The following is a 144,179-nucleotide window of genomic DNA, read 5'->3' as shown; positions in this document are numbered from 1 at the left end:
TGGAAAAGAGTTTGACAATTTCTTAAAATGTTAAACATGAACTTACCATACAACCAAACAATTTCACTGCTAGGAATCCACCCAAGGAAAGTAAAAGCATATGTCCATACAAAGATATATATGTGAGGGCCAGGTGCAGTGGCTCATGCCCATAATCCCGGCACTCGGGGAGGTTGACACGGGTGGATCACTTGAGGTCAGGCATTCGAGACCAGTCTGGTCAATATGGCGAAACCTCGTCTCTACTGAAAATACAAAACTTAGCCGGGTGTGGTAGTGGCACAAGCCTGTAGTCCCAGCTACTCGGGAGGCTGAGGCAGGAGATTCGCTTGAACCCTGGAGATGGAGGTAGCAGTGAGCAGAGATCATGCCACTGTACTCCAGCCTGGACAACAGAGTGGGACTCTGTCTAAAAAAAAAAAAAAAAAAATACAAAATAAAGATATATATGTGAAAGTTAATAGCATCTTAATTCATGATAGACCCAAATTGGAAACAATTTGAATGTCTATCAAGTGGTGAGTGCACTACAAAATGTCTTCGGCTGGGTGCAGTGGCTCACTCCCGTAATCCCAACACTTTGGGAGGACAAGGCAGGAAGGTTGCTTGAGTCCAGGAGTTTGAGATCAGCCTAGGCAATGTGGTGAGATCCCATCTCTACAAAGAAAAAAAAAATTGGTGGATGTGGTGGCAAGCACCTGTAGTCACAGCTACTCTAAAGGCTGAGGTGTAGGAGGATTGCTTGTGTTTGGGAGGTCAAGTCTGCAGTGAGCCGTGATTGTGCCACTGCACTCCAGAAAAAAAAAAAAAAAAAAAGTTGTACACCCATACACTAGAATACTATAAAGCAACAGAAAGCAATGGACTACTGATGTACGCAAAAATATGGCTGAACTTCAAAAATATTAGGCTACCTGGAAGAAATAAACAAAAAAGCCCACATATTATATGTCACCATTACTATAAAATATTCAGAAAAGGCAAATTTTTAGAGCTGAAAAGCAGACCAATGATTGCCAAAGGGTGAGAGTAGGGGTGGGAATTATTTTTTGGGGGAGATGGCAGTGTTCTAAAATTGGATTGTGGTGATAATTGCACAATTCTGTAATATTTACGAAAAATCATTGAATTGTACTTTTGCAGTGAGTGATGATTTTGCATGTCAGTTAAAAACTCAATAAAGGTGTTGAAAATTGACAGAGGCACATGATAGTTTCAAGATTGGTGTGCTTAATGTAATTACTGAAATGCGGGAATTTTGTTTGGAAGAAATGTTTTCCACAATATTACAGTTCTTTGAGGGTGATTATGGCTCTCTGCCTTTTGTTTCATGCTAGAGGGTGTGTACAACTGAAAATTCTGCTGCAGTAAAGACTTTCAGGTGGGCCACTACCCTATCTGAGAAGGCCCAGGAGCACTTGTCACCTTAGGACCTCTTTCAACAGCAATGCTCCTGGAAGAGTATTAAGTGTGGGTAAATTTTTTTTAAGATTATCTTAATTTTAACATTTATTTTAAATTTTATTTTATTTTTAATTTTAATTAAAAATTTTAATTTTTTTGAGAGAAAGTCTCACTCTGTCACCCAGACTAGAGCACAGTGGTGCAATCATAGCTCATGACAGCCTTGACTGTCTGGGTTCAAGCCATCCTCCCACCTCAGTCTCTCTAGTAGCTGGGACTACTGGCACTTGTCACAACACCTGGCTACTAGTTCAATTTTTACGTAGAGACAGGGTCTCAATATGTTGTCCATGCTGGTCTCAAACTCCTGGACTCAAGCAATCCCCCTGTCTCTGCCTCCCAAAGTGCTGAGATTACAGGCATGAGCCACTGCATCTGGCCAGGATTCTCTTAATTTTGATAAGATCTTTACAACTACTTAATATAGTCTCCATTACAGTGGGTTGATTCTTGCTTTTCTGAGAAGCTGTATGTAAATTGTCGCCTAATCCCCATTGCCTTAACATCCTTGCTAATATTGGCTACATGAAATCTAACTGGAAATATTTCCTTAAAATAACAACTTTATATCCTACAATGCCTTCAAGAGTGGTGCATTACATTTTCCATGGTAGGTTTTTGCTTATAAAACCAAGTAAATGTTTATAGAGCTATACAGATGGTCTGGTTCAGTGAACCATTAATTTATTAAATAATAATCTTAAAGTTTAAGTGTCATGCCCAATAAACGTATTTTCTCTGTGAGGCTTACTGGTAGGTTTAGGGACATTAATAACGTCAGAATTATTTTAACATTCTGTAGGCTGCAATAGTCAACTACTAATTAAATTAAATTCCACAGTGCTATAAGACAGATGATAGGTAGATACATAGATAGATAGATAGATAGATAGATAGAATTACATAGCCAGTACAAAATCTGGAAAGCAGTTATTTAGAGTTCAATTGTTATTTCTTTCATGCTCTGCGACTGCAAGTTCAGACAGAAACCAATATTGTAGTTCCTGCAATGAGTATGAAAATGGCCATCAGAATCAAGAGGTAGAACATTGACTTTTTTCATCAGCCGCTGATAATTAAAACATTATAGAACCAAACACCATGAAAAGAGATATTCTATAATTTTTAAAACTATGTAGAAATGGGAGAGCAACATGGTCAAGTGGAATCCTATAGCTCTGTACGGGGAGGAACTAGTAAAGTATTAAAACTCTACCCCAGATGATCAGAAAAGTGAAAAATTATCCAGCAAGAGCTTCCACTGTCAACCAATAATTGAGTTCCATAAAAACTCTCATGAATTGAGGCAGAGCAATGTGACTTTTACTCGCTTTTTTTTCCTGTGATATTCTAAAACATAAAGACTATTCCTATGTTGCTCAAGAAAATGACTTTACATACACAATGACATTACCAGATCCACTCAGGATTTTTTTTATGGGATGTATTTATTTTTCCTCATGGCAAAATAACTTAGAAATCTTCATAGCTGTTTTTTTCTTTCTTTTAAATTTTTGGTTGTGGTAAAATACATTTAACATAAAATTTTCTATTTTAATCATTTCTAAATGTGCAATGCCATACTGTTATCTATGTTCATATTGGTGTGCAACCAATCTCCAGAGCTCTGTCACCATTTCCAAACTGAAACTCTGGACTCATTTAAACAGCTCCCCATTTTCCCTTCCCCCTTCCCCTGGCAACCGTCATTCCAGTGGACACCTTGTGTCTCTATGAATTCGACTACTCTGGGTACCTTATGTAAGTGGAATCATACAATATTTGTCTTTTTGCTTCTGACTCATTTCACTTAGCATACTGTCCTCAAGGTTCATCCATGTTATAGTACATGCCAGACTTTCATTTCTTTTCAAGGCTGAATAATTTTCCATTGTTATGTATATACCTTATTCTGTTTATCTGTGCATCTGTCAATGGACATTGAATTGTTCCCACCTTTTGGCTACTGTGAATAATGCTATTATGAACACGGGTGTACAAAGGTCTCTTTGAGATACCAATTTCAATTCCTTTGGATATATATGCCCAGAAGTGGGACTGCTGGGTTACATGAGAATTCTATTTTTAATTTTTGGAGAAACTTTCATACCATTTTCCATAGTGGCTGTACCATTTTACCTTCTTGCCAACAGTGCACAAGTGTAACTGAAATAGGTTCATTGCTCAATGCACACAGCAAATCAATAAGCTGGGACACCAGGTTGTAGCAGGGAAAGGGGTTTAATCATAGGGTCATTGAATGAGATGGGAAGAAACCTCAAATCTGTCTCCCTGAAGAGTAAGGGTTTTTAAGAGTGTTGGAATGGGCTGCAATGTGGAGATCACTGATTGGTTGGAAGAGTAGAGGGTGAAGTCATGGGATAGGGAGACGAAGAAGCTATATTCTCATGCTGATCCCATTACTCTGTAGGAGTCTTCAAACTGGCTGCTGGAATTTGGGGTCTGAAAAACATTATAAGTGATCCTTACACAAAAGCCTTATGATTCTAATGTCAGAGATCACATCTATAGGAAGAGTGGGGATGTGAACATGGTCAGCATCTAGGGCTACTTTTGACAACGAGGAAGTGGGCCCAAGTGCAGACTGATTAGTACTTAATTGGAACTACTTCTGTCCAGAACCCAGCATGCAATTCTTGTCAACACTGTGGGATGGTTTCACAAGGGTTCCAGTTTCTCCACATCCTTGCCGACAGTTGTTATTTTCCGTTTTGTTTTGCTTTTTTTATAGTAGCTACCCTAATGAAAGTGAGGTGATTTAATCATGGTTTTAATTTGATTCGTGATACTGAACATTCTTTCATGTTATTGTTGGATTTTGAAGCTAATTTCAAGCTGCAAAAACATCACAAATCCAATTAGGGCCAATTATTTTCTCACTACATCCCCATTAATCATGCTGTTTGTCCAGTAGATTTCCTTTTCTTTGAAAGCATTTTCCAAAAATTACGGCTCAGAACATCTACATATCTGTAACACAAAGATATTTCAAAGTCCTATGCTTTTAACAAGAAACAATGTATTTTAACAAACATATTGAGAATCTCAATGTATATATATCCTTTGAAAACAAGAATCTATTACAAATAAGCTTGGCCTAACAGCTAGAGAATTGGGAATGTTCCATTTTCACCCTGGGTTGGTGACTGCATTGGTTTGCTAGGGTTGCTATAACAAAGTAGTAAAGGTTGGGTGGCCTAAACAAGAAAAATGTATTTTACAGTAATTCTGGAGGCTGGAAATCCAAGACGAAGTGTCATTGGGTTAGTTTCTCTGAGACCTGTCTCCTTGGCCCTCTTCTCTCTGTGTCTTCAAATGATTTCTTTTTCTGTGAGTATAAGCATCAAATTTCCTCTTCTTATAAGGGTCATTTTGGATCAGGGCTCACACTAATTATCTCACTTAACCTTAACTACCTCTTTAAAACCCTATCTCCAAACATAGTCCCATTCTGAGGCACAAGAGGTTAGGACTTCAACATACGCATTTCAGAGGACACAAGTGGTTCCAAAACAACAGATGGGGCAGATGAGGATGAGGTGATGGCAGTACGGCTGGTAGGAACCAGCCGAGGCCAGATTCCAGTTCTAGCAGGGTAGAAGGCTGCATGACAAGGCGTGTTACGGAAAGTCATGATACACTTACACAGACTCAATCTCACTCCTTGAGGATGTGTTGAATCATGAGAATAGTAACCTTGAAACTGCCTTTGAAAAATTATGACAGTATGATAAATCGGACATAGTTGACTCCATCTTGCTTCTGCCCTCCCAGCTGTCCATGTCATTCCTGGCCATAGACCAAGCTAACTTTGGGAGGAATCTAGTTTGTAGTTTAACCTGAAATAAAGGATGATAATGGTCCTGCCCCAAAACAAACCCCTCCTTGCTCAGGGACTGAAAACCGCCTTTGTATGATTAATGAAGGACTGCAAGATTAGAGTTGTGGGAAGGATGTGAACTCTGCTGAAATGTAGGCATAGTAATCCCTTACTGCCCAGGAGTCATGTGGCCAGGGGTCACAAGATCTGTGATTTCTCCAATTGCTCCTGGAGGTAACATCACTATTGTAGAACCTAAGATTGATTTTTTGAGATGTTCTTCAGACTGGCCCCACCTGGATTCATGACTCAGCTGGTCCTGTGGCCCCACCCAGAGGAAAACTCAGCACATGAGGACTGTTTTCCACACCCCTATGATTTCACTCCATACCAATCAGCAACATCCATTCCCTAGCTCCTTGCCCACCAAATTGTACACAAAAATCCTGACGTCCAAGCCTTTGGGAAGACTGATTTGAGTGATAACTCCAGTTCTCCCACATGGCTGGCCTCACATCAAACTCTTTCTTTACTACAATGCTGTGGTCTCCGTGGACTGATCTTATCTGTGCAGTAGGTGGAAAGAGCCCACCAGTTGATTACAACTTAAATTTTATTTTTGTACCAAAAATAGGGGTTAAAAATGAGTTAATTAGGTTCAATGAAAAATCACAGTAGGTCAGGCGTGGTGGCTGACACCTGTAATCCCAGTACTTTGCAGGGCCAAGCGGGTGGATCACATGAGGTCAGTAGTTTGAGACCAGCCTGGCCAACATGGCAAAACCCTGTCTCTACTAAAAATACAAAAATTAGCCAGGCATGATGGCACATGCCTATAATCCCAGCTATTTAGGAGGCTGAGGCAGGAGAATTGCTTGAACCCGGGGAGGCAGAGGTTGCAATGAGCTCAAATGGCACTGTACTCCAGCCTGGGTGACAGAGTGAAACTGTCTCAAAAAAAGAAATCATAGCAGTGAATTTAGCATTCCTCTCTGCAGATTTGCTGCTGCTGCTGTTCTGGCTCCACAATTCTTGCCTCCCTCATCAATCTCTCGACCAGAACAAGATTAGCAGCAGGCTCAGGCCTGTACTCTGGAAGTCTTCCTGCCCTTGGAAGCTGCCTCTAAAAACACAGAGGGCCCAGTCTGTAGGGACTTTCAGCTGGATCATATGTGACACAGATGAGTTCTTCCGATCCTAGAGCTCCAACCTGCAGAACAGCCACATCCTCTTTCACATACATTCTGGTCTGTGATTGGGAAAAAGGAGCCAGCAGCCTCTGTGTGCAGAATGGGGCTCTTTGTAGGTAGCGGTGACAGCTCTAGTAACACTTCTTCTCTGGCTGCTCCAGCACCATAGGGAGTTTAGAGCTGGGAAGGAGAAAGCAACACAAGAAAGAAGGTGGTAAGGAAATGAGAGAAGGTGGGCACCAACCAGCTCCCGGGACATCTCCAGGCCACACAAACAGCTTCCTTATCAAGCCCTGGACATCACCATCTCTGGGATGCAGCTGCCTCCCCCAGTGGCCACACAGGCAGTGCTCTCTGTGGACAGGCCATCCAGGGATGGGACAGTGTGCTGGGGAGGGTAGAGGGATGTGCTAGGAAATACCAGCTTCACGAGGAGGCTTTTATCTGGGTTGGAAATTAGAAATTGGTCCACAAAATCAAGAGAAAGTGTAATTTCTTGACAAACACATTTTGAGGTATTTTTGTGAGTGACTTTGTCATCTTCTGGGACATGGAAATGTTTAATTCTGAGAATCTGTGTTGACCTAAAAAAAAAAAAAAGAGAGAGAAACGGAAGCAAAATTAACAGAAATAGTTTATTTGGGCCAAGTTTGAGAACTGTAACCCAAGAGCATTATTCAAGTTGCCCCGAATATACACTCTGAGTAGCAGCAGTTCCAAGTAGATTTTAAAGGCAGAAAAGGGGGACAGGGAGTGGACTCATACAAAGTGTTTGTCAGAAATTCACATTGGTTTACAGAAATGACATTAAATAGTGATTGGCTATACCTTGTTAAGCTACTGGGAACGGGTTATGGTGTCCAGTGAGGCATTATTGGGTTAATTGATAGCTACTTGTGGCAATAGAGAGTAGGTTTTTTTATTTTTATTTTTTTAATTTTTATTTTTTGTAGAGACAGGGTTCTCACTTTGTTGCCCAGGCTGGTCTTGAACTCCTGGTCTCAAGTGATCCTCCTGTCCTGGCCTCCCAAAGTGTTGGGATTACAGGCACGAGCCACTGTATCCAGCCGCAAGCAGTTTGAAGATGTGAATACGTAGCTCAAGGGGGAAGTAGGACATGATTCCCATCTCATTATGTCTCTCTGGGCCTGATTGTTTAAAAGGACTCATAGTCCTCAGATAAAAGTTCTTATCTTTTCTCACCTGGTATCATGGGGAGAAGGGGAATGAGCAGAAGTTTTAAATCTCTGGGCCTGAGTGTTTAAAAGGACACATAGTCCTCAGATTTCTATCTCTCGTCCTGATTGTTTAAAAGGACTCACGGTCCTCAGATAAAAGTTATTATCTTATCTTTTCTCACCTAGTATTATAGGGAGAAAGGGAATGAGAAGGGGTTTTAAAAGCATGTCTATTTAAAGGCATGTCCTTTTAAAACCCCTTCTCATTCCCTCTCTCCCTGTGATACCAGGTGAGATTTAAAAGGACATGCTTGGCCAGGTGTGGTGGCTCACACCTGTAATCCTAGAACTTTGGGAGCCCAAGGTGGGTGGATCACCTGAGGTCAGGAGTTCAAGACCAGCCTGACCAACATGGCGAAACCTGTCTCTACTAAAAATACAAAAATTAGCTGGGCGTGGTGGTGCACATCTGTAGTCCCAGCTACTTAGGAGGCAGAGGCAAGAGAATCACTTGAACCTGAGAGGCAGAGGTTGCAGTGAGCCAAGATTGTACCACTGCACTCCAGCCTGGGCAACAAAGTGAGACTCTGTCTCAAAAAAAAAAAAAAAAAAAGACATTCTAATCAAAACTATGATCTTGTAGTATGCATCACAATTGAGAGAGGGAGCTCTGAAACCCAACCTGCTTTCAATGGCATTTCCCCCACTTTAATCTCCAGGATTAGACACTGTTACAGCCTTTGTGCTGTCAATTTTCTTTTCTACTCAAGAGTTCCCTCAGATAACCTGCCCTGTGTCTTATCTTGTCAGGCCTTCACCCTCTCCAAGCTAGAAACGGGTCTTTACAAGTTAGTAAATAGACTTTACATGTTAAGAGAAGGAAGATTTTTGTTTATAGGGGAGCGTGGACCAAAACCTCCTTTGAAGTAAGATTAAGATACAATGTTTTACCCCATGATGCTCATGTTACATCAAGTCAGCATTTTATTTATCCACTAACTTAACAACCATTAGTTGAGCTCCTAGAATTGCATGCACAACTCTAGATCCTGAATCTATACCATTAAACGAGAGTTCAGCTGCTTCCTTTTGTGCATTTTATTTTCTTGTGCAGGGACAACAGTCAACTGACAAGTAAGCAAATTAAAAAAATAATAATAATATTATTGACCTAAAAGGAAGAACCTGAGGCAAAACTAATATAAGAGAATGTACCTGGGCCAAGCTTGAGGGTTGTGTAATTACCAGATGAATTCTTCCTGCTTGCTGCACAGACAAAACCAATTCACTGAGACCATGCTATTGCAGGAAAGAAAGAGTGATTGACATGAGACCGCCACATGGTAGACAGAGCTATTACTCAAATCAGACACTCCAAGGACTCAGAGGCTAGGGTTTTTATGGACAATTTGGTGGGCAGGGACCTAGGGAATGGGTGGTGCTGATTGGTTGGGGAGGAAATCATAGGGATGTGGAAAATGGTCCTCTGGGTGGGGCCACAGGACCCGTTGGGTCATGAGTCACAGTCTGGGTACAGTAAGTTTGAAAAATATTGCAAAAAATCAACCTTAGCTTCCACAATCATGATGTTATTTATAGGAGCAACTGGGGAAGTCATGAATCCTGTGCCTTCTGCCACATGACTCTGGAGCAGCAAGAGATTATTATAGAAACTACACCAACATCTTAGCAGAGTTCAGGCCCCTCTCACACTCCTATTCTCATGGACTTTCATTAGTTTAACAAATGCGGTTTAGTTTTGTGAAGAGCTATTATCATCTTTGTTTTAAGGTTAAACTAGAAACAAAATCCTTCCCAAAGTTAGCTTGGCCCCTACCTAAGAATAAACTGGGACAGCTAGGTGGTCAGACGCAAGATGGAGTCAGCCCTGTTGGATTTCTCTCACTGTCATAAGGTGAGAGACAGTGGTTTCAGTTGCAATTCCATAGGTTGAGGTGGAAGCAGAGAAGAAATCACCCAGGCAAGGCGTCCTGGGAGGTGAGGCACTGGTTGTTGGGGCTCAGAAGTTAATACCCCAACAATATGGCATCTTGACATGCTGAACCGAAAAAGCTTCAAGGTCTTTCCCCCCAATCCACCTTCTACTGTTTCTCCCAAAGCACAGAAGGAAGTTGAGATTTCTTTATCTGCCTAACAGCCAAACCCATTAAGGAGAACAGTTGTTTTTTCTTCCCCTCCCTATAAGACCAAGAATGTAACCATGCCTGAACAGATCCATTCACAAGACAATGTATAAATTAGTCTCTATTCTCTGATCTATTCATTCTCCTTAGTAATCCCCTCAGCAGAATTCCTCTTCTCTCCCTCTCATACCCTGTTTTGCCAAGACGGCAGACAAACTTCTGAACCCCATTAGGGAGTAGGTGAGTACTCTGTGATTCTCCTTGTGTGCGTGTTAATAAACCTGTACGCCTTTTCTCCAATGAATCTGCCTTTTGCGAGTTCATTTTTTAGTGAAACTTCAGAGGGTGAAGGGGAAGTTTTTTCCTGTGGCCCCCACATGGCCAAGCATCATGCCCATCAGGCATGTACAGTGCATCTGAGCGACTCACAGCAAGGGCTCAGGATGCTAGACTCTGAGGAGAGCCTCCGATGATTCTACCCTGCAACGCGTTGACTTCCCTCTGCCTTGAGGAACATGGAGGTCAGCTTATCACCATTTCTAGGTCCTAACCTGAGTTTTGCAATTGTAGAAGGGCTTTTGTTGCTGGTTGACCTTCATAATTCCTTCTCTTACTCATTTTCATTTCTAGACAACATTCTCTTCATTATATGGTTGGCCTTGCCTTTCCTCTCTCCTTTTCTTCCAGTTTTCTTCACTGGGTGTTATTTATTCCCAATAGATAATGTTGGAGTTTGTCTGAGAGTCATAGAAAGGGAAAAAGTGTCCCTTAGGAACATTCCTAAGGAAAAATATGTCTTCTGATTTATTGAGCTTAGAATATGTTAAAAGTAGAAGAAAGGATCCTAACTGACATGCACTTACATTATCAGGTTCTGTTTAGTTTAAAAAATATTGATTTAATTTCTCATTTTTACTAGCACTACGTATACAATGAGTTCACAACTGTGAATGAGATGAGACTGAAAATATATATGTAGCCAGGCATGGTGGTGCACTCCTGTATTCCTACCTACTTGAGAGGCTGAGGTGGGAGGATCCCTTGAACCCAGGAGTTCAAGGCTGCAATAAGATATGATCACAGCATTGCACTCTAGCCTGGATGACAGAGCGAGACTCTGTCTCTAAAAGAAAAAATATATATATATACACACACATATATATACACATACACACATATATATACACATTGAATATATATATAAAGAAGAATGAGTTTGAGGAAACATAATGAGTGGTTTTTTCTAAGAGATAGCTGGATATATGAATCTGGAGCTTAGAGAAGACGTCAAGGGTGGAAATATAGATGTCAACATCCTCTTTAATTTCAGGTAATTATCTTAAGGTCAATCTTCCTCTACAAATTAGAAAGGACATATACTCAGCAGCTAGTAATTATGAGATTTCCACAGATTTCATTCTACTTCTGGCAGGCTGCTACATGCAAGCATCTAGGAACAGCACCAGATATAAAATGCTTTATTGATCTGAGTGAGTCCAACTCACGACCACTCTTCCTCCACAGTATTTATCCTGATGGTTTTACTGACGTCAGTGACTTGGTTTTTTTCTAGTATTGGCGCCTCCTCCTGTTTCTGTTGTCTGTTTTGATTTGGTTTTGTCCTCACTGGCTTTGGCTGGAGTCATCTGCAGGCTGTCTCTTATTCTAGGAAGTGGTCAGACAGGTAGGGTTGTGGCATTGCATCTCACAATGTAGACTCTGCATGGAAATGCACAGGTGATGCCCTCTGGGCCTAACCAAAGCAGAACTTGGTCATTTGTCTCCACCATCATATCCTGAACCTACAACTTGAGACAAGCAGCACAAAATCACAAAGGTCCTGTAACCGCGCAATGGGTTCCTCTTGCCTGCTGCCCAGATAGAGTCAGTTTATCAGGATGGGAATTGCAATAGAGAGAGTTTAATGCACAGAGATTTGGCTAGATGAATGACTGGGTTTTTACTCAAATCAGTCCGTTTTTTGAGTTATAAAGAACTAGGGTTTTTAAAGGATAATTTGGCAGGCAGGAGACTGAGAAACGGGGAATGCTGATTGATCGGGTCGAGAATGAAATCATAAGGATTCGAAATCATCTTCTTACACTGAATCAGTTTGGGGTGGGGGGCCACACGACCAGTTGAACCACTTTACTGGTCTGGGTGGTGCCAGTTGAGCTATCAGAATGCAAGGTTGGAAAAAATACCTCAAACATCAATCTGAGATTTTACAATAGTGATGTTATCTGTAGGAGCAACTGGGGAGGTTGGGAATCTTGGGATCTTTGGCTCAAGGAGGGCTTTTATTTTTCTTTCCTGGAAAGGGCTATTATTATCTTTGTTTCAAAGTTAAACTATAAGGTTGGGTGCGGTGGCTCAGCATTTAGAGAGGCAGAGGAAGACGGATCACTTGAGGTCAGGAGTTTGAAACCAGCCTGGCCAACATAGTGAAACCCCATCTCTACAAAAAATACAAAAAGTAGCCGAGTGTGATGGTACACACCTGTAATCCCAGCTACTTTGGAGGCTGAGGTGGGAGAATCGCTTCAACCTGGGAGCCGGAGGCTGCAAAGAGGTAGTATCATGCCACTGTACTCCTACCTGGGTGATAGAGTGAGACTCTCTCAGAAAAAAAAAAAAAAAAAAGTTAAACTATAAGCTAAATTCCTCCCAAAGTTAGTTTGACCTGTGTCCAGGAATGAACATGGATAGGTTGGAGGTTGGAGGCAAGCAGATTTGTTACTGTGATAATTTTCTGATGTCAATTTTTTCTCACTGTTGTAATTTTGCAAAGGCTGTTTCAGTCCTGATGCCGGCTGATACTAGGAAACGTCTTGCCTTTAAGTTCTTACAAAGAGATGTGACGTTATAAATCAGGTGATTGAAATGGAAAAGTGGAAAACAGAGGAATAAAATTTTAAACTACTCATATAATATACAAAAGTATTGTAATCCTATGGAAATATCTGAAAGTTTTACATTTGACTGATGTATCCTATAATCATTACACATTAAATAAATAAACAAGCAAGCAAATAAACTTGAACATACAACCCAGATAAAAGCTGCAAAGTTTCACACTCCCACTCAAGTAGAAAATGAAAATGAAAGGTTAGGATGTTATTTTAGTTGTTTCAGCAGCTCTCAGTGGCCAGAGTAGCCATATGGCATCAGGAGTCATGCAGAATATGGTTTTCCTCACCATTAAAGCATCTACCAGAAGAAGAGATCAAAAATCAAGGGTTGCTCACAGACAGGTGCTAACAGCTACAGGGACCTGTGAATGTGCTCATGTATGCAGCATTTTGGCCAGACTAGCTTCCTGGGCAGAATTCCTTCTCACCATCTAAAGAAATTCTTTAAAAATAAATAGTGACAGCTTTCCAACATCCATTTAACTCTACATAGCAAGAGAAGCTGATTGCAGAGTTGTCAGGAATCTTAAAGAGGGAAAACTAGCAACACGGGAGGCTGGAGTTCTATGTTTACTAATGGTGTGCAAACCCCATATTCTGAATGTGCTACCTATCAGCAAAACAGGAATAACAAACTGTAGTAATCCACTAACAGTGACCAGCTCTAAGATGACTCAATACATGCAAAGTGCACTGACATCTACAAACTTGAATCCAAACACGTCTTATCCTAAATTTACCATCATTTGTTTACCATAATATGAAATTTCTAGTGTTGTAAGACAGTACCGGTGGGCACTGAAAAGTAATTTAAGCAAGGGGAAATTACTCTTCAAATATGGGCATCATAATGTTGAATATTAAATGCTTTTTAATTAAAACTGTCTGAAAATTATTAGCAATAAAATGTTAATAACTTGTACAATAATATTGAGTAAAATTAATTTGATAATAAAGTTAAAACACTAAGTGACCTTACATGGAAGAATGTAAAAAAGGTAGTTACGAAATATATTTACAGCACCACATTACATTTTAAATTAGAAAAATATGATTATGGAGAAAGAAATACAAAGGTAAACTGAGTAATGACTCTGGATTGAACATGTTCTAAATGTATAATTTGAGCTACTTCAAGTCCTTGTATCCTCTGCAGATTAGATTCTCATGGTAAAGTGGGTGCCTTGGAATAGCCTTTTCAATACTAAGAAGAAAAACATGAGTCCTAGTCCTATAATCTCTCTAAATAGAAAGCAGAATGAAATGAGGGCTTAGAGATGAAAAAAATAAGGTCCAAAGAATCTGAGTGACTTTCTGGAGGTCACAAAGGGAACCATGCTGAGCAGGGACTTGAAAACAAATCTTCAGACAGGTGTCAGGTTAACCTTTAGTGGTGCCAGACTTCCTATGATGAACTAAATCATTCCATCTCCTCTCCATTTGGAGGTTGAAACCTCCTCTGCTTTACAGAAGTAGGTTTCAACCTTCTCTTTAAGATGATAATTGGCTTTTTTTAATGCCCCAGGACAAGATGGGAGCCGCCTACAAGACAGCAAAACAAGTCCTCACCAGGAACCAAATCAACCAGATTTCCCAGACTACAGAACTGTAAGAAAAGAAATTTCTGTTGCTTAAGCCATGTGGTCTATGGTATTTTGTTATGGCTGTCCTAGCTAAGACAGCCACTTACAGAATGGAAGAAAATATTTGCAAATTATGTATCTGATAAAGGATTAATATTGAAAATCATATATATTTTAATACCCTGACAACTCAACAACAAAAAACAAACAATCCCATTCAAAAATGGACAAAGGATTTGAATAGGTATTTTTCCAAAGAAGATATTCAAACAACCAATATGAGAAGATGCTCACCATCACTAATCATTAGGGAACTACAAATCAAAACCACATTGAGATACTACTTTACACTCACTAAAAAAATCTGTTATCAAAAGAGTAAATAAAAATAACTAGTGTTGGTGATACAGGAGCTAAAAAGGAAGTATTTAGGTAGATAGTAAGGGTAAGAGAATCCCTGGTAATTCCCTGTCAGCAAAAAGCAGCCCCCAAATCACTTAGTTTCTAACAAAGAGCAGCCTGTAAAATCAAGCTGCAGACATAAATAAGCAAGCTGGAAGCTTGCATAGGTAAATGCTGCCAGCTGCACCAATAGAAAAAGGCTACCTGGGTGCCGGACATGTTCAATGTGGAGGTTCCCACTTCCCTTTTCTTCGTGGCCACATGTGCACTAAAAAGACAGGAAATATGGTGTCTGCCAGGTAGATACCCCAACTGCATAATAAAAGATTAGGGTGGGGCTGGGCCCCGGTGGCTCACACCTGTAATACCAGCACTTTGGGAGGCCGAGGCGGGCAGGTCACTTGAGGTCAGGAGCTCGAGACCGGCCTGGTCAATATGGTGAAACCCTGTCCCTACTAAAAATACAAAATTAGCTGGACATGGTGGCACATGCCTGTAATCCCAGCTACTCGGGAGGCTGAGGCAGGAGAATCACTTGAACCTGGAAGGTGGAGGTTGCAGCGAGCAGAGATCACACCAATTGCACTCCAGCCCAGGCAACAAGAGTGAAACTCCATCTCAAAAAAATTAATTAATTAATTAATTAAACAAATAAAATTAATTAATTAAAATAAATTTTTAAAAGTTTAGGGTGGGATGGCCAGCTTCTTTGTGCGTTATGCAAATGACACACTGGTCCAACCAATCCCTCAGGCCCTATGTAAATCAGACATGACCTCCTCAAGATTGTCTATAAAAATCCCTGCATTTTACCATGAAACTGGAAGACCCACTTGGGAACCCCTCTCTGTCTGTAGGAGAGAGAGCTATTCTCTTTTCTCTTTCACCTATTAAACCTTTGCTCGTAACCTCCCTTCGTGTGTCTGCGTCCTTGATTTCTCTGGCGTGAGACGACAAACCTTGGGTATTTACCCCAGACAGTTACACCACTTCATTGGCAAGGATGTGGATAAATAGGAACCCCTGTTTGTTGCTGGTAAGAATGTAAAATGGTACAGCTCAGAAAAAAACAGTATGGCACTTCCCCAAAAAATTAAACAGAGAATTGTTACAGGAAGGGGTCCCCATCCAGACCCCAAGAGAGGGTTTTTGGTCTCGCGCAAGAAAGAATTTATGGCGAGTCCGCAGTGCAAAGTGAAAACAAGTTTATTAAGAAAGTAAAGGAATAAAAGAATGGCTACTCCATAGACAGAGCAGTCCTGAGGGCTGTTGGTTGCCCATTTTTATGGTTTATTTCCTGATGATATGCTAAACAGGTGGTGGATTATTCATGCCTTCCCTTTTTAGACCATATCGGGTAACTTCCTGACATTGCCGTGGCACTTGTAAAGTGCCATGGTGCTGATGGGAGTCTAGTAGTGAGGACAACCAGAGGTCACTCTTGCAGTCATCTTGGTTTTGGCGAGTCTTGGCCGGCTCCTTTACTGCAACCTGTTTTATCAGCAAGGTCTTCATGACCTGCACTTTGTGCTGACCTCCTATCTCATCCTGTGACTTAGAATGCCTTAACTGTCTGGGAATGCAGTCCAGTAGGTTTCAGCCTCATTTTACCCAGCTCCTATTTAAGACGGAGTTGCTCTGGTTCACATGCCTCTGACAGAATTATAAAGGATCCATATTATACTTCTGAGTGAACACCCTAAAGAACTGAAAGCAGCAGGGTCTCAAACAAATCTTTATATACCCATGTTCATAATAGTATTATTCACAATAGCCAAAAGGTGGGAACAACCCAGATGTCCACCAATGGAAGAATGGATAAACAAAATGTGTTATATACATATAATAAAAAACTGTTCACCCTTAAAAAGGAATGAAAATCTGACACATGCTACAACATAGATGAACCGTGAAGACATTACACTAATAAGCCAGACACAAAAGGAAAAATACTGTGTGATTCCACTTTTATGAAGTAACTAGAGTACTCAAATTTACAGGGACAGGAAACAATGTCAGTTAGCAAGGGCTGGGGTAAAGGAGGAATGGGGAGTTAATTGTTTAATGGATAAAGAGTTGCAGCACTGATGAAGAATGAAAATGAACTCTTACATAATACCAATTTATTAATAATGAAGGATAAAGATGAGTTCTAAAAATGTTTAACACCCACAATTATTTGAATAGAAGACTGCTTAATTTCTCAAAAACATTCATTTCTTTAACCTCTAAAACACTTCAGTCATTTCAAACTGGCTTTCTGCCATATTATTACAGATGAGGTAATAAATACCTCTTAGGATGGTTATGTCTAGATAGTTTTTCTGTTACAAAGGTCTCTCTTCTGCTTAAAACAAGTCTCTTACAATGAAATTAAATTTCATTTCTCCTTTTTCGGTGTCTGGTGGATTTGTTGTATTTGATTTATTAAATTTTTTTTTCCAAAATTAAGAAAAATATGGTAATTAAGCAATCCTTAGGAAAGCAATCACTTTATGCTACATTTCTACATAGCTTCATCTTTTTCTTTTTCTTTTTTTTTTTTTTTTTAGCTTCATCTTCTTCATAGGGCAAGTCTCCAGATTGAATTCCTGAAATTGAAGTTTTTCCATCAGGAGTTTTGGTTGGATTGGCATCACAGTGGTTTGGGTAAATCCCTGTGATGTTACTGAAACAACGAGGACCATCTGCTGTGTGCCAACACTCACAAACTGGTGGGGAGCTGGGTTTATTGGTTAAATTTAATTAAGTATAGGTTTAGATTTCTGTGACCAATCTGTTTATATTCAAGTATAAGTAGTCTTCTTGATGTGCTATTTATTTAATGAATAAAGAATTCAGAATTGTAGAGTTACGAAATTTTTTAAAAATATTTTAAGCAGTTTTTCTTTCAGAATATTCAATCACAAAATATGTCTAATAGATGCCATTAATCTCACTGTAACTAAAATAAACTTCTACAATGCAGTTTCCTTCTATTCAGATATTTGCATATCTGGAAGCTAAAATAAATATTCAGTGGGAAGCCAGAGGACAACTGTTTTCTGTTCTTTTGTAGTTCCTTACTTTGCCATATTTGTATTATGCTAAAATTTACAAAAGAAAAGTATCTCTTACAGGTAATTATACATTTTGATTCATGAATGACAATATCATAAAACATTATATATATATATATTCAAAATATATGTAGGTTTATTATATGGATATACTGTACAATGGTGAGGTTTGGGCTTCTAGTATGCCTGTTGCTCAAATACTGAATATTGTACCCATTAGGTGATATTTTAGCCCTCATCTCCCTATTCCCCCAGCTTTTGAAGTCCCCAATGTTTGTTATTTTCCTCTATATGTTTGTGTGTACCCAACAAATATATATATTTTAGCAAGGAGATAATTCTAGTTAGTACATGGGCTATCAGTATCTATTTTTCTTAGTCTAAGTCATTTTTTCTTTTTGCTGTCATTTATAATTTGGAAAATGGCTTAAGAGCACGGAACTAACTGGCCAAATTTTGTGAAAAATAAGCTTATGGCTTTGATAGGTAGAATGGTATCCTTGCCCCCTGTCTGCATGGTGTTTGAGAGTTTGCCTGGAGCCTGAGATCTGAATGAAACTTTCCACATCATGAAGAGACAGACACAGAGGCAGAGACACCAGGAGGGGACAGGGTTGGCTGAGAGTTGTCACCTCACAGCCTTGTCATTTTGGCTGTCAGCTGTTCTGCCTGGTGTTGTATCTTTAAAACAAGCCACAGATATTTTTATAACACTTGGGAAAGTTATGTTGGCTAAAGGAGAAAAAAAAAATTACAGAATTAACTGAGGTCTACTACAATTTAGTCATCCCTTCAGCCAGGCTCTAGACAAATCACTGGGGTTAACAGAGTGCATAGTCAAGTCAGGGTAACCTCTACCTATAGCTCTTCAGGGGACTCCAAATCTGTGATCCTGTGGTGCAAGACTCATCCTAGGCTCACCTACCCTGAGTGGCCCTCATCTCACATCCTAATGTTCCGCCAACCCGCTAGCTCTATGCCCTCCCTCAAACATGCTAAGCACACTTCCTCCCCACCCCCAGGACTATTGCACAGCTGTTTCTGTGGCTAAAAGATTTATCCTCAGATATTCTCCTCACATCATCCAGGTCTCTGCTCAACTACCAACTCTTCACTCAGACCTCCTGGCAACAATTCGGTCCTCATTTGGAAACTTCTCATTCTAACACAGGTCATCTCTTGGTCTGCTTCATTTATCTCTATAATACTCACCTTTACTGGATAATCATCAATCTACTTGTTCACGAATGTATTGTTTGTCCCCTCACTAGAATATAAACTCCATGAGGGCAGGGACTTTGTTTTGTTGATGCTGTGTTCCCATGAATTTATCATAGTGCCTGGAACATAGAGGATAATTGATAAATATTTGTTTGGGGGGAATGACTATATGAATGAAGATATCATTTCTGTGAGGAGACAGACATGCCACAGAGTGTTGCATGGAAGCACAGAATTCAAGTCTTTCTGGGGAGGAGGTAAGAGGAAAGGCTTCTCAGACAAGTGACGTTTGTGAGGGATCTTAAAGATAAAGAGATTGGTGGTAGGCAGAAAAGGAGAAAAAGGCACCCCATTGCAGGAGGAAACCCTAAGTGCATAAAGGCATGAAGTTAAAACACTGTTAGGGTCAGAGAAAGGTAGGAGGTTTGGTGAGCATGGGAGCATAAAGTGGGGCTGTACTGTAAATACTTCCTATGCTATGTGTCAGCAAGCGGAGAAATTATAACTGTCACAGTGTCAGGCACCATATCCCTCATAGGAGCTCAGGGTCTTGGCACACTCAAGCTGGTTTATTTGAGGAGCATTAACAAGTTATCTACAAAGGTGGGTCTGAGTTTAAAGATACCAAGAAGGAACAGAACGCCTTTGCCAGCCCTGGGCCTGAAGGAGCAAAAGAAGGAAGATCAGAACCCAGAGACGGCAACCAGAAGAAACACAGAGCACCCTCGGGACCTGGTGCAGAGCAGGGGACAGGGGAGGTCCCTGCCGCACCTTGCCTTCCCCCAGGCCCGTGTCATCGCTTGCTGCCTCCCATTGGCTGAACTTACCTGGAAGCCTAAGATAAGAGGTTTTTGCTGATGCAGTTCCCACCCTTCCTGGACCATAGAGCAGGATAGCAAGAAAATTCTGAGGGACAACGAGAAAATACCCAGCACTGGAGAACTCTCTTTAGTGAGAAGAAAGCTTTAGCACCTTGAGATAGATGTTGAGACCCAACAGTCATGTCCAGGCAGCCGAAAGCATTTCTGTTTGTTTTTTTGTTTTTTTGAGACGGAGTGTCGCTCTGTCGCCCAGGCTGGAGTGCAGTGGCCGGATCTCAGCTCACTGCAAGCTCCGCCTCCCGGGTTCATGCCATTCTCCTGCCTCAGCCTCCCGAGTAGCTGGGACTACAGGCGCCCGCCACCTCACCCGGCTAGTTTTTTTGTATTTTTTAGTAGAGACGGGTTTCACCGTGTTAGCCAGGATGGTCTCGATCTCCTGACCTCGTGATCCGCCCGTCTCGGCCTCCAAAGTGCTGGGATTACAGGCTTGAGCCACCGCGCCCGGCCCAACAGTCATGTCCAGGCAGCCGAAAGCATTTCTAAAACCCTCACATGCAACAATGAGAGAAGCTTTGTTTTGCCCCAAAGAAGGAGATGAGGGAAGAATGTGAAGAGAAAGAAGAGAAAAGGGAGGGAGCAAACCACTGTGTTTAGCCTGTACACAGTGTAGCTCCTCCTCAAGAAAGAACCACAGGCATTCAATGACTCTGTATACTCCCAAGTAGATACATTGTGTGACCATACCATTGATTTATTTTCTTTGGGAAACTGATCAAGAAACTAGGTTTCCTTGGAATTAGGTTTCCAAGGAACCAAAACAACTTGGTGGTACCCAAGGACAGCCTTTGCACGGAAGTGTAGAAGCAGAACAGACGCTGAAATCCCTATAACTCTTTCAGGGCTGTTGGTCTTGCACAGACTCTAAAGTTGCCAGGGTTTGTGCAATTTTACATAGATCTTGCAGTTCCAAAGAATTATGAGTTATGTTTTATTTATTTATTTATTTTTTGATATGGATTTTCGCCCTCGTTGTCTAGGCTGCAGTGCAATGGCGTACATAATCTCAGCTCACTACAACTTCCACCTCCAGGGTTCAAGTGATTCTCCTGCTTCAGCCTCCTGAGTAGCTGGGATTACAGGCATCCGTCACCACACCCAGATAGTTTTTTGTATTTTTAGTAGAGATGGGGTTTCACCATGTTGGCCAGGCTGGTCTCGAACTCCCAATCTCAGGTGATCCACCCACCTTGGCCTCCCAAAGTGCTGGGATTACAGGCATGAGCCACCACGCCTGGCTGGGTTACTATTACTAAGAAGTTTGGAATTTGTTCTCTAAGTAATGGTCAAGATATAAAGGTCTTAACGTAGAAGGTTGTCACGGTGGTCATGTGCAAGTTGGGCTGGAGTTGGGAGAGACTGAGAATGGAGAGGTCACTTAAGAGACTGTGGAAATAGCTCAGGCCAGAAAGACAGTGCCCTCATCTATGATGAGGACAGGGAGTTTACTCTTGAATCTTCTTGATACACTGTTCCAAACTTAAGTCATAAATACCATCCTTCATAAAATCACTCAGAGCCTATATGATTTCACTTAGCCTTAGTCCTGATGCTGTTTCATTTAACATCTGCCATTTGTTCAATTGCTGCTAATCACTTCCTGTGTGCATTTTCTGAGTTTCTTTCTCTCTGTTCGGTTTGTTTTAAATAGGGTAACAACTTCTCTTTTCTCTCCCATGCAGTGTGACACTGTAACTCCTCTACTCCTTACCATCTGTTGTTTTTGTAAATTAATCATTTTAACCAGGGAATAATGGTTTCACCTCCCAAGATATAAATCCTTCAAGGTTCTGTCATGCCATGTTGGAAGACAGAAGACTTTTTTTTTTTTTTTAACTAAATGGCATTCTTTTTCTTTAAGAGATACTTGAAGAAAACAAATGCTGATTTTTCAGTGGTATGCTCCTTTTTATTTTCAACTAAGACTAGCAGGATGATGGGCTATAACATAAGGGTAAACTTGAGCATTTTGAAAAGATCCAAACTTTCATAATACCAAAAACATAACCAAATTTCACTGTAGATAACCCCCACTGTCCCACATGCTTATCTGAAAAGGCGTGACTCAAAAGGAATGTCAAGATTTAAAACTCCATTGTCTTTGGTGTAGACAACTTCCTAGAATTCAACAGTTCTATTTCCTGCAATTTTCATCTTGGGGAAAACTGTGAATTCTATGAGATGTGATATTTATTTATGGCTCTGTTTTTTAAAAATTGTTGGACATGAGCCATTTTCTGACACTTATATAAGGACAAAGGTACAAATTAAGCCTTGGATAATATTCACCTGCAAATATTCTCATGTTTATCAACTGAAAAAAAAAAAACCCACACACTTTCATGTACTTAAATATATGCTATGGCTAAAAGAATACTTATTTTAATAGCATGATCCATCTTGAATTTTTCCTTATTTTTGATAAACCTAGTTAAAGCATTGTTAGACTTTCTTCCATGGTGCACTGCAGGCACACTAAACAAAATCCCAGTGTACAAAATTACACTCATTGCTTAGATGCTGTGCTCACACCTTACTCACAAATGGTAAGTTTTTAAAAATACATGCATCAGAGTTGCTTGAATCTCTCGGTTGCTTCTCAGTAGTTGATAAAACAGTAAAAGAATTAAAGACTCTAATGTGGTTTAATGTCAAGGATTAAATTAGAAATGCTAAATAAAGAAACTTGCTCTTATTCAAAGAACATGCATTTGCATGTAAGATTCCAGCATAACTGTTACTAAGTCTTTCATTTTCGTCTCATCTAAAATGACAAAGAATGAAAAATCTCAGGCAATTTGTCCAATTGAATTACAATATGGGAGAGACACGGGAGAGACACGGTGGCTCACGCCTGTAATTCCATTTTGGGAGGCCAAGGTGGGATGATTGCCTGAGGTCAAAAGTTGGAGACCAGCCTAGGCAACATAGTAAGACCCATCTCTATGAAAAAAATTTTTTAAATTAGCCACGTGTAGTGGCATGTGCCTGTAGTCCCAGCTATGCAAGAGGCCGAGGCAAGAGGATTGTCTGAACCCGGGAGGTTGAGACTGTAGTGAGTTATGATCATGCCACTATACTCCAGCCTGGGTGACAGAGTCAGACTCTGTCACTAATAAGTAACTAAAATTACAATATATATTCAAAAGTTATAAGTTTGATTGAACTTTACTAAGGGTGACTTGTGTTTCTCAAAGTGCAATTCTCAGACTGAGATAGAACAGGAGTGGGACATGACTTCTCCTTCATATATTTTTTTATTTTTTTCTTCTCTTCACACAACCCATACCACTACTTCATGGATGTGATATCCACTGACCCTGAGGCTTCTGTCACACAAAGAAAATAGCCATTCTTCCTTGCTGTTGTAAAGTTCAACCATTCCTTTTACTTAGAAAATTCCAGAAACTGGCCTTAGGAGAGCTAAACATCAAACCAAGGTTGCGAATGTCCTCTCTTGGGAAGAAAAACTGAACAATTGATTCCAGCTTTGCTGCCCCCACCAGACCACCAGATGGTTCATTACTCAAGAGAACCATCACAACCAGACACGCTGACCTGCATCCCCCACCGTTCACATTCTTTGCCCAGTCCAGCCTGCATACACTAATCTTGAAATCAATTCCCATGTTTTGTCGAAGTAAAAAAAAAAAAATCCCTACGGGCGTTTTTTGGGGAGCTAGTTAGAGGATCTTTACACCTCACCATTGCTGTCTCCCTTGTACTTGAGCATAAGCCCTGTAATAAAAGTCTTATCTGGAAAATCTGCTTGGCCATGATTTAATTTCCATTATATGGGTAGCCAAAGAGCCTGTGGTCTGTAACAAAGTCACCTCTATCAGAATTATCTGAGATGTGTATCAAAAATACCATTTCCTAAATGTAGCAAGAAAGCCTTGGCCACTCTTGGATCCCACAGTTTGTGCTCCTGGCTCACTGCCATGTAGCAATCCTTCCTTCACCTCTGCAAAGCTGGCTTTGATAAACTGTCATAAGGAACATCTGGCACTGTTACTCCAGGCTCCAGATAAATACCAACATGGGAATAGAACAAAAGCATGAGGTGATGATACAGTTTGGATTTGTGTCCACACCCAAATCTCATGTTGAATTGTCATCCCCAATATTGGAGGAGGGATCTGGTTGGAGATGAATGGATCATGGGGTTGATTTACTGTTCTCATGATAGTGATTGAGTTCTCACTAGTTCTGGTTGTTTAAAAGTATGTAGCAGTCTCCCCTTTGCTCTCTCTCTCTCTCTCTCTCTCCTGCTCGCCATGTGAAGATGCGCTTGCTTCGCCTTCACTTTCTGCCATGATTGTAAGCTTCTTGAAGCATCCCCAGCCATGCTTCCTGTACAGCCTATGGAACTGTGAACCAATTAACCCTCCTTTCTTTATAAATTGTCCAGTCTCAGGTAGTTCTTTATAGCAATGTGAGAATGGACTAATATAGATGTTCTTTTTGTTTTTACAGCTTGTTCTAGCACTTCTGTATGCTTAAGATTTTGTTATATTTTTGTCACAAAGTAAAGTTCCCCCTTAGTACCCCTAACTAAGAAAGGTAGAGTTGCAATTTAATGCTACTAACAATTATAAAAGAGAGCAGCAGTTTCCCTTGCCCAGGGCAAAGCAGTCACTACAAAACTTGACCATGGATTCACTTCACAAACTGATAAATGGCACTATGTGCCAGGCAGTGACTTGAGTGTTTTACAATCAAAGTTGACTTATAGAATCTTCTAGAGGAGGCTATGAGGTAGGTACTGTTGTTGGCCTCATGATAAATAAGGAAAGAACATTTTTGTGGTCACCTCTCTGTGAGGTGTGGGGCTCAAGTTCTTGGAACATTGAAACATATCAGCCAATAACAAAACACTACCAACAAAAAGTTTGCTCTAGTGGAAGATTGAAGCAACTGGTGCATAAAATACCTTGTTATTTTTAAGTGTTACTCTGGGTGAAAAATAAAAAGGTTATTAAAAAACTCTTCTGTCAGGGGTCCCTTGGAGCTCTGAAGTAAATTTAAAACATAATGATTGGAAAGGAGCCTCCTTTCATACTTGGAAAAGAAGTCCCCAAAACTCTGGGTGCTGTCTGAGACCTTGCAACTACAAATTTCTGAGGGTGGAGCCCAGGACACTAGGGTGGACGCTGTCACTCCCCACACTGCTGGGTCTTAGAGACTCGGAGCCAGCTCTTGGTCCTCTCTGCAAAGAATAGGTAGGGAATAGTTTAATTTTCAATAAAAGAAGAGGTGTTTTTCAATGTGGTCATCTGCAGAAACCACAGTCCACCTTTATAGTGGTAAAATATAATCATGGTCTTGAGAATTTCCCTAAAAGATTCTGCATGGGTGAAATTTGGACTTCAAATCAGCAAAGGGAGGACAGGACACAGCTTCTGTGAAAGTTCCTCTAAGGAGGATGCAGCTTCAAGTGGGTAACCTGTGATACCTTTTCATTCTGGATTGATAGAAGAGCTTATCTGAAAATAAAACCTAAATTTGTGTGGGACTTTTTTTTAGCTCCTTGCAATATCCGGATGGATGGATGAATGGATGGATGGATGGATTGAGACAGGGTCTCATTCTGTTGCCCAGGCTGGAGTACAGTGGCACAGTCAAGGCTCACTGCAACCTTGACCTCTCAGGTTATGGGGATTTATTGTGAAGTGAGAAGTACATAATCAAGAAAGGAGAGTAGGGAGTGCAGTTGTACTCAAGAGAGAGAGTAGCACCCAACAGGGTTTGAGGCTTCTACCTTTATGAGTTTCTTAAACCAAGGAATATTCACACAGATTCCTGGAAAAAGGTGAAGATTCCTTGGAACTGCGGTACCATCCATTTTTACCCCAAATATAGATGTTCCCGAAACTGTCATGGCACTGGTGGGTAATGGATTTCATGTTTTAATGAGCATATAATGAGGTCCTAGGTAAAACCTAGGTCAAATCCAGCACCATATTGGGTCCAGTTGGTCTTAGCCAGCTTGATCCACTCTCTGGTTTTCAGGTTGTATCATCCCCTAGCTTATGCAGCCATTTCAACAGTTTCCTTTGGCTAGTCATGTGAAACTGCTGCCTAGAATTTTCTCCTGTGACCACCCTGTATTATTTCTGTCTCAACCTGAGGAGCTCTTCTGGTGGTCTTCATGTGGCTAACGCTTGAGATACAACTACCTGGGTGTAATGGCTCATGCCTATAATCCCAGCACTTTGGGAGTCTGAGGCAGAAGGATCACTTGAGCCCGGAAGTTTGAAACCAGCCCGGGCAACATAGTGAGACACTGTCTCTACAAACACAATTTTAAAAAATTTTTAACAAAAAGAATGAACTGCTAGTGCACAGAATAAATCATGGACTTTGGAATGAGAATTGGGATTAAGTCCAAAATTAGGTGACCTTGAGCAACACCTATAAGTTTCTATTCTGTTTCCCCAACTATAAATGGAAATATGATTATTTATTCATTCATTCTGTAGGGGCTAGTGAAAACTTTCCTTTCACCCTCTGAAGGTTCACTGAAAATCAACTGACAAAGGCAGATTGATAGGAGAAATGGTATACCCATTGATTAGTGTACAGGGGGCGGGAGAAATCACAGAATGATTGCTGCATCACCCATAAAGTATAGATGGTTATATACCTTTCTTCTTAGGGGAAAGGACGATGGAGAAGTGTAGATTACTTTAGGGGGTAATAAATTATTTTTAGGGGAATTCAGTGGGCTTGAAAAACATGCAGTGACCTGAGACAAACTCTGGTCCCACAGGGCAGACAATGGTTTCTTGATTCCTGTGATATGAGTTTGAAACAGGCCAAACTGTCTCATAGAAATGATATTTATGGGTTTTTGAATAACACAGAAATTGACCCTCCATCTTAAAATTTAAAACTTATATTTGTCTTAACTGAGCTCCTTCCTCTGGAAACTGACCCTCAGGCACGGGACTGAAACTCATCAGATCACTGCATCCAGAAAATGAGATGCCAGACCTTGTATCCATCATAATTGCTTCCTTACTCCTCCCTAATTTCTGTTTTCCCTGCCTTCCCCTCTATATAAGTGATAGATGCAGGAGGCAGATAAGGGAGGGTACACAGAGAATCTCCGATCCATCCCACAGTGTTCATATCAGATGCTTTTGTGCAGATGAGGAACCTGCCGAGGGCCTTGTCTGGACATGCCCACAACAGACTGGGTGCCTGCCTGTGCACTGGGAGTATGGGGTGGAGTCACCAGGGATTAGCTCCTTATGCAGTAGGGAGGAGCCTGGACTCTTCAGCTTGTGTGTGTGATGCCCTGGTATTCAATCTGTGAGGTGGGAGCCTGTTGTCAGGACCACCTTTTTTTTCACTGAGAGCTTTCTTTTAATAAATTCTGCTCTCCTCACCTTTCAATGTTTCCACATGCCTAATTTTTCCCTGGTCATGTAACAAGAACCTGGATTTTAGGTGAGCTAAGGAGCAAAAAATCCTGCATCATAAACATCCCAATTTTGGTCAGTTGGAGAGACAGATTTGAGACTGACCTCCTGTTCTCCTCCACTGAGCACCCAATTAAAGCCTTCTTCCCTGGCAATACTCGTTGAGTCAGTGATTGGCATTCTGTACATGGAGCAGCAAGTCCTAGACAGAATCCCTGGTGTTTCAGTAAAAAGTTCAGTTAATGAAAACTCAGGGAAGAAATCGGAGGTAATTGTTTTCTTCTTTGGTAGGTCTGGACTTCGGACAGACAAGGGACCTTCAGAGAACAACTTTATCCTGTGCTTTGGGACAGACAAAGGATTGAGAGACTAAAGAGAGGGGAGAGTCAGAGAGACCTTGAGGCTCCTTCAGTTCAGCATATCAAACTACCACATCTTGGGGTATCAGTTTCTAAGCCCCAACTTTTTGTTCAACAAATACTTATTTAAGACCTACTTTATTAGGGTAAAAAGCTAAGCTACTGAGGACTAAACTCTGATTATTTTTTATCTTGCCCAAATTCCTATCTAAGGAGTCTGGGGAGAATCTACCATCATAGATTCTCATCAGACAGGTTTTATTTAACCCTATATATTGTAACTTATTTTCCAAACCTGATTCTGGCATAACTATAAATTAAAGAAAGAGGAAAGAAACACAAAAAGTGACTCAACAGTTAAAGACATGTTTATTTTGGAGAATAAACTTGAGAGGGGCTTCTGGATGAATTTTTTTTTTTTTTTTTTTTGGTCAGGAATGCTATCGCTTACAGACTAAGAGTATTTATTGGTTTTAGGGTGAGAAAGCTTATCACAAGCTTGGAGTGTTTCCATGTCGGGGAGAAGTTTATGGCGGGATTGGAATGTCTCTGCTCAGAGGGGAGGTTATCTTGGGGCTGACATCTTTCCAGCAGGAGGGGGGTTATATCGGGGCTGACACCTCCCCAGTTGGTGGGGAGGTAATCTCGGGGCTGGCATGTCTCTGGCTGGGGACAGGCTTATCTTATGGTTGCAGTGTTTCTGGTCAGAAATGTCATTTGTGGTTTATGATCATGCTGACCTTAACCATTAGGCTGATGGCCTTTGGATTTAGGCAGTTTTTGATCAAGGTGAACTTTAAAATGGCAGCGCTTGTCCAAGATGACAATGCTCCTGCCCTGTCAATAACATTATGAGACAAGGGAGAAAATAAAAATATTTTACCTGTAAAACATGGTTTTTGTTGTCACATTTTGACATAGCTCTGTAAGCCAATCTTTGTGGGGGAAATTCACATCTATAAAGAATCACTATTAACACAGCTAGACCTTTTCCTTCCAGGCCCCTCCAATTCTAAATAGATTAACTGAGAGTCTAGCACCCTTTAAAGGGTATGAATAGGAAACATTTGTCGTCTATTGTTTCTAAGGGCAGCCACTATGAGACTTCAAAAGAACTTTGGTTTCCACAATCTTTTATCTTGGTAAGGTGGGTGAGAGAAAGGACAAGAGAGAGAGACCCAAGTTCAGGCAAACCTTTATTTGACCTACTGGCTGCTCCATTACAGACAGAGGAGACAGCCCTGAGCTTACAAAATGAGGGGTTTATATGGGGGAGAGAGACCCTGGGGTTGTTTGCTGGTTAATTCTACCACATACCACCTTGTGATGTTTGTGATACGGGGGGATGTAGGTAAAGTTTGTTTATGCTTCCCACGACCTCCCCCTGTGTGGTCTGAATGGTTTATAATTGGGGTTTGCTCATCGCAGCAAGGTCTGATAAATGAAATCTGCTGGCTCCACCATGGTAGTGCCTAGATAAGGGCTTAGAAATGTAAAAAGGCTTGGGGGAAGGGAGGGGTACCCTGGAGAGGTTTAGGGAGGGTGGTTGTCAGTACCAAGAAGCTTTTTGGGGTGATTTGTCCCTAACAATCTTAACCTGAACGTTTGTTTTCTATTGATCCCAGGTCCTTAGACAAAAACTCAATCTACTGTCAACCAGAAAATGTTTAAATTTATCTATAGCTTGAAAGCTCCACCCCCTTCAAGTTGTCCTGCCTTTCTGGAACAAACCAATGTATTCCTTAATTGTATTTGATGGATAGCTTATGCTTCCCTAAAATCTGTAAAACCAACCTGCACCCCAAACACCTTGGGCACATGTTCTCAGGACCTCCTGAGGACTGTGTCATGGGCCATGGTCACTCATATTTGGCTCAGAGTAAATCTCTTTAAATATTTTACAGAGTTTGACTCTTCATTGACACTACCATTACAAAGCGCCTCAACAATACAAAGACTCAAACAAAAAACCTACTTCTTTTCACATTAACAGTTGCAAGCAGTAAGCTGTCTTTTTGGTGGGGCAGCTCTACTTTAGGAAGCCATTCGTATTCAGGAACATCATTCCTTCCCTTAGGGCATTGGTGACATCTGCCTGGCTAAAGCTGGATCATTGGGAGAAAGGGAAGGAGACCCTGGAGAATGCAGACACTATTGTAAGGCATAAGTCTCCAAGGACACAAATCACCACTGCTCATATTTCATTCATGAACATTTAGTCATTTGACCAAACCACTGCGCAGCTTGCTAGGAAACATAGCCTGGTTCTGTACCAGGAAGAAGAGAGATTTTGTCTCTTCTGACAATCTTCACTAAGCCACTCCCTGCTGGTCACTGTTGGCTTTCAGGATACAGCACTGAGAGAGAAAAAGGAACAAAATGTCTGCTAGAACGGAACTCATATGCTAGTAGGGTGAGACTCACAAACACACATGTGGCATCACTGAACATAGCTATGAGAGCTACGATGAAAACAAAAAGGGGACCTGGGATGGACAGTGACTGGGGCTGGGAAAAGAATGAAAATTTCTCTGAGGAGCTGATGCTTCAGATGAGATAAAGAGATAATAAAGGATAGTAAAATATAAACTGCATAGTATGTAATAGGCTGTATGTCTACCAGAATTCTAAGTATTAAAATTCAGGACAGCATATACACACAACCTTCTTAGATTACATAAAACCAAAATCAAGTATTTTATCCACCTTTTGTGGAAGAAAGACATTCTTAGAAATCAAATAGAAGCTATTAATAGAAATTGAAATCTGGAGCCATTAGAGGTATAGAGACTGAGAACTGCTTTAAGTAAGGACTTGAGATTGATGCTATAATTTCCTCGTAAGGGAGCATAGCATATTGCATTCTGCTTCAAGATATGTGAAACAATTGTATCCAAGACTAGGTCAAAAGATGTTTGAGTAACAAAGTCCACCTTGTCCACTGACATAGATTCCTTGCTTGGCCAAACTTTAGTCACGTTTCCAAATCATCTGCTAGGCCCATCTGTGTGCTTTCTTATAAAATCCAGTTTTAGCAAAGTGTACTGCTTAGGTAGTTTAACAAGAAGCTCCCATTCTCAATACTGTATCATCCTCGTTATGTGATCAGGTTCCTCATCCCCACTGTAGCAGGACAAGCCGCAGACAAAACCTCTCAGACACCGAGTTGTAAAAGGAAGGGCTTTATTCAGCTGGGAGCATCCGCAAGCTACCGCCTTAAAATCCGAGCTCCCCGAGTGCACAATTTCTGTCCCTTTTAAGGGCTCACAACACTAAAGATTTCATATGAAAGGGTTGTGATTGATTAAGCAATCTAGGGGATATGTGACAGGGGTTTCACGTACTGGTAGTCAGAGAGAAACAGAACAGGGCAGGGAGTTTCACAATGTTCTTCTATACAATGTCAAGAACATCAGTTTCTAAGTCATGAGTTGATTTTTAACTACTGAGTTTAGGCCAGGCAGACCCAGACCTGGTTCCGGGCCTGGCACCAGGCTGCCTGTCTTTGGTTTTACTTCATTGTTTTTTCTTAAAACAGGTACTGAGTATAAAACAATATAAAATAATATGAGAGGGTCTCTCTCTTTCCTCATTTCCCCCCTTTTGAGACTCTCACTTTTTATTAGTGGGAATTTTCACTCTTATTTTTGTTGCTTATGTCTTTTTGTGTAATAGATTGACAGTGATTTATATAGTACACTAGGGTGGCGATGAAGCTTTTTTTATTATTTGAAGAAGTATAGGTAGCAAACAAGTGAGCAGTAAGCAGGTTTTCATTACAATTATAATTTTTATTATAAGAGTTTTAAATCCTCCTAGTGCTGGGAACTAATTTTTAAACATGACTTCAGGGTTGAATTCATGATACACTTGTACGGGCGCATGTGACTATGTCTTTAACTACTTCCCTTTGATTATCTATGTGTAGACAGTAATTAGTAAGGTTAAATTTCTTATAGACCTCTTTTTTAGTTGTTAGTAAGTAGTCGAGAGCCATTTTATTTTGATAGATAGCATTTCTTATCTGAGTTTCTTGCCAGGCCAGAATAGTTAAGGCTTGACCGGTTTTATTAGTGATGATTTTTAAAACAGCTTGTAACTGTATGATTTAGTTGAGCATGTAAATGGGGGTCAGTATTCCCATGAGCCATCTTGTCTCTAAGTGGCAGGCCTATAGTATTATATAATTTTTTAGGAGGTCATTTATTATTTTTTTAATTACCTATGGCTATGCTTCATTTTCCATGGGAAGTATAGACAGGGAAGCCCAGGAGTTTGCCTTTTCTTATGGGCAGTAGGAAGAAAATGGTTTAATACTGCCAATAACACAACCACCTGTCTACTGGTCAGGCAGCTTACCATAGGCTCTATGTCTACATTTCCAGTATAACCCAGTGGGGGCAGTCTAGTCCTGGTGGAATTTTGGGTGAGACTCTTTTTGCGGTACTATTATACAGCTTTTGCCTAAGACAACTAAGCTGCCCTACAGGATGAGTGATTCCTTTTCCTTCTCTAACTATGCAATACTGTCTAATAATTGAGACTTTTAGAACCTAAAAATTGTCAGGGTGGTTCTTTTGGGCCAGGAATTCATCAGAAACTGGGTCTGTAGGAACTAATTCTTAGGTTTCCCATAGCGATTGATCTTCTGTTACGGTTCCTCCACAAACATAACATGAAGTGACTTTTAGAGACTGGGCTACATGTTTGGCTAATTGCAAAAACAAATTTTTAGTTTTTCCTGGAATCTCAGGTACTGGCACATTTAGTTCATCATAGAAAGTCTGAAATACTCGTTCTGGAGAGTGTCTTTGAACCTCGCCTTTTATTAGGATGTTTACGCTAGGATCTAGTCCTTTTTTATTAATGCCTAATGTTATGTATTTTTATTTTATTTTATTTTGGGTCTGAGGGGTTTGTGATTACCAATTTTAAAGGGTTGTAGCTCCCACTCATGCAGGAGGGGCTGACTTTTTCTTCTTGGAGCCAAACAGGATCTTTTTTATTTTTATTTATTTATTTTTTAAGTAGTGTAAGTGACACAAGACCAGATTGATACATCTTACATAAATATGGTGTTTGACAGATACACTTATTTTTTGTCGTGTAACTTTTTTTTTAATCTAGAGAACCGCATCCCATCTCATGCTGCTTATTATTTATAGTGGCACAGGCGTTAAATTTTAAGGTTACATTTTTGGGGACTCCTCTTTTTTTTTTTTGTAGCTATTACTTTACTTGTGTCACTTAGAAAAGGACCAGTCCTTAATTTTATTTTAAAAACTGTGATCATGAGAGGTTCAGAGTGGTCATAGCACACATCGGGCTGGTCATTTCCTGGATTACATATCTTGTACTGGGTGTCATTATACAAACAAGTTTTTTTTTAGAGTCCTGGTACACCTATAATAACCAAAAAATAATAGGACTGTAGCAATTTTTTTTCCTACCTAAGTGATTTGATGTATATACTGGGAATAACCCGCAGTCGGAGGAAGGTCAGTTGAAGTCCTTACTGTACAAGTCCAAATTTTAAGGAAAATGAGTTCCACAATGAGTTTCCTCATGCTTCGGCTGTGTGTGGACCAGTCAGCTTACGGATGTGACTGGAGCAGGGCTTGTTGTCTTTTTTAGAGTCCCTTTACAGGGGCTGGCGAAGCTGCTCCCATCCACATACAGTTCCCAGTCTATTGATGTTTAAGGATGGTCTCGGAGGTTTTGCCCACTAGAATAAACTGAGTCCAATACTTTTACACAGTTACATTTAACTGGACTCTCTGATACCAGGAGCAAGGTGGCGGGGTTTAGGGTGTTGCAAACTTCAAAGGTTATGTGAGGATTTTTACAGATCAAGCTTCGGTATCTAGTTAGTCTAGTATTTATTAGTTAATGGTGTCCTTTGGTATTTATTAAAATCACCACAGCACAGGGGGACTTTATGTTTAGATTTTGCCTAAGAGTTAGCTTATCTGCTTCTTGTGCTAACAGGGCCGTGGTTGCCAAGGCCCTTGGACATGGGGGCCAGCCTTTGGAAACCTTGTCTAGTTGTTTCGACAGATAGACCACTGGTCTGGGCCACGGCCCTACAGTCTGGGTTAAAACTCCAACTGTCTTTTTTTTTTTTTTTTTTTGACGCATAGAGTATAAAGAGTTTTGTCAGGTCAGGTAGCCTCAGGGCTGGGGCCTACATGAGTTTTTCTCTTTAACTCATGAGAAGCTTGTTGTTGTTGGTTGTAATAGATGTAGTTTATTTAATCTACATTTTTATTGACTGTCATTTACCAAAATATTGCCTTAAATCCTGTAACTATTTGATTTTAAACTTTAAATTGATCTGGTATTTCTTGCGGGGCTTCAATTGCATCTAAATAGATGTGAGAGTTGAAAGACCTATAAGGGGCTTCTCTCGCTTTACGATGTCTTATTAGTATTATTTTGGTTGATGAAATACCAGGGTGAAAGGGATAGCCAAATGGACTGAAGTACAAGTGCCACTCTAGTTACTTGGCAGAGTGCTCAGTAAAGGTCCACCACAATATCACCACACATCCACTTGGGGATGAACAAGGACTGACTGATTGATAAGCTCTTGAAAATTTTTAAGCTCACTGCATCCCTTCAGGTCTCCAAGGAATGCTAAGTCTCCTCTCCCTGCTGTGAGAGACACGAAGTGAACTTAGTGTTGGGAGAAGGAAGCTGGATGGCCCTCGGGGACTTACCTGCAGGGACTTTGGGATATAGTAGAGAGAGCTTGGCATGACTTATTACTCCAGGTTATAGAATCCTGGAAAAGAGCTACCATGCAGCCCACGCCTGGTAGACTAGAGGACTATCTTAGTGGAAGGGAGACAATCAGGGCCTTCAGCCTGCCATGTGCACAAGCATAACAATTGTTTTTGTTTAATGTGTAGATGGAATATTTGATCCATTTCAACCAGGCATTTCCATCTTGGTATCCTGTCTTAATTGCCAAAGTTTGTTTTAAGTCTTTAACTTCTATGATTCTCTAGTAAAATGAACGTTTTCTTTAGCACCTATTTTTATTAGTTTTTAGAACAAAAAAAGCTAAACACCATTTTATATCTAATAATGTTTTTTGTATTATTTTTATATCAGATAAGTTAAATTTTACCTTTATATTAGTGTGTTATTAATGTTAATCTTAATTTTAATAAAACCTTATAGACATATTTATTTAATTTTTTGTTTGACCATCAGGTATGATTTTATACTTTTTTTTAACCTTTTATAATTTTTGTTAAAGAGCAGGCTGATGCTTTAAGAAAAACCCGTTGCATTTTTACTTTAATGTCAAGTTCACAGAAAAACTGGATGACACCTTTTTAACTTTAGCTAATATGTTTACACACAGAATTTTTTTTTTATAATTAACATTTTAAAACTTGCTTAAACTTTTAAAACAATAATTTGTTAACCTTTTAATGTAGGTAAAAATCCACATTCTTATGTCTCCTTATAATCTTTTTACTAAAGGTATATTTTATCTTTTTTTATATACCTTGCACATAAACTGTTTTTTTCAGTAGTACTCAGGAGGCCTTATTACTTTTAAATTATATAACTTTTTTTGCATAAAAGTTTTTTATAACTTTTTTTACAACTTTCAGAGACAATTTTTTTGACATGTCTCAACTTTTTGACTTATTACAAACTTTTTTTTTTTTTAAATAACTAGTTAATTTATTTTAGGACAAGAATTTACCATACAATTTTTTTTAATATAAATTCAGCCTCCCCCCTTTTATTCTTTTCTTGAAATTTTTTAACATCGTTTCCAATGGGGTGGGCTTACTTTGCGCTTGATCCATGTTTTTTTAAGACAAAATACCACACACACCACACAATCACCACAAAACAAAGAACAGGTAAAGAAGACACACACACACACACACACACACACTTTTATCATTTATTCTAAACCAAAATCAGAATACCATGAAATTTAAAATCTGAGTACCAAGAAATTTAAGCCAAGTCAAAACCAAAACCAAAGTATCCAGCAATTCAAGTCAAGTCAAAACCACAACAAAAGTGCCGATACAGGCACACCGTGGGTGACAAATGGAGTGGGGCAAATTTCAAAGACTAGTCTTACCAGGTCAAGTCAAGTCAAAACCAGAACAAAAGCGATGATACAGGCACACTGCGGGTGATCAGGCCACACTTCCATTCAAATGGAGTGGGGCAAGTTCCAAAGACTAGTCTTAACAAGTTTCAGATGTCCGGACTCGAAGTGCCAGTTCCTTCCAGGTGTTCAGCCACTGTGTTAATCCTCCGCCGGGGCCTGCTACGCGCTGCTCTGGTGAGGCGTTCCACCAGGACAATTGCCAACCTGGGAGCACCCTTTGGATAGCGTCACTCAGGCTGGCCGGAGTCCCCCTCAGGAATGCTCCACAGGGCAGGCCTAAGCCACCTAAGGGGCTGCCTCGGCCATTCCATTAGTCAGTTACCTCGCTTCCCCATCAGGGAACCAAGAAATGTAGCAGGACAAGCCGCAGACAAAACCTCTCAGACACCGAGTTGTAAAAGGAAGGGCTTTATTCAGCTGGGAGCATCCGCAAGCTACCGCCTTAAAATCCAAGCTCCCCGAGTGCACAATTTCTGTCCCTTTTAAGGGCTCACAACACTAAAGATTTCATATGAAAGGGTTGTGATTGATTAAGCAATCTAGGGGATATGCGACAGGGGTTTCATGTACTGGTAGTCAGAGAGAAACAGAACAGGGCAGGGAGTTTCACAATGTTCTTCTATACAATGTCAGGAACATCGGTTTCTAAGTCATGAGTTGATTTTTAACTACTGGGTTTAGGCCAGGCAGACCCAGACCTGGTTCCGGGCCTGGCACCGGGCTGCTTGTGTTTGATTTTACTTCATTGCTTTTTCTTAAAACAGGTACTGAGTATAAAACAATATAAAATAATATGAGAGGGTCTCTCTCTTTCCTCACCACGAGCCCCCAGGTGATGCCTGATCACCCTGCCTGCCTTCAGCAAGAATCCTGTAGGTCAGCTTAGCCAGAATTCCCCTTTCCCTTATGCTATCTCTTATGCTATCTCTTACTAATTTTCTATTCATTGACCCCAACCCTACTCATTGGCTATCAACTCCCACTTGCCCATGCTGTATTGGGAGTTAAGCCCAATTTCTCTCCCCATTGCAAGACCTTGTTACAATGGTCCCTATACCTTTTGAGATCATCCTGAATGCAGTCTTCCTTAACTGTACTTTAGCAAGTGTCACTGAATAACTTTTTCTTTTTCTCTCTCTCTCTTTTTTTTTTTTTTTTTTGGAGAGAGATAGGGTCTCTGTCACCCAGGCTGGGGTGCAGTGGTACAATCACAGCCCACTGCAGCCTCAAACTCCTGGGTTCAAGTGATCCTCCCACCTCAGCCTCCTGAGTAGCTAGGACCACAAGTGTGTGCCACCATGCCCAGCTAATTTTTAAAAAAATTTTTTGTTGAGACAGAGTTTCACTGTGTGGTCCAGGGTGGTCTCTAACTCCTGGGTTCAAGTGATCCTCCAGCCTCAGACTCCCACAGTGTTGGGATTACAGGCATGAGTCAACATGCCCAGATAGAATTTTTTTCTTTAACAAGATTCAGCTACAAGTAAGCATCAAGCATTTGGTGCAGATACATAGTAGGCAAAAACCACAGAGGGTTGACAGAACTCAAGCAACAAGAAAAGAGGGAAAATATACAATAGATAAAGCTAGCTGGCTAAAGTTTTTATCTGTTTTAAACGAAGAAAGAGTGAAAGCTAATCTAAGAATACCATTTAAGCATATTAATATACGTTAGGCATAATTGTTGCATAAAATTATGCTACTTAAACTGCAAACGGTATGATTCCCATTCCATAGTAAGCTTTATCATTAAATCCTTTTTATTGTCTATATTCATAAAATCCCAGGTTGAAGGACACCTATAATTTAATTATAATTATAATTTTATTATAAATAGTAGAAACGACATTGACCTTGAGCACTTGCATAGATTGGAAGGTGGGGCAGGAAGAAGAGGTGAAGAGAAAGTGTGGAAGTGAATGTCATCCTCTTGTAGAGTAAGGACTCAAGAGACTGCCTGTGCTCAATGGAATAGGAAATACAGGCTTATGTAGATTTTTTTAAAGACAGAAGATATAGTCAAAGCAATAAAAAATAGGAGAGCAGCAATGAGTGTAGTAAGTGAAGAATCTCTACAACCATCATTGCAAGAGGATGACAATGTCTGAAAATAAATATTAAACAGCACTTAACATAATTTTGATTAAAGAAGTGAGCACCACAACAAAATTAAAAAGGAATGATTAAAAGTGGATTTTCCGCCGGGCGCGGTGGCTCAAGCCTGTAATCCCAGCACTTTGGGAGGCCGAGACGGGCGGATCATGAGGTCAGGAGATCGAGACCATCCTGGCTAACACGGTGAAACCCCGTCTCTACTAAAAAAAAAAAAAAACAAAAAAAATTAGCCGGGCGAGATGGCGGGCGCCTGTAGTCCCAGCTACTCGGGAGGCTGAGGCGAGAGAATGGCGTAAACCCGGGAGGCGGAGCTTGCAGTGAGCTGAGAGCCGGCCACTGCACTCCAGCCTGGGCGACAGAGCGAGCCTCCGTCTCAAAAAAAAAAAAAAAGTGGATTTTCCTGGGATGGTTGGGCCAAGGTTGAGGAAGGATGGGTGAAGGAACGGTTGATTTTGTTACAAGTCCAGCAGCAATATATGACTATATTAACCAGGACATACATATTACTTTGTTCTAATTTAAAAATATAAATTTAAAAATTTTAATTGTAAATTTCCAAATATCATTACAAATAAATATGTGAATCAGGTGGAACCTCAGGTGAACTGTAAGCACTGTTGTGATGCTTAGAGTGCTTACAACAGACAAACAATGATGACAGTAGTTATCTCTATGCTGCCTGTGCCCATGAGGCCTGTAGCAGCATCCCCTAAGGCATACGTCACAAACTACAACTCCTGGGCCCAACTCAGAACTAGGACCATGATTCTAAGAAAGAGAGAATGTTGAGAATTCATATTTTAAACACAAAAAGGCTCAAGTCTTCAAATTGGAGAGTTAGGAGACTAAAGAGCATTTGAATAATATATTCTATAAAAGCCTGAGCTCTCAAGGCCACCTCTGTTTGAAATACAATGATACCTCTTAAACCAACAAATGTTTTAAAATATAGGGGATAGAGTTAATACCTGAATCCATATGCAGTAGAATGAATGTTTGCATCCCCCTAAACTTCCTATGTCACAATCCTACTTCCCAGTGTGATGATATTAGGAGGTGAGGCCTTTGGGATGTGATTAGGCCATGAGGTGGACCTCTCATGAATGAGGTTAGTGCCCTTATAAAAGAGACCCCAGAGAGCTCCTTTGCCCCTTCTACCATAAGAGGACAAAATGAGAATACAGCTGTCTATGAACTAGGAAGTGGGCCCTCACCGGTTGCCAAACTACCAATGCCTTGGTTTCAGACTTTGCAGTCTCTAGAACTGTGAGAAATAAATTTCTGTTGATTTTAAGACATGTAGTGTGTGGTATTCTGTCACAGCAACCTGAATGAACTACGACACTGTAGCTATTAGATGTCTGACTGGATCCATAGCTACCAGAGCCCATGGGTTGGCAGTGAAATGGGAAGCATGGACACTTGGGATGACATGGACAGTGACAGGGAGAAGAGACACATCCCTAATCTGCAAGACCCAGAGAAGCTGCAGCAGTTAAGGTCAAGAGAGCAGAACAGAGCATAGACCCAGGACTGCAGCAGGGAGACACAGGAGGCACCCATTTCTGCACATTTCCAAGGGAAGGAATGCATTTGGAAATGAGGTAGCACCTCCACTTATTAACATGGTGGGATCTGAGACTAAGAACTATTTCTCTTACTGTAGTTATTTTTGTTCATACCTTTTGGTTACCCTTACTAGGGCTGCTGTTGCCTGAGAAAGAAAATGATGTTCCAAATAGAAAGCAAAAGATTGTGTTTGTTTCTCTTTAGACTAAGACCCAGAAACCATTTTTAATGGATGTATTCTTAGCAAGCACTTACTACACATAATTTGTGGTTCACTTAACATCTCTTGACTATGGGTCTGACATTATGGTATGAAAGATGAGTAAGAGAAAGTGTTTGCCCTCAAAGAGTCAATTCAGTTGAGAAGGCAAACAAATACGCAATTATAAAGGTGGTAAAGAGGTTGTATGTTTCTCCCTGAAAGAGTCAGCAAAGGTAGAATACCTTGCATTGAAAGTTCAAAGACAGTAACAAATGCATGAGCAGACTCCATGGCAATAAGCTATTTGATATAACTAGAGGTATAGTGGCAATAAATTACAGTGGGGAAGGAGGCAGTGACTTCAGTGGCTCTTATCTCGGCTCCTCACTAGAGTCAGCCGAGGAACCTTTAAAGAAATAATAAGCAATCAGCAAAAATGGCAGAGTATACAGCTTCAAGCACCCTGTCCTCCACAGAAACAACACACAAATCATGCAGAAACTCTCAGAATTAGCTTTGCCAGAACATAAAAACAGCACAAAAAATGAAGCAGAAACTTTCAGAATTAGCTTTGCTAGAAATGTGGGAAACAGAATCAAAGTGAACACTGAATAAAGGAAAAGCCAACTTACATATTGCTGAATTCTCTTCACTATTACTTTGTTAAGAATGTCTGCATATTTATTCAAGAAAGATACTGGTCTGTGGTTTTCTTTTTTCCTGATGTCTTTGGTTTTATTATTAGGGTAACATTTACCTCATAGAATGATTTACAATGTATTTCTTCCTCTTCTAATTTCTGGAAGAGATTATGTATAATTGGTGTTACATCTGCTCGGTCTGTATATCTTCTATTGGTTTTGAAGATCTCTGACACAATGAACAAATTAAACTCAAAGTGAACAGAAGAAATAATAAAAATTATAGCAACAATAAATGAAATTAAAAAACAAAATAATCAACAAAACCAAAAGTTGGTACTTTTAAAAGATCAACATAATTGACACAGATTTTGCATCTTCTTGCTTTTTTTAAAAAACAAAAATCAATCTAGTTTAGCTGACATTTTTAAAAAGCAAGAAGACACAAAAACCTAAAATCAGAAATAAAATTGGTGACATTCCAATGAACTTACAGAAATAAAAAAAACTATAAGATGATACTATGAACAATTGTACATCAATAAATTAGATAACCCAGGTGAAATGGATAATTTTCTAGAAACATGCAAATTACTCAAGAAGAAATTGACTCAAGAAGAAATAAAAAATTTTATTAGACCCGTAACAAGTGATTGAATTAGTAATGAGAAATCTCCCAACAAAGAAAAGCCCAAGAGTAAATAGCTTCACTGTTGAATTCTACCAAATGTTTAAAGAATTAACACCAATGCTTCTTAAAATTTTCCAAAAAAATAGAAGATAAGGACACAATTCCTAACTTATTTTCTGAAGCTTATATTACACTGACATCAAAGGCAGGCAGGGAGACGACACTACATGAATATAAAACTACCAACAAATATAAATGTAATAATCCTCAACAAAAAAATTAGCGAACAAAATTCAGCAGCATATTATAATGAGAATATCTCCAGTTTTATAAAAATCATCTACAAAAACACCTTATAAATAACATACACTCATTTTGAAAGGCTGTTAATTCCTCTTAAGATCAGAAGCAAGGAAGGATATGCACTCTAACCATGTGTAATCAAAATAGTGCTAGAAGTTTTAGGCAGCACAATGAAAAGGAAGTAAAGACATACAGATTGGAAAGAAAGAAAGAAACTGTCTCTATTTGCAGATGACATGATAACTGACATAGAAAACCCTAAGAAATATGCTCACACAGACACAAAAAACTTCTAGAAATACTGAGTTTAGTAAGGTGGCCGGATACAAGATCAACATAACAAACATCAATTGCATTTCTATATTCTAGCAATAAATATGTGGAAATTGAAATTAAAAATTCAGTACCACTTACAATTACTTAAGAAAGGTGAAATACTTAGGTGTAAATCTAATAACATATGCACAGGACTTACATGGTGAAACCTATAAAACACAGACAAAAGAATCAATGATAGTATAAACTGAGAGATATTCTCTGGCCATGAATGGGAAAACACAACACAGTATACCAATTCTCTCCAAATTGAGGTACAAATTTAACACAATTTCTATTTGTCAGGCCTCTGAGCCCAAGCTAAGCCATCACATCTCCTGTGACCTGCATGTATACATCCAGATGGCCTGAAGCAACTGAAGATCCACAAAAGAAGTGAAAATAGCCTTAACTGATGACATTCCACCATTGTGATTTGTTTCTGCCCTACCCTAACTGATCAATGTACTTTGTAATCATCCCCACCCTGAAGAAGTTTCTTTGTAATCTCCCCCACCCTTAAGAAGGTTCTCTGTAATTCTTCCCACCCTTGAAAATGCACTTTGTGAGATCCACCCCCTGCCCGCAAAACATTGCTCCTAAGTCCACCGCCTATCCCCAAACCTATAAGAACTAATGATAATCCCACCACCCTTTGCTGACTCTTTTTTTGGACTCAGCCTGACTGCACCCAGGTGAAATAAACAGCCCTGTTGCTCACACAAAGCCTGTTTGGTGGTCTCGTCACACAGACACATGTGACACTATTAAAATCCCAGACAATTATTTTTGTAGATATAGATCAGATTTTTCTAAAATTTATATATGGAAAGGCAAAATAATTAGAACAGCTAAAACAATTTTGAGAGCAACAAAGTAGACAGAACCTCTATTCATTTTCAAAACTTTTAGCTAGAGTAACAAAGATTGGGTGGCACTGGTGTAGGGATAAATTCATAAATCAGTGGAACACAATAAAGAACCCCAAAATAACTCCACATATGGACTGCCACTGATTATTGACAAAATAATAGCAAAACAACTAAAATAGCAACAGCTATGTAATAGAGGAAGAATAGTCTTTTCAATAAATGGCCCTGGGGCAATTAGATATTATAGGAAAAAAATGAAATCCAACCTAAACTTCAAATCCTATATAAAATATTAATTTAAAATGAATCATACAGATTTAAACATAAAACTTTAAAACTTTTAGAAGATAATAGAAAACTCCTGGGAATTTTTGGAAAACTCCTAAGAATTTGGTGAATTCTTAGACATGACTCCAAAATATCAATCCATAAAAGACAAAAATGATAAACTGAACTGCATCAAAATCAAAAACTTTTACTCTATGAAAATCCCTGTTAAAAGATAAAAAGACAAGTGCAGACATGGAAGAAGTATTTGCAAACCACATATTTGACAAAGGATCTAAAACATATAAAGAACGTTGGCTGGGCATAGCGGCTCATGCCTGTACTTTGGGAGGCTGAGTGGGGAGGACTGCTTGAGCCCAGGAGTTCAAGACCAGCCCGAGCAACATAGTGGGACCTCATCATTACAAAACAACAACAGAAAGTTGGGCATGGCAATGCATGCCTGTGGTCCCAGCTACTTGGGGAGGTTGAGGTGGGGAATTGCTGAAGCTCAGAAGGTCAAGATGGTAGTGAGCTGTGATTGCACCACTGCACTCCAGACTGGACTAAAGAGTGAGATCCTGTCTCAAAACAAACACACAAATAAAAACTTTCAAAAAATATAAATTTGGAAGGTATTAAATATATCAAAAAATTTCAATTAGAAAATCAGAGAAAGACCCAAAGTAACATTTCACTGAAGGGGATATACCAATGGCAAATAAGTACATGAAAAGACATTCAACATCCTTACTTATTAGAATAATTAACGTAAAAAGTAGTGAACTTAAGACTGGTAAGGCTGTGGAGAAGTTAGATCTCTTAGACATTGCTGGTGAGAATGTCAAATGGTACAGCTATTCTGGAAAATATTTTTTTACAGATCCTTAAAAAACCTAAACATAGGCCGGGCGCGGTGGCTCAAGCCTGTAATCCCAGCACTTTGGGAGGCCGAGACGGGCGGATCACGAGGTCAGGAGATCGAGACCATCCTGGCTAACATGGTGAAACCCCGTCTCTACTAAAAAAAAATACAAAAAACTAGCCGGGCGACATGGCGGGCGCCTGTAGTCCCAGCTGCTTGGGAGGCTGAGGCAGGAGAATGGCGTAAACCCAGGAGGCGGAGCTTGCAGTGAGCTGAGACCCGGCCACTGCACTCCAGCCTGGGCGGCAGAGCAAGACTCCGTCTCAAAAAAAAAAAAAAAAAAAAACCTAAACATATGTTTACCATATGACCCAGCAATTGCACTTCTGTGTATTCATCCCAGTGAAAGGAACACTGTCTGAAGAAAATCCTGCACACAAATGTTCACAGCAGCTTTATTTGTTATAGCCCAACATAGAAAAAACAGTCTAAGTGTACCTCAATAGGTAAATGGTTCAATTAACTCTGGTATATCCATACCAGGTGTATTAGTTCATTTTCACAATGCTGTAAAGATACTACCTGAGACTGGGTAATTTATAAACAAAAGAGTTTTAATTGACTTACAGCTTTGCAGGGAAGGGAAGGGAAGGGAAAGGTGAAGGGAAAGTGGAACAAGAAAGGGAAGGGAATCCCCTACTATTAGGTCCCTCCTTGGACACATGGGGATCACAATTCGAGATGAGATTTGGGTGGGGACACAGAGTCAGACCATATCATCAGGGAATACTGTTTAACAATAGAAGAGATATTACTGGTGTATGCAACAGCTTCAATGAATCTAAATGGCAGTATTCCAAGTGAAAAGAAAAAGGCAATCTCAAGAGGTCATATACTGTGATTCTATTTTTAAATCATTCTTAACAAAAAAGAATATAGAGATGGAAAACAGATTAGTAGTTCCCAAGGGTTAGGGATAGTGGTGGTGAGGAATGGATATGATTAGAAAGGGGTACCAGAAGGGACAGCTTTGTGGTGCCAGAAGAGTTCTGTCTTGATTATGGCGGCAATCACGGAAATCTACATATGCTAAAATTACATAAAACTATGTACATATTGCAGCAATATCAAGTTGTTGGTTTTGATATTTTTCTGTAATTATGTAAGATATAGCTACTGGGAGAAATTGAATGATGGGTACATGGAAACTCTGTGCTATCTTTACAACTGCCTGTGAATATATAATTATTTAAAAATAAAAAGTAAAAGCAGAAAAAAACCTGAAATTTATTCAAATAGGCCAGGCGCGGTGGCTCACGCCTGTAATCCCAGTACTTTGGGAGGCTGAGCTGGGCGGATCACAAGGTCAGGAGATTGAGACCATCCTGGCTAACATGGTGAAACCCGTCTCTACTAAAAACACAAAAAAATTAGCTGGGCATGGTGGTGGGCGCCTGTAGTCCCAGCTACTAGGGAGGCTGAGGCAGGAGAATGGTGTGAACCCGGGAGGAGATTGCAGTGAGCTGAGATTGTGCCACTGCACTCCAGCCTGAGCAACAGAGCAAGATTCCATCTCAAAAAAAAAGAAATTTATTCAAATAAAAGAATGAGTACGAATTTTAAAGATAATAGAAATACATGGAAGAAAAAAAATTTTTTAATAACAAGGAAAACAAAAGCAGTTCTAAAAGAAAAAAGCACAAAAATCTGTGAGAAAGCAAAATGAAAACAGGGCATAATTTTAAGAAAATGGTAAGCTATAGGAAAGGAATATCAATTTGAATATTTCTCCTTAAGTGGTACATTGTTTCTGAAGAAAACAATATTTACATAGCTCTAGTAATGAGGGAACTGGGCTGGGCACAGTGGTGGCTCACAACTGTAATTCCAACATTTTGGGAGGCCAGGGCAGCAGGATTGCTTGAAGTCAGGAGTTAGAGGCCAGCCTGGGCAGCATAGTGAGACCCTGTCTCTACAATAATAATAATAATAATAATAATAATAATAAATTAGCTAGGTGTGGGGGCTTGTACCTGTAGTTTCAGTTACTCAGGGAGGCAGAAGTAGAGGATGACTTGAGCCCAGGAGTTTGGGGGTGCGGTGAGCTATGATCGTGCCACTGCACTCCAGTCTGGGTGACAGAGCAAGATCTCATCTCTACAAAAAATTAAAAAAAAAAAAAAAACCTACATAGTAAGATGGCAGAGAGCTATGGTTGCAGAACAGAACATAATCATGATCAACTCTGATACACAAAAGCAAAAACACAGCTTATGAAAGTTGGGAGATGGAAAGACAGAATAGAGGTGGAAGGAGAATCGAAGGAATACACTTCCATTTTTCTTTCTTTCCTTTTTTTTATTTCTTTTTAGAGATGGAGTCTTGCTCTGTCTCCCAGGCTGGAGTGCAGTAGCACAATCTTGGCTCAATGCAAACTCCACCTTCTAGGTTCAAGTGGTTTTCCTGCCTCAGCCTCCCAAGTAGCTGAGACCACAGGAAAACGTCACCATGCTTGGCTAATTTTTGTATTTCTAGTAGAGGTGGGGATTCACCATATTGGTTAGGTTGGTCTTGAACTGCTGACCTCATGATCAGCCCACTGCGGCCTCCCAAAGTGCTGGGATTACAGGCATGAGCCATCGTGCCCGGCCTGTTTTCTAGTTGCAGAGTAGGGACAGTCTATCTTTGTAAATGGAACATGACACGATTTTGAGTTACAATGGTAAATGCCAAAGTTACGAAGGTAAAAAAGAAAAAAAAATGCTGATAAAACTGAACGGGGGCATTACATCTAAATTCTCATAATAACCTAAAGTTGATAAAAATTAATGAACCAAGTTGGTAAATTAAGCAATAATGGAATAATCACCTTATTTAGAGAAGAAGTAATAGAGATATAGAAGTATAGGACTAAAAGCAGAAATAATTAAAACTTGTTAATTCTGGGGAGTGGATACAAGGGTGGGTGGATTCAAACAAGGGGCTATTGTATTTCGTTTTAAGTCCCATTCTATACGCTTGAAATACTGTAATAAAAAAAAAAGATGAATGTTTCCAATTCTTTTGTACAGCTCTGTGTCAATTTTTGACTGATGAATATTTAAGCTTTGGAAGTAGAGTAAGCAGACTCCAGTTACCCATCTCTCATAATAAGGAATGTCTGCAGGTTGTTGATCCTCTCTGACAGGGGTGAGCCATTGCTTCCTCTGTTTCCCCCAAGTGAATACTCAATGATCTCTGATGTAGGCTTAAGTATTTCAAAAATTAAATTAAGTGTATCTAAGCACTGGAGGATCAGGACCTATGATTTTATTTAGCTTTTGTTTTCTCATTGCATGTAAAGGGCACAAAACTATACCATGTCAGACAAAAGGATGGTCTTTTATTCTCTGGTTGTAAAACATCTCCAAAATCCTCCAATATTACTCTTGCAATCTAGACCTTTTTCTTCATGAACAGGCACCACGCACCCCACCATTTCATATCCCAGTTTTATTTATTTGGGAACATTTACTCTTGTGGATAACAGAATACCAGTCACAAGATCCTTCTTCTGTATTACAAATTCTGCCACTTTGTTTCAGAACAGGATATCAGGATTCCTCCTCTGCCCAGGTTTCTGCTGCCCCCAAAAGAAAGACATATAGCTGGGCGTAGTGGTGCACATCTGTGGTCCCAGCTACTCAGGAGGCTGAGGCAGAAGGATTGCTTGAGCCCAGGTGTTTAAGGTTGCAGTGGGCTGTGAAAGCTCCACTTCACTCCAGCCTGAGTAACAGAGCAAGACCCTGTCTCAAAACAGCAAACAAAAAAGAAAAGAAAAGAAAAAGAAAGACTTGTAATCTTTCTTTGGATAGATGAAAAAGATGGTGGGCTCTTCAACTTCAGGTTGACTACTCCATAAATATAATACTGTCTATAGTAAGATTTCTTCAGAATTTCCTTGTCATTATGAATATTAATCTCCTTCTAAGTCCAGCTAGTCTGGTTTTATGTGATTAACATGACTCTGCCCATATTACTTATAATTAATCCTGGCTTAAAAGAGTCACTCACCTCTTTCAGTCTGGTTTTCACTACAAAAAGCATTTGCTGGGTAGTATGAGATAAATGATACCACCATTCTAAAACAACTTATTTGGCTATCCATACTTGTCTTAATAGTGAGGCAGAAAATACTGAAATCCTTTGATACACCAATAAGATTTTGTTATGCTATTTTGCTTTACCATATACAGATGGAAAGATTTTATACATGTATTTTCAAGCACTCTCAAGTGCATTTGAGGTTAAGGCCTTTGTCTTATATATGTCCTCAACTTCTTCCTAGCACCAAATACTATCCAAACACTCAATAACTATTTGGTATAAGAGTTAACTAGACTATTTTTTCTTTTGTTGCATCATAGCAGATGTCCAGTGACATCTAGTTGGGCAATAGTTTTCACGTCTAGTTGGGAAAGACTTTTCACTGAGGAGTTTTGATCATAGGTATGTTACAATTTCAAGCATCCTGAATTTCATACCAGAGTAAAAAGCTTCATATTTTTTACATACTAATATCTTAGGCAAGTCTTTCATAAGCCAAGAAATAGTTAATTTCCACAAAAGATGCTAATAGACCATTAATGCAAGTATATATATTAGCTTATGGTTTTTATTCCTAGCTATTGTTTTTAATTTTTTTAATAAAAAAAATTTTTTTTGGAGACAGGGTCTCACTCTGTTGCCCAGGCTGAAATGCAGTGATGTGAACATAGCTCACTTTAGCCTTGAACCTCTGGGCTCAAGCAATCATCCTGCCTCCACCTCCTGAGTAGCTGAGACTATATGTTTGTGCCACCACATCCAGCTAATTTTACATTTTTAGTAGAGATGGGGTCTTGCTATGTTGTCTAGGCTAGTCTCAAACTCCTGGCTTCAAGTGATCCTCCTGCCTCAGCCTCCCAATGTGCTGGGATTATAGGTGTGAGCCACCATGCCTGGCCTTGGCTACTGTTTAAGTGTAGGATTATCAAAGAAAAAAATGTGCCAGACAAGTTAAACAGGCAAGGTAGACTTTATTCAAGACAACTGTAATAAGGAAGAGAGACTGAATTCAACTCCAGATACCTGGGGATTTATAGCCAGTGGGCAAGGTGAGGTGTTAGTGGATGAAAAATTACTACGGGGAACTTGATTTATTGTTATGGTGTGAATGTCTGTGTCCTCCCTCCCCACCCAAATTCATTTGTTGAAGCCCTAATTCCCACTGTGGCTATATTTGGAGTAAGGAAATATTTAAAATTAAAATTAAAATGAGATCATAAGAATAGGGCCCTGATTTACTAGGATTAGTGTCCTTATGAGAAGAGACATACTCTCTGTCCCTGCTGGTGCACAGAAAAGAGGCCATGTGAGAGCACAGTGAGGAGGCAACCATCTGAACTCAAAAAGAGAGCTCTCACCAGAAACCATCCATGCTGGCAAACTGTCCTTGGCCTCCAGAACTGTGTAAAAATGTCTGTTGTTTAAGCCACTCAGTCTATGATATTTTGCCATAAGGCAGCCTGAGCAGACTAATACAAGTACCAAGGGTGTGGGGATTCTTGCAAAACCAGGCCCAGTAGGTCAAACGTGAGGCCTAGCCAAGAAGAGTGCTGAGAGTAGTGTGACAAAAGTTTGGTCAAGCAGGGTGCAGTGGCTCATGCCTATAATCCCATTGCTTTGTAGGCTGAGGCAGAAGGAGTTTGAGCCAGGAGTCTTAAAGCCAGGAGTTTGAGACCAGCCTGGGCAACAAAGTAAGACCCCCATCTGTATATTTAAAAAAAAAAAAAAAATTAGCCAGGATCAGTGTAGTATGCCTGTAGTCACAGATACTCAGGAGACTGAGGTGGGAGGACCTCTTGAGTCCAGAGTGTAATTGTACCACCACACTACAGCCTGGGTGACAAAGTGAGAACTTGCCCCCTCCCCCCGCCTCAAAAAAGGAAAAAACCACACAACACATACACACAAATAAATAAAGTGTGGTCAGTCTTTTCTCTTGTTCAAGGAAAGAACAGACATTTTTCTTTCCTCTAAACAATAAGTCCATTTCTAAGTTGGCTGCCTTTTGTTCATTAAGGAAAAGCTAAACTATTCTCTTGAGACTTGCAGTAAAGACTTTTTGTTGGATGGCAAGAGCATTTAATGAAGGGTATTCCTATGAAAATAAAAGAAAAACAAAAGTTAATTTTTGGAGCAGACTATGAAGCCAGCTGGTGATTCCAGACTTTAGGCTTGAAGCACCTGTAGAAGATGGAATAAGGATGGCAGTGGCAATCCAACTGCCACTGCAAACCAATTTCTGGTTTGCAGTTTGAACATTTTGGTGATGACACAGACCTCAGGGAGGTTTTGGTGAGATTGTCACGATCATGGCTATTTCCTGCAGCAGAATGTGGCAGAAGCTGGAGTTCCAGTGAACTTTCTGAGTGGCCTCCAGAGCAGTAGCTCTGGGCATGAAGGATGCCCTAACATGATCTTTTGTGATGAGCACTTGGAAATTTATCTTGCAGGATTTCTGCAGATCTAGGAGAAAAGACTAGCCTCAAGACAACCTAGAGTCCCAATAAGGATCTGGACAGGCAGGTTTTGGTTAAGTCAGGAAGGTAGAGGGAAAATCAGAAACTTCAGAGAGTGGTAGCCAGATATTAAAGGAAACTAGAATAATTGAAAATTTGATAAAGACTGACACTATTTGTGAAAGAGCAGAGTCCAGCACCATTTACAAGTAGGCAACAAAACTATGTAGGTTACAAAGAGGTGAAAAATAGCTCAAAGTCAACGTACAGGACTAGAATCTGGTAACCCACGAGGGGGTGTTACAGTTTTCTACTGAAACGAAGAACTTGTCTCTACAGTCAGAAACAGTTCATTTTCCCAATAGATGTATAATAGACTATTAATGCATGTACATGAATTAACTTACAGTTTTTGGCCAGGCGCAGTGGCTCACACCTGTAATCGCAGCACTTTGGGAGGCCAAGGCGGGTGGATCACCTGAGGTCAGGAGTTTGAGACCAGCCTGGCCAACATGGCAAAACCATGTCTCTACTAAAAATACAAAAATTAGCTGGGCATGGTGGTGGGGTTCTGAAATTCCAGCTACTCAGAAGGCTGAGGTAGGAGAATCGCTTGAACCCAGGACGCAGAGGTTGCAGTGAGCCAACATTGTGCCACTGCATTCCAGCTTGAGACTCTGTCCCAAAAATAAATATATAAATACAAAAAAACCTTACAGTCTTTTATTCCTGAGTACTATTTAAGTTAGGGGATTATAAAATGCACATATTTATGAAGTATGCATTTCTGTTTTACAACTTTTATTATTCCTGTTTTTATAAAAGGATCTTGATTCATGTTTTACATTTTGTTTTCTTCTTTGCTACTGCTCCTTGTTTGGTGACAAAACTTTAAAAACTCTATCTTGACCATAAGAACTGTTTTAAGTTACGATCCTCAAAGACTTATCATTACCAACATTGTGACTAAGGTAGTGGCAAAGGAATTTATCTGCCCATATAAGAATACATTTTTCAGCTTCATAATTCCAACAATAAATAATCTCATTGGTATGTGGCTTCTTGCTTGAATATGTAGCACTGGGACTTTTCATACTCATATTCTGTTCTTCTTGGAAAATGGGAAAAGTACCTCCCTTTGCAGGTAGTCTGAGCCATATGAATGTGTGCAGAAGTGATGTGTGCCATTTTCAGGTAGGATCACTTATTTGTTGGCATAAGACATTGCAAGAGCTCTCTTTCCATCATAACAACAATAGAAAGCACATGTCAATATAATGGTGTCAGGAGTGCTAAGCCAACTCATGGAGGACAGTTGCCCTGGAATACCATCTGATATATAAACTTTTGCCACGATAGGCCACTGCAATTTTGTGCCATTTGTTACAACAGCGTAATCTAGCCCATCCAGACTGATACAGTTAAATGAGTTCTGTATTAGCAGTGTCCAGGTTTGGATGATAAATTATATATACCTCTCTATATAATGTATATAGATACACATATATATTATATATAATAGCTCTCTATATAAGATATATAGATACATGTTACAATTTTAATATATAAATTATATATAGGGATATATAATTTTTAATGACAAAAATTATAACTAATTTATAGATATAAATATATTACAGATATATAAATTATATCTGCATATATTATAGAGATATATACATAATTTTTATATATAAATTATATATGGATATATATATATATAAATAATTTATCATCCAAACCTGGACGCTTCTGAGAGTGACATGGTACACCATTAGTACTTACATCAGGACAACAGTCATAAACTGTGACTGACTTGGGCAAACCAGACTGTGTTGTCATCTGAAGTACGTGGCAAGCAAAAGTTGAGGTGTTGAGAACACCTGACCACCAGACAGCTTTCTAAGAATATTTTCTGATGACATGTTGGAATGTCATTAAACAACCACAACAGATCGTATAAGTTTTAGATCATAAGGTAATGTTGCCTAGTCATAGAGGATAGCTCAGTTTAGAAAATCTGGTGAGTCAAGTATATTCTAATTATTTAAATTTTTTTCAATAATAAATTCAAATTTCAAAAATAAATAAAAAAGCTCATATTTTTTGAAACAAATGAGAAATTTTTCTGAGAGTTACACTCTCAGGTCTCCTATCTACAGGATGATTAAAATATTCTGGAATCTCACATATGGGCAAATCATTGAGGAGGCTCTGTGGGTCATAAGCCGTTGGTTTTTAGAGGCTCGTTGTCCTAGCTGGGATGGACCCTTCAGTTCTGGAGGTTCTGCATATTCAATTCTATATGTGGGGCATGAGGAAATGAGGCAAAGGTGGAAACCCTATGTGGAAAACTCCTGCCTCCCTAGGTGTAGCATGCATCCATTTTCCCCCGAGGTTTAGCAGGTGGCTATGATACTGTTTGGTAAACAGATTTTGTCTTGTTTTACAGCTCAATGGATCCATATTCCTCTTTTCCATTTATAGTGTGGGGAGGAATATGGGGTCATTGCTGTACACGAAAAGTCTGCTTTCTGCCCTGCCAAAAACTTCATTACGTCACCAAGGCAAGGAATCGCACAGTTGGCTATCTGCTAAAATACATTAGGGGAAAAGAAAACAGTGTAAAATAAAAATACAGTTGCCCCTCGGTATCCATAGGGGTTGGTTCCAGGACTTCCCACCCTTGGATACCAAAATCTGGATGCTCAAATCCCTGAAATAAAATAGGGTAGTATTTGCATATAACCTATGCACATCCTCCCATATATAAATAACGTCTAGATTACTAATAATATCTAATACAATGTAAATTTTTTTTTTTTTTTTTGAGGCGGAGTCTCGCTCTGTCGCCCGGACTGGAGTGCAGTGGCCAGATCTCAGCTCACTGCAAGCTCCGCCTCCCGGGTTTACGCCATTCTCCTGCCTCAGCCTCCCGAGTAGCTGGGACTACAGGCGCCCGCCACCTCGCCCGGTTAGGTTTTGTATTTTTAGTAGAGACGGGGTTTCACCGTGTTAGCCAGGATGGTCTTGATCTCCTGACCTCGTGATCCGCCCGTCTCGGCCTCCCAAAGTGCTGGGATTACAGGCTTGAGCCACCGCGCCCGGCCTACAATGTAAATGTTTTATAAAGTCTTCCTTTCCTGTTTACCTTGTCTGGGGCCTTTCTTTTTCTTTTTCTTTTTTTTGGCGGGCGGGGATGGAGTGTCACTCTGTTGCCCAGGTTGGAGTGCAGTGGCGCAATCCTGGCTCACTGCAAGCTCCGCCTCCCAGGTTCTCACCATTCTCCTGCCTCAGTCTCTTGAGTAGCTGGGACTACAGGTGTTTGCCACCACGCCCAGCTAATTTTTTGTATTTTTAGTAGAGATGGGGTTTCACCGTGTTAGCCGAGATGGTCTTGATCACCTGACCTCATGATCTGCCCGCCTCAGCCTCCCAAAGTGCTGGGATTACAGGTGTGAGACACCATGCCCGGCTGTCTGGTGCTTTTTTTCTTTGATATTCCTGAATTTAAACAGTAGCTAGGGACAGGGACGGTGGCTGACACTAGTAATCCTAGCCGTTTGGGAGGCTGAGACAGGAGGATCACTTGAGGAAAGGAGTTTGAGCCCAGCCTGGACATTATGAGACTTCTATCTCTAATAAGAATTTAAAAATTAACTCCATAATGTGGCACATGCATGTAGTTCCAGCTACTTAGGAGGCAGAGTCACCAGGACTGCTTAAACGCAGGAGTTCAAGACTGCAGTGAGCTATGATCACATTGCTGCATTCCAGCCTGGGCAGCAGAGTGAGACTCTGTCTCCAAAAAGTAAAACAAAAAAACAGTAGCTAGAAATAAAAACCGTAAGCTAATTCATGCACTGGCATTAATGGTATATTAACATATGTTTTGTTAAAATTAACCATTTCTTGGTTTATTAAAGTCTTGCCTAAGATATAAGTATATAAAAAATAAGACTGAAACTTTTGTCTCTGGTAGGAAATGCAGCATGTTGTTTAGGAAATAACGACCAAAAAAAAGTCTACACGTTTAGTATACATACAACCATCCATTTTTTGAGGGAATATTTTCCATCTGTGGTTGGTTGATTCTAGGGTGTCGAACCCATGGACATGGGAGCCCAACTATATAAACTATGTCAGAGATGTATCTCATTTTTCAACCTTTTAATTAGAAACCGAGGGAAGCTAAGAACACAGAAAGTCCTCCTGCCTAAAACAATCTAGCTATAGCTTACTCCTGAGGCCTCAAATTCCCTATAATAGAACATCATTATTTAATTCCTTTGTAAAAATTGTAGATTTTTAAAGAATTGTTTAAATAAAAACATTCCCGGAGGAAATAAAGCTGATTTCATGTATTAAGTATCTTGTCATTAACTTTTTTTAAAATCATGTCTTTCTAACATGGTTCTAGCTGAGTCCTGGGTCCAGCAGGATACATTGCAGATAAGGAGAAGAAAGATAGGGTCAAAGCACAGCACTGATGGAGAAGGCATGGATGATACCGTAGAGGGGGCACACACACACAGCTGCAGGCAGCTTGAGGGCACTGCTTACTGAGGTTACAGAAAAGAAAGGAGAGAGGATAGCTGCAATACATGCTGCTCATGTTACACACTGATTTATAGCTAGTCCTGGCAGCAGGGGCAGTGAAAACAGTGTGATCCAACCACCTGTGTTTTTTAGATTACATTTATCACTTAGCCATGACCTTCAAGTTGGGTAACACTGAACACTTTTCCAGGGACTTTGGTGTGGATCACTTTCTGTAAGTATCTCCTTGAAAGAACATAGAATTTAAATAACATTTTGACATATTTTTGCTTAAAAAAACAAAAACAAAAACAAAAAACCCAAAAAAACAACAAAAAAAAATCTTTATTATCTAGGCTAGCTTTTGTTTTAGGATTTTTCATTTAATAGTCTGTTCTGCCCTAAGAATGAATTTGTTGTCACAGCTCCCACTCTTACTATTATTTTTAGCAAATTACTTTATTTAGTGGAATTAAAAAAAAAAAGATCAGTTGGTTCTAGTCAACTCTTCATAATTGCTGTGTTCATCAACCTAGAGCAAAGAAGAATCCATACATATGAATTATCATTTCAGTGCCTGGACTTACTACTGTGGTTCAGTATCTGACCAAGGAAGATAGGCTTACTGACCAAAGCCTTTTTCATCTTCATTTCAGAATTCAAATGTCATACTTAAAAAAACACATACATACATATAATATGTACACACACACTCATAAATAAACACAGCAGACTCTGAAATGGTTTTACCTAACTACAGTAATAGTTATATACAGCATAATTTTTAGTTCTGATATAAGGTACTTGAGTCAGCTATATTTACATAAAAGTGAACACTTAAGTTTTGGCTCCTTGTTGCCTGTTGCATCTAACCTAACGACCATCAAAGTCTGGCTGCAGTCTACCTTTCTAGGCTTATCTCCTATTATCCTTTTTTGCATTCTATGTTCTAGCTAAAGCAGATTAATCTCTGCTCTTTGAAAACAAATGATCTATGTAAGCGTTATTCTTTTATATTCCATGTCCCTAAAATAACTGTTCTCTTTGTCTCCATAATTTAAAAATTCTACTCAAATTTCAAAGCTTGATTCAAATTTGATTTCTGCCATGGAACACTACTATGGAGCAACAGCATTTTATTTGTACCCTTACTACTATGTCAAGGGTCACTTTCCACCTTCTATTATTTGAATGTAAGTTTATTAAGACAGAAGCTACATCATGTATTATTTCAATATCCTCAGTATCTATCACAGTGTCAGAAAATGTTTATTGAACTTTAACAGATTCTTTAAAAAATATTAAATTTTACATATACATTAAAAATATGTTTATTCACAGTTTTGGTGCACTTAGTTTACAAGCAGAAGTTTGTCTTTTTCTCCACTCCATGATTCTTTTTTTTTTTTAAGCAGAATTTTTAATAAAGATATCTACATAGATTGAGCACCATATAAGAGTAATTTTGTGAGTTAAAATTCACTTTTTGCTTACTGTAGACAATAAATTATAAATGCTTATTTTTCTAAAAGAAATTCATTTTGTTGATAATTTATATTTCCTTTTATTGGAAGGTTATCTTGGCATTGGAATCTGTGTATTTGAGGGATTGTATGTGCAATTTAAGATACATTTAATCCTATTACTTGTCAAGTGAGTATTTCAGAAATTACTGACCTTTTTAATACTGAAAATGAAATCTGCCTGTGCAGACTACATCCAATTAGAAACTAACTCCTGGGCTCAAGTAATCCTCCCACCTCAGCTTCTGGAATAGCTGGGACTACAGGAATGCATCACCACACTCAGGTATTTTTAAATTTTTTGTAGAGATGAGGTCTCACTATGCTGCTCAGGCTGATCTTGAAATCTTGTGACTTCTGAGCTCAAATGATTCTCCCTTCCTAAAGGACTGGGACTACAGTCATGAGCCACTGTGCCTGGCCAAAGACAATTCTCTTTAAAAATACTTTTGTTTTCGCTTTTCTTTCTTTCTTTTCTTTTTTGCAAGTGGAGGGGGATGGTGAGGTGGGGGAGGTGATGAATTTAACTGTACTGAAAATGGTACAAGGAAATCAAACTGCAGAAGAAAACAGTACCATATTTAGTCAGATTTTAGTTTTGGGTTTTCCCCAGACATTGCAGGCCAAATTAGAGTTATGATGAGGAAATCCTTTCAGTCCTCACGGACCAGACTTGGCTCTATAAAACATAATCAAGTCCCATTATACAACCTAGGTGTTAGGAAGCAACTGCAGGTTTCAAGGTAGATCTGGGCAACACGCAGACACCTCCATTTCTGAGGCTGAAGGAAACATGCACCACTGCTAACTGCCACACATACGAAAAATGTGAACTCCTAGCATGGTGAGAATAGCTGTATGCTGAATACCATTTAGTTTAATAAGTAATTATTTGTTGAATACCTTATGCATTCAAATAACGGAGCACTTCTGATACAACAATGCTTCGGCCTACATAGTATTCTGAAAGGAGTCCCAAATAGCTCAAATTTACTTTGGGTATTTTCTGCTTAACAAAAAAAGTGAAGCAATCTGGTATGAAGAATTAAGTTACTACAGTGTTATTGCTGTTGTAAGGACCAAACTTACTGCAACAATGTATCAAGAACTCTAGGAATCTGTGTGTGGGCTATCTAAATTTATCAAAGTCTAAATAAATCTCCAAATGATTCTAGATGATAATTTAAAATTTAAATTACTCATTCAACAAATGCAGAGTATCAGTGTTGTAGCAGCCACTGTATCAGGCCCTGGAGAGAAATAGTGAGCATACTGGGTATATGCTCAACTTTCATGACTACAATTTAGTAGGAAGACACACACAAGAAGCCGGGCGTGGTGGCTCATGCCTGTAATCCCAACACTTTGGGAGGCCGAGGCGGGTGGATCACTTGAGATCAGGAGTTGGAGGCCAGCCTGGCCAACATGGCAAAACCCCATCTCTACTAAAACTACAAAACTTAGCAGGGCGTGGCAGTGCGCTTCTCTGATCCTAGCTACTTGGGAGGCTGAGGCAGGAGAACTGCTTGAACCCAGGAGGCAGAGGTTGCAGTGAGCAGAGATGATACCACTGCACTCCAGCCTGGGCAACAGAGCAAAAGACTCTGTCTCTTAAAAAAAAAAAAAAGTAAATTATGTGTGTAAGGTATGGAGGCATAATCAGAAAAGATGTGAAGGTGGAGATGGGGTGTGCCTACCACAGGAAAATTACAGAGTTGATCGAGTGCTTTACTTGCTGTTCAACTACTCACCCACAAGAGTAGCATTCGGTCTTGTTTATTAAGAAGGTCCTCACTAGTAATCTTATTTAAAAAATGACCTGTGTTAAGCCACAGACGAGAAAAAAGGTCTAGAACCCTGAAAAATTCCCATAGCAGAAGGAAGACAGTAAAGGAAAATATGTTTTTAAAAAATGTAGAGAAAACAGGGGAAAAGGCTTTAAGAGTTGTTTAATCATTTTAGCTATTTTCCTTATTACCATTTGTACTTTTTTTGTTTACGGTAAGATGTTTTCATGTGCCAAAATTTCTGCTTGGACTAGCAGAAAACTCATCCTGTAAGATTGTCATATGATCCTGTAACGGTTAGGAGTGCCCTGGGTCCAGGCAGAAATCCAAAGATGGAGCTAATACATGTGACCCGCAGATGTCCAGAATGCAGATGAACAGATATTTTGAACAGTTCGGAGCTCAATGTCCACTGAATATGCACTCATACTTAAATAAAGTGAAGCTTTTGAGTTAAATGGCAGACTGCCTCAGCAACAATTTTGCTCTTGTTTTCAAGTTCTTATTTCGTGATTTGAAGCTTTTGACCTTGCTAGCATGTTCTTTCTGAACGCTTTTGCAGATGGTTGGTTATGGTGGGAAGCAGTAGCCCTAGCGTAAAGACGTTCTAATTCTAATTTATCTTAGGTAACCTATAAGGATAGCTTACATTCACTCTCATACTTGAAAATCAAAACCCAACAGAATTCACATGATGGAAGCAAATCATGCCACAACCTACTGTTAGAGACTGGAGAGAAATGCACAAAGATGAATGAACAAGAAAGGACAACACTTCAAAAATTACAGTATTTGGAAAAGACATGCCTTTATGTACACTAAAACTAATTGAAAAAAATTAAATGCAGTTTGCTAGGAGTCTTACAAGTATGAACAGCATGTTCACTGCTTAGGATCCTTAGTGGCAGTGTTTTCCCGGCTCGCCTGCCCCTATGTCTCCTTTCCTCTTCTCGACTTTTTTCTTTCCTTGAGATGGAGTGTCGTTCTTGTCGCCAAGGCTGGAGTGCAATGGTGCCACCTCAGCACTGCAACCTCCGACTCCCAGGTTCAAGAGATTCTCCTGCCTCAGCCTCTCGAGTTGCTGGGACTACAGGTACGTGCCACCACACCCGGCTAAGTTTTGTATTTTCAGTAGAGACGGGGTTTCACCACGTAGGCCTAGGCCAGGCTGGTCCCGAACTCTTGACCTCAGGGTGATCCACCCACCCCCCCCTCCCCGGCCTCCCAAAGTGCTGGGATTACAGGAGTGAGGCACTCCGCCCGGCCCTCTTCTCGACTTTCTATCCCTCCTCCTCAACACCCTTTCCTTCTGGAAATGGGTTTTGGGGTTAACCAAGCCCAGGGAAACTTGCGTGGCCCAGCATCTTCCGTCCGCGGCAGGAGAAACACATGCCCCAGCCCCGGGTCAGCAAGACGCGAAAAGGCGGCCACTCCGGGCGTCCCGGAGCTGAGGCCCGAGGGCGCCTGACAGGCAGGGCGGGGCACAGGCGGCGGGAGTGCATACGACGGGCGCTGGGGGGAACTTCTGGACGCCAAGGGGCCACTAAAAAACGGCACAGTCTTGAGCCTTCGCTCTTCACCTAAGCCAGTGAGCGCCCTCCGCAAAGCCTCTGTGGCGGTAACCATTGGGGGTTCGCCTCCAAACCCAGGAATACACCTCAAAAACGCTCCCACACCGTAAGACGCTGTCCTTCAACACAAAGGGGACCCTGTGGCTAGGCCCTGACACTCCGTAGCTCTGAGACCACTGAAAGCCTGCACCCCTTCACTGGTGCGCGAACGTGGAAATTGGGGTGGAGAGGTGGAGGCCATGTTCTCGCGGGATCTCCTCTACAGCCGTAGTCTTCTGGCCCGTCAAGGCCTCGCGTTGTTTGGGCTTGGGGGTGGAGCAAGCCCTGAGGGGGCGGGGCCAGATGGGGGCGTCTCCCGGCCTTGTTGACTTTGGCGTCCGCGGGGAGCTGCCCCCGTGCCCGTGGCTCTCTGCGCATGCCCTGTACCCGGTGGCTCCGGAGGCCGGGACGTTCTGGCTGCTCCAGTCGCTGGTCCGGGCCCCGCCTCTCCACTCGGCGGTGGGGTCCGTGTTGTTGTTATTGTAGTGGTGGTGGCGTCTGGCTGCTGCGGACCCCGCCGAGTCCTAGCGTCTGGCCTGCGCGCCGCTGCCCGCGCCACAGGTAACGCCGCCGCCAGCGGGGGCTCGGGGTCGTGGGGTGTGCGTGTCCCGCGTGCTGTGGCCGGGCGGGCGACTGGGATATGCTCGGAGGCTAGCGAGCCACGGGGACGGCAGCCGAGAGTCGGGGGCAGGGGGACTTAAGGGCAGGCAGGTCGGGGGCCGGAAAACGGAGGGGCTGCGGGGCAGGTTGAGGGAGGGACGGACCGGGGGCGGAGGACTCGGGAGGTCGGAGAGTCGAAAGGGGCCCAGCGAAGCCTGGAGGTCGGGAGCCGGGGTCCCTGGGGCCCGGGAGGTCGGGGGCCCCAGGGAGGCCGGGGAGCCGCGTAGTCAGATCCGTCCTTCGGCTCTGACCTGGGCTTGGGGACCCGAGTCCCGAGGCTGGCGTCGTGAGATGCACGCGGGCCCCTTAGGGCCGTTTTGGATCCGCCCAGTGACTTCTGTTGTTTTGGTTTTGGAGGAAGAGAATCCAATCTACGTAGGCTCGGGGAAGCCTCGGGGGCTGGGAGGGGACTGAGAGGTTATAGCAGGCGCCCAGGGCTCTTTTTGTGTTTGTGAGCGTCTACTACCGTTCAGGAGAAGTGCTGTGCCCGTGTTTTGCTTGGGGTATTTCAGACACCCACGGGGAGAACCCGAGGGAGTAATTTTGCAAATCCAAGATTTTTTGGAACTTCTATAATTTTGTTTTCGTGTGTGCTCTTTTTAGAATCGAGAAAGCAGAGCTATATTTTTAACATTACAAATCAGAAGAATGTGCTAGGGAGGAAAAAGTATGCGTTTAGCAGTGTTTTCCCCCCATTTGTTATTATTTTTTAATTACGAAAGTACTGCGTGCTCTTTGAGAAAAAATGAAGCAGCCAAACAATGAAGAAACCTGCCCTCTCTCGAGCCCTTTCCCCCATATTTCCCGTTCTTACTACCTAGGTTAGCCAGTCTCCAAGTGTGGTGGGTAGTTATTCAGAATTTTTTTTTTTCTGTGCATTTAATGAGTGTGCTTTAGAAACAAGATTGGGATCATATATAGTACAGTATAACGTATTATTAGCCAACAATGCATCATGGATATTCCTCCATTTTATTACTCGCCTCATTCTTTTTGAAAACATTATTACTATGTATTAGAGAATCCAATCTTCGTAGGCTCGGGGAAGGCTTTTCTTTATTGTTAAACATGGTTGCCAAGTTTTCAGTAATCAGTACCTTTGAAAAGGGCTACAAGCCAATATTTTGAAACAATGTGGCAAAACTTTCAGAATGTCGGAGGCCCGACGAGATTACTTTCGTATTAAGCAGATTGAGTAATAATGTTTACATACTGCTTAACGGTAGTTTACACGAGGCTGGATGACTCCATAAAACATAAAGTTGCTGAATTAGTTTACTTTTTGTTTTTTTTGAGTTCTTATTTTCAAAGTAAATTTTAATTCCATATGGTCAGTTGAACACTTGTAATTACTTTAACATGAAGTAGCTAATATGTGAAGGAAAGGTAAGGTAGGAAAGATAGAAAGCTAGTGGCCCTAGCCTGAGACAAAAAAAAAGCAACAGGGATTACATATTTTGGTAAGTAAGCCATAGGGAGTAAACTGGAAGTGGAAGGGTGATACTGCGCTGCCTACTATTAAGTAAGACAGAAAGATAGGTAATCCCCATTGCATGCTGTATTTCTGTGTGCAGAAGAGCTGGAGGCTTTGTTAATTTAATCACTAGCCTGTATTTATTAAAATTGTACTCTGTTCATCTTGGTGCTAGCTTCCAGGGAAAGAACAACTGAGGAAGATAATCACGAACAACGTCAGGTTCTAAACATGCATAGCCTGAAATTTTAAGCCAAATTGTGTAGTATTTTATTATTTAGAAACTGCTTGAAAGGAATAAAATATATCCGTGACATTTTAGTTATTTTTGGTGATAATATGCTCATATATTTCTCATAACAACAACGTAACTTCTCATTCTATAGAGTAATAAACAGAAGCTTTGAGAGAGAAAAGAGAGAAAACTGCTCAAGATCCCACTGCATTTTTTTTTTTTTTTTGGTAATAGTGCATGTTTATATTCAGGAGTACTTAATCCAAGAACCTGTGTTTTGTGCTCTTGTTTTACCTCCTGTGAATGAAAACTGCCTTATAAAATTGTTGCCCTTACGGTTTTTTTTCTGCTTTCTTTGAAATGTTCCTTGCAAAATAACTACATGAATATAATCACATGCATTTAAAATAGTCTAGAGAATATAGTGTGAAACGATAATGGTATTTTTTTAGATGAGATTTCTGGTGGCATATTACTAAAATTTTAAACTCCTTGATCTTATGCTGTTAACCAAGAAGATGGGGATTTGTGTTACTTTAGACACTGCTGGGTGCCATGGTAAATTGGGATATTATTGTAAACTGTAGCTCTCAGCTGCGTATTCCTTACAAACCCGGAAGGGTAATCTCACATCAGTAAACATTTTTATGAATGTAGTTGAACTTGTTGTAAACTAATGTGCTGGAAAGAATACCAAGAGGGCCCTAAAAAAGTCTAAAAAGATTAAAATTTACTTATATCATTCTTGGTATTTAAAAATATTTGGTAGTCCCTTAAAATGCATAATGACAGTCATAATATTGTGGTTTATTAATGTTTTTTCATTTTCCACTAGATGTGGCAACTACATAGTTGGAAGAAATGTGGTGGCCAGGCGTGGTGGCTCACGCTTGTAATCCTAGCACTTTGGGAGGCCGAGGCAGGTGGATCATCTGAGGTCAGGAGTTCGAGTCCAACCTGGCCAAAATGGTGAAACCCTGTCTCTACTAAAAATACAAAAATTAACTGAGCATGGTCGTGGGCACCTGTAATCCCAGCTACTCGGGAGGCTGAGGCAGGAGAGTTGCTTGAACCTGGGAGTCGGAGTTGCAGTGAGCCAAGATCACTCCACTTCACTCCAGCTCGGGCAAAAGAGTGAGATTCTGTCTCAAAAATAAATAAATAAATAAATAGGACAAATACTAAAATTAATAAAGCATGGTAACTTAACATTGGATGTTGGATGTGAGTGGCTTTTATAGTTAGGTGACACAGAAATACTTCAGCCCCCTAAAGACGCTTTTAGAATATGGTAAGATTTTTCAGCTGTTGAAGTGGGGAACGGTTGGGAATTGAACACTATGTGTATGTATAATCGCAAACATTAATGAGAGAGATTGCTGATGGGAAGAAATAGCGTATTTTCCAATTTAACCTGAAAATCCTTTTTGAAACATATATGCATGGGTAGCCAGAAATAAATCAACTTTATGTCTTGATACAAGACATGCATCATGTATGGTTTCTAGAGCTTAAAATATTCTTGGGGCTTAAACACTAATTTGCACAAAACACTCTTCTGTGTTTTCTACTGAGCACTCTTCAGTAACTTGCAGACTCTTAAAAACCTTTTGTGATAATCATATTATCAATTGGTGAAGTCAGTTCAGTTTATAATCTAAAGTTATAATGAGCATTGAAAGAGCTGCAGAATGTGAAACGCTGTGAAGGTCTGTCTTGGTGACTTTCACAAACTGGCACCTCCAACTCACCCTTCTTGGGGCGTTTGTTCATTTTTCTCTCTCACTTCCTGAATTTCAGATTGGTGTTGCCTTTAGGTGTTACCTTAGGTTTAGTTCTTTTCCTTTTTAGAATTTGTTCTCTCCCTTGGCAGTCCCACACAGATCCATGGTTTCAGCTGCTCATTCCCCACACCCTCTTTGCTGAGGCTTCCAATTCTGTATCATCGGCCTTATTTTAATTCCTAAGCTTCAGATTTACCAACGTTGTTCTCCCTGATCAACTTAGCAGCTGTAATTTTGTAATCTTGAATCAGTAGATTCAGAATTAAACTTCTTTTGCAAGCCTGATTCTTCTTCCTTGTTTATATTAATGACCTTAGCATTTTCTTAGTCATCTAGACTCAAAATCAAAAGGTCATCCTTGTTTCTTCTCTCTCTCCTTTTCTTAGAATTTTTTTTTTTGGTCATCTTACTGCATTGTGGTTCCTGATTTCTCTTATCTTTTTTCAATTCTTCCAGCAGCCATATACACAGCAAGAGACATTAATCTCTTGGTTTGCCATTCATTGTGAATACTGCTTATTAATTGTCCTAGTCCTAGATGTAGTCCCGATCAGGTTCCCTGCCTGATGACAAGCGAACAAAACAAACCCACTTGGGTGTTTTTATGTCAGTCAATGTGCTGAATCCTTTGTTCTCTTGTGGTCATTATAATTTATATTATCCCCATTCTACAGGTGAAGAAATTGGAACTTCATGATCTTGAAGGAGTTGTTAGTAGGTAGAAGAGCTGGAATTTGAATCCCAACCATGTCTTCTTGCAAGTCTGTGTTCTTGACCACTGCGCCTCTGCCGAGTGGCTCCTGATCCACTCTGGAAGAAAGCCCGAGTTCCTCAGTGTTCCCTTTCAAAACTGCATTATTTGACTTTAGTGCCCCTTTCAAAACTTATTTCTTGTTTTAATTAAACTTTAAGTGACATTCTTTATGTTCCAGCAGCTGTTCCAGAAAGAATGTAAACTTCAGTTTTACTTTACGTTTTTTGTTTCTCATGCATTTCCATTTCTTGGAATTTTTTTCTTTCTCCCATCTCTGCCTTTAGGAGTCCTCCATGTAAAAGTCTAGTTTATACAGCGTACACCGTATTTCCCTAGAGCCCCCACCTCCCAGTCTGTGTAGTATGGTAGTAAAATCTCCTGCACATTCATACAGCTGTTTAACCTGTGATGATACTTTTTACTCTAAATTTGTTTTGAGTACTGTAACAGTTGTAATTGGATTATATCAGATGCTTGAAGCACAAACTATGTCTTACTGTTTCTTGTGTCTTCCAATGGGTACTCAGGAAGTATGGGTAAATAAGTATGAAAATGATCCCTGGTAAACTACCCCTTTCAATGGTATTTAAGCAGTATATTTGATTTTAGTTTCTCTCTGTGTCTCTCTCTCTCTCTCTTTCTCTCTCTCTCTCACACACACACACACACACACACACACACACTAACTTGTTAGAGTTTTTAATTGTGTGTGTCCATAACAACTAAATTTCTTGTGGGCTATCATGAATTCTTTGTTTTCAGATTATAAGGCAATTGTGTTGTTTATTTAGGACAGATCAGTGTTGTTTTTCTATGTGCACATATCCTTTCTTGGTACTGTATATAAATTTAAAAAAAAATAATGATTTGCCATGTGAATTATTTTCCATGCTGTTGAGTAAGACAAGTTTCCTAATGAGTGCAATATTCTCATAAACTCTCTGATCTTACAGTTTCTTTAAGCTTACATAGATGTGAAAAATGGAGTACAACTCTGTCTATATTTTAGTATTGTTTTATTTATTTTGGTGATATCAGGAAGCTCCAATTGTACAATCAGCTGAAATGCCCTCACACAGGTTATATGTAATTCTTACGTTGCTGAACAGTTCATATGAAATTTCAGACTTTCTTAAAATAATCTATCGATGTTAATGGTTATCATGCAGAAGTTACAGTTTTTTCTTATATCTGCCATTGCACCCTGTATTGTTTATAGTTTGGCCAAATAATAAGTAATTATTCTTGCTTTATAAAGTAAAACTATAATTCTGTTAGGAATTGTGAACGTAGGATATCTTGGTGATGGGAAGAGACGTTTTCCTTTTGGAATGTTAAAATATATGCTTATAAAGGAATGAGACTGATTCTCAGACTAATCAATTTGTAGTCTACCTGCCTTTAGCTTTATGAAATATTAATCATAAATATTTCTTTGAAGATACAAGTTGTAAGCGAGTTTAAAATAATTCACAGACTTTAAAAATAGGTAATATAGTCACATGTTTCAAATTTTAAGTGATACAAAAAATATATAAACTGAAAATGTGTCTTCAACAGCCTCCCATTTTCCCCCTGGGAAGTAGTCACTTATCTCTAGAATGATATAATAGAAACATTTTATTTGTGTGTACAAAGAAATCTGAATAAATTTCCTTTTCTTTCCACTTACGTAAAGATGAGATACACTGCTGTTTTTTCACTTGGATTTTCATACGGCAATGAGGAGATAAAGAACTACTTCATTCTTAAAAAAAAATTTCAGCCTCAGAGTATATTATATATAGCTACAGCTATAGATTGTATATCAATTATAATTGATTTAAGTATATTGCCTACAAATGAGCATTTAGTTTCTGACTATTACATCCATTGTGGCAACACTTTGAAGGAAGAAAAGTAAAAAGTAGGTGGTCTTTCCTTGTAGGGGAAAATAAAGTTTGAAAGCTGAAATGGGCTTTTTGGTTCCTTTTCTGACCTGATGATTAGTGTGTAAGTGAATGGAGAGAACTATGGGGTTATGCGAAGACATTTGCTAGAATCCATAATTGACAGTTGAGTTGGAAGAGTTGGATGGTAGTGGTGATGGGTAGCAGCTGCCATGACAAATGATCCACTCTGGGCAAGGGTCAGCCCTGCATTTATTAGCCGTTCAGTGTTTAGAAATGATACCTGGTATCTGGAGTTTGGTGTCTGGATCTATAGCCTATGCTGCTATATTTAACATAGGAAACCTATTCAGGGGTTGAATTTAGATCCCTTTGTGTCATCTAGAAGGAAATGTGGCCTACAATATTTTATGTGGTCATTAATCTTTTTATTGAAAAATGATTGTATATACAGAAATAAGATTTAAATTACTAAATTAAATGAAGTTAAACAAGCAGGCCCCCATCATCCGTGTCTGCTCCTCATGGTTTGCTGGGGTAATGGTTTTTTGACAGTTTGGTATGAATCCTTTCAGACTTGCATATAAACAGAAACAGTATATTCATGCATATTAAAAATGTCAGTCAGAATTCTGTTGAATAACAAGTAAATGGAATGAATGTAAAAGTCAGAATCTTGAACAAGAGAAGAAGGTGTTGGTGGGATACCAGGTAAATATATAGTGAATGTTCTTTGATTCCTTTAGATCCAAGGGGGCTGTAAGTACACAGTTATTGTGTAAACTGTACTACCTGTTTAGCCTATGTAGCTAGTTTTATCAAGTATTTCTGCAGATCATTTAAGGTTTCTCAAGCTATATATATATATATATATATTTTTTTTTTTTTTAATAGTGGCATATAATTTATTGAATAATGATATATTCTCTTTATTTTCCAGACATTCTATGCTAAATTTGGGATTTGAGTGTTTTTTTTTTGTTTTTTGTTTTTGTCTTTTTTTGAGACAGGGTCTTGCTGTGTCGCCCAACTCGGAGGGCAGTAGTGCGATCTCGGCTCACTGCAACCTCCACCTCCTGACCTCGAGCAATCCTCCCACCTCAACCTCCCCAGTAGCTGGGATTACAGGCTTGTGCCACTATGATTGGCTGATGTGTTTTTTTCTTTCATTTTTTGTAGAGATAGGCGTCTCAGTGTGTTGCCCAGGCTTGTCTCAAAACTCGTGGGCTCAAGCCATCCTCCTGCCTTGTCCTCCCAAAGTGGATTAGAGGAGTGAGCCACCTTGCCCGACCTCATGTCTTTTATTTTTAGGGTGGTATGTGTATGCTGCCTACGTTCATATGGTTTAGATTTATTTTTAACAGTGGTTCATTTGCACTGACCCATTTCTGAGCTCCTGTGATTCTCTCTTTGGTCAATTATACTTTCCTAGATATTGTGAACATAGTAAGTAAAAGCTCATTTATTTGATTTTGCTTTTTTCCCTGTATAACAGCAGTAGAAATTTATTGTGGAAAGACTAGAAAATACGGGTAAAGAAAAGGAGAAACAGGTTAACAGGGATGTTATCATCTAGGACTTGCATGGTTTTTAATTCTGAGGGAACTCTGTGTTAATGAAAACACCATGAGAAATGTCCAGCTTTATGTCTTGCTGCCATATAAGGCAGATGCATTTGGTGATAGTAGAATGGAAAATGTGAGTGCTTGCATTTTCTCTGACCTGGATGCGTCTGTGCTAGGAAGTGGTGCTTTAAGTAACCAAGGTTGTGGTAAGGCCTTGGCTTAACATTATTAGGGGATTTCTACAGCCAAGCACATGGATGTTTAGGTATTGGTTATGGGAGCCACAGGTGTGCTGGTGGGTGGATCAGTCAGTGCGTCTCTATCACTGCTACTGCGTAAGTAGTACAGAGATTTTGTTCTGATTATGTATCATTATATCTTTGTAGTCCATATTTAAAATACTGGGCCTTGAATAGAAGGAACTATTTAGAAATGTCATAGCTCAAAAAGCAAATGCAAAACAGTCTTTGTTTTAGAAGGATGGTTTATCTCTGTTACTCCTGTAAGTCTTGGTATTCTAAATTTTCATGTTTTCATTGTAGTCTCTTGGTGGCTAGAGCAGATTTAAAATTTCTGGTCAGTCTTCATACTCAACTGTATAAAAACAAATTTTGGAACATGCAAAGGCAGCCACTCTAATTTTAGTTTCAAGGAAAAGCCTACCAGTGTTCTATACTGATTTAACATGCATTTTAAATCCCATTGTGAAAGAATTATTTTAAATACATCTAAACCATTTTAATGGGCTTGACTTTTCCCTGTAAATAGAGTAATTTGAATCTTTATTTTTTTATGAACCAGAGAAATTAGAAATGGAAAGATTTAGGTATTTCTACAATGATCTATATAAATATCTGTGAATTATAACCATTCATGCAGTTGATTTGGCTTTAAAGGAAAGGGAGGTAATCCCCTTGGACTTAAAGTAGTTTAATTACCTCATTATTTATGACAAAAAGGCTTTATATAAGCTTTTTTTGTTGTTGTTAAGGACTTGTTTGGTTATGACTGTCTAGTAATCACTGGTTTTATTGTATCTAGGCAGCACTTAATAAAATTAATTCACTTCACACTAATATATGTATGTGTGTGTACATGTATGTGTATACACTAATACATGTATGTGTGTATATTCACAAAGAATATAATATAAATGGCATTCCCTGTACTGCTTCAGGAAAACTGACACTTTCTGTGGGAATAGTGCTTCCTGGCATTTTATAGTCAGCATGAGACCGTGTTAAATTTGATATTTTTCACATTTTCATGTAACTTTGCGTCTTGTCAAAGAGATAGGAAAGTACTGTTATTCCCATTTTATAGATGCATGAACTGAGATTCAAAGTGACTTCAATTTCCTCAATCTGCTTTATTTTCTATAAAATGATGGTATCAGACTCAGCAATCAACAGTGTTGAAAGACACAGGGTTTAATGTGAGATAGATCTAGAACTCAACCCCAGTTTTGCCTCCTACTAGCTGTAAAAGGTTAAGGAAGTTATTTAATCCCTTTCCTTCGTTTCCCATCCCTAAAAGTAATGCTCTTACAAGAAATTTTATGAAGACTGAAATGAGTTAATATACTTAAAACACCTCAAAGCTTTATGCTGTAAGTACTTAATTAATGGTAGTTGCACTAATAATCAGTAATAAAGGTTATATATTATTTTGTGAGTCATATGCTACTTTTCAGAGATTATGAGATCAATTAACACTTGAGAGAAAGTGATGGACCTAACCTAGAAGCAATATCCACTTTCAGTAGAGGCCAAACTTAGACTTATAACCTCATGGTCTCTTACTAATATTGTAGGTAGTGAGTGAGGAGTTAACAATAACAACAAAAGGCCTAGGAAAAGCAAGGAGAATGTGTCCTATATAGTCAGGGACAGACTGTGGAGTCACATTAGATCCAACATAGTTGTGTGTAAAATAAAGCAGATTTGAATCATCTAGTCACACAAAAAAGAAACGAGAAATTACCGCAGTGAGAGAGCAAAGCAGTTCCAGATGGTGGAATGCTTTTACTGTGTGTGTTGGTCTCTGAGGTGCTCCTGGCATACCATTATCATAATATTCCTCATAATGACCCTGAGCCATTAAGAAGTGGTTGAGTTATGTTGGGTAATTCGCTAAGACTGTAGAACTAATACATTGTATAAAGACTTTCATTAGTTTGTTTTTAATCTTTGGAACTTAGAGGAGTATTTTTCAGTTACCAGTAACGTTAATTTGTTTTACTTGGTGCTAGATAAGAATTATTAAATTTGAATATGTACATTATTTCATTTGATTCTTAAAACTAAGGTAGGTCATAGAAAGGCCAATGGTAAAATAAACGCTATGAGTTCAGACTTTCATGAATATGTTTGATTCTGGGTCTCTTTCTCATTGTTACCCCAAAGCTTAATTATAAAGGTCAGGGCCTGCTTATTTCTTTTCATACCCTATAGTGCCTTCTACTGTGGGAGCATTAAGAAAATCAGGTCCTGCTCCTAAATGTGTTAATATTTTTGTTATCTAGTGTATCTTCACATTCATTTTTTTGTGATACACAAAAGTCATTTACCTGCAGGGGAATCTGTTTTTAAAAGGATGCTCCCTCTTGAGCCCAACCTGGAATCCTTCTGCATTGAAGTGACAGTTTTGAATCTGCTACTATATCCTGTTGGATGCCAACAGCTAAGAAAAGGTATGGACCATCATATACAGGGTCTTACTCTATTGAACTGAACTTCTGTAAGCACTCAGAATGAATCTGTATGGTAGCTTTCTACTATCCTAAAAGTAAAGTCAGGAATTAGGAATGAACTGTAAACAGTTTTAAACTTGAAGTTTAAATTCAAGTTTAAATACAAACTTGAAGTTTGTATTTAGGCACAGTTTCTAGAGTAAGATACTAGAAATTATGAAAACTTGGCCGGGCGTGATGGCTCATACCTGTAGTCTCAGCACTTTGGGAGGCCGAGGTGGGCGGATCACAAGGTCAAGAGATCGAGACCATCCTGGCCAACATGGTGAAACCCTGTCTCTACTAAAGATATAAGAAAATTAGCTGAGTGTGATGGCGCTGAATGTGGTAGCTGTAATTCAGCTACTTGAGAGACTGAGGCAGGAGAATCGCTTGAACCCAGGAGACAGAAGTTGCAGTGAGCCGAGATCGTACCCCTGCACTCCAGCCTGGTGACAGAACAAGACTCCATCTCAAAAAAAAAAAAAGAAAGAAATTATGAAAACTTTTTTGTGTGAAACTGTTCTCAGATGTTGGGACTGAGCATACTCTTTTTTTTTTTTTTTTTTTTTTTTGTAAAAACGAGGAAAATGATTGTGTGGCTTGAGAATTACCATACCAGACAATTGATAGTTTTATTTTTTGCAGTGTTTCCAGTTGCTACTTAAAATTGAGTTTCAGGGTCTTCAGGATGTTCTTGTACTGTTAGTTTGTACATAGTTATTGCTTCAGTTAGAGGATTTTAGACTATCTTAAGAACATAACCTTGTATTATTTGCCTGTAAGAGAAAATAAATTCCACGTCTGTCAAGGAATAATAAGCATATTTCTTGCTGCTGATCCTTTTGCCATATTGTTTCTTCACCTGTATGCTGGATGAGAAATGGGAGAAGAAGGGATAGATTTGGGCTGCCAGTATACATATTTAAGATGGATTGTGTCTGATTCCCTATAGAACAGCATTATCCTGAAGAGTAGGAGTCAAAGTTTGGGTAGTGTGTTTGGTGCATAGTAGCCCCCCAAAGAGGTCCGTGTTCTAATCCCTGGAACCTGCGAATATGTGACCTTATATGGCAAAGGGGAATTAAGGTTGCAGATGAATTAAAGTTGCTAATCAGTTTAAGATAGGAAGATTATCCTGGATTATCCTGATGAGCCCAGTGTAATCATAAGGGTCCTTAAAAATGGAAGGGGGAGGCAGAGCGAAAGAACCAGAGAGACAGCAGAAAAGGAATCAGCCCCATGATTCTTGCTTTGAAGACGGAGGAAAGAGAGGGCCATGAGGAAAGAGAGAGAGAGAGAGAAAAAAAGCAGATAGACACTAGACACTGATGCAAGGGAACAGATTTCTCCCAAAGAACCTTCAGAAAGGAACAGTCTCCCCAACACCTTGATCTTAGCCCAGTGAGACTTGTATCATGAGACTCGTGTGTCAGACTTCTGACTTCCAGAACGATCACATAATAAACTTGTGTGGTTTTAAGCCATTAAGGTTTATGCTAATATGCTGTGACAGTGATAGAAAACTAATACAGGTAAATACACTGTGGCCATTTGAATCCTTATGGAAATGATTTCTAAACAGCCTGTCCCCAACAAAATAGTAAGATGACATTTATAAAACTGATACAACTAGTGCAGCTATGTTTAAATGGGGACAGCATTGAGTCCTGCCAAGTGAGATTTCTTCCCATTTTCATAGAATCTTGGGGGCACCTCTGGATTTTTGGAGCCTCTTTACTGATAAAAGTTGTATACTGGGCAGATGAATCAAAATGGCATATAAGATGGCATTGAAACTGGCACAACTACAGGTATGATCATCTTGAAGTTCATTGCAGTAATCTAGCAAAAATTGATAGGGATATTCACAAAAGGGCTTTTCACTAAGGAGAATGGGAGTAATTGAAGAGTACATGGTCTGAAAGGTGAGGGGCTATACTTTTAGATATATTTTAAATTTGAAATGATAGAACTTCCCTCTCCAGTGAAATTAATCTAGAAACTTATTGAATGCATTGGAAAATTTCTGCTAAAGAGGATGATGATTTTGAGTAAGTCCAGCAGGAGAAAGGAAAAATACCTGTCCTGAAGTCTCTTCGGCAATATGTTGGAGGAAGGGACAAAATTAACAGCTATCTAAATTGCAGAAAAGCAGACAGAAGTTGAGGTCCTTGTGAATTTGCTGCAAAGATTCTTATCAGTTTGGAGGAAAGAGCCTTATGCTTTAAAAAATTATACATAGTCTTTGTTCTTAGTAGGAAAGAATATCCCTGTGCATTCACTGTAAGTACACAAAAATGCATTTCCACTCTATGCTCTTGAGTTGTTCAAGGAGAATTTATAGTAATGTCATTGGATAACACAAATTACAAAAAATTGCTATCATTGAAAGTGTTTTTGTTTTTCCAAAACACGTATAACCTTCTGACCCAGCACAAACAGCGTATGCCCCTGTAGAGTCATAAGGCTGTCTTTCTGACAGTTACCACTCTTCTGTGGTGGTGAGTGTATTGCATTTTAATACAGTGACAAAGTATGTGATTTATTTAGTGTCATTTACTGTTGCTTTATTGTAAAATTGTTTTTCTGCAAATAGCTCCTTTGTGAATTTGTATTTTTAGCCTGCCTACCCCTGCCTACGTGAAATTTAAGTTTTTCAGTGGTTTTATTTTGTCATTTCCCATGTGTGTTAATAATCATGTAAGTTTATAGGAGAGAAGCAAGGGCACCAGAAAGAACATGTGCTTCAGTTAACAAGCTCTTTTCAAGCCGACTCCTGTAGATGAAGCCCCTAAGGCATCTTCCTGTCTAAAAGTTTGTATGATGTATTGTCCTAGGCAGGAACTTGAAGGTGGCAGAATTGGTAACTGCCACTCTCAATACTCTTAGTCACTGCTGGCATCTAACTTGCCCTCTCTGATCAGCATGACAGCTCTCTTAACACAGAAAATGTGGTAAGAAGTGTTCAAAATTTTGCCAAGAAGCGAAGATATCCTCCCCGCATCCCAATACTTAGAAGTTAAAATAAAAAGGATGAGAGGATGTTTGTGTGATATTGTAATTTAAGTTAAATTGAGGTTGTGGATGCTTTGTCTGGCCAAGTATCAGTATCTGTTGTATTTTAGTTCATTTTATTGCTCAACCTCTGTCTTTATTTCAGTGGCTTGTGTGTAGTCTTTCTGGTTTTCAGGATTATATAAATCTGGGTCCAGTCAGGAAATCATGCAGTAATTTGAGCAGAGAATGTTTAGTGTAAAGGATTATTTACTGTAACAGAGCTAGTAGGAAGTACAGAAAGTGCTACAGAATATAGAAATAGATGTAAGAAACAGCCACTACTTCTAGAACTACAATTGAGCACCCAAAGAAGAGGACTATCCCAGGCTGAGATCGGGTCTTGTTGGAGAGGGTATATCCATAGGTTATTGGATGGCAGAGAAGTTGATGGAATTTGCCAGAAATCTATCCTCTAGGATACCATAGAAAGATGTTCATAGAGGCATTTTGCTAGAGGCTGTGTTCTACAAACTGTCCAAAAGAGAGGTGCTGGGGAAAGCTGTCTGTTGTCATGCACTGCAGCATCCTGGTGCTGGGGAAGCCTGCCAAGCAATGCACCAGGCTGAGAAGCAAAGTCCTTTCCCCTTGCAGTGTTTTCTCCAATGAACATTACCTATCAGTTGGGATTGAGGCAGTGGGTGTTAAAAAGAATATTTATTTGTGCCTAATCCCTGGTGGGATCAGGGCGGCATATTACTACACCAGGGTTTTCTTGAAGAACATACTTGTTATTTTATTCCCTTTTGCCATTCAGAAACTTTTCTTCTAGATAAAATGATGGTACACTCCTTTTGACTTAGAGGCCAATTCCTGCTTTTGCGTTTGGTTGTTCCCAGTTCAGCTGATTGTGGCTATTTCCTGCTTGCTTCCTGTATTCTCTCATACTGAAATATAAAAATGAAACCGTATTCCTGGACCAAATATTTAGGTACTGCTTGTTTTTACTACACTGACTTAGATCAGTGGCTCTGTCTGTAGCTTTAAGAGGTACACCTGGTTTATTTTAACAATATCAGACTTTAACACTGTCTCAGTCCCAACTGATAGGTAAAGTTCAGCAGATAGCAACAGACCCAAAGAAGGCATTTTATCTCAGAAAATGTCATATTTTATAGCTTTTATTTTAGGATGTATTGAAAAGAAACTCAAGATACCAGAGCCACAAATCTGTCAGTATGCCCTTGAACGAGTAGTTTTGTCTGATGAATGACAGAGCGAACTAGATAATTGTATGATTTTATTTCTCTTGACCTGCTTTTCACAAATATCAAAGTGCCTATTTTGTTTGGGTTTATTTGCACAAGAATATTTATGAACTATGTCTTTGTTTTTGTGAACGCAACTGGTTTTAAAGTTCTGGAGTGAGGTTTTTAAATTTCAACAATATAATATGACTGATTTTTACTTGGCCTCATTTTATTGCTTTTGTCACAGTAATTCAACTGCAGGGAATTCAGAGGCCTAAAAAAAGCTCTTGTTACCTTATGCTAGCTAGGTCTGTACATCAAGGGAATGATTTAGAAAATACACATACCTAGGTTGTTTTCAATTTGACTTTCTGAACACATTTTAAAAATATCTTGGGCATTTGCCAACCTTTGTGTACCTCCTTATACTTAATATTTATAAAACTGTTTAAAATATTTGCTCTTTTGTGAGATTTACTGTGGCTTAATATTGCATTAATAATTCAGAGGAAAATCTGTTGAATTTCTTTCCCTGTGTTTTTGTGTGTGTCCCTCTCTTAGTATCTATGTGTGTGTGTGTGTGTGTGTGTGTATATATATATATATTTTACTCTTAATAACAGTCTCCCCACTTGCTAGCCTAGGACACTGAAGTATCAACTCTTTCACCTTTAGTGGGAACTATGGCATCTGTACTACAGTCTTTGCTACCTTAATTCAGGCCATGGAAAATTACAAGTTTAAATACTTTATAATCTGATGATAATACTTTTGGTTTCATAGGTTTTATTCCATCTAGCTATTATATTCTCTGTTCATTTTCTCTTATTTTGAACTCTGAAGCATTTACCTTATCTTTTTTGTCTGTTTCTTCCTCCCACCCCCAAGACAGAGTCTCGCCCTGTCACCCAGGCTGGAGTCCAGTGGCGCGATCTCAGCTCACTGCAATCTCTGCCTCTTGGGTTCACACCATTCTCCCGCTTCAGCTCACTGCAATCTCTGCCTCTTGGGTTCACGCCATTCTCCCGCTTCAACTTCCCGAGTAGCTGGGACAGCTGGGACTACAGGCACGTGCGGTTAATTTTTTTTTTTTTTGTATTTTTAGTAAAGCTGGGGTTTCACCCTGTTAACCAGTATGGTCTCTATCTCCTGACCTCGTGATCCGCCTGCCTCGGCCTCCTAAAGTGCTGGGATTACAGGCGTGAGCCACCACGTCCGGCCGTGTTTTCTTTCTTTCTTTCTTTCTTTTTTTTTTTTAAAGTATGATATTCACAATTAAACTGTAAGCTTTTAAAGACTTAAGTATGATATTCACAATTAAATTGTAAGCTTTTAAAGACTTGTGTTTTCTCTCCAGTGAAATATAATACCCCAAACAGGCTATAGTTAATGTCCAGTGGAGGGTGTAATTTGTCAAGTACATAGATACATGTCTTCTTTTCACGATCTTAAATAACTGAGAAACTGCACTCAGTTACTCATTAGTAGCAGTCTTGAATAATATCTTTGTTATAAGGCATTCAGCTAAGTGTCAGAAGTAAACAAGTGACTAGCATGTAGACCCTTACTTTGAAGAGGCCACAGTCAAGTGGGTGGGAAACAGGATAGTCACTTTGTGGAGAGAGGATACAGAGATACACATAGGCTCAGGGTGTTTGAGAGCTTTTGAAAAAAGGTACAGTTATGGATTGAATGTTCATTTCCCCACAAAAGTCATATGTTGAAACGCTGACCGCACCCTACCCCATGCCCAGTGTAGCTGTACTTGAATAAGGGGCTTCCAAGGAAGTAATGAAGATCATAATGGTGAGGCCCTGATCCAATAGTGTCATTTTAAAAAGTGACACCAGAGAGCTCCCTCATGCTTTTTTATGTGTACAAAGAAGAGGTCATGTGAGAACACAGCAAGATGGTGACCATCTGCAAGCCAGGAAGAGAGGCCTAGAGGCCTTACCAGAAAGTGATTCTGCTGGCACTTTTATCTTGGACTTCTAACTTGAGAAAATAAATTTGGGTTGTTTAAGCCACCCAGTCTATGGTACTTTGTTATGACAGCCTGAAAAGACTAAGGCTCGTAAGTGTTTTGGGGCTGGACTTAGAGATTTCTAAGAGGAGGGGACTCATTAATGGCATCTTAGTGAACAAGGAGGACTTTCTAGGTAGAGACTAGAATGCATATGCAAGAACATGGAGGCTCGAAGTGTATTGTGGTTAAGGGAACTTCAGCAAAGGCTGTGGGAGGAGAGATGGCTGGAGGTGCCCCTGAAATAGTATTCAGGGCTCAGATTAGATAATGCACTTTTGAAATGGAAAAAAATGGAGCCCAGATATGAGCAAAGTTCTGCAGCTTTGGAATTACACCAAGGATTTAAGCCCAGCTCTACATTTTTTTCTTTGTAAAATGGGTGTAATAAAACCTACCTTGAAGGTTTTTTTGAGGGATAGTTAAAAGACAATTCTAAAACAGTTGGTTGAATGCCAGGCAACTACTAAGTGTAGTAATTATTAAGGTGGATGAAATCAGATCTGTTGGGCTCCAAATGAAGGTTGAACTTACTACACTCTGCCTGTCTGTAGATGTAAATATAGATGCTATCATATTTGTAATATTCTTGTCAAATGGGATGGGATTAGGGTGACAGTCTGGCAAATTGAGGCTCTTTGCCTTAGGACCTGTTTTTCTGTGGAGGATGAAGCAGGACCCTTTGTTGAATTAGGGAGCCTGGTCTTGAGAGGTTGTTGGTTGTAGTAGTGGTAATGAATTTGCTGTGGGAGTGGGATCCAGAGGTGAATAAACACAGAGATATTGCTGGGCATTGTTGAAAATCCAGTTAAGCTTGAAGATTATAAGTTTTTAGTGGCACCAATACAAGCACTGGATTTCTTTCTTAAGTAACGCTTCACAATATAAAACAGTCCATGGAGAAGAGAGATTATTGGCTTGTTCCATGATCAGAAGTTTGCAAGATGAGTGAGGCAGAAAGTTAGAATGAAGGATTGGGAGTAATGAAGACTCAGTAAATGAAGCAATGTTCATGGGATTGATTTGGAAAGAAGATGAGAGTAGGTGTTAGCCGGTTGTGGCCCATGGGCCAAACTTGGACTGCTGTCTTTTTTTGTGTGGTCTGCAGCTAAGAATGATGTTTACTTTCAAATGGTTGGAAGAATATTTTATGACATGAAAATGATATGACTTTCCAATTTTAGTGTCCAGAAATAAAATTGTGTTGGAACAAAGCCATGTTCTTTCACTTATAAGTTGTCTATAGCTACTTTTGCCCTACAACAGCAGTGTTCAGTAGTTGGGAGAGAAACTATTGCCTGCAAATCCTAAAATGTTTACTGTCTGGCCTTTTCAGAAAAAGTTTGCTGATCCTTGGGGTAGAGGACTAGTGACATTGACTATAGTGGCAGACAACAAGCCAAGTAGACATAAAATCAGGTCAGAGAAAAAAGTAAGGATTCAGGTTGGACAATTGAGTGATACAAGTCCTCTGTTAAAGGTGTCATAGTTGTTCCTTTGAAGATTGAAAAGGTTGTTCATGTACGTTGAGGATGCCCCTGATTGTGGTATGAGTTGGAGAGTAGAGAAGACTATAGTAGAAATGCTAGAATTCCCAATAAAGGTGGAGGAGTTGATATTTCCTAAGGATAGGAAGTGGGGGATTATTATTAGTATATAAGAAAACGTAGTAAGAAATAAAAATACAAAACATGTTTTCCTGCACCTTTTTCAATAAGCTTTTTTAAAAAACATGATTGTGAATCTTATAGGCCTAAAGTTGTCTTTCTAATTTTGCATTTTAATTGCCACTGAGGTTGGGCATAATTTCATATTTGCTTGTGGTTTAGTAATTCTTCTGGTAAATACTTGTTGTCTCCTCTGCCCGCCTACCCCCCTTTTTTTTTTCATTAAAAGGAGACAGGATCTTGCTCTGTTGACCAGGCTGGAGTGCAGTGGTGCTATTGTAGCTCACTGTAACCTCAAACTCCCCCAAGGGATCCTCCTGCCTCAGCCTCCTGAGTAGCTGGGACTTCAGGTACATGCCACCACTTAGACCTGGCTATTTTTTTGAAAAAAACTTTTTTTTTTTTTCGTAGAGATGATGGTCGTGCTATGTTGCCTCGGTTGGTCTCTAACTCCTGGCCTCAAATAATCCTGCAGCCTTGGCATTCCAAGGTGCTGGGATTATAGGCATGAGCCACTGCACCTGGCCTTCTGCTCTTTTATTACAAAAATTAAAAATGTTTCTTTGTAAATAATTCTTATAAATTTGGATATCAACCCTTTGCCACATGTTGCAATTTTTCCCCCGTTTGTTGTTTGTATTTTGATGTTTTACTGTGTGCTTTGCCAGATAGAATATATCATTTTTATCATTTTTACATTTTGCCTGTGGCTTTTTAATTTAGAATGTCTTCTCTACCTGAAATGAGATACATAGGTGTCTGTCTTTTTTTCTGGTTATTTTATTTTGCTTTGGTTGCTCAGAGGCAGGTGTGTGACTGAGCTTTAATTGAATAGAACCTGTTGACTTGTAAATTGTAAGTACTCAGTTTTCACATAGTTTCATTTTCCTATTAATCTGTGTTTTCCTCAACCTGATTTATATATGAATTCCCATAGCCCACCTCAGAATCTTAAATTATAGTTTAGTGGGATAATCATGAATATGAATATACTGACTTTAGTTTTAATTTACCATTTTCTTTAAAGCTTTGTTTTGTTATAGTTTGTTCCCATGATTTGGTTTTGGCTCTTATAAGTTTCCTGTTACATTTCCAACTTTATTTTATTTTAGTCATGCCACTTTTCTCCAACCCAAACTGAGAATAACAATATGACATTCCTTCCTAAGGTGATTTTTCTTTGCTTTTTTTTCCCCCTCATGTGACAGGTCTAGGAGTGAACTTTAGGAAATATATACTGTGAAGGAATTATCTTTGCTGATTGCTCAGTTCTTGCTTTTTTTTCTTTTTTCTTTTGAGACACAGGGTCTTGCTCTGTCTCCTAGGCTGGAGTACAGTGGCATGACCACGGCTCACTGCAGCCTTGACCTCCCAGGCTCAAGTAATCTTCCTACCTCAGAGTTCCAAGTCCCTGGGATCACAGGTGCACACTACTACACCTGGCTAATATTTTAAATGGTTTATAGAAATAGAGTCTCACTATTTTGCCAGGGCTGGTCTCGAACTCCTGGGCTCAAGCAGTCCTCCCACCTTGGCCTCCCAAAGTGCTGGGATTACGGGCATGAGCCTTACTCATAGTTTTAAAAGTCAAGTTGTCTTTCATCTATTTCCTGTCTGCACAAAATAGCTTTCTTTTCCATTAATCTGCTATTCCCCTTAGGCTTTATTTATTTGTTTTTGAGACAGAGTTTCGTTCTGTCACCTAGGCTGAAGTATAGTGGTGTGATCACAGCTTTCTGCAGCCTTTACCTCTTGGGCTCAAGGGATCGCCCCACCTCCACTTCCTGAGTAGCTGGGACTATAGTCACGAGCCACAATGCCTGGCTAATTTTTAAAATTTTTTTGTAGAGATGAGGGTCTCACTGTGTTGCCCAGACTGTTCTCGAACTCCTGGACTCAAACAATCCTCCTGCCCCAGCCTCCCAAAGTGCTGGGATTACAGGCGTGAAGATCTTGCTTGCATTTTAACTCATAATTCATGTATTTATATAAATTCATTTTGAAATAGTTTCAAACTTATAGAAAAATTGTGAGAAATAGCACAAGGAACTTCTTCCTGTATACCAGGGGTGTCCAATCTTTTGGCGTCCCCGGGCCATATTGGAAAAAGATTGTCATGGGCCACACATAAAATACGCAAACACTAACAGCTGATGAGCTAAAAGAAAAAAAAATCTCGTAATGTTTTAAGAAAGTTTATGATTTTGTGTTTGGCTGCATTCAAAGCCATCCTGGACTGCATATGACCCATGGGCTGTGGGTTGGACAAGCTTGCTATACACCCTTTGCTTAGATTCACAATGGCTTACTTTTATGTATCTTTATTTTGATAGAATTTCAAGCTTGTAGAAGAACTGGCACAACAGTACAAGGAACTCCAATACACCCTTCGCTTAGATTCATTTGTTGCTTGCATGTTGATACATTTGCTTTATTACACACACACACACACACACACACGTTTTCTGCACCATTTGGAGGAGTTTGGAGTACAATTTTTTTTTTTTTACTTTAGTACATATTTTCCAAGAACAAGGATGTTTTCTTAGAAAACTACAGTATAGTTATTAAAATCAGTAAGTTTAATAATTATACAATACCATTTATATATATCCTGTATTCATATTCTGCCACTTGTTTTCAATAATGTATCCTGTAGGTATCTTTCTCCCTTAGTTTAGGATCTAGTCCAGGAATATCATGAATATGATAAGTATCCATCTCAGGACATACATCAGTAGGTGCATTGGTTTGGCCTGTAAAAAGTAAAATAAAGGTTCCTCTTCAAAGGCTTTCTTCCTCATCTAATTAGGAATAAATAGTAACTTCTCTTAAAAGCAAAATTTATTCAAAGACCTGTACTAACATTCTGAAATATCTGCTATCCATAATAAAAAAATCAATGTACTTTATGTTCGTAGCTCCCACAAATTAGCCTAAATATTTGCCCTGGCATGCTTTTACTGGATCCAAGCAAACATTAAGTCATAGCCTATTACTCTTCCTTATTTAAAAGTGTTTTTACCTTTCTCAGCATTCCACAAGTTACTTCCTCCTTCCTTTGTTCTCCTCTACCTTTTCCTGTTTTAAAAAGTTCTAAGTTACTGTCCAGTCAGGTCAAATACAAAATGTAAGGTCCTGTTCCAGCCAATGAAAACCAGACAGCAGTAAAGTGACTGCATCAGGTTATAAATGACCCTGTCTCCTTTGGTGTACTCTCATGGCAAAACTGCTGGCGAGTGTACCCTTTCTACAAAAAGTAAAAAAATGACCTTGCTAAAACAATTAAGTTTATATTCAAATGCTGTTTCTTTACGGCACCAAGAAGCAAACATTTCAAACAGGCCCAATGTTAGCGAAGTTAGTTTTGACTACTTCAGATGGCGTTCATTGGATTTCTCCATTGTGAGTGACTCTTTTGTCCCTTTATTAATTGGTAATTTGTGGAGAGATACTTTGAGATTATGCAGATAATCCTGTTCCTCACCAGATTTTCACACACTGGTTTTAGCATCCATTGGTATTTTTCTAACACCATTATTTCTTCTGTATTTATTTGTTGCCATTCTACTGTGAGAGCTTTTCCTTCTCCCCCAACTTATTTGTTCATTCATCATTTAGGTATGGACTCTTTGATTCTCATTTTATTTTATGACTATTATCATCAATCTCTATTACGTAGATTCCCAAAACGTACTCAGTTTGGCCAACAGAAGACTCTTCAAGCCAGATTCTGTATCTTTGACATCTCTTCATTTTTTTTGAGGACTTCTATATTTTGTCTTAAGAAGGTGTTTCAGACTTATGTGTTCCCTGCCTGAATTTAGGAGTCAGTTTTCCCAAGGAACCCTAGTTTCTTTTCTTTGCCTAGGAGAACAGTATTTAGAAACCAAGATCTGGGTGCTAGGTTTTCTTATAGTTACTGGTATGTTTCTTACATCTGCCTGTGTATTCTAGGCCTTCATAAGCAAGGAAAAATATGTATATGTGTGTATTTCTGCAGTTTTCTATTTTGTGTGTGTGTGTGTTTGTGTATATTTTAAAATTCACACTGTGAGTTCTCACTGACTCCTCCATTTCCATCCAGCATCATAGGATATAGTCTAGGCTATACCCAGTCTTTCCATGCTTTGTTTTCCCTCAGAAACACCGTGAAGCTGCTGAGATCTTGTTGAAAATTGGCACCTAAAATCAAAAGTATTTTATGTGTATTTACTAACTGTACAAAAATCTCCCGGTTTTATCAACTCGACTAATGTTTCTTGAAATGGGAATATGTTTGTTTATGGAAGGATTAAGTAGTTTCTCTATTAAGTAATAGAAGCAACACCTATTGAGCATGTGGTAGGCATCAAGGACTATTGTAGACAGTTTATATGTATTACATCAGTAATGATATAATAGTGATGACACGCATGCGTGCGCACATGCGCACACACACATTTTTGAGATGGTCTTGCTCTGTTACCCATGTTGGAGTGCAGTAGTGCAATCATAGCTCACTGCAGCCTTGAGCTCCTGGGCACAAGTGATCCTTCTGTCTCGACCTTCCAAGTAGCTGGAACTGCAGGTATGTGCCACCATGCCTGGCTGATTTTTAAATTTTTTTTGTAAAGATGAGGTCTCTCCATGTTGCCCAGGTTGGTCTCTGACTCTTAGGCTTCAGTTGTCCTCCTTGCTTGGCCTCCCAAATGCTGAGATTATAGACATGAGCCATTGGTCCAGACACCCACACTATATGATGCTTTACTTAAGTGTAATTTTTATTTATATTGAAAAGAGCACTTTCTGTTAGACTGTGACTCAGAATGAACATACAACTTGATATGAAATTATGATTTGATATACTAATATTCATTCTACAAATGATCCTTCTAAGGAGTAGCAAATGAGTTAAGTCAAATTAAGTTATATTCCTACTGATATAAATCCTATTGAATTGTGACCAGTAGAATTTTACATTTGTTGAGTGTTATGACTTCCCACCATAACCTGTATGGATTTAGTCTAGATAATAGTTACTAAATTGAATTATATAATTTGTGTTTGGAGGTTGAAAATAATTCATGAAGTTTTTCTGTGAAGAGAGTGAACTCCCTTAACAAGAATAAAAATAATAGGAAAACCTGACTTTGTTTTCTGTAGTGGTTCACTTTTTGGTATTTTTTTCCCTTAAAATGTTCTATAAGCTATCATAAGTTTCGGTCATATTAGTTACTGTAAGTAACTTGAATATTGAAATAAAGAAGAAATTCTTTTTTTTTTTTTGAGACGGAGTCTTGCTCTGTCGCCCAGGCTGGAGTGCAGTGGCCGGATCTCAGCTCACTACAAGCTCCGCCCCCCAGGTTTACGCCATTCTCCGGCCTCAGCCTCCGGAGTAGCTGGGACTACAGGCGCCCGCCACCTCGCCCGGCTCGTTTTTTTTGTATTTTTTAGTAGAGACGGGGTTTCAACGTGTTAGCCAGGATGGTCTCGATCTCCTGACCTCGTGATCCGCCCGTCTCGGCCTCCCAAAGTGCTGGGATTACAGGCTTGAGCCACCGCGCCCGGCCAGAAATTCTTTTTTTTTTTTTTTTTTTGAGACGGAGTCTCGCTCTGCCGCCCAGGCTGGAGTGCAGTGGCCGGATCTCAGCTCACTGCAAGCTCCGCCTCCCGGGTTCACGCCATTCTCCTGCCTCAGCCTCCCGAGTAGCTGGGACTACAGGCGCCCGCCACGTCGCCCGGCTAGTTTTTTGGTATTTTTAGTAGAGACGGGGTTTCACCATGTTAGCCAGGATGGTCTCGATCTTCTGACCTCGTGATCCGCCCGTCTCGGCCTCCCAAAGTGCTGGGATTACAGGCTTGAGCCACCGCGCCCGGCCAGAAATTCTTTTTAAAAGAAGCATTGTGTTTACTTAGTTTTAAGAAGTACAAGCAAAGGAATACATTAGATCTTTTTGGCCTTGTATTCCTATTGTTGTAATATTTGAAGTAGGTTTTCTCTTTTCTGAGAATATATAACTTGCAACTAACTTGTGTCATCTTGAACAAGGCAACTGCTGAGGCTCAATTTCATAATGAAATGGAGTGATCTCTTCTTCAGTTCTTACCTCATAAGAGAGCTCTTTAAGTTGAGTTTAGCTTCTGGAGTGTGGTCCCTGAATCCTCATGCTTATTATAGTTCCTGAGGCATAAACAAGTGATCAGTTTTTGTTTATTGAATGGGGAAATCATCACATGAAATCTTTTTATACAAAACACTTAAAAATTTAAATATCCAAATGCTAGGTAATGTTGTTGAGTAATTTTTTATTGAAAGCATTTTAAAGAGCATTTGAGAGCACTTGTTGAATTTAAAATGTGAAGTGTATTTTAAAATACACTGTTAATAAAGGTAATTTTACTCACTGGCTACTGTTTATGGTTTGAAGACCAATTAATATGAAATAATTCTTTATGATTTTAAACGTCTTTAGTTTTATGAATTTATTATAACCAAGTTGAAAATAATTTTTAAACAGCTTATTGAAAATATACTAACCATTTAAGAGACTGATTTTCTGGAGCAAAGACTGTCTGGGACCTGAAACCATTCTTTGAAATTCTTTCCTTAGTGTGCCCGTGTCTTTCCTAACTTACTGGTTCAATGGTGAAGAAGTTGTTAAATGCAGCCCTGGGGTGGGGGTGGGGGAAGTTCTGAACTGTAGTTTAAAAAGTTTTCACAAGCATTTTGGTTACTCAATTTGGATGGTGTTCTCTAAGTGAGTTTTATTGAGTTGTGGAATCATTGATGACAAATTAATAATTTAAGATTCAAGTCTTGCATTGCTATAAAGAAATAACTGAGCATTTGAGAGGCCGAGGTGGGCGGATCATGAGGTCAGGAGATCGAGACCATCTTGGCCAACGTGGTGAAACCCCATCTCTACTAAAATACAAAAAATTAGCAGGGCATGGTGGTGCGTGCCTGTAATCCCAGCTACTGGGAGGCTGAGGCTGGTGAATCGCTTGAACCCAGGAGGCGGAGGTTGCAGTGAGCTGAGATCGTGCCACTGCACTCAGCCTGGTAACAGAGCAAGACTGTCTCAAAAATAATAATAATAATAAAAAATAAAAGTAAGAAATACCTAAGCTTGGGTAATTTTTAAAGAAAATAGGTTTGTTTGGCTCATGGTTCTGCAGGCTTTACAGAAAGTGGGATACTGACATCTGTTTGGCCTCTGGCGAGGCCTCAGGAAGGTTTTACTCATGCTGGAGGGTGAAGGGGGAACAAGCAGGTTGCATGGCCAAAGCAGGAGCAACAGAGAGTAGGGGGAGGTGCCGTATACTTTTAAACTACTGGATCTCAAGAGAGCTCACTGTCATGAGGACAGCACCAAGACAGGAGAGATCCACTTCCAAGATCCAATCACTGCCTGCAATTGGGGATTACAATTCAACATGGGATTTGGGCTATGACAATATTAAAACTGTATCAGTGACCCTCCCAGCACTTTAGAGCCTATACCATTGCTATGATTTGATGATGACAGTACATTTTCAAGAATTGCTTAAACTTTCTTTGGTTCATTCAGAAAAGTAGGGATAGAATTACTTGCTCCAGTAAATGAAATTAAACTATAGGATCATTTTTCAAGTGTGCATTGTTCTCAGGGGTCTCAGACTTTTTTTGTTGTGGTTTCTTCTTACAGTATTTTTAGTAGTGCATAAGATTTATGAATAAGATTGAAATATCCCTTTATTGTGTGGGAAATCCAGAACAAGTAATTTACTCTTTCTCAGTCTGCTTTTATTTGTATGGTGCAGGTAATACTACCCATCCTGCCTTTATTTCTGTGATACTTAAGAAATTGTATTAATTGATGTTAAAGTGCTTTGAAAACTTACAGATAACACTTTAGCTGCTTTGTTTTATATAGCTTTTGCCGGTGTTCATCTGTAGATAAAATTAGCATTTTGGACTTTAGAAGATGCCACTTTATAAGTCCAAAAAACTTTGTAGTTAACCTATGTATGTCTTTGTAAATAAGTAAATGTGCTTAGATTTTTTGAAAGTTCTTAAAAGGGTCATTGAGATAATTTGATTTAATGACTTTATTTTGCAGGTGAAAAAACCAAAGCCAGAAGAGATAATGACTTAAAATCATATAGTATGACAAGGCCAGTTTTGCATTCCACAGTATGTTAATATATGGAAAGAGTATATTTGGTATGAGCTCATGTTTGGTTTATTTTATGGTATATTCATGGAAGAGAACAGATACAGATCATCTGAAGTGATGAGTAGTTCCCAGTTGTGCATTTTTGCTTTGGAATATTCTTAAATTCAAATATTGTTCTTTATAAATTCATAGCTTTTCAAATAAAAATAAACCCCACTATGAAATCCTGAACCAGGAGGAGCTGAAAATGTGTGTTTTTTTAAAAATCATGTTTCCCTATTGATCGCAGTACATCCTAAGAACTGTTGCCAGTTAATGAATATTTTGTTTATACTTTTTCTGAATTAGAGGAGGTGAGCAACTTGTTTTAAAGGTTTTTCTAGGCTGCAGCTCCCATAAGGACATATATATATTTTAAAAAGTGTTAAGGATGGTTAGTGTAGCACTTCTGTTTCTTGAAAAATCCAGATAATGCTAACCAGTAATCCTCAAATCTGAGGCCATTATTCTCTGAGGATTAATTTTGTTAGCTCAAAGATATGTGGAACTTTGCATGTAGAGGGTGTTGGTAATAGGCAGTTGTGTTTAGGGCAATACGTGTAGTAATATAGGTTTGAAAAGGTTTTGTGTTCAGATGTTTGAGTAAAAGGGAGAGGAGGAAAGCCTTTGGGGACCCATAAAGTCCTATAACTTTCAAAATGATAAAATTTCAGCTAGATGAGCCTCATATCTTGTCCTTTAAAGTTTTATATATTATTTTATCACTTCAAATATTATACGCTAAAACTGTCGTAGAACTACCATGTACCGTTTCTCTCTCTTGGAGTTCACACTGTTTCCAAGCCAAGGGGAATATGAAAATTAAAAGGATGTGGGGGAAGTTGGAAGCTACATCTGTGAATATAGGCATCTTAAAATTCGCCATGTATCAAAATGTGTAATGTGGATGCTTCCAAGAGAGCTTCTTTTAAAAAAAATTATTTGTATTATTGAATTGGAGGGATAGGGGAAGAAGATAGTCAAGAGAATATAGAAGCAAAAATGTACTTGATGTGCTTCGACTTTCCTATAGCCATTGGGAACACTGAAATTTGAAAGGACTTTCCAGAGTAGAAAACTACAACTTTCACAGTGTTTTACACTTAGTCAACAGTTGTTTCTTAGATGTTTGCTAAGACCATGCAACTGTGATAAATACATTAAATATAAGATGTTATTTTTCCCTTCAGTGAGTTTACAGTCTGTACAGAAAAGATATGCGGAACCAAAGAAAACTTTACAAGACAATTTTTGCTAAATTATATAACAAATGCTCTATTAGAGGAAAAAGTATTAGCCAGGGCAAAAGTTAGCTAGTGAGATGGAACTTAAACCAAAGAGGTTCGGTATCTGACTGTTGTCTTAGCCCAGGTAAGCTCATTCTTCCTTCTGAGACTCCCTGTGAGCACGGAAGGGCAGCTACTCTTAATTTAGGCCCTTCAGCACAGTTGATGGCCCAGAGCATGGCAGAGGATAACTGTGTTGTCTTTTCTTCACTTTAACTTCTCTCTTGAAGTCAACTTAAGTGTGAATGTAAGTATTCTTCCACAGACTTCTGGATATCCTGTCCTTGGCTGTTTTTCTTTTAGACACCTCTAACTTCAGGATTTCCATTTCCATTCTTCAGTTCCTCTTTAAGGAGTCTGTAGGCGATACCTTCACTAGATTTGAGAAGCATTGTTTTTTGGTTTTCCCTTTCCAGTATTCCGTGCTTAAAAATGAAAGTTTAGAACGTGTCCTTTCTGTCACAGAAATGAAAATAAGTTGACATTATTGGACATTATATGTTAGGAATTTTATATTCAGTGTACTATTTAATCATCACAAATTTATGATGTGGTAATTATTTTCATTTTACAGATAAGGAAACTGGAGATGAAGTAATTTGCCTGAGGCTGCATGATCAATAAATGACATCAGATGCTCCCCTGCCCCGTCACCCCCAGCTGCTTCATTCTTCCTTCGAAACTGAGAGTACTAAAAGGAAAAAGAAAATACAGGAGGTGGAAAGAGAGCTGAATTGAACATCTTTTCAGCTAAAAGTTAATGAAAAGTTTAGTTTTGAATTATGCGTCAGGAGCCTCTGAGCAAATAGTTCTGTGTCAGAGCGTTTCATAGCTTCACAGACTGGATTTGAGTAGTGTTTCAGTTATTCAAGGGCAGTGAGCTTCTCTCATATGATCTCGTGCCTCTTCATAGGAGTATGGTAAAGAACTAGAGCACAGTGCTAGGTGTGTAGGAGGCACATAGGAAATTGCTGCTCTATGTGTTATCACTACTTAAACAAAATTTACGATTTGTATTCATCATTGAATATAGAGTAAAGTGGATGTTCTTGGCAGCTTTTGGCAAGTGAGTAGTGAACCTTAGTTTAACCATTTATTTTCTTTCATAATTCTTTGTTTATATTTCATCCTATCTCTTTATCAGTCCCATCACTGAGAAAAATGTTTTCCCTGTGTAGTTGCCTCTGCGCTTAAAGCAGGCTTGGTCCATGAATCCCATGACTATAAGAGCGTTGAGGACATGAGGAGCCTTCTTTGTTCATGGCCACAATTAGTGTGTTTTCTTTTGGATCACTGGTGAGTGAACTTCCCTCTAGAGCTGGGTGAGCTTAGTCCTCAGTTTTGCAGAGAAAGGAGCAGCAAGGAGCAGTTGACTGCTTCCCTCTGGGTGCTAGGAGGAAAGGAAAGTGAGTCAGCATTCATTTTGTTCTCCTCCCACCTTGCAACATCTGTCTGCCATTGATCTGCTTCCTACGTCCTTTAACTTGTCAGTGCGTAATCCCCCATAAGGTATCCTTAAACTGCATAAGAGACACCATAATATTGTATGGGGCCTTTGACAGTTCTTTCCTAAAACCAAATAGATTTAAGTCACAATTCTAAATTTTGGAATAACAGCAAGAAACGTTTGGAACACTTTGCAAATAGTTTCAGGTGTGCGCATGTGAATGTACCCTTTATTTTCTGTGCAGCCCCTACCCAGCACACAGCAGAGAGAAATACCAAGGAGTGAAATTGTGTTTTATGAGGAAACATGATGACTTCCTTCTTAAACAGACATAACTGTGTAACTGCTTAAGTTGTTCAGCCTTTTATTATGTTCTTACACTTGATCTTTTTCTATAATTTACCTTTTTCTTCTTTCTCTCAAATTCCTTATTTTGCTTTTATTATTTAGTGCAGGACTTGAACTCTCCTACAATTGTTTCTTCTTTGTGGAAAAGAAAATGGCAGGAATGAGGCAGTAAAAATTGTGACCAGAGTAACAGAAATGCAAGGCCAAGGCATGTACAGCAGCCGTTACTAGATAACTAAAACTTGATTATATTCAAGTGCAGATTTGACCAATGCTGAAATAGCATGGAAATTAGAGCTCTGAGGGACCTTAGTAGCTGCAGAACATAGCCTTTTTATTTCACAGGTGAGGAAACGACATTTTGGGGATTTGGCCAGATCAGTACAGCAAAGTTATCTATGAAACCATGGCTAGACCTTGGTCTCTTGACTTGCATTTGACTTTTCCATGATTGAGATGAGATTATCTTAGAAGTAACAAATGGCAGACACTGATGACCTAATGCTACACTGGCTTTTTATTAGTGTTTATTTTACTTTCATAAAAAATATTGTACATTTCAAGTTAGGATTATTATTGAATTACCACAATATTCACTACAGACTTTGATTTATGAGCTTCTCAAGTGTACATCAATTATAATCAATTCTAATATTGATTATATTGATTATTCATAGTCTAACATTGGGGGATTGGTTGCATCCTGCTATATCCATGTGGTAGAATATCATACTTCCGGATTTGGAAAGTGTGTCTCATGGTATTAGGAAATGCTTAAGGTTTATTAAGTGAAAGTCCTGAACAATATATACAGTATAATACCAGTCATGTAAGTATATGGTTGCTTAAAAGTTAATAATGATAGTGGTTCTTTGAATGCTAGCATTATGAAAATTTTAATTTTACTTTATTTTCATGTTTTCTGCAAAGGCACATTGTAATCAAATCAGTATTATAAAAATGTAATTTATAATTCAGTTTCTACATTCAGCAATAATGTATGTGGTAAGAAGAGCTATATTTGTGAAACTATTTGGTGTGGTTTAAGGTATTATTTATGTAATAATCTTGTCTTTCTGTATCTTTATTTTTCTGCCCTAGACTGTCTTATTAATGTATTTTTATTCCTTAGGAAACTCTCCGTATAGCTTTATTATACTTCATCTGTGCTCTCTCTATAACCCCTTTCATTTTACCTTTACTCGCCAATTTTGTTCAAATAATACATGTACACATTATTTGTAAAGATACTGCAAGCCTTGATGCCAAAGCATACCAATCCCTGGCTTCACCCGTTTTCACCCTCAGGCTCACATTCCAGAAGGAACTTAACACATATAGCCGTTTTGTAGGGTATTTAACGTACACATTGCTAACCAAGATGCTGCTTTTCCTTTTTTTCGTTACTTTTGGACAGCATTTACTTTCTGTCATCATAGATGAGGTTTTAGCTCCCATGCCACTCTTTTCCTCTCCTCTCTCACTCTGTGATTAAACGAGTATTAAAACTAAATAAGCAATTATGTTTATAGTATTTTGACTATGTAAACTGTGTCATTCTCCCACACCCCCCACACCAAGTAATGTAATTCTCTTTGTAATTTTGGTTTTTCCTTAAAATCCTATTTAATTTTTAATTAGCAAATAATAATTGTATATTTATGGGGTGCAATATGATATTTCAATATATATTTACAATGTGGAATGATTAAATCAGGCCAGTTAAAAAATTTGCTTTACCAGGCTGTCATTTTGTATGATGAAAACATTTACAATTTACTGTTTCAGCAATTTTGAGATAACACAGTACATTTTGATTTATTATAGTCACCGTTCTGTAAAGATTAGTAAAGCATGTTTCTCTTGTCTAGCAGAAACTTTGTGCCCTTTGATCAGCATTTCTCCTTTCCCCCATCTACCCTCCTGCCCCAGCCTCTGGTAATCATCATTCCACGCTCTACTTTTATAAGTTCAACCATTTTAGGTTCCACATATGAGTGAGATCATGTGGTGTTTGTCTTTCCATGCCTGTCTTATGTCTTAGTATGTCTTACGACTTCGTATAATGTCTTCCAGATTCATACATGTTACTGCAAATGACAGAATTACCCTCCTTTTAAAGGCTGAATAGTAATCCATTTATATATAAAAATGGATTTTATATACATATAATATAAATCTATATTTACCTTTTTCTTTTTCTCAAATTCCTATATATATAAACATATACATACACACACACACACACCGTTTTCTTTACCCATTCCTCTGATGATGGACACCTAGCCTGCTTACATATCTTGGCTATTGTGAATAATGCTGCAGTGAACATGGGAATGCATATGTATCTTTGACATACTGATTTCAGTCTTTTTGGATATAGACTCAGAAGTGGGATTACTGACTGGATCATAGGATAATTCTGATTTTAGTTTTCTGAGGAGCCTTACTGTTTTTCGTAACAGCTGTATGAATTTACATTTCCACTAACAGTTCACAAGAGTTCTCTTTTCTCTGCAACCTTGCCAATACTTGTTATCTTTTGTGTTTTTGATAATAGCCATTCTGACAGGTGTAAAGTAATATCTCATTGTGGTTTTAATTTGCATTTCTGCGATGACCAGTTTTTCATGTGTGTTGGCTGTTTATATGTCTTCTTTTGCTAATTGTTTATTAGGTCTTTTGTTTGTTTTTTGATTGGCATATTTGTTTTCTTGCTATTCAGTTGAGTTCATTTTATATTTTGGATCTTAATCCCTTGTCAGATGTATGGTTTGCAATCCTTTATGAGATGTATGGATGGATGGTTTGCGGTTTTTTTTTTTTTATTACTATATGTGTTATCACTTCACTTTACTGCTTGTAAACAATTAATAAAGCTTTACTGTACAGAAGCTTTCTAGTTTGATACAGTGCCATTTGTTTGTGTTTGCTTTTGTTGCCTGTGCTTTTGGGATCATATCCAAGAAATCTTTGCCCAGACCAATGTAATGGAGCATTTCCCCTATGTTTTCTTCTAATAGTTATACAGTTTCAGGTCTTATATGTAAATCTTTAATCTGTTTTGAGTTGATTTTTGTATATGGTGTGAGATAAGGATTCAATTTCATTCTTCTGCTTGTGGATATCTGGTTTTTCCAGCAGCACTTATTGAAAAGACAGTGCTTTCTTCATTGTGTGTTCTTGGTATCTTTGTTGAAAATCAGTTGACCAGAAATGTGTGTTTATTTCTGGTCTCTCCATCTACTTTGGTTGGTCATTGTGTGTTTTTATGTCAGTACCATGCTGCTTTGATTACTATAGCTTTGTAATAGATTTTGAAGCCAGATAATGTGAGGCCTCTAGTTTTCTTCTTTTTGCCTATATGATTCCATACAAATTTTAGAATTGTTTCCTATTTTTGTGAAAAATGTCATTGGAATTTTAATACGGATTACGTTGAATCTGTAAACCACTGTTGGCAGTACGGACATCTTAACTATTATTTACATGAGTCCACGAACATGGGATACCTTTCCATTTATTTATGTTGTTTACAATTTTCTTTCAATATTTAATAGTATTTAGTATACAAATCTTTTACCTCCTGGATTAAAGTTTACTTTTAGGTATTTTTTTTTGTTGTTGTGAATGGGATTGATTTTGTTGTTAGTATAAAGAAATGCTACTGACTTTTGTGTGTTGATTTTGTAGCCTGCAGCTTTACTGATTTGTTTAGCAGTTCTAATAGTTTTTTGGTGGGTCTTTACAGTTTTCTGCATATAAGATTATACTATCAATTAACAGAGCTATTTTCAATTCTTGCTTTCCTGTTTAGATGCCCTTTATTTTTTTTCCAGCTAGAACTTTGTTCTGTGTTGAATAGAAGTAGTAAGAATAGAAATCCTTATTCCTGATCATGGAAAACCTTTCAAGTTTTCATCACTGAGTATGTTTGTTGTGAAATTTTCATATATAGCCTTTATTATGTTGAGGTATCTTCCCTCTGTGTCTAATTTATTGAGAGTTTTTATTGTGAAAGGATATTGAGTTTTGTTAACTGCTTTTTCTGCATCTATTGAAATGTTCATAGGGTTTTTGTCCTCATTCTGTTAATAGGGTACATCCATCACATTATTGATTTGTGAATATTCAACAAACCTTGTATTCTAGGGATCAGTCTCACTTGGTGGTGAGTGATCCTTTTAATGTTCTGTTGAATTTCGTTTGCTAGTATTTTGTTGAAGATTTTTGCAGATATGTTCATCAGGGATAGTAGACTGTTATTTTCTTTTCTTGTAGTGTCCTTGTCTAGCTTCAGTATCAGAGCAATACTGGACTCGTAAGTGGAGTTTGTAGGTATTCTCTTCACTTTGATTTTTTGGAAGGATTCGAGAAGGAATTGGTATTAGTTCTTTAAATGTTTGGTGTAATTCCACCTTGAGGCATCTCGTGCTGAGCTCTTTTCTTTGATGGAGATTTCTTAATTATTGATTCAGTCTTCTAGCTTGTTATTGGTCTGTTCAGATTTTCTGTTCCTTCTTGATTCAACTTTGGTAGGGTGTACATTTCCAGGAATTTATTCTAGGTTATCCAGTTTGTTGGTGGATAATTGTTCATAGTCTCTTTGACCCTTTGTACTTCTGTGATATCTTCTGAGTTGTGGTATCTCCTCTTTCATTTCTGACTTTATTGTTAGAGCCTTCTTTTTTTGTTAGTTTGCTAAAGGTTTATTGATTTTGTTTATCTTTTTAAAGAACCAACTCTTAGTTTTACTAATCTTTTCTGTTTTCTTTCTGTTCTCTATTTTATTTATTTCTGTTCTGGATCTTATGTCATTCTTTCTGCTAATTGGGGTTTAACTGGTTCTTTTTTCTCTAGTTTCTTGAATGTATTTGAAATCTTTACTCTCTTCTGATATAGGCATTTATTGCTGTAAACTTCCCTTTTACAACTGCTTTTGATGCATCTCATAAGTTATGTTGCGTTTCCATTTTCATTTGTCTCAAGATATCTTTATTTTCTTTTTAAATTTATTTGACCAATTGGTTTTTCAGGAGCATATTGTTTATTTCTGTGTGTGTATGTGAATGTCCCGAAAGTCCTTCTGTTACTGGTTTCTGGTTTCATTCCATTACGAGTAGAAAAGATATTTGGTATAATTTCAATCTTAAATTCATAGAAACTTATTTTGTAGACAAACATATAATATATGATGGGGAATACTCATTCCAGTTGCTGTTGGATAGAATGTTCTATGTCTGTTAGGTCCATTTGGTCTAAAGCGTTGTTCAAGTCCACTATTTCTGTCTGTATGATATGTCCATTGTTGAACATGGAGTTTGAAGTCCTCTGCTATTGTTGTATTGCAGTCGATCTCATCTTTCAGATCTATTAATATTTGCTTTATGTGTTTAGGTTCTCCTATTTAAAATTGTTCTGTTCTCTTGAACAGGACATAAAGTAATGTCCTTCTTTGCTTCTTTGTCTCTTTTTACAGTTTTTGACCTAAAGTCTATTTTGTCTGATGGAAGTATAGTCATCCCTGCTCTCTTTTGGTTATCATTTTTCATCCCTTTATTCTCAGTCTGTGTGTGTCCTAAGGCTAAAGTGAGTCTTTTGTAGGCAGCATATTGTTGGATCTTGCTTTTCTAATCCATTCTTCAGTCATTGTTTTTAAAATCCATGCAGTCGTTTGGATAATTTTTTTTTTTTTTTTTTTGAGAAGGAATCTCACTCTTTCACCCAGACTGGAGTGCAGTGGTGCAAACTCGGCTCACAGCAACCTCTGCCTCCCGAGTTCAAGCAATTCTCCTGGCTCAGCCTTCCGAGTAGCTGGGACTACAGCTGTGTGCTACCACACTCAGCTAATTTTTTGTGTATGTGTGTGTTTAGTACAGTTTGACCATGTTGGCCAGGCTGGTCTTGAACTCCTGACCTCAAGTGATCTGCCCACCTTAACCTCCCAAAGTGTTGGGATTACAGGCGTGAGCCACCGCATCTGGCTACTTTTTGTATTTTTAGTAGAGACAGGATTTTGCCATGCTGGCCAGACTGGTCTCGAACTTCTGGCCTTAAGCGATCCGCCCGCCCACCTTGACCTCCCAAAGTGCTGGCATTACAGGTGTGACCCACCGTGCCTGGCCTGGCTTATAGTAATTCTTAATGAGCTGCAAATACACTCAGTACAGTGTCTGTCAGTAAATGGCAGTAGTTCTTACTTATTTCATTCTTCTTCTTGCCTTTTTCTCACCAGAAATGTGAGCTGTGTAGTAAAGACCATATTTGATTGATTGTTTTGCTATGATAATTTTGAATTGAATGGAATTCAGAAGGACCTAAGCAGGATCAGATCCTTCTTCTTAAGCCCTAGAGCCCACTCAAAGGGAATCATTTTTCTAGTAAATTGTGGCATATACGGTACAGCAATTTGCCAAATATCTGTGTGTCAGAATTATTCTTATGAAATCCTTAGGCAGATGCCTCACTGGATGCTGACAGACACTAGCTCCTAGTGTAATATAACCATTTTTTCATTCACCTTAGGAAAAGATTCACTCTGAGTGCCAGATGAAAAAGTTGACTTGTGCTTAAAGGCCATGTTATTTTTAAAAAAAAAAAAAAAGTCTTGAAATGCTACAGTTGGACTCAGCAAGTCGAGATGCCACAGCTAAGACCTGTTGAAGGAATAGTGAATTGACATCTCCCATTGCACTACATTCTACAAAATATATTCATTGAGGAGATGGGTGCTGTAAGCCCTTATACTTATGTATTTCTGAGGATTGAAGGTGCTAGAGCCAGCCAACTTGTTATAAGTGAGTTTGAATGAATTAAATGTGAATTCACAGTATTTCCTCTACTCCAAAAGTTCTTGAGGCAATTGTAGGAAAGGACAAAGCGGACACAAAGACAATATGATAGGCTGTGTTGGGGGAGCTGCCCCAGTGGTGCCAGGGGCCTGAGGACCCTAGGGATACTTGAGACCCTAATTGGTATACTTCTTTAGGGTCAAGAGTTGGATGGAGTACAGCCTTGCCAGAGTTAACTGTCATAACTCGTTACTGGCCATGGGTATTTAATTTCACACGTTCTCTACTGATTTATTAATTCAGAAATTGATATATTAACTTACTAGCTATAGTTGAATAAAGCTTAAATTGTATATTATTATGTTTTGAAATTTTTTTAGTTTTCTCAAATTGCACTTACGTTTCCATTCAGATGCTGAGTATTCAGTGTGTGTGTGTGTGTGTGTGTGTGTGTGTGTGTATGTATGTGTATAAAACATATGTTCTAGTGCTTGGTATTGAAATTGTTAATAAAATTTGTGGTTTCTATCACAACAAAATTTGCTAAACAAAACTATCAGAGAGCACACAAGTGCATTAATAAACATGAGTCTGGGGTTTGTTTATTTTGCATTTTATGTTCATTGTTTCGAGTAATACGTTGTTCTGTGTGTTAACATTTTAAATTTATGTAGTGCATTTTCGAATTGTTTTAAAGTTCAGGAATTTAAAATCAACTAATTTTTAAAATTAATCTATACTAATACTATACTATACTATACTATACTGTAAAGAAGCCAGTGTGGCTCAGTGATTAAGAGCATGGAGGTCGGGTGTTGTGGCTCATGCCTGTTATCCCAGCACTTTGTGAGGCCAGTGCGGATGGATCTTTTGAGCTTAGGAGTTTGAGACTATTTTGGGCAACATGGTGAAACCCCATCTCTACAAAAAAATACAAAAATTAGCTGAGCGTGGTGGCATGCGCCTGTGATCCCAGATACTTGGGAGGCTGAGGTGGGAGGATTACTTGAGCCCGGGAGGGGATGAGCCAAGATCATGCCATTGCACTCCAGCCTGGTTGACAGAGTGAGATCCTATCTTTAAAAAAAAAAAAAAAAAAGCATGGTTTCTGACTTTAAAGACCTGAGACCAAGTCTTGACAGTGTCCTTTGCAGACCAGCGCTGTCCAGTATGGTAGCCACTAGCTACAAGTAGCTATTAAGCACTTAAAATACAGGTAGGTTGACTAATGGAATTTTAAATTGTATTTAATTTTTATTAATTTAGATCTATGTAGCCATGTGTGACTAGTGGCCACCATAATGGGCTTCACGGTACTAGGTGACTTACTTGACTTCTTTGTGTTCCAGTTTTCCCATCTGTACAGATGAGTATAAGTTACTTTTTGTGATTACTATATGGATTAAATAAAGTAATATAGTTAAGAAGGAGTTTAGCACTATGCCTGGAGCAGAGTATTTCCATGAGAAATTGTAGTTAATTATAATGACATACATTTAATAAACGAGTTATTTTGCTTTTGAGCATTAATTTAAACCTGCTTATTTTTGTTCTTCCCTTCCAGGATTAATTTATTTTTGGAAATCAAGTGCAATATTGGAAGCCATTTCTACTAATTTTATTTCATTTTTAAATTTATGATTTGATTTGAATACTATCATGGGAGGAGCTGTGAGTGCTGGGGAAGATAATGATGACTTAATTGATAATTTAAAAGAAGCTCAGTATATTCGTACTGAAAGAGTGGAGCAAGCCTTCAGAGCGATTGATCGTGGAGATTACTATTTGGAAGGCTACAGAGACAATGCTTACAAAGACTTAGCCTGGAAGCATGGAAACATCCACTTGTCAGCACCTTGCATTTATTCTGAAGTTATGGAAGCATTGAAACTTCAACCAGGATTGTCTTTTCTTAACCTGGGAAGTGGAACCGGATATTTAAGTACAATGGTGGGCTTAATTTTAGGTAATTTTATTTTTGTAAAATTCTATTTTAAAAAATAAGCCTATTTTGTATTATGGTTTATGATTTATAGGAGTTGTAACTTTGTATACAGTATGTTTGAATGTGTATACTCAATGTAGGTATCTTCCTTACTTAAATGTGAAAACACAAAGTAGTAGTAATCTTTTTTCATTCCCAGTCCTTACCCTGATAGTTCCCACGTGTAATCCTCAACTTACAGTAGCTCTGGGAACTGACTGTTCTCTGTTAGTCATTGTCTGTACTTCAAGTCAAGTGCTGGTAGGCAGGAAACTCAGGAGTAATATTTCATCTATTTCAGGTAGAGTGTTCTGTCTTCTGGCATATAAAGTTTGATGGTTATCTAAGAGCATTGTGCAAGGTTTTTGTTAGAGAGACAGGAGAATGTGGGATATATAAGATGTGGCACTGTTAGAGTAAAGCAAGGGATTGGAGAAAAATAGAGAAGAAAGAAGTATATGTTCATTAAGCTTTCAGCAAACTTTTCTAGTGTTTGCTCTGCCAAGCATTATTCCTGGCATGTACATATGGCAGTGATCAAAAGGGACTAAGATTTCTGCCCTCAAAAGAGCTTACTGGATGTTAAATGCTAGGTATTGTTTAAAGCAGTGTGTGTGTATTAACTCATTCAGTGTTCCTAATACTCCTTTGAAGTACAGACTATTATTAATCCTTTTATATGGGCAAGTAAACAAAGGTACAGGGAGGTTAAATAACTTGCCTGAAAGTCACATATTTAGGAAGTGACAACTGGATAATATGGAATATAGGTGGAAGATGCATGGGTAGAGGAAAATCTGCTGTAAGACATTATGTTGGATGGAGGATGACCAGCTATGAAGTTTACCAAGGCATTTAGTTCAGCTGCCATATTCACTGGCTGCTACTGTGTGGCATATGTTAAAACAGAGCATTATTTGAGGGAGTGGGTGGGGTGTTAGAAGACATAAGAAAATCAGCAGCCTTCATGTAGTCTGATAGGTACTATAGTTGAGGTGTATCCCTAAATAAATAAGGATGAGAATGTGGTGTAAAATTCATTCTAAAGTGATGGAGAATCACTGAAGAATTTTAAATAGAGAATGACATATCCTCTAGTAGGATGACTATGTTCTAGTGTGCTGGGACAGTCCTACCTTATCTCTGTTTTCCTAGTGTCAGTATTAATAGTGTCCTTTCATTCCTCGAAGTGTCTGAGTTTGGACAATAAATTATGTGGTCACATTATGACTTTTAAGGTAGAATCAGGTCTGAAATTTCCTCCGTACACACTAGCTAGTTCCTTACTCTCTTAGTCATGGGACCTCCCATCTGTTTCATTTAAAAGAGTGGGGATGGAAGCCTTTCATTCTGCAACTGGATTATTTCCTAATGTATAAGAACTGCTCAAAGGTAATAGGAAATGATTAATTTTCATCGATAAAGAGAAATTTAGAAGCTTACATTTAAATTTGGCACTCCTCCCTGTCCTGAGACAGGAATTTCTTAACAGGTGGGAACTTCCAGATGTCTGTCACTTCTATCACCAGTTTCTTTGAAAAAGGAATCTCCAGGGTTTGAGACAGTCTGCAAAATCTAGAGGTGAGAGTAGGGAGAGCTGCTTCTTTAAAAAAAATGGGAATTGCTATCCTTGAACATTTCTTAACTAGCTCTGGCAACTCTAGGCTGGAGTCCAAGCCTTATACCATGTTTGGCCAGCCTGAAAGTGCCTGTTTATTCTGTCTTCTACTTCTCTAGTATATGCCAACTGGCTCATGCTGAGGGAGGTCAATCTAGCCAAACTTGGGATGGGGGAGGTATGCATCATAATTTGCAATCTTGCCAGCAATGAGGTTGCCTTCTTAGACTCATTGCCTAGTCCCAGGCTCCAAGAGATTAGATGTCTGTGGCCAGATGGCACTGTAAGCAGATGTCAAACTTGTTGTATCATGAATGTCTTTTAATCCATGACATGGGCAGTGTGGGGAAAGGGACCATTGGTGTAAATGATCTGCAGTGCGCTAGATGGTTTCCTCCTGTTACAAGGCTCTAGGGAGTCATGGATCTTACATATATGCAGTGGCTCCTGGATACTAATCCAGGATTTATCTTCGTGTGATCCTGCTGAGTTAAGACCAAGATATAGTTGTTCTCGTTTTGATTAAGAATATTCCTTTGGTGAGAAAGATTAAAGAAGGAGAAGCAGAAACAACAGTCTGTAAAACTATGATTACAGCTAATAAGTCTGAAATTCACCAGGCTTCTGAGGAAGCTTTATCTTTTTTACCCTGCTTTCTATTTTTAGTTTGTGTGTTGTGTGTGTTTTATTTCATGCAGGGGAAGGTATACATTCGTAAAAATCACTTAGAACTGGATCCAGAGGAGGATGCTCATATGCTCCCTGTGATTATCTGAGTATAGTGAATCAAATTTGGCTCCACTGCTTCACAGCCACCTTATTAACAGAAGTTCTTTATTTAAAACAAAAAACTATAACACTATGGCTCAGCCATTTTTCTTTTCCACTTACAAGATGGGGATAACAGGTGCTCCCCATAGACAGTGGGTCCTATGGGTAGTACATACTTAGTAGTAAACTCTGGAGGAGTCCCGGCTGAAGCAGGGAGAGTGGGGCATCTGTGATTTGGTAACACAGTTAAGGAAGATACCCCTTGGGGAATTTCCACTTCATTCCAGAAACACAAATCCAGAAACACAAATTCAGTGAGAGCGGGGCATCTGTGATTTGGTAACACAGTTAAAGAAGATACTCCTTGGGGAGTTTCCACTTCACTCCAGAAACACAAATCCAGAAACACAAATTCGGTGAGACTAGGTTAGTTTTTTCTTTTATCATTAATTTATTCATTTATTTTTCGGCAGGGTCTCAGTCTCTTGCACAGGCTAGAGTGTGGCAACATGGTCTTGGCTCACTGCAGCCTCGACCTCCTGGGCTCAATTGATTCTCCTCCCTCAGCCTCCTGAGCAGCTGGGAGTACCAATACGCATGGTTAATTTTTGTACTGGGTTTTCTTTAGAAAATTTCTTAAGATTAAAGTGCACTTTAGGGAATTATTCATAAATTTACTTTTATTGAAGACAATGGAGAATAGATCACTCCAACTCCTGAGATGTGTCATTGAGACATGTTTTTTAATTTCAAATTGAAGGTAATTCTTCGTGTCCTGCTTGCTTCTCCTTAAATATTTTCCCTGAACTAAGGGTTTTCATAAAGATCTAGTACTTAATTGATTCTCCGCTCAGTACTGTCTTTTCATTCTCAGGGAATTCCATTGAAAAATAGGATGCAAAAAAAGCAGCCTCCCACGTCCTATATTTTACCTCTGCTTTCCATAACTGAATTGAGTATCAGAACCATGAAGGCAAGTTATTATGATAAACTCTTTGTGATTCAGGTAGGGATTCTGAATCCTGATCCTTTTTACTTAGGGATTCATTTTCATTTTCTTCTATAATCCATACTATAAAAATTCTAGGTATCTTATAAAACATGTACAGATTCATCCCACCTAATGATTTTCTCTTAGTCTCTTGCCTAGTTCCCTAATTATTAGGAGTGATTTTGGGGAGACTGCCAGTATCATCCAGCACTATGGATGCCACTACCTTGCTGCTACAACATTCTTTCCTAAAGGTGACAGTTGATAAGCAGGAAACTTAACTGCAGTTGCCATATTATTCAAAAGCATTAGTTAAGCTATCTGCTGTCATCATGTTTGACCTCTACACTCTTTCTCTCTTTGTCATGGGACATTAGGGGGTCCTTATTCAGCTAACCTATATTGCCTTTGACCTCAGTGCTTGTGCTTTTTCTCTTTTGCCTGCATGCTTATGCATATTCTCTCGCTCCCTCTGCCTCTAATGAGGTATGATTCACATACCATCAAGTTTACTCATTTAAGAGTACAATTCAATGATTTTTAGTTAAGTTTACTGAGTTGTGCAGACATTACCACAATACAGTTTGAGGATACTTCCAATGTGCTGAAAAGATTATTCCCCATGCCCAGTTGCGTCCACTCCCAGTACTCAGCCAGTCCCTGACAACCAGTTACCTACTTTCTGTCTCTATAGATTTGTCTTTTCTGGACATTTCATATAAATGAAATCATACAATATATGGTGTTCTGAATCCAGCTTCTTTCACTTAGCATTACATTTTCAGGCTTCATCCATGCTGTAGCATATCTGAGTACTTTATTCCTTTTTGTGGCTGAATGCTGTTTCATCATGTAGATTTACACTACATTTTGTTTATCCATTCACCAGTTAATGGACATTTGAGTTACTAGTTTTTGGCCATTATGCATAATGTCATTGTGAACATTTAGGTACAAATCTTTGTGTGGATATACATTTTCATTTCTCTTAGGTAGATTCTTAAAAGAGTAGAATTGCTAACCTGTATGGTAAATTTATGTTTTTAAGAGACCTACAAAGCGTTTTCCAGAGTGGCTGCACCATTTTACATTCCCACCAATGTTATATGAGGTCCTAGTTTCTTGACATCCTCACTAATACTTGTTACTTCGTTTTTTAAAGAGCGACGTTAGTTGATATAAAGTAGCATTTCATTGTGGTTTTAATTTGCTCTTCCCTAATCACTAATGATATGGAATAGCTGTTCATGTGCTTATGGGCCATTTGTATATTTTTTGGGGGACATGACTAGTCAAATCTTTTCCTATTTGTTAATTGGGTTGTTGATTATTGAATTGTAAGTATTCTTTATATATATTTTGGATATAAGTCTTTATCACAAATAGAATTTTCAAATGTTTTTTCATGCTCTTTTAAGTGCCGCTTAAAGAATATTCGTTATTAACTTACTTTAAGCTGAAAGATTAGGGAGATCCAGGGTGGTCAGTTCCCCCGTTCCTCACCTCTCATTCTTCTTGGTAAGATAAAACACATTCTGGGCCGGGCGTGGTGGCTCACATCTGTAATCCCAGCCCTTTGGGAGGCCGAGGCGGGTGGATCACAAGGTCAGGAGATCGAGACCATCCTGGCTAACACGGTGAAACTCCGCCTCTACTAATTAAAAAAAAAAATTAGCCAGGCGTGGTGGCGGGCACCTGTAGTCGCAGCTACTTGGGAGGCTGAGGCAGGAGAACGGCATGAACCCAAGAGGCGGAGCTTGCAGTGAGCCGAGATCGCACCACTGTACTCCAGCCTGGGCAACAGGGCAAGACTCCGTCTCAGAAACACCAAAAAACACATTCTGCAGGTATCGGGTTTTTCTGTAAGATACCCTGTTTTATGCATCAAAACAAACCTCAGCTTTTCCTCTATACTGTTAACGCTTTTTTTTTTTTTTTTTTAAAGGAAATCTTTTTTTTTTTTTTGAGACAGAATCTCACCCTGTTGCCCAGGCTGAAGTGCAGTGATGTGATCTCAGCTCATTGCAGTGTCTGCCTCCCTGGTTCAGTTGATTCTCAGTCTCAGCTTTCTGAGTAGTTAGTACCACAGGTGTGCATCACCACGCTTGGCTAATCTTTTTTTTTTTTGTATTAAAGACGGGGTTTTGCCATGTTGGTCAGGCTGGTTTCGAACCCCTGACCTCAAGTGTTCTGCCCACTTTGGCCTCCCAAAGTGCTGGGATTACACGGGTGAGCCACCATGCTTCGCTCTGTTTTTTTTTTTTCTTTTTAGGAATTATAATGTTCTTCTTTGTTTTTTTTTTGAGATGGAGTTTCACTCTTGTTGCCCAGGGTGGAGTGCAATGGCATGATCTTGGCTCACTGCAACCTCTGCCTCCCATGTTCAAGCGATTCTCCTGCCTTAGCCTCCCTAGTAGCTGGGATTACAGGCATGTGCCACCACGCGTGGCTGATTTTGTATTTTTGATAGAGACAGGGTTTCTTCATGTTGGTCAGGCTGGTCTTGAACTCCCGACTTCAGGTGATCCACCCTCCTCGGCCTCCCAAAGTGCTTGGATTACAGGTGTGAGCCACTGCACCCGGCCTTCTTTTTTTTGAGGCGGAGTCTTGCTCTGTTGCCCAGGCTGGAGTGCAGTGGTGCCATCTCCGCTCACTGCAACCTCCGCTTCCCAGGTTCAAGCAATTCTCCTACCTCAGCCTCCCAAGTAGCTGGGATTACAGGCATGAACCACCATGCCCGGCTAATTTTTGTATTTTTAGTAGAGACAGGGTTTCACCGTGTTGGGCAGGATAGTCTCAATCTCCTGACCTTGTAATCTGCCCGCCTCGGGCTCCCAAAGTGCTGGGATTACAGGTGTGAGCTACCGTGCCTGGCCCATCTGTTTTTGATATGTGATTTATTTGGGGCTTTGTCAGCAAATCTGTTTTGAAAACAACCTTTTATTTTAGGCTAATCACATTTTATGAAATTCATGAAACTGTTTAACTATTTGAACTATCACTTCTTAGTCCTAGTTAGGCTTCTGGGCGTCTTTTTTCTGCCCTTGTGCTCTATATGGAGTTGCCACTACTGTTCTATTTCTTAGATTTTTTTTCCCCCTCACTTACACTGGTTGTGCAGTAGAAGTCATTACTGACAACCACCTCTTTCATTGCTGCTAACTCTGAAAATCAATACCCAGGTGATTTTGTGTTTATGAATAATATTGCTGCTGATTATAGAGTAATAGTAAATAATAAAAATAATAAATATTAGGAAGCAATACAGGTTTTACAAAGTTTTCATACTAATTTCTTCTGGTTATATTTTTTCATACTATTCTTAGAAGTTAGGAGGAAATTTCTCCAGTGATGTGAAGTGGCTTAGGTGGTTCTCTGAGAATTTTGAGTTTTATCTTTGTGATTAACTGTTTCCCAACCAAGATTGTCTCTGTAGCAAATACAGCCAATCCTTACTATTTGCAAATTTTGTCTCTTGAGAATTCACCTACTTACTAATACTTAATTTGAACTCCCCAAATCAAAACCCACACTGCTTTTATGATCACTTGTGAGCTTGCAGAGAGGAACAAAAATTTTGAGTCTCCTGCTTTGCATTTTCCTAGCTGAGGTAGGATAAAGTGAAGCTCTCTCTGCCTACTTGTCTCCGTGGTCATACAGAGATGACCAAAGGCATGTCACAAGCTCCAGTCTGCACTGGGGCCTGTTGATGACTTGAATCCCACTTCTGGCAACAGTTCGTGGGGTGGCTCAGGCAAGTCACTAACACTGCTTAAGTTTATTTTCTCTTTTGTAAAATAAATAATATAGCCTCTACCAGGATGAGTTCTCAGGATTTAATATTATAATCTGTTTGATATATTTATGTATGTACATATTTTCCTAAGGAGCAACGGTTCTTTTTTTTGCCAATTCAATGTTTGCTGTATTTTTTAGAACATAACTATTATACAGTAAATACTGAGAATTGACTGTGTGTTACTTCGAGAAAAGTACTAGACCGTTCTGAATTTGTTTCCTTAAGTGTAGAATTTGTGAATCTCTATCTCCCTGTGTAGGAGCTGGCACCTACGGAATTGTCTTTGTTACTCTGTGACACAGTCTTCCCTAGGCTGAGTTGGATATTGGACTGAATGCGTCAGGTTAGTGCCAGAGGTTGGCTGGAGTTGGCAGGGCTGCTTGGTCTGCTGGAGTTGTTGGTCTTCATCTGGAACCTGCCTTCACATTCTCTCTGGATTTGGTTCCTGCAGGGTCAGTCCATCTACCCTCCCACACCCTTGCCAAAAATTGTTTCCTTGGATTTCACGTCTCTATGTGTTATGTTTATAAATCCTTTGTCCTTTTTTGGGAGCAACTTTGACTTTATCCTGTAGTGAAGGGTGAATCTTTCTTCTTTCTTAAAGTAACATCCACGTGCAAAGGATTCATAGATTTCTGCCTCTAAGGTCTGGCAATTAAGCTCTGGACACTCTTGATCTTCCAGGCTGCACTCCCAGGCTGGGTTCTTAAACATGTGGTGCCTGCATCCTGTTTCTTCTCCAGTGTACAGAAGATTCCAGAATTGAAGCCTTTCCCCAACTATTTTTTTCCTGCCCTCTTGCACATGTGACAAAAAGTTACCAAATTCTCCTCTTTCTCCTCTGTTTCCTTTCTTAATGAAGAACACTTTTTTCTTCTAAATTATATAATGCAGAAGCTTGAGTACCAGTCTCTCCTCTTTAATTTTATTTTGTGGAGTAGGTAACATAATCACAGGGCTGAAAATTCAAAAGTATCAAAAGGAATACTTCGAAGTATTTTCCTTCTCTTCCTCTCGTATATTTTACCTAGTTGCCTCCCCACTTTGATGATAACTTTATAGAGCTCTGAGGACACTGCGATTTTCGCAGGCTTTATAGGGATAGTTGGCTTGGAGTCAGAGCAAATTTATTTAGGAATAAAAGGAAAATATTTGTTGAATTTTGACAGATTTCTGTCAAGCAGCTAAAATTAATAAGAAATTAATTTTGAATGGAATGTACTTAATAACATTTACTTGTGTGGCATACATCATTCCCTACCATCAGATAATATAGATTTAACATATTTTTTTGGTCAGGCATATTTTAAAATCAAGACATGAAAAATATTTTTATGCTTTGTGGATATCATTTGTTTCAGTCTTCGTTGTGAACCTTTTAAATTTGAGACCGTAGCTACGTTTATGTACTTTATCATTCTTTAAGCAAGTGTTATGTTAGACCCTGTGCCAGCTGCTGAGGATATGGAAATGTTCAAGACACATCTCCTACCCTTGAAATTGTGCCTGATGCTTCTGAACTAGCAATAAAAGTGTGGTGTTAATCTTACTGGCTGTTCTTCATTTAGTCTAGTAAATATTTATTGAGTATTTATGTGAATCTATTACCATGCTGGTCCCAGGTATCTTCATGTACTTCACAAATAGACATGCAGTGGAATGAAAGAGCTGATGAAAACGTCTTCCAGGGAAAATGATTGCATTAAGAAAAATTTGAGACTGGGCTCAGTGGCTCATGCCTGTAATCCCAGCACTTTGGGAGGCCGAGGCGGGTGGATCACCTGAGGTCAGGAGTTCGAGACCAGCCTGACCAACATGGAGAAACCCTGCGTCTACTGAAAATACAAAATTAGCTGGGTGTGGTGGCTCATGCCTGTAAGCTACTTGGGAGGCTGAGGCAGGAGAATCGCTTGAAACCGGGATGCGGAGGTGAGGTCATGCTGTTTCACTCCAGCCTGGGCAACAAGAGCAAAACTCCATCTCAAAAAGAAAAAAAAAAAAAGAATTTGAGTCAAAATCTGAAGGTGTTTAAATTAGCTTTTTAAACTATTCTGTATTATACATTAACACATTTTTTTCTCAGCTTATTGAATTTGCTTTGTTAGAAATTTAATCTGTTTTAATATTACATTGCGCATATTGAGGTATAGTCATAGGTTGTTCTTGACCTATTAGTCTTGAATATTAGCACATTGTGTAGGAATATGTAAATGAACTTATTGTGACATCTGTTCTTGATATTTCGACATTTTAGAGATACAGTTTACTTAGGGCCTTGGTTCCAGTCTCTGTTACTGTGAAACCAACACTTTGAGATCTTTTGTCAACATACTTCTAAGAGTCATGTGTGATAAAAGAGAGTAGCATTTGCATAGGCATAGACTGAGAGGAGGCTGAGGGACTGGAACGTGTTTCTGGTAAATTCCAAGACTTGTTACATGATGCCTTTCCCAAAGCTGGAGAGCAAAGAACAAGGTCTAATCTTACTAGCTTCAGAATGGTTAAGCTAACATGGCAAGACTCAGGACAAATTTGACAGTGTTTGATGTTTTTCCCAATGTGATATAGTTGGATGGGAGAAATAAATATATCTTAATAAGTGTTTGGAATATATTAGAACAGCTTCTCTTAATTGTCTAGTTAATGATTACTTAGCCTTTCGCCAATTGCTCTCCTCCTTTTTCCTTTATTCACCTTTGGTCTATTTTATTTTTGTGCATTATACCACAGGATATTCGTGGAAAGAGTGAAACCTATTCCTGTCAACTTTTTACCCGTTACTCTCCTTGAATACTTACAAAGTTGCTTGTAAATCTTCATAAAGATACCTTATTTTATATAACTAAAATTAGTAATGAAATGTCATTGTAATTTATTGAAAGATCCTTTTATATTTATATTTTAATTCTCATTGACATTATATTAGTTTCATGGAAACCTAATGACTGATCCACCTACTCCCCCTTGTGGTGAATATTTAGTTTTAGCCAAAATACTTTTGCTGGTAGCTATTAATTCTTGATGTTACTTTACTATAATGTGAACAGAGATTTGGATAGTCCAAAACAGATTTTAAAAAATAATTCAAATGGAGCTTTATAATAAGGTGGCTAGTACTGCTCAGCCCCAGTTGCATGTTAGGATTATCTGCAGATCCTGGGTCACACCCTGAGAGATCCCTTTTTATCTGTTTGTGGTAGGACCCAGGCATTTACAGTTTAAATCAAATTAAGTTTAATCTACTTTTAAAAATTAAAAATTCCCAGGTTATTCTAATATGCAGTCAGGGTTGAGAACCCTTTATATAGGTTATAATTATGCTTCTACAACTAACTCTTTCTGTATATGGGGAGAAAGCACATCATAATTTTAAACAACAGTTTATCTGTCTATTACGTTATAGTGTGCACAGTACTTTTACATAATTTAATGCTTTTTCCCAGGGACTCCTTTTATACAGTGGGAACCGGTCTTATAGTGACTGGTCTTAAGATTATATAACAGTTAGGAGGAACTCGGATTGGAAACCAAGACATCTGACCTTTAATCTATCTTTCTCACCATACCAGTATTTTGATCTCAGCGTCCTCAGCTGAAATGATGGATCTTGAATTATTTCAGCTTTAGAACTTTATGTATTATGAAGTACTTTTTGCCTGTGGCTATGTTCTGTAAACTAGTGTTACACAAAATACTAAAGGCACAGTGAACTTCATTCAGATGCACTGTGGAACTCTCTGGTTTCCTTGGTCTGCCTCAGTCTTCTACTCATCGGCACCACACTGTCAAACTGTTGGACATTACACGGGGTGAACATAGATATAAATTTAAAAAATTGGTATTGCATAGACACTTGATGTCTAAATCTAATAATTATTGACTTTTATGTACAAGCTTGGGTTCTTGACTAATTGGTAAATGATAAATGAACTAGATTAGATCCAATTATTAGAAAATTAGAGCCAATGAATGTGATTTGAAAACTTGAAAGCAGCCTAGATTTTATTATATTTGTTATTGTTCTCAATGGGGATTTGTCAACCTTAAAAATTATTTCTTATGTAAAGATTCCTAGGTATTTCTAATTACTGTGTTTGTTTTAATAAACTTTGGCTTCATTGTATGTTTCTATGTTCTCTTTAATATGTAGCTATTAAAGGTCAACATTTTCTTTTTTTCAAAAATATATGTTACAAAAATTAAGCCCTTGTTTCATAGAAAAATCTTCACATTGGCAAATACAAAATAACATTGGAATTCGAAGTCAAATTTATGCTTCACTTGGCCTGTTAGCATCATCATCTTTTGGATACCATTTCACTTTTTTCCATTGACAACTTGTACCTTTCTATTAGCTGTATATTACTTGTTTGTTTATTTGAACATTTATGCTCTTTTTTAAACTCTTTCAGTAGCCCACTGTTTTTTGATTGAAAAAAGTTACACATGCAAATGGTTAAAACAAACGTTATACAAAAGAATATAATGATAAAAATGTTTCCTTACCACCCTAGATCTCTTAGCCCCCTTTCTCAGAAGCAGCTATGTGTGCTTTTTCAATTTTCTGTTTTATTCTCCTGTTGTTCTATTTAATATAGATACCAAATGTGAGTTGTAATAATCAGCATTGCATTACCTTTTTATACACTTAATGCATTCAAGGTGTATATCACATTCTAAATAAATGAGAGATTGGTGACATTGCTATTTAAATTCTGCCTTTTATTAATGCATTTTTCTTTTTAATTTACTTTGAACATGTTAGTTACCATTCACATTGTTAAGTAGTTATCATTAGAGATGTGCTTCCATGTCATTGAAAATTAAACGGTTTCATCTATAAAAAATCGTAATTGGTGTTTACATTTAATATTAATGCATAGCATATTTTACATGTGTATTTTTGTTGTTTGTCAAATCCTTTACATATTAATGAATTGTCTTTATCTTTCATTATTAAATATCTTGTGTCAAGGTAGTATGAAAAACAAGTTATGTGAAAAAAAAGAAATTTTCTTTAAGCTTATTTGCAGAAGTTGACACTTTGCTTTTAGATAATAAGCAGAAAGCAGGAAAAATAAAACGAAAAAGAGACCTGTGGCATCTTTAACTGAGAGCCTAGAACTTTGAAATTCAGACTCTTTCTGTTAATAATGCAGTTTGAACTATGGATTAGAAGCTTTGATTATAGATTCTTAACACCTTTGTTATTATATTTACATATTCTGTCTTATAGGAAACATAGAGTGCTAGTAGTATTGACCTTTTTAATTGATCTCATCTATGCAGCCCTGGATTTTCTTTTTCGTAAAAATGTAACTAGTTTTTTTTTTCTCTCTCTCTGTCTCTCTGCCTCTCTATTTCTTTTTTTTTCTTTCTAAAGACACGGTCTCACTCTGTTGCCCAGCCCGGATTGCAGTGACAGGAACATAGAGTCTTATAGGAAACATAGAGTGCCAGCAATATTAACCTTTTTAATTGAACTATCTATACAACCCTGGTTTTTCTTTTTTTATAAAACATGTAACTAGATTTTTTTTTCTCTCTTTTTTCTTTCTTCTTTTTTAAAACAAACAAAACCACGATTTCTCATTGTTGCCCAGCCCAGAGTGCAGTGGCAGGAGCACAACTAACTCACTGTAGCTTTTACCTCCTGGTCTCAAGCAATCCTCCTGCCTCAGCCTCTCAAGTAGCATGCCAGGCTATTTTTTCGTTTAGTTTATTGTAGAGACGAAGTCTTGCCGTGTTGCCCAGGCTAGTCTCGAAGTCCTAGGCTCAAGCAATTCTCCCACCTCGGCCTCCCAAAGTGCTGGGATTACAGGTGTGAGTCACAGTGCCTGACCCTAGGTTCTTAATGGATAATGAAAATGTAAACGTCTCGTGTTTTATAGTCAATGGATCACCCTAAAAGGAAGAAAGGGAAATTAGGTTTATGTCATAGCATAGTATTTTTCTTACTGTGTACATAAGTAAGTGTAGCTTTATTTGATTTTTTTTTTTTTTTTCTGAGACAGAGGCTTGCTCTGTCACCCACACTGGAGTGCAGTGGCGAGATCTTGGCTCAGTGCAACCTCCGTCTCCTGAGTTGAAGCAATTCTCATGCCTCAGCCTCCCAAGAAACTGGGATTAAAGGTGTGCACCACCACACCTGGCAAATTTTTCTATTTTTAGTAGAGACAAGGTTTTGCCACGTTGGCCAGGATGGCCTCAAACTCCTGGGCTCAAACCATCTGCCCACATTGGCCTCCCAAAGTGCTGGGATTACAGGCATGAGCCACCACATCCTGCCTGTATTTGAATTATTTTAAATGAGGAAAACTATTTGGCTTTTTAAAACATTTTATATGTTGACACCTATGGACATTCAAATTCTCATAATGTTCACATTTAATATATGAAAAGTGACTTCACTGTGTGCTTTTCTAAGTTTAATTTTTTGTCTGCTTTATTATTTTGAATATAAAAGATTTTAGTTTTACTCAGTTTATCTGTAGTAATAGTAATTACAAGGAGTCATAAATGATTTTGGACAGATGTTCCAGTTTTCAGATGAAGGCTAAGAGTTCATAAGGAAGGAAACAAGCAAAAAGTTTAACATTGTTTTAATCAGGGCAATTCATAAAATGTAAAAACATTGCAAAGGAAGTTAATTCTGTTGTGGTTTGATGAATCAAGCACCTGTTTATTTAATTTTCCTATCTGAACAGATTTTTCAAGTAAAATTAGTGTTTTTAAAAAACTATAAAAGTATACTAGGGAAAGGCATTATCCTTATCTGATTTTGGTTTGAAGATTGTATCTAAACATTTTGGTTAAATTTTTATAGTCTGGATATTTCTTAGAAGGCAAAGCATATTTTACATGTACTGTTTGAACATTCAAACATGACAATTTATGATTGTGATTTTTTGGTTAAAAGTACCTAATAGTAGAAACAATCCAAATATGCACTGTCGTTTTAGACATTTAGTAGAGGGCACATCCAGTTAAGTATTTCCTAAAGATACTGAAAATAACACATCTTCCAGGTCCAATGTTAAAGGAAAAAATGTTGAGTGGAAAACCTGGTTGGCTCAATTTCAGAAGCTGAAAAGGGATTAACTGTAATTTGTGTGTTATATTCTTATGTGGGTCATGGGGCAGGTTAGCATGTATGTACGGTAGCCTTAGGAGATACTGAGTCCTCGTATTTTCAGTGTGAGCTGGTACTAGGGTGGGGGAAAAGAGCCAGCTGAGAACGCTCTCCTCTATTCATTCCCCTTTTTCTGGGAGGTCAGTCCATCCATGGGCATATATAAAGAGAAATCCTAAGTGAGAAGTGTAAAATATGCTGGATAATGAGGGTCAAGTCCAGCATGCTGCCTGATGGCCACATTCTGCTAGGCCCTGGGAGCTCCAAAAAGCATGGAATGGGGTGGGAATTTAGCCTCTGCTGTCTGGGGATAGGGATGCCCCGAGACATTCATGCAGTATCTGTGTCAGCGCATGTTTTTAAGTATGTTGAATTACGAATTTTTTAGCAAATGATAATAGCAAGTAACTTAAACTTCATTTAGAAATATTGTTCTTTTGGAATTTTTGTCCTGCCAGATAAGCTTCTCTCTTGGGACGGCTCTGTAGGTTTCAACCTTACGCCTGGTAGTATTTTTTGATAGAAAACTCAGGCGAACTGTTTTTTTTCCTTTTTTACATGAAAGCAATGTACATGGATTTCCATTCAACTTTTAAATCTGTGGCTAGGAGGTATTTGCATATTTCAAGCCATCTTTAAGTACTCCTGTGATGTATAAATGAGCAGAACTTAAAAGAGCTCTGTAAGGGCATATTATTAATATCTTTTAAAAAATGCTGCTACGATTGCAGGTCCTTTTGGAATAAATCATGGGATTGAGCTTCATTCAGATGTGGTGGAATATGCCAAGGAAAAACTGGAGAGCTTCATCAAAAATAGTGATAGCTTTGATAAGTAAGTATTCATATCTATAGTTTTGGTTTGAAATCACTTAATAAATAGATATATGCAACATGACTATTCTTGAACACTGTTACTGATCCTGACTGACTCAATTGAATGCAGCAAAAATCAGTGCACCATAAAATGAGAAAAAGTTAATATTATTCTGTGCTATAACTTTACCTATATGTAATTCTATAGTAAATTATAAATATAGTAATTTTTTGATACTAGCACTTTATTAGTAATGTTGAATTCATTAAACATTATTCAAGTATCTTTTCTGGAGATACAGTGTAATGCTGTGATTGCAGTATTTGTCTGGAACTGGTTTTTTACCTTTTGGATAGTAATTTAGTAGTTTTGTCCTCCTCAGTTGTAACATAAGAGGTGGTACCCGTCAGTATACAAAGGACTTTAACATATTCAGCTACTTTGTAATACATCCAGAAGAAATGATCGTAGAAATACATTGATATGTCTTGTGATAGGATTGTTTATGAGAAATTGGTTTATAAAACCATTGTTTTAAACTCACAATATAACTCCCCTTAGAAGAAACATTGCACCGGCTTTGGTCCTTGGGCTGGTAGGAAAAGTCCATTTGGTGTGTAATCCTAAAATTCTGCATTGCTATGGAGCAAGGGCACTTAACGCTGAAATCCATGAGCTCTTTGAAATTGTGTAAAATTTGGAGAGCTTTTACATCTTTCATTTCTCTGTGTATCTTATTTTCAAAGAGAAAAAGTGTTAAAAAGGATAGAAAGCACAAGCTTAGAACAGTCACTTTAAAGAACGAAGTTTTAGGCAAAAACATTGAGAATTTCAACTTGGCTTGTTGGGAGTGGGCCCTCATTTCTTCAGCCCTTGGCTATGACCAAAACTTGAGGGAGGGGACTAGATCAGAACTGAGGAATTTTCTCTGGAAAGATCTAGATTGAAGGACAGCACCGGAGAGAAGAAGCCAAAAAACCTTGTGAATATCTTCAGAGGAATGTTTATTTTCCCCTCCTCCCTTTGCCTTTCCTCCCCTTCCTCTTGTACTTTTGTTTCATTCCCCTTTGCAATCCCAGTTTGTATTTACCCTCTGGCAAGTCGCATTTGATTGGTTGAAGAACAGAACCTGCTGTAATGGAGCAAAATCCTCAGTACTTACAATGAAGGCAAGATCTTGTGTCTACCTAGGTGTGATTGTAACTGTGTTAAAGATTGCAGGCAGGCAGGCAGGCATGGGGCAGTTGGGAAATGCTCAGGTTTTATTTTTACTGTAATTCAAGGATTTAAGCAAGCCACTTGAATTTTCTGCATTAATTTACTGAACACCATCCTATATCTTATTTATGCTTGTCTTTATAAACAACACGTAATGCACATTTTGATTCGTTTTTCAAGGCTTACTGTGTTGGTTCATATCCTATTTCCAAGAAAAGCACGTTTGGCAGAAATAAAAGTTTTTAGTCCAAATTATTTGACAAGACATTTGGATTCAGTTTTAGCATCCTTTTTTGTCTTTATCGTTTCTCTCTGTCTTAAGGATTATAGTAGCATGGTAAGTGCTTAAGATGTAGTCGTGAATGTATTTTTATACAGTCATTAGAACTGTAGAATTTTGTTCATTGTATTTAATTGCTATTATTTGTTTTGATCTTGAAACAATGTACACAAAAGGGCTCTTTGAGTACATTTGAACTTAGAAAATATAAAAGTATTAGTAAAAGCAAATGTTTAAGGTCCATTTTAAGCTCTGTTGTATATTAGTTATTAATAGATTTCACCTATTAATACATGAAGACACATAATTCCATTTTGGGTCATTAATTGAGCAGAACAGACTCAAGGAAGACTCTTGAATCAGTGAAGCAGCTCTGTACAAGTGTCTGTGGAGCTCAAGCTTATTGCTGGCAAGAGGGTATAGTCCTGGGAAACAGTAAAATATGTTGTGATTTGAAGCATTTCTTTGTTGATGTAATTTAAATAATAATCCACAACACAGATAAGTTTGAAGACTACTTATTTAAGTATCTCAATTTTTAAAAATTCTTAAAATTGGTGTTTTTTTTTGTTTTTTTTTTTTTTTGTAATTGTAAAATACTCAAATTTCCCTGGCTTATATTTCTTTAGTTTTGTCATTACTCTGTTACACAGGTTTGTTATTCATAAAATGATGAATCATAAAATACAGTGATGACTGGTATAAATGTTTCTCTGTAATTTTTTATGGCCTTGTTTTAGTTATATGTAGTTGTTTCTAAAGTGTTTGTTACAGCTTATTTTTGAAACAGATTCTTATATTCATGAACTAGTCTTGAAGAATACAGTTCTGACAATTTTATTATCCTAATCTTCAGTGTACCAAAACATTCCTGTTATGTGTTTCAGATTATAAAGTAGCTTATATACAAGGAGTAGTAGGTACTAGGAAGATGCTTCATTTTGCATAATGTAATGAGTGGCTGGATTCAGTGTTTTTTTGTTGTTGTTCCTTTTATACAGTTTGGTTTCAGTGACAAATTATAAAAATGATATTTTTCTTATATGTGTTTTGATTATTTTCAATTTGTCTTGATGTTTGTGGATGATATTTAAACTTATTTTGAAGTTTAAAATATTTTACAAACTTGCTGTGCCAAGTGGTTTTAAAATCTCATTTGTAAGCAGTTTTATTTAATTATGGTACATCAAAATACAGATTTTAGTTAACAAAATATAAGATAACTGAGGAAAATTAATTGCTGTTTATATATTCCTTAGTACCAGATTATCCTTGATTATATGTAATGGAGAGAGAATAAATAGCTGAAACCTGATATTCTTCCAGTTTTTTTTATCCTGTCGATTTGGATCTTTTTTTAATCAGTCCCCTTTTCAAAAGTATTATCATGTCACTTATGGTTTGAATTGCATTTTTAAAGTTTTCTTTTATACATATATTTAAGATCATAGTAAACTCCCAAATGCAGTAGAGGGGGAAGAATCCATACACTAATCAGCATTAGAATATATAATGTTAGGTGACCTTTTTAAGAATACAAATATAGGGTGGGTGTGGTGGCTCACACCTGTAATCTTAGCACTTTGGGAGGCCAAGGCAGGCGGATTGCTTGAGCCTGGGAGTTTGAGACCAGCCTGGGCAAAGATGGCGAAACCTTGTCTCTACAAAAAAAAAAAAAAAAAAAAAAAATTACAAAAATTAGCTGGGTATGGTTGCACATACCTGTATTTCCAGCTACTTGAGAGGCTGAGGTGGGAGAATTGCGTGAACACGGGATGCAGAGTTTGCAGTAAGCCAAGATTACACCATTGCACTCCAGCCTGGGCAACAAAGTGAGACCCTTTCTCAAAATAAAATACAAATATGTTTTTATGTTGTATAAAGCTTGATTCCTGTGTCTTGAAAGTAGTATTCTTTCTTTAGAAATAAGTAAGTACTCTTAAACTTTCTATGTCTTAGTCTTATATCAGCAAATGAAATAATGTGGAGAGGCTACTCTGGATTTACTGTATGGAGGTGGGAGGGAAGGGGGATATTTTATGTCTGATGTATTCCTTTGATACATATGGTATTTTTAAATTCACTGAAATTGTCTTATAAAAATGATGTGATTTCAAGGGTCCTGTGAAACATTGGCAAGCTTTTCCCACAAATCCCGATTAGTAAATCTTTTAGGCTTGCTAATCTAAATGGTCTCGGTTGCCACCACCTGACTCTGCCTTTGCAGTATAAAACTGTAAACAAATGCCATGAAAATGAACGGACTTGAGGGTATTCCAGTAACACTTTATTTACAAAAACACTTTGTTTATGAGCAGTTGTCTGGACTTGGCCTGCTGTCCGTAGTTTGCTGACTTCTATTGTACTTTTATACACGCTCTCCTAAACATCTTGTGTTTAGCTAGATAAGTAAAGGCCTTTAGGTATCTGGCTTTTGAGAGGGAAGGAGGATATTGGGAAAGTAAAATTATGAGTCAGTATTTGCTCATGCACGGTTAAAAAAAAATCTCCAGCTTTACTTAGAAGAGTACGTTAAAGGAACCTGAATTATAAACTTTTTACCATGTAAATACTTTGAAAATGAATTGATTATTAGTATAGCATTTATTTATAGCCACACATATGTAATGCATATACATGTATGTATTTGATTTAGCTCCCTAGAATGCATGCTTTAGAGAGGGCCGTTTTCTTGTAAAGCATTAATTAGGCCAATAGATCCTATATTCCTCCCCTTTTAGGTGACTTATAGCTGTGACTTTGAAAGTGTGAAAGTGTCAGTAGCCAGATGAGTATAATGTAGTTTGAATTATTGGAGATTTTCATTCCATATGAATGGAAGACCATTGTCTCCGTATAGTTTGCCATGTAAATGAGTCATGATATGAGTAATGAAAACAATAATGAGATGATACGAGTAATGAAAACAATAATGAGATGATTAAAAATGATAGCACCTAATTTGTGTTGTCTGTTCATTAGTGTTAACCATTCTAAATGTTTTATCCACAGTTCTAGAGACAATATTAATTGGTATTCACATTTCCCAGATGAAGGTTAGAAAAAGAGGCTATAACCTGAGTCTGGGAGTCTTTTTACTTAGTTCTGTTTGGCTCTTACGATGTAAATGTTGATTTATTCTAATATTTCTTTCCAGCAAGGTACTGCTATCAATGAATTACAGCCTAGCAACTTGGATAGGAAAGTTTCCTAGATAGGAAAGTTGAAGGAGTACTTTTATTTTCATCATTTACTTTTTCACATTAGAATTAAGGAATGCTGTTAATGTATAGTGTATTTAATTCACTATAGCATTTATATTAAAGAGCATACCTTGTTCATTAATGAAACTTGCCTATGGCATGAATTTTTATTGGGGTCAGAGATGGGTGGGGAAGGCAATTCATTACTCAAATTTAGCTGAGGTATAAGTTTTATATGTAGAGTTAGAGTAGACTTTTGTATTTTAGAAGATTTAGTTGATATGGTCATATCTACTATCCTAATTTTATTTTAAATGATATGTTCATTGTTCACATATGATTTGCATTTGAAAATTAGATGCTTCTATATTCTGTCGTCTTTTATTTACTTCATCTTCATGAGAATTACATTTATTTAAAGGAGTTTTCCTATATATAATTCATTATATATTCAATATTCAAAACATTTCTTAAATATGTGAACATTTTGGTATTCTAATGTTTAGAAGTAGTTTTATAATAATTGTTAGAGATTGTAAATATACTTTAAAGTTATGACAGATATGTAAATATATTTTACAATTATGAAAGACATTGAGATGTTGAGAGAGGGAAATCCTTGAAAATAGTCATCAGGACTATCGGTTATATATTTTAACCTCTGTTAGAAATGGCATGGGGAAAAATTTCATGGCTTCAAACACATTTTTAGGAGAAGAAATTGTTGAAATACAATTTCAGCAATAAAAGGCTCGCCGTTGTATGACTTACGTGTCACATTTCCTGTAAAATGTTTGGAGATTGTTTTTGTTACTATGAATTTCTCTGATGCTTTCTTTAATGAACAATAACTGTATTTACTTGCAACACATTGCTTGGAATTATTCTGAATTATTCTGAGATGAGTTTGATTCATTTGAAAGGGAAAACACTTGAAAATGTAAAGTTTAGTTTTTCAAAAAATTGTAATTAAATAGCTTAATTCTTGATTGTTAGAGTCCTTGAATGGTATAAGTGTCTTTGGAGATCAAGAGTTTAACATTTCCCTTGGTTTTCTTCACAATGGAAAAGTCTGAAGTTTTATTTTGTCTTAATAAAGCAGTCATGGCTCTTAAAACTCAAAATGTGTATTTTGACAAAGTATTTCAAGAAAAAGAAGTTTTTGTGATTCATTTGGCAGGTTGTTTTGGATGAGGTGTGAGAACAAGGTAGGATTCTTTTCCACGTCCTTGAAATTTCTTTATTCCACTGGAATAATTGTCTAAAATTTCAATAACAGCATCCTGTGGCACATGATAAACTAGGTGTGCAAATTGTCGGCCCCACTTCAACAGTGTATTGAAGGGGAATGTTGTTTTTTCTACTCTCAGTCAGCTCCTAGACCTAGACTATCCGTCTAAGAGGGAAGCTACAGGGCAAGGCTAGGTCACCCTGATCTCCTAGCAGCTTATCAAAAGAATTATATGGGCAAGTTGGCAAGGTCCCTGCTGTGAACGAAATCATCTGTCCATCTCAAGATGAAGATATTCCAACCTGCACCTATAAAGAAAACCACTGCTAAGGTAAGTGATTAGAATCCCGGTGTCATTTTGGGCAAGTGTTCATGTTCTAAACCAAGATATTTATGTGCTCTATATTTCTTCATAAATGATTTTCAGGGTACATTTTATTAAGAGTATGTCAGTTACTTTTCCTTATCTGCAAAGAGAGTCTGAGAATATTCATTGGATTTTCAGGTTTAAATCAATAAATGATTATAAGCTTAGAATGAATGATTTTGTGGTTATTATACACATTTCAGGACTGTTGATTTTTTTTTTTTTCTGTATACATATAACATTTTTGGTAGTGTAATTTAGGAGTATGGGTCATCTCTATCTTGGAAATTTTGTTTTGAACATTTTTTTCAAAGAATAAAAATGATTGCTACTTTTTATTTTACTTACAAACATAAAATTTTAATGAACTCCTAAATCAAGTATAACAATTAGGGAAGGAACACACCAACCACTCTTTTGCAAGTAATTATAAACACATATTAAGTATCATTTTAGTAGAATTCTTGCCATTTTTTTCTTCTCAGATTTCGTTTATTGTGTTGTTGATGTAAAAAGGTAGATTTCAGATTTTCTTTCACCATTTTTAATATAATTTATGTGTGTAATTTTATACATAGTATTATTTTGTAATAAACTTGAGAACTTCCGTTGAGTTTATTGTTCAGTCTTAGAGATTATACAGAAATTGTATTTGTAGTTTAAAATAAGTCCTTTACCTCTATAGGTTTATGGAAACTTAGGTAAAATACAGAAGTTAGAAGATAGTCAGAGCTTAAGGAGGAAAAATGTTTATTCTCTACTTTGGAAGAATCAATAGGAGTTGTAATTTACTCTGTTCGATAGCATGGTAGCCACCATCTGTGTCTTGAATCAATCGTCTAGTTATTCACGTATATAAATATATATAAATATCAGTAAACATTTACCTGAATTCTTTTTTTCTTTGAGACAGGGTCTTGCTCTGTCACACGGGCTGGAGTGCAGTGGCATGGTCATAACTCACCGTAGTTTCCAGCTTGTGGGCTCAAGCGATCCTCCCACCTTGGCCTTCGGAGTAGCTGGGACTATAGGCGTGTGCTACCATGCCCAACTGATTTTTTAAAAGAAATTTGTGGAGACAGGGTCTTGCCATGTTGCCCAGACTGGTCTGGAACTCCTGGGCTCAAGTGATCCTCCTGCCTTGACCTCTGAAAATACTGGGATTACAGGAGTGAAGAACCACACCTGGCCTACCTGAAAAATTGTAATCATAGAGTTTTGGAAAAAATATTAACTGAAATTTTGGCCACTCTGTAACTTGATTGGTATGAATTTGTTTACATGAAATGCTGTATAAAAATAAGTTATGGGCCGGGTGCAGAGGGTCATGCCTATAATTCCAGCAGTTTGGAAGGCCCAGGCAGGTAGATTGCTGGAGTTCAGGAGTTCAGAACCAGCCTTGGCAACATGATGAAGCCTGATCTTTACTAAAATACAAAAAATTAGCTGATTGTGGTGGTGCATGTCTGTAGTCCCAGCTACTCGGGAGGCTGAGGCACAAGAATTGCTTGAACCTGAGAGGTGGAGGTTGCAGTGAGCTAAGATTGCACCACTGCACTCCAGCCTGGGCAACAAAGCAAGACCTCCTCTCAAAATAAAATAGATAGATAAATAAGTCATGATATTAGTATCAGAATACTAAATGTCTAAGATTCTGAAAGTGTGCCCAATCAGAAAAACCTAAGTTCATCTATAAGTACTTTATTGGAAAGTTAATCCGTAATCGCTTTACAGATTGAAAAAAAGTAAGAATATGCAGTTTGAGAGGTTTTTCTTTAACTGATTGTGAAGTTTTATGTCTTATGGCTAGAAAAGGTTTAAGCCATACTTATAATAATAATCCCTAGATAGGACACTGTCTGGGGAAGACATATTTCTTGTAACTCCTCAATTGGTAGTGTTGTAGTTTTCTTTGTAGTGTTTAGCATATGAGTTCTCTAATATGTTCTAGATTTTTTAGTGCCAACATTTAAAAATACCCTTTTTTGTCCAATTTTATTTATATCTTTCGATTTTTATTTTTAAACTTGGTACATCCCTTTTTGAATATTGTCTTAAAGTCAAGGAAACTTTCAAATTTGAGTATTCTGTTAAAGGAAATCAATTTACACATGTTAAATGAAAGTATAAAGACCCCATATATGTGTTTGCTAGAAGTAGAGTTGCAATTACTAGAAATTTATTAGAGTTTTGATTTTTCTCTGCAGTTATCCTTTGTATTAATAATTTCTCTTAGATAGAAGTAGATATACTTGTTCTGCTTTACATTAGAGGGAAAAACATTCATGTTGTTTACTAGAATAATAAGGTTGGTTGATTTGAGATCTTCAGAAAGGCCCCGCTGGTCCAAGAAAAACCTGCCTTTTAGTTATAGGAGAGTTGATTATTCATTAGAGGCAAGAGTTTATTTTGTTTTTCCTTTTTTGGCATGTTGGGAAAAAAACTGTATTCTGTAACATGAAGCTACAGTTATTATAATAACCAATTTAACAAAATATAAACCATTATGTTACTACAGAGAAGTACCATAGGTGACCGGTCGCAGTGGCTTACGCCTGTAATCCCAGCATTTTGGGAGGCTGGAGTGGGAGGATCACTTGAGGCCAGGAGTACGAGACCAGCCTGGGCAACATAGCGAGACTCTGTGTCTGTATTTTAAAAATTAAAACAATTAAAAGAAGTACCATAAGCATATGCTTTTCCTGTAACTTTATTTCTAGAAAAGCTTCTCTTCTACTCCTGAGATTTTTGTGATTAGCATATTTAATTTGTCAAATTTGGGTTCATATTCAACGTTGGTAGGTAGAAAAGTTAGACATTTATGTTTCTTTTTTTAATTTAGTTCATGTATTTAATAAATGTATTTTGAGGACGAATAGGTGATGGAGGTACAATTAAATTCAGAAGAAATATTCAAAGAGATGGCAGGAAAATACATTTTAAAAATGTTTCAAAGGGAAGACTGTGTTAAAGTATTAGAAGCAACTCTTTATTAAGTAAAAGGGTAGTTATTTAGTATTTTCATTTTAGGTGACTATTAAAAAGTATGTATATTAATATGCAAATATAAAAAGAATTCGATATTTTACATTGTTTAAAAAAGTCTCTGAAAACCCATGTGCATTACAGATTATCTGATCTTGAACTAGCCACATTTTAAGGGTTTACTCCCCACAGTGGTTGGTGGCTTTCATCTTGATAGTGCAGCTCTAGATTGTCCTTTCTCATCTTTCAGATCCCAGCTTGCCATTTCTCAGGGAGCCCTTCTCTCATCCCCATGCCTGTCAGTTTCCCTTTAGAGCATTTATCACAGTTGTAATTTATATTTCAATTAATAGGATTGTTTGATGTTTTTCTCTTCCATTAGATATAAACATGAGTGTCTCCCATTGTATTCTCAGTCATTGCACAAAGCTAGTGCTCAGTAAATAGTATTTGACTGAAGGAAGTGTGCAATTAGTGGTATCAGGTAACTTGCCGAAAGCACATATTTAATTTTAGAATCAAACACTAAATTATTTCTAACTTATTTTGCTGTGATGAATGTGTATAAAATACCACTAATATGAAAAGTGGTTTTAATTGTAAGTTGTCATTACCTGTAATGGTATTTTCCTTGGCAATATGTGTAAGCTACCACATATTTTTAACTAGTAGGAAACTTTTAAAACTATAAGCATATTTTTTAGTTGATGTAATGTATCTGATAAAGAGGTTTAATAATTCAAACATTTTTAATTATTTAAATTCCTTAGTCTCATTCTGAAAATTATGAGGTTGAAATAAATTATGATAAAATTAAAGCATTTAAAATGAATTTCTATAAAGTTTTTAGATAGACCTTACTGAAATAGTCCAACTTATTTTAAAAGAATGCTTACTGTGATAAGATGATTAAACTATGTGATCTATAGTATCTAATTACTTAAAAGCCAAAAATTATATTTTGACCATATTTTTAAATCCAAGATTATGGCATAGTTTTGAGTATAAAAGAGAAATTAAATACGATTCTCTAACATAGGTAAATTCACATTTTGTGTGTGCTGTGCAAGTAGAAAGGATGAGATACTATTAAAGAATGGAGTAAGATTTCATTGCAAAGCTGATATTTGAGCTATATCTTGAAGGGATATCAGGCATTAAGGGTAGAAGAAGAGGGGAAGGATATTTTAAGTTAAGGGAACAGCACATACACAGATGCGAGATTTCAAAACATTGTGTGATGGTTCCTGTAAGGAATTAGAAGCAAGTAATTCAGTCTTCCTGCAGAGTAGTATGTTCAGGCTGGGGCATAGACAGGAAAGGAGTCTAGTAGAACGACTTGACGGTAGACTCATAAAGATTCCCCATGGAGCACTCCTAGGAGCTTGAACTTATCCTGCGCAGTAGAGAGCAAAGAGATAGAAGAGAGACCTGAAAAATGTGATCAGTGAGGTGACAGTTACAGTAAAAGAAATAATGGGGCATGGACTGCCTTAGCGTGGGGTCGTGGAGACAATAGTACAGGGATACCCTTGACCCTTCTCATCCCACCTTCTGTCTCCTTCCACCAAAAAGACAAGAAATGAAGGACAGGGCATAGATTTGGGTAAATTTTCTTCTTTAGGAAATAGATGTTTATAATGTGTCTGTGTTTTAGTGACTCTGAATGGGAACTTAATTGTGTGATAAGTCTATTAATTACTAAAGGACAGGATATATTTTACAGAGTAAAAATGATTGTGATTCAGATCAGTGTTATTTTTCACTGCATGCCAAACCTTTTAATGTAAATTATTTCATCCTTAAATAATAGTGTGCTTTTACTCTATGATCATATTTATTCAACGTAAAAGTGAAAGGATACAAATTAATTTTAAAAAGATTACCTGTCTTATTAGTGCATTGGGGTTTTAATTACATTTATATTAGAGCCTGTTTTCAGTTTTGTTTTTATCAAAATTTAAGAAATAAAGTAGAAGTCCAAGTAGGATAGTTTGTCAAAGCATAACTCTGTGTACCATGAACCAACACTGTAACCAGGACCAAGCAGCCCAGATAAAATACCTTTGAAACCATATCTCATGTTGCTTAGGGAGATCATCGGGGCCAAAGCAGCAACATGAAAAACTAGTATTCATTCTGGTCTTTGTCCCAATCAGTAATATTCCTCAGTCAAAATTTATTAGAAACTCTTCCTAACCTTACTGGTTGCAGGGGTGTGTGGTCAGGACACTCGTATCTTTTTTTTGACAAAGCTCTCCCACTTTTACCTTCTGCAAAAATGTCAAACTGAGAGGAATTCTATACAAAGCCTTCTCATTTCTGCTGGCCCCTTACCTTTTTTGGAAAGGACAATGCAAAGTGGAGCCTTTTCTCATTTATTGATCCTTATGATTCTCATTGTTATCATATGTTATTTTGGGGGTGTCACAATATTGAGGTTGTGATGGGCTTTTCATTATATTTATTTCTTAAGACTTAAGTGAGGTTTCAGTGTGGCCAAAAATGTTAATGTTTTGAAAACACGTCTGTCGTATGTCATTGATAATAAAACAATACATTTGATGAGTGCTAAACTTAATAAATATTATATTTAAATAAAGTTTATAATCATTTTGTCCTTATAATTAATTTTGGTAACTTCCGTTATTTCAAAGGACTGGATTATGGTAAATTTTTTAGATCTAATATTTTGCTTAAGTGAATTAAAATGTGTTTGTTTTTCAATGCAGATTTGAGTTCTGTGAACCTGCATTTGTTGTCGGTAATTGCCTCCAGATAGCATCTGACAGTCATCAGTATGATCGAATTTATTGTGGAGCTGGAGTCCAGAAAGACCATGAAAACTACATGAAAATATTACTAAAAGTTGGAGGCATATTAGTCATGCCTATAGAGGATCAGGTAACTTCCACTCCTTTTCTTCAGTGGCTTAGGAAGCAAGCACATTTGTTTAAGGTTGAGGAATTTTATTCAGTGAAAGGTACATTGTAACTTTTAAAGAAAAAATACTTTTCACCAGATCTATCTTATTTGTTTAGACAAAACTTGAAACATCTTAATTATTTAAACAAAGGAGATAGAGAAAATATCTCTCTACTATGACTAGAGGTAACTTGGGCTTTCAGCTCAGCTCAGCTACTCCCTGTGCCTGGTGTTCAGCAAGCTGCTTCCTTCTTTAGTTTGCTCTCCCAAAAGTTGAATGTGATGATCTCTACTAGCTACTCAGTTTCCCATATTCTTCAGTTCTTTGAACATGTCGAAAGGAAATCCTAGCCAGGCATGGTGGCTCACGCCTGTAATCTCAGCACTTTGGGAGGCTAAGGCAGGCAGATCGCTTGAGCCCTAGAGTTCAAGACAAGTCTGGGCAACATGGCAAAACCCCGTCTCTACAAGCAGATACAAAAATTATCCAGGTGTGGTGATGCACCTGTAGTCTCAGCTACTCAGAAGGCTGAGGTGGGAGATTACTTGAGCCCGGGAGGTTGAGGCTGCAGTGTGCCATGATCATGCCTCTGCATCCAGCCTGGGGGACAAAGTGAGACCCTGTCTCAGAAAAGAAAAGAAATCCTCTTTGTGGTTTGATTTTGAACTACTTAACTTCATTAATAAGTGAACTAAAAGAATCTTCATTAGTACCAAATAGACTCATTTGAAAATATTCTGCAGCTACTTACGAACATTATTAATTTTACTTTTTTAGCCTTGGTTTGGAATTATTAGGTATAATGTATGAAATACTGATTTACTCAGAAAACGGGTATACCTTTCAAAAGCAAATTACTTTAAAAAGTTATAAAAACACATTTAAAAATATCTTTTATATTTACATTGACTGAAATCTGAAATGTTTAAAATACCTGCAGTTTGTGTAGTAGAGGTAGAGTATCTAAGATGACTGGGACCTAGCATGATAGTTGTGGAGTTTATTTTTCTTGGGATCCCTTAACATCACCATGTGTCATTTACAGCTCAGTGGATCTCACTATCACCATGAACTGTGCTCTGTAGCAAATCATTTGTCAGATATTAAAAAGGGCAGGGTATATCAATATTCATTTTAAAAGTTCTTGGAAAAATGTTATTAGAATGCTTCCAGGGCTTAGACTCCCAGTTAAACAATTTTTTTTTTGTTTTGTTTTCCTTTAGCAATACATTTTCAAATATGTAAAATGTGACTTCCTCATCAATATTTTGTTAAACATTTACTGTAAACTATTTTACAAACATCAAATGTAGCAACGAGCTGCTTTTTGTGATAGAAGTTGAATATACTAATTAAACCTGAACAAGATGTGTATTGAACTAATATTTTTTTTGTGTGACCCGTGATGGGCATTTGCTGAAATGATAAAACTCCTAGTCTCTTTATAATTACATTTATTTGTGAAATATCAAGTTGGGGGTCGAATTAGAATCTGTATTCCATTAATATCATGGAAGAGCATGAAGTCAACATGTAGTCAAAATACGGTCTTATTAATATAATGCCTTAACCAAATTACTGAACCTGTCTCAGACATGTATTTTGAAAGGCAATGGCATGTATGGATTGTAATGCTTCTCCTAGACACTGTCAGACCACAAGTCTAACATTGCAGACTCACTTGGCCATATTTGAGTATCCCATTTGCATTAAAATATCTGTATTAACAGCAAATAGTTTCATTCCTTTTATATTTTATAGTAAATATTTAAATGGAATTAATTTGGTCACATTTAAATATAAGTGATTGTGTAGCTCTGACTGGCAGTTGTTCCCTTAAAACAGTTTTGACTGTAAGGTGACCACATTGCTGGGATTAAGCTGTTCACTTTCTTTCTTTTTTTTCTCTAAATAGTTAACACAGATTATGCGAACTGGACAGAACACTTGGGAAAGTAAAAATATCCTTGCTGTTTCGTTTGCTCCACTTGTGCAACCAAGTAAGAATGATAATGGCAAACCAGATTCTGTGGGACTCCGTAAGTAGCTCTTCATATTTTCTGATTGAATTGTGACTTACAGTGTTTGGCTTTTATGCTTGGGATTTAAAACTATGTAATTATGAAGAATTAAATACTTATACAGTAAGATATTTGGTGGATTTATTCAACCTTTTTTTTTTTTGGAGACAGAGTCTCGTTCTGTTGCCCAGGCTCGAGTGCAGTGGTGCCATGTCAGCTCACTGCAACCTCTGCCTCCTGGGTTCAAGTGATTCTTGTGCCTCAGACATCCAAGTAGCTGGGATTACAGGTGTGCGCCACCACGCCTGGCTGATTTTTGTATTTTTAGAAGAAATGCTATTTCACCATGTTGGCCAGGCTGGTCTCAAACATCTGACCTCAGGTGGTCTGCCAGCCTCAGCCTCCCAAAGTGCTGAGATTATAGGCATGAGCCACTTCGCTGGGCCTCAGTTTTTTTTTTTTTTTTTTGGTAAAGTAAAGCCCTCACCTTATACCAGACACTGTTAGCTACCTTCATGGAAACATAAGAAGAAGGGGCAGGTCAAACCAAAACCAAATTTATTAATTATAGTTTGTGATGTGGTGGCAAGTTACTGGTTGTGGGAAGGGTATCTACTATAGGTATGGCGGTAAGGAAGACCTTCCTGCCAAAGCAACATCTAAATTATGACCAGAATGATATAAAAAAAACTTGCCACATCAAGATTTACTGGCAGCATTTTTTCATACAGAGAGACAATAAATACAAAAGGCTTTATCTAGGCTGAAGAGAACTTGGTCATTCCCAGACCAGGCATAAGGTCCAGAGTGGCAGAAGCTCATTGGCTGGCTGTGGAGGATGGATTATCATAGGAAAAAAAGGCAGGCAGGCCAGTCAGGAGGCTTTTCTGACACCCACGAGAGAGTGGATGTTGGTGTGGATCGTGTTGTCTGAAGGCAGAAGAATAGCTGACTGGGGAGTATGGGTGGAGGGAAAAAAGGAATTTGTTTTCCCTTGAGGCTAGCTGAGTGCTGGCGCTATTTACTGTTGCTAGGAAGACTGGAAGTGGCATAATTTGGAAATAGGAATAGAAAGATCTGACATTTTCCTTTAACCGTGTTTGAGTTGTCTGTTTCCATACAGACAAATGTCAGGTGGCACGAACCTGCTTCATGAGCAGGGTATAAATGGAGACCCCTCAACATGAACATGGCATTTTAGGCTAGGGATAGATAGAAATGGATGAGATCACTTAGGGGAGAGTAGAAATAAAGAGGAGATATTGGAGTTGGACCTGAAGTTCACCAATGTAGAGATAAAATGGAGGAAAATGGATTAGCGAAGGAGGGGCCAAAGGTGGTGGGGGCAAACTAGGGTCAGGTCCCAGGGTGTTGAAAACCAAGAAAGAAAAGTTTCAAGGAGGGAGTGATCAACGTAATGGAGCAAATGAGAGCTTGAAATGGAGAGGAGAGAGTGATATTAATTGGTTTGGCTTAGATCATAGTATTTTTAACCATGAGGTAAAATTCTTTACCAAAAAGGAACCTCTTGACTTAGTTTGCCTTTTAAATGAATTTATTTCATAGGAATTTGGGCTTATAGAAAGATATAAATTGTTTTCAGTGCTCATTCTATTTGAGCCTCATGACTTTGGGACTTTTGGAGTGTTTTTGAAAATTATATGAAGTAATATTTGTTTCATTTTGTTTTTACGATGGAGTCTCACTGTGTCACCCAGGCCGTAATGCAGTGGCACGATCTCAGCTCACTGCAATCTCCACCTCCCGGGCTCAAGCAATTCTTCTGCTTTGGCCTCCTGAATAGCTGGGATTACAGGTTCCCACCACCATGCCTGGCTAGTTTTTGTATATTTAGTAGAGACAGGGTTTCACAACCCTTACATCAGACCCAACAACCCACCCAGTTTCAGGCGGTGGCGCCAGCCTGCCACTTGGAGAGTCTACCTGTAAATATATGGTGAATAGAGCCTAGTCAATGTGTGTGAGTCCCAGACGAAAGTAGGCACATCCCAGAGGAAAAGAGAAAGGAATGACAGCCAAACATGGGCAGCTGCTTTTTACACGCCTGAAATATACAAGCCTAGCCATTCCTTCACCCTTAGGAAGAATGTGTGCGATGATGCAGAGAGGCTGTCATGGCTCTATGGTGAGTGTTGCTTGCTGAGAGTGTTAGTGGCGTAAATGTTTCTTCAGCTTGACCTTGGGAGAATGCTTTGCAAGCATTTTTCTCTAATAGGAGCCACCGTCAAAGGTGATAGGTTGACCACTCTTTACAGATTTGTGAGAGTCAGATTCTGATTCTGTGCTATTATTGTGATCTCATTTAGAAAGAAGTTAAGCAGTCAGTTCTAAAACAGTTTCAACCTTTCATAATTCAGAAAATGTTAGCAACCAGTTTTTCCAAATATACTTGTTAGTAGTCTATACTTTCGCTACTTACAAAAAGGATTTTAATCCATATGTAACAGTCCATATAAAACAAAATTAAAACTAAAATAAGAATGATTAAAAAACAAAGGATTATCATAAAGGAGACTGGAAACATGAGGTTACTGTGTTGAAATGTTTATTTAAACTTCCCATCTAGTCAAAAACAGGTATCACTGGGACACAGAAAAGTATAGGACATCCATTTCTTTCTAGCACCAGAATCAGTGATTGTCACTTGGCTGTGTATGCATTATATGATTGTTTCCGTGAAGTCTACTTTTGAGTAGACTACAGATGCTCCTCGACTTATGGTGGGACTAGGGCCAGATAAACCTATTGTAAATCATAAACATTGTTGAGTGGAAAATGAATTTAATGCTGGTAACACAGCACATGGTCCCCAGCTTAAGATGGTTTGACCTTACTTTGGTTGCAAGAGTGATACTCGTTTAGTAGAAACCCGAACCCCATCATGAGACATAAGGAGCTCCTCAGCATAAGGTGGGGTTACATCCTGATAAACACATGGTAAAGTAGAAAAATCCTACATTGAACCATTAGAAGTCAGGGACTATCTGTATACTCAATATATTTATGCTATATTAGTACTATTTATAATAGTAGGCTATACTATAGTTACCGGTCCCTAAACTCCTTGCAACAATAGTAACAAAACTGTTTTCTCCTTCCTAGTTTTCAAACACTAGAATTATAGTTTATGATAATTTTGATTTAATTATCCTAACTGGATGGGAAGTAATAAAAGGAAGTAATGAAAAAATTTTCTGACACAGCTTGGCTTTGACGGTGGCCCAACCATAAGTGTCATACCTCAGAATGCCTATAGAATCCCTTGTTGATTTCTGTGCAGCAGCTGTTTAACTGTTTTACTTTGTAACTGACACTGTTAAAATCTCAGAATTCTATCAGTAGTCATTCTATTTTTTATCTGATAGTTTTCTTGTTTATTTTAGAAGCGTTTTGGTTGTAAATACGGTTTTATAATAACATAATTCATTAATGACATAGATAATATGCTATGAATGCACAATTTTCATTTTCCCTCATTTTAAGAATTTCAACACAAATCTAAGTAGCTGGTAAGACTGCCATTCGTTGGATTGAATGACATTTGTAACAGTGAATGTAAAATAGGAATAAATTCAATAGAATAGGGTAAAATGGAAAGGAGCCTAAATTTAAAAAAAAGAAAATCCATTATACCTCTGAACTATTTACAGACTAAATGATATGTCTAAATATTTCATCAAAATAATCTGGGGTGGTGATGGGAAGAGGGATAATTGTTGAAGCTGAGTGCCCAGATAGATGGGAGTTATTAAACCATTGACTCTTTTCTGTGTATACAGTCATCACTCCTTATCCTTGGGGGATATGTTCCATTACCCTCCAGGGGATGCCTGGGCCTGCAAATAGTACAAAATCCTATATGTATTATGTTTTTTCTATCTGATAACTGAGGCAGCTGCTAAGTTACTAACAGGTGGGTGGTATATATGGTACAGAAATGGTAGACAGAGGGATGATTCACATCCCAGGCAGGACAGCATGAAATTGTACTACACTACTCAGAACAGCTCACAATTTAAAATGTATGAATTGCTTCTTTCTCAAATTTTCCATTTAATATTTTCAGACCTTGGTTGACTGTAGAAAGCAGAAACCGTGGAAGGTGAAACTGCATAAAGGGAGAATACTGTACTTGAAATTCTACAATAAGGAGAAAAGTCATCAGTAACCAACAGTAACTTATAAAAAGTCAGAAATTATGTGAATTTCTAAAAAATAAAAGCTTCATATAGTAATAGTCAGAGCATGAAAAAAGTTTTAAAAATTGATATTTGCCAAAATTTAATAGGATGTGTGGAGAATAAGTTTTTGTGGGTGTGTAGAAGTAAGTCAAAATAGCTTGCTGTTGAGAGGGCATTATTCCTTAATTGTAGGGAATTAAAATATGAAAGAATGCGACTACCAAAAAACAAAAATAATATATAAATTATTTGCCAAATGTATCTTGTAGTAATCAAATTGCTCATATTAAATAACTTACTAAAGTGAAGTCATAATTTTTCATCTTGATTCGCCACTAATTTTATTACATTTAAAAATCCTGTTTCTTTCTGTGGTTTTTTTCATTGGGGTTGGGGAGAAGACATTCTAAAAAGAAAGATGCATTGTTTAAAGTTCAGGGGCAGAAGAGACTTCATAAATTGTTATGAAAAATTATTTCATAATTGGTGTATATACGCCACATTTTCTTTATCAAGTCTATCACAGATGGATATTTGTGTTGGTTACAAGTCTTTGCTATTGTGAACAGTGCTGCAATAAACATACGTGTGCGTGTATCTTTACAGTAGAATGATTTATAATCCTTTGAGTATATACCCAGTAATGGGATTCCTAGGTCAAATGGTATTTCTGGTTCTAGATCCTTGAGGAATCGCCACACTGTCTTCCACAATGATTGAACTAATTTACACTCCCACCAACAGTGTAAAAGCATTCCTATTTCTCCACATCCTCGCCGGCTTCTGTTGTTTCCTGACTTTTTAATGATCGCCATTCTAACTGGCTGGAGGTGGTATCTCATTGTAGTTTTGATTTGCATTTCTCTAATGACCAGTGATCATCAGCTTTTTTTCATATGTTTGTTGGCCGCATAAATGTCTTCTTTTGAGAAGTGTCTGTTCATATCCTTTGCTCATTTTTTGATGGGGTTTGTTTGTTTCTTGTAAATTTGTTCAAATTCTTTGTAGATTCTGGATATTAGACCTTTGTCAGATGGATAGATTGCAAAATTTTTCTCCCATTCTATAGGTAATGATAGTTTCTTTTGCTGTACAGAAGCTCTTTAGCTTAATTTGATCCCATTTGTCAGTTTTTTCATTTGTTGCCATTGCTTTTGGTGTTTTAGTCATGAAGTCTTTGTCCATCCTTATGTCCTGAATGGTATTGCCTAGGTTTTCTTCTAGGGTTTCTTTAGGTTTTATGTTTAAGTCTTTCATCCATCTTTAGTTGATTTTTGTGTAAAGTGTAAGGAATGTGTGCAGTTTCAGTTTTCTGCATATGGCTAGCCAGTTTTCCCAACACCATTTATTAAATAGGGAATCTGTTCCCCATTGCTTGTTTTTGTTAGGTTTGTCAAAGATCAGATGGTTGTAGATGTGTAGTGCTATTTCTGAGGCCTCTGTTCTGTTCCATTGGTATATGTGTTTTGGTACCAGTACCATACAGTTTTGGTTACTGTAGTCTTGTAGTATAGTTTGAAGTCAGGTAGTGTGATGCCTCCAGCTTTGTTCTTTTTGTTTAAGATTGTTTTGGCTATGCAGGCTCTTTTTGGGTTCTATATGAAGTTTAAAGTAGTTTTTTCCAATTCTGTGAAGAAAGTCAATGGTAGCTTGATGGGGATAGCATTGAATCTATAGATTATTTTGGACAGTATGGCCATTTTCATGATATTGATTCTCCTATCCATGAGCATGGAATGTTTTTGCATTTGTTTGTGTCCTCTGTTACTTCCTTGAGCAGTGGTTTGTAGTTCTTCTTGAAGAGGTCCTTCACATCCCTTGTAAGTTGGATTCCTAGATATTTCATGCTCTTAGTAGCAGTTGTGAATGGGAGTTCACTCATGATTTGGCTCTCTGTTTGTCTGTTACTTTTGATGTATAGGAATGCTTGTGATTTTTGCACATTGAATTTGTATCCTGGGACTTTGCTAAAGTTGCTTATCAGCTTCAGGAGATTTTGGGCTGAGACGATGGGGTTTTCTTTTTTTTTTTTTTTGAGACGGAGTCTCGCTCTGTCACCCAGGCTGGAGTGCAGTGGCCGGATCTCAGCTCACTGCAAGCTCCGCCTCCCGGACTCATGCCATTCTCCTGCCTCAGCCTCCCGAGTAGCTGGGACTACAGGCGCCCGCCACCTCGCCCGGCTAGTTTTTTGTATTTTTTAGTAGAGACGGGGTTTCACCGTGTTAGCCAGGATGGTCTTGATCTCCTGACCTCGTGATCCGCCCGTCTTGGCCTCCCAAAGTGCTAGGATTACAGGCTTGAGCCACCGCGCCCGGCCGACGATGGGGTTTTCTAAGTATACAATCATGTCATCTGCAAACAGAGACAATTTGACTTACTTTCTTCCTATTTGAGTACCCTTTATTTCTTTCTCTTATCTGATTGCCTTGGCCAGAACTTCCAATATTATGTTGAATAGGAGTGGTGAGAGAGGACATCCTTGTCTTGTGCTGGTTTTCAAAGAGAATGCTTCCAGTTTTTGCCTATTCAGATGATATTGGCTGTGGGTTTGTCATAAATATCTCTTATTATTTTGAGATATATTCCATCAATATCAAATTTATTGAGTTTTTTTTTTAGCATGAAGGAGTGTGGAATTTTGTCACAGGCTTTTTCTGCATCTATTGAGATAGTCATATGGTTTTTGTTGTTGGTTCTGTTTATGTGATGGATTACGTTTATTGATTTGCATATGTTAAACCATCTTTGCATCCCAGGGATAAAGCAGACTTGATCATGGTGGATAAGCTTTTTAATGTGCTGCTGGATTTGGTTTGCCAGTGTTTCATTGAGGATTTTTTCATTGATGTTCGTCAGGGATATTGGCCTGAAATTTTCTTTTTTTGTTGTGTCTCTGCCAGGTTTTGGTATCAGGATGATGCTGGCCTCGTAAAATGAGTTAGGGAGGATTCCCTCTTTTTCTATTTAAATTTAAAATAAGTTTTCCTAGCAGTCAGAATTAGTATTGTCTCATTTGTTAAATCCTAATCTCATAACTGGAGGCATTGGAAATAAGGTACTCTTAAGGAATAGACAATATGGAGGATGTTTGAATAATTAGGACTGAGACTTATCTAAAAGGTTTTGTGTCAGTCAAAAGAACTTTTTTATTTTATTTTTTTAATTTTTTGAGACAGGGTCTCACTCTGTTACCCAGACTGGAGTGTAGTGGCATGACCATGGCTCACTGCAGCCTTGACCTACCCAGGCTCAGATGATCCTCCCATCTCAACCTACTGAGTAGCTGGGACTACAGGCATGTACCACCATGCCCGGCTAATTTTTCTTTTTTTTTGTAGAGACAGGATTTCACCATGTTATCCAGACTGGTCTCAAGATTATGGGCTCAAGTGATCCGTCTGCCTCAGCCTCTCAAAGTGCTGGGATTACAGGCTTGAGCCATTGTGCCTGGCCCAAAAGAACTTTTACATGAAGCTCACATGACTGCTACTTTAGGAGTTCTGAGTGTTAGCAGCTACTAAAGTCAAGTCTGAATTTTTTCCATGCTGGGTCCAGTTGGTCCTGATAAATTTCAGGTATTCCTCTGATGATTTAGGATTGAAAGATACATCGCTGGAATAGCACTCAGTATTGGTAAAGAAAGAACATAATTTCAGTGTTGACAGAGAATACCAGTAACAGAAAAATTCAAGAGCCAAGATCAGCTGAAAAGACTGATATAATTTCTATTTCCTAGCTCCTTTATAATTTCTAAAACTTTAGGGTAGATTTATTCTTCACTCTGTTCCTTTACAGAGCTCTCTCAGGCTTAGTTCTGGGTGCTTTCCTCTACTCTTGGTCTTTACATGTCATGATGGGCTGCTGACATGGGATTAGCATCTCCAGCCCCGACCTTGCCCCTGAGCTCCCGAGTCGTGATCTTATGGTGGCTTATGGTGGGAAAGGCAGCATACCCTCTGCAGTCAAAACCTGCATTCAGTACGTAATCTCCTAACATTGAGTTATTACTTGTAAAACATTGAAAATGGCGAAGAGTATAACATTGTAATTGTTAATTATCTCTGAAATCTCCACTTTGGATAAATGATAGACAATTCACATCTAACACAAACTAAGTACATTTTAAAATTTTCTTCTCAACCTGTTCTCTCCTCTGTCTTTGTCATGTCAGTAACTGATACCAGCATCTGCCCAGTTGCTCAGGCCAAAACCTTAGATGTTTTCCTTGATTATTTTTTTCCCTCCCTCATCCCCTATAGCCAATCTGTTTCCATCCTATCTTCAGAATGTGTTATACCTGAAATTTGCCCATCTCTCCTATCCATACTGCCACTCTCCATCAGAGTGTGTTCATATTTCAAGTGGATTACCAAAGTATTCCAGCTGATCTCGTGCTCCCAACTTCATCTGCACTAGCCTTCCTTCAGCTCCTTGAACATGCTAAGCTCGTTTACCTTTTAGGGCTCTGCTGTTCCCTCTGCCTCCAAGATGTTTACATGGCTGTTATATCATCTAGATCTTAGCTAGGACATGACCTTCTCAGGGAGACCTTTATGACCACCCAATAGAAAGCAACCAGGGCTGGGCGTGGTGGCTCGTGCCTGTAATCCCAGCACTTTGGGAGGCCAAGGCGGGTGGATCACAAGGTCAGGAGATTGAGACCATCCTGACTAACACAGTGAAACCCCATCTCTACTAAAAATAACAAAAAATTAGCCAGGCGTGGTGGCACACGCCTGTAGGCCCAGCTACTCGGGAGGCTGAGGCAGGAGAATCACTTGAACCTGGGAGGTGGAGGTTGCAGTAGCTAAGATCATGCCACTGCATTACAGCCTGGTGACAGAGCAAAACTCTGTCTCAAAACAAAAAAGAAAGAAACCAGAACCCCACTTTTTCTGTCATATCATTGGTGTTTTGCTTTTTTTCTTGTATTCCTTATTTTTCTTCTTTATAATTGAATTTTGTTTACCAGCTTCTCCCTGATTATGTAAGTTGCATAAGTGCAGGGAGTGCAGACTTGGTGATCTAAATCATCCAGTGTGTCTACATGAGTGCTTTAACAGTGCCTGGCAGATACAGGTTAATACTTACTTGTTGATGAATGTTAAATAACTTAGTGTACGATTTTGGAAGATGGGCAGAGCAGATGGTTTTTGTTCATTTTTACATATAGAGGGCCGGGCATGATGGCTTACACCTGTAACCCCAATATTTGGGGAGGCTGAGATGAGAGGCTCACATGAGCTCAGGACTTAAAGAACCTGCCTAGGCAACATAGTAAGATTCCGTCTCTACAAATAATTAAAAAATTATCCAGGTGTGCTGGCGTGCACTTCTGTCCCAGCTACTTGGGAGGCTGAGGCAGGAGGATCACCTGAGCCTGGGTGATCGAGGCTCCAGTAAGCCATGATTGTGCCACTACACTTCAGCCTGGGCTATAGTGAGACCTTGTTTCAAAACAAACAAAAACTATATAGGGGATGGGATCTCACATCTGTTGTTATGAATAGGTAGTACTTTTCATATGATTTATACATCACAAAGTATAAAAGTTATGCAGGATAGTCTCTCTCCTACTCTTGTCTCCTAATTACTTCATGGTCATGTACCCTGTTGCTAAATTCTTATGCTTCCAGAGAACTTTTACGCATATAAATGCCAACACACAAACACACACATATGCCCCTGTACATTTTAACTTCTGTGCTGTCCATTGGTCCTTGGCATATGATGACTACTCCGAAACCTTTGTTAGATGAAAGGTAGAGTTTTTATATTTTGTGTATTTTCTAAAATGTGCTAAGAAACACATTTTGTTTTATGAAAAAAAGTGAACAATAGATAATGTTTTATTTTAAATATTTTCTTTCTTGTGTTTTGTGTTTGTTTTTAGCTCCCTGTGCTGTCAGGAATCTACAGGACTTGGCTCGTATTTACATTCGACGCACACTTAGAAATTTCATAAATGATGAGATGCAGGCCAAGGGGATTCCTCAAAGGGCTCCACCCAAAAGGAAAAGAAAGAGAGTTAAACAGAGAATTAACACTTACGTATTTGTGGGTAATCAGCTTATTCCTCAGCCTCTAGACAGTGAGGAGGATGAAAAAATGGAAGAAGATAACAAAGAAGAGGAAGAAAAAGATCACAGTGAAGCGATGAAGCCAGAGGAGCCACCTCAAAATTTACTGAGAGAAAAAATCATGAAGCTGCCCCTCCCTGAATCTTTAAAAGCTTACTTGACATATTTTAGAGACAAATAACTTAGATCAAGAAGAAAGAATGCCTACTGATAATTCCTTTAGTCTTGAAAATGTAGCATTTGTTAGGAGTTAAAAGAATTACTTCTTTCATCAGAGCAAATTATAGTGGAAAAAAATTATCACTTGTTTCTGTCAGTAACACAAATGATGTATTCAGTGAATAAAATAATCCCTTTTATAAAATCTATTTTTCTTTAAATCTCGGTAAAATGTTGTTTTAGCTTAGAGTGATTTCAAAGTGGAATGCAACAGTAGTCAAGACTTGTGTACTATAAATCCTTTTCTGATTCCTTACAGATTTGTAGTGCTGAGGGTTAGATTTAATTTTATATAAGGTTTAAGTAATTGTTAAGCTTATATAACCTGATCTGAATTGCAGTTGTTTGCATTTCCTCTATGAAAACTTCATTTATCTAATAAGGAAATCAAATGCTTTGTAGACCTATTTACCTTATTTGTGTTGCAATCACTGTTGCTGGGTTGCTGTATATATATTCCGGGCAATACATGAGTGCAATAACAATACAAGATATTGAATAATTTAGCTTTAAAAAAATCCCACAAATTTTATGAAATTTTACAGCCCTGCTACTTCTGCTTTTGAATCTCTTACCAAAAGACATGGGTAAAATATCTGCTTCTCTCATAGAGATTTTAAGAGCACAGCAAGTGAATTATTAAAATAGAAAGTATATACTTAATACAACTCTTTATATGGACCCTTTACATTTTCAGTATTTAAAGAAATGAGGTTATCTTAACTCTCTAGAATTTTAAAAGTATATGTAGAATTGTTTTTTCTGTAGTTCACCGTATAAAGTATTTGGTTTTTCAAAAAAAGCAAAACCATTGTTATGTATGACTTGATAGGACACAGAATGAGTGAATGAGCATGAGTGAGGCCACTTTCTTGGATGGCTGTTTAAGTAGCAGGGCCAGGGTGGACCTGGTCAGCGGATGCACTTTAGCAGATGGAACTTGTAGTTTATCTGAGTATTTATCTTTCACAAGGTAGGGCTGAGCCTACATTTGCTTTGGATCTTTCTAGTATAAGAAATATTCACAGAAATTGTATGTAGATACCCTTTGTTTTGAAAATCCTGTTCAGAATCATAATGTAATCTTTGGGACCTATGCCATGTTCATTTCACTTCTTCCCATATTTTTTGTGTTTCTTTTGGTAAAACTATAATGGTTTTCATTTTTTACTTAATATCACACAATTAAACGGTCCATATTTGAACTTTATTGTAGCTTATCAATGATAAAAAACAGGTAGTAACTACCATTGTTTGTTTGTTTGTTTTCCTAATAAGGCCTGAAAACAGCCATTCCTGGTTAAGAAAGTGTACAATGTAACATATTTGCTAGAGTTACATGGCTTATATATTTCTTAAAGGGAAAAATTTGAGAGTATCATGGACTACCACCAGCATTATTATTATAGTAGTTGCTCAGATTTGGTTAAGGAAGCCCAATCAATGTATAGTGAAAGGATTATTACCTCTCTGCTAAGATTGAGATATTGTTTCAAAAATCTCAGCCCCAATAATCCCACAGCATCTAAAAACAAGTGTTTGTGATTATGTAAGCATGAAATTGTTCCAAGTAAGTGAGGGTATTTTAGTTATGTGAAAGACAGTTTCACGGACGGTATTTGTTTTATACCAGTGACTGGGATGGTAGAATTGGGGTTACTTCTACAGTTATTCCTAGATGATTACTAAACTGTTTAGAAATGCCCCATATCATTTGTATCTAGGAAAGAAAAAAAATCAGTTTCATACTGTTTTCATCTGTCAGAAATGTTCATTTTATTTTGAATTAAATGCAGCTTTTGAAGTTACCTTGAATTCCTGGTGACCACATGTTTTTATCTGGAAAACCTGGAGAAAGTTATCTGTCCCATCTCCCCTGCTTTTTTTTAAAAAATTTTTTGGTTGGAGCTGCTGTTTAGATGATGCTTTTACTATGTAGGAGAGAGTTTTTGTTAAGGATATATTTGAAGATTGACTTTTCCATATTGTCTTTCATTCTTTGACCTTGGCAAAGTGTACAGTAGATTTTCATGATCATTGCGTATTTCTTGTCATTGAAATGTATCTTTTATGTTTTTAAATGCATTCATTTTACACTTGTGACTTTATCATTGACTTTAAGAGGTAGAAATAAAAAATGGAAATTAGAGCTAAAGCCTTTTTATCTATTAATGCAGATAGAATAAGAATACTTTGGGTTTGTGTTTTTTTAAATTTATGTTTACTTGAGTATGGAAAATTATGCTTTATAGGTGGAAAAGTAGTAAATAAAGATTAAGTAAAAGTAAGTGAAAATGATGGGGAATACAGTGATGGAATTTTATAGCCAGATAAAACAAGTATCATCTAATTTGGGTGTTTATTTTGCAGATGAGAAAACAGACCTAGAACCGTGGCATGTTTTGCCTGAAACATGGTGAGTTAGAGACAGGGACTAAGATAGCTTCCAGCATCAGATTAATCCCAAGAAGCCATCAGCAACCTCAGAGCTACCCAAGAAGATAGTTTAAATATATACTGCTTATTGGTCAGTATATTTGGTTCTTAATAAAGAAAAATGTTAAGATAGCATACATAGTGGTAAAATAAAATACAAAAAGTGTGTGTTGATTTCTAGCTGTTTGAGATGATAAAAGTGAAGCAAAGCCTGTTAAATCATTGGAAGACTTGGAAAAATATTTTAAATAAACAATTACGTATAATTAAGCATTGTTCTCCCATGGCCTGACTTTTATGTTTGTCTTCTTTTTAAATTTAGGCAATCTCAGTATAACTATGGATATCCTCAATTATGGCATACAGTTGTCTTTATTTGGACATCTCACTGTCTTTTGACTATTGCCATCTCTGAAGAGTATGGAAGTTTTTTTAAAGTTTATTTTTATAAAATATTCAGTAGGTAGGGAAATTTATAAAATATGAATTATAAGAAATAATTTAGTGTACATGTAGGTACATATATGTGTACCCATTAGGTTCAACTGATAGCTTTACAGTCTCCTGTGTGCCCCTTCCCAACCACATCTTAATCCCTCCCTGCTCAGGAGGCGGGATTTTGTGTTGGTCATAATCTGCCTTTTGTTCTCAGTTTATCACATGCCTGCATCTCTAAACAATGTATTTGGCTTCATACATGCTAGGGTACTACTGTATGCATTCGGCAGCTCTCTTTTTCACAGTACCTTTCTGAGATTGCCCCATGTCGTATGTTGTTCTGTTACATTCACACTTCACAGTTTATTCTACTGTTGGACATTTTTTGTCCCCTCAAATAGTTGTGAACATTCTTTTATGTCTTGTGACTGTACATGTGTGAGTCTGCTTAGAGTGTACATCTAGGAGTAGCATCACTAGGTCTAGGGAAATCATTTCTGTTCACTTTTACCTAGGTGGTGCAAATTTGTTTCCCAAAATAGTTTAACAGTATGTTTCTTCTAGTAATGTTTAAATATCCCAGTTATTCCACATCTTCACCTACACATGACAGACTTTTGCCTGTTTGGCAATGTGAAATATCTTCTTAGGGAACTTTGTAACTTATGAAGGTTATTTATTAAGGGGGTTTTATCTTCAAGTGTTTCTTGGTTTTCTGCAAAGTGCTGTTCAAGTCTTTTGTAAAATTTTTTATTGAGTAGTTTCTTTTAAAAAATTGTTTTGTGGGATTTCCTTTTGCAGTCTAGATATTATTCCACTGTCAGTTATATGTGTTGCAAGTATCTTTTCTCAGTTTATGGTTTCTTACTCTGTTTATGATGTTTTTTGATGAATTGACATTTTCAATTTTAATTGCCAGATTCATCTTCCTTCACCCTCAGTCTCAAGGTCATGGAAATATTAACCTATATTTTCTCACAGAAGGTCTGTGATACTGTGTTTCACATTTAAATCTGCACAGTAGCTGGAATTGATCTTTATGTATGGTGAGAAATAATAGTCCGGTTTCTTTTTTTACTTTATTGATCAACTGTTTGAGAACCATCTTTTGAAAAGTTTCTTTTTTCTTCTCTGATCTGCAGTGTTAACTTTATCGTAAGTTTTCATGTATTTTTGGTGTGTGTCTAGGCTTTCTTTTCTGTTTTATTAGTCAGTTTATATAACCCGGTGCCAACACTACACAATTTTATTTACTGGAGATTTACAATAATTCTTGATCTAGTAAGATAAATCCCTTCACTTTATATGCTAGGAGTTTCTTGAACTTGTAGACTGTAGACTTTAAATTTCAGAATTGGCTTCTCAGATTACATACACATACACACACTCCTCTTTGGGAGTTCCTTGGGAATCACTTTGAGTTTATAGATGAGTTTATGCAAGAATCAACATGTTTATGATATGGAGTCCTCCAGTCCATGAATATGGCACTTCTTTTTTTTTAGACCTTACTAGGTACGGTTTGGCTCTAAGGTCTAATATCTTTTGTCACATTTGGTTGCAGATATTTTATATTTTTCAGTGATGTAGTTTATTAAAATTGTATGTTATTCCTTTAATTGTTTTTTGTACATTAATTAAATCCAATACTATCTCTTTTGATTATTTTAGTTTTTTTATAGGAAATCATATATTTGAATAAATTTTATACAGTTTTATTTTTTTCTTCCTGGTTTTTTTATTTTGCCAGATTTACCAGTTGTGGCCTCCAGTATAACTGAATAGTGATGAGCAAGAACAGCCTTATTTGTTTATTTAATTTTAATTTTTTTATTTTTCCATAGGTTATTGGGGTAAAGGTGGGGTTTGGTTACATGAGTGAGTTCTTTAGTGGTGCTTTGTGAGATTTTGGTGCACCCATCACCAGAGTGGTATACACTGCACCCTATTTGTAGTCTTTTATCCCTCACCCTCCCTCCCGTCCTGACCTCCATGTCCCCAAAGTCCATTTTATCATTCTTATGCCTTTGCATCCTCATAGCTTAGTTCCCACATATCAGTGAGAACATAGATGTTCTCGTGGTATTTGATTTTCCATTTCTGAGTTACTTCCCTTAGAAGAATAATCTCCAGTCTCATCCAGGTTGCTGCAAATGCCATTAAAATTTCTTTTTATAGCTCGGTAGTATTCCATCATATATATATACACCACAGTTTATCCACCTGTTGATTGATGGGCACTTAGGTTGGTCCATGGTTTTGCAGTTGTGAATTGTGCTGCTATAAACATGTGTGTGCAAATATCTTTTTTGTATAACTTCTTTTCCTCTGGTAATACCCAGTAGTGGGATTGCTGGATCAAATGGTAGTTCTACTTTTAGTTCTTTAAGGAATCTCCACACTCTTTTCCATAGTGGCTGTACTAGTTTACATTCCCACCAGCAGTGTAGAAGTGTTCCCTGATAACCACATCCACAGCAACATCTACTTTTTTTTTTTTATTATGGCCATTCTTGCAGGAGTAAGGTGGTATCACATTGTGGTTATGATTTGCATTTCCCTAATCATTAGTGATGTTGAGCTTGCTTTTCACGCTTTCATGTTTGTTGGCCATTTGTGCATCTTCTTTTGAGAATTGTCTATTCATGTCCTTAGCCTACTTTTTGATGGGATTGTTTTTTTTTTTTACTGATTTGTTTTGAGTTCCTTGGAGATTCTGGATATTAGTCATTTGTTAGACACACAGATCGTGAAGATTTTCTCCCACTCTGTGGGTTGTCTGTTTACTCTGCTGAC

The 144,179-nt window shown here is 38.2% G+C and overlaps 1 protein-coding gene and 1 long non-coding RNA gene across 10 annotated transcripts; one reads left to right on the top strand and one right to left on the bottom strand.

Annotated features, from left to right (window-relative positions):
• Nucleotides 1–58,483: 58,483 nt before the first annotated feature.
• LOC117079611 lies at nucleotides 58,484–59,035 on the bottom strand. Its single transcript, XR_004435514.1, has 2 exons — nucleotides 58,841–59,035; nucleotides 58,484–58,705 (listed from the first exon to the last, which is right to left on the bottom strand). It is a non-coding gene; the product is annotated as an uncharacterized LOC117079611 (long non-coding RNA).
• Nucleotides 59,036–59,886: 851 nt separating this feature from the next.
• On the top strand, nucleotides 59,887–141,218 carry PCMTD1 (protein-L-isoaspartate (D-aspartate) O-methyltransferase domain containing 1). Of its 9 annotated transcripts, XR_004435508.1 has the most exons (7): nucleotides 59,887–60,146; nucleotides 98,231–98,632; nucleotides 113,693–113,795; nucleotides 125,794–125,965; nucleotides 127,903–128,026; nucleotides 132,096–132,217; nucleotides 138,104–138,240. XR_004435508.1 is itself a non-coding variant. In XM_033203631.1 (6 exons), exons 2-6 carry the CDS (start codon nucleotides 98,326–98,328, stop codon nucleotides 138,469–138,471), a joined length of 1,074 nt encoding a protein of 357 aa, XP_033059522.1. In that variant the 5' UTR covers nucleotides 59,887–60,146; nucleotides 98,231–98,325; the 3' UTR covers nucleotides 138,472–141,218. The 9 variants fall into 9 exon arrangements, 8 of the variants coding, with proteins under 8 accessions (XP_033059522.1, XP_033059524.1, XP_033059528.1 ...); XM_033203631.1 differs by lacking the exon at nucleotides 132,096–132,217 and having other exon boundaries at nucleotides 138,104–141,218; XM_033203633.1 differs by lacking the exon at nucleotides 138,104–138,240 and having other exon boundaries at nucleotides 132,096–132,516.
• The last annotated feature ends 2,961 nt before the right edge of the window (nucleotides 141,219–144,179 follow it).

The sequence above is a fragment of the Trachypithecus francoisi genome, unplaced genomic scaffold (genome assembly GCF_009764315.1).
Source record: "Trachypithecus francoisi isolate TF-2019V2 unplaced genomic scaffold, Tfra_2.0 Lachesis_group7, whole genome shotgun sequence".
NCBI classification, from domain to species: domain Eukaryota; kingdom Metazoa; phylum Chordata; class Mammalia; order Primates; family Cercopithecidae; genus Trachypithecus; species Trachypithecus francoisi.
The sequence above is the reverse complement of the archived record's forward strand: the minus strand, read 5'-3'. Positions and strand labels throughout refer to the sequence as shown.

Coding starts and splice junctions, on each gene's coding strand:
- PCMTD1 (XM_033203631.1), top strand. CDS start 98,326: ATGGGAGGAGCTGTGAGTGCTGGGGAAGATAATGATGACTTAATTGAT. Junction 113,796..125,793: donor AATAGTGATAGCTTTGATAA/GTAAGTATTCAT, acceptor TTTTCAATGCAG/ATTTGAGTTCTGTGAACCTG. Junction 128,027..138,103: donor ACCAGATTCTGTGGGACTCC/GTAAGTAGCTCT, acceptor GTTTGTTTTTAG/CTCCCTGTGCTGTCAGGAAT.